The sequence below is a fragment of the Bos mutus genome, chromosome 23 (genome assembly GCF_027580195.1).
Source record: "Bos mutus isolate GX-2022 chromosome 23, NWIPB_WYAK_1.1, whole genome shotgun sequence".
Lineage (NCBI taxonomy): Eukaryota > Metazoa > Chordata > Mammalia > Artiodactyla > Bovidae > Bos > Bos mutus.
This window is the reverse complement of record NC_091639.1, coordinates 22,918,412-23,033,415: the sequence shown is the minus strand read 5'-3', so window position 1 is coordinate 23,033,415 and position 115,004 is coordinate 22,918,412. Positions and strand designations below refer to the sequence as shown.

Below are 115,004 nucleotides of genomic sequence, written 5' to 3'. Positions count from 1 at the left end.
ATGGTTGGGTGCTGACACATGGATTTTTTGGCCCTGTTCTGAGACCTGGCTTTGTGGGAAGTGCCAAGAACTTGGCTCCTGGCCGCGGAGGCTGAGCCCACCCTTGCAGAAACTGGGATCACACTTCTCTGCCCAGGACGGCTGCTGGGGCTGCGAGCCCGCAGGCGAGAGAGGTGCCAACTCACACCTGTCTTTCCAGTGAAGAGCAAACCTGTGTGGCCAGGGAACCACGCAATGTGCCACCTCTGGGGGCAGCCCTGTGAGCAACACCTTCTCTGCTTCACTATCTGGGAACTTGTGCTCTGAACTCGCACAGCAACTGTTTTCTGATTGTGCAACACAAACCTGTGAAGCCCAGCACTTTCTCCCCCCACCCTTTCCTGATTCCATTCTTCCATCAGCCTGGAGACCCTCAGGGAATGGGGAAGAAAAGGGGATAAATACACAGTCTGGATTTCACTCTAGGGATTCCTGAGCTGGGAGAACATAGGAAAGGAGGGTCTTTACGAACCTTTATTCACAGCAATGTATAAACACATACCCACAGTGTCTGGTTCCACATATATTAAATGCATTTATTCAACAATTCAGTCACAGCTACAGCCTCCTTTTGTTGGAAGAATCAAGCTGGGAAGGAGGCTGAAGAAAAGTTGGGAGGAGCAGGAACAGGGGGCACTTAACCTCTCGATTCAGGTCAGCAGCCTCTCTGCCCCCGAGGACTGTGTTGCTTCTGCCTTCAGGGACGCTCAGGGCCATGCTTGTCTCCCAGTCAGCTCTCTGGCTGAAGGAGAAGACAGCTCTCCTCTGAAGTCAGTTACGGTCGCCCTGGACCCTTCTGGGACTTCATAACAGCCGTGAAGGGCATAGCAGTGGGGGCGGCAAGAGATCTACGTTGAAGAGGTTTCTTAGGCTTGGAGAGTTTCTCTAGAAGACAAGAAGCTGAGTAGTTTCAGAGTCTTGTCCCCCTCCTCCAGTGCTCGCCCCCTCCTCATATTTCTTTGGCTCCCATCTTCCCCTCATCACTTTCCCCTGAATGTCTTGGCTTTGTGACCCTCTCTTGCTGACTCTAACCTGCTGTTTCTGTCTTTCCTGATTTTCTTATCCCGTTACTCCCGCAGTCACCCTGCTGTCTCTTGCCTAGTTCCTCCCTGACTTCCCTGCTCTCTTTCCCTCAGGAAAAAAAAAAGGAGTTTCTTTTTTTTTTCAGACACTCACGAAATAGAAGAGAAGCCCAGTGAGGAGAATCACAGCCATTGCAACCGAGGCCAGAGTAACTAGGACGACCTCCCCCGGCCTCAGGTGTCCGCTAGGGTTTTCCTCTTCCCTTGGTGGAGCGGTACTTGAGCTGGTGACACTGGAGATGGTAGCGGTTGTGACAGTTCCACTGGATAGTGTGGTCAATCCAAGGGAGGTGGTTGTAGTGTTAGCAGTAGAAGTTACGGCTTATTAACAAAGGATGGCTGGTTAGTTCCACTGGAAGTTTTGTTTGATTCTGCAACTACTACTACCACCAATGGCAATAATGTGTGTGTGTGTGTGTGTGTGTGTGCGTACACATGCACATGTGCTCAATCACACAGTCAGTGGCAATAATAACTATCATCTATTGAATAATGACGATGCTCCTAGTTGTGCTAAGTGCCACATATGAATTAGTACTTCAAATACTCACAATACCTCCATGAGATAGGAACTTTCAGCACTCCCATTTTATAGATAGAGAAATTGAGGTTCAGAGAAGTTAAGCCTGGTCCCAAGTTAGACAGCTAGCAGATCATGGAGCAGGAATTTAAACCAAGGCTGACTGACACTAGCTCCAGCCCTTAACCTGTGTATTCTACATCCTAGGTCACGTGACCTTGGAAGTCACATGACCTGGGGTCACAGGTATTATTCCTTCTCTAACTATTCATGATTCTCTTCAGATAAAGAACATAAAAGAGCTTGTTGAAGGTCCATGTGTATATACACATGTATATATTGAGCTACTCTCCAAGCAGAATTGTACCTGTCTTCCAGGGGAGGAATAATCAAGGGGGTTTGGGAGGGGAAATAGTATGTATTTTCACTACTGTCAGGTAATTCTTATGCACACAAAAGTTTGGGAGCTGCCAGGTACGGGACCCCAAGTGACCTTGACACTTGGCCTGGCTTAGAACTTGCTGCAGGTAGCCCAAAATGATAAGATGTCCCAGGATTCTGGGAAGGGACCCAACTTCCTTACTTAGTAAGTGAGCATTAAGATGAGGCTTGTGCTTTTCCCCTCTATTTCATGGCTCTTTCCTGCCCTGTTCTGATTTTCCATCCCAACAACAACCAAGCTCTTGGCCTCCCAGCTGCATATATACCCTCACCTCATCTATGGAGAAGGAAATGGCAACCCACTCCAGTATTCTTGCCTGGAGAATCCCAGGGACGGGGGAGCCTGGTCGGCTGCCGTCTGTGGGGTCGCACAGAGTCAGACACGACTGAAGCGACTTAGCAGCAGCAGCAGCATCTATGGCTCTGTTCTCCTGCTAGGATGTGGTTTTCTTCCCCTTACTTATTCCTTTCATAGTATCATCTGGACTAGCATAAATATCACAAATTTAGATTTAGGGAAGAGTCCAAAAATTCCTTGTTAATGCCTCTGATTAGGGTTACGATCAGGTCAAGAGAAAAAAGAGGAATTTCCTGGTGATCCAGTGCTTAGGACTCTGTGCTTTCAGTGCCAAGGGCATGGGTTCAATCTGTGGTCAGGGAACTAAAATCCTGCAAATGCAAAAGAGAGAGAGGGAGAGAGAGAGAGAAGCTAAGTGAGAAATTGAGATGAGAAGTTGGCCTATGGAGAGGGATAGATTTGTTTTGTTCAGGGGCATAAACAGATGAGTCAACATCATGATGGGGCAAATTCTAGAAAGAATCCAATCTGTATGAGTGTGGAACACTTACAAGCTTAATTAGAGACTAGGTGACCACTCTCAGGAATGTTGGAAATGGGTTCCTGCCTACTGCGGGTGGTCAGACATTAAGATACCTTCCAACTCCAATGCATCTGTCCTTAGGGTTGATTTATTACAGAGGAAATAGGCCAGACTTCTGGGCAGAAGAGTTGTTACTGGGAACAGAATAGAGAGCAAAGGCTAGGTTGGATGGAAGAGAATAAAGCAAAATATCTGTCCTTACTTCTTTGAGAGCTAACAGGCAGAGTGTGCGTGCCAGGACTGGACAACATTTTCCCCAAACGCTATTCAGACTTCAAGATTATATCACTCACCATTTCCTATAAGTAGTAGAAGATGAAACAACAGCCAGCATTCAAGGGAAAACGCTTTTTCCTTCATCTTGAGATACTCTGACTGCCACGCCTGGAAAGGAGGTTTCCTGAGTCCCAGATGTGATTAGGCCTAGAATGGAAAGAAAAAATTCTGAGATTCTTCTTTCTGAAGAATCTCAAGGTGGATATCTGAGACTGGAGTGCTGGGAGATTGGTTCTCCAAAGAATGGGTCCTCAACCCAAGGAAAAACACCAGTAGGGGGCACCTGGGGCTGCAGACTGGATGCCTGGTCCCTTAGGATCCCTCCACAGAATGTCACCTCTTACTTTCTCTTTCGAAGAAGGTCTTTATAGTATCACTGGGGCTGGGCATGGGCTGGGTATGTGACCTGTTGTTCTTCCAGCTATGGGGAGGTAACAGAATATCTGAACTCAGAGAAGAGGGCTGTAGAGGCCAGGAGATGCATGAGAATGGAAGATGACGTGGTCCCCTTAGGCAGGGCCTGGGGAGGAGCAGGAAGTTCAAGGGGATCAAAGTGTCATGGTGGAGGGAAATCCTCCTCTGAGGCACAGATGGGGTTAAAAATCTGTTCAGGTCAAGACCTTGCTTCCTGGAGAGAAGTCCTGAGTAACCGGGGTGACTGGGCAGGGCAGGGAGTGTGAGAAGAAAGACTTGATGAACAGAACTTAGTTGGGAGGACACATAAAACGAGATTCACTGTCACTGTGAATCTCATTGTCCAGTATCATCCAGACTAACATATCCAGATGACATGTTAACTTATCCACCCAAGGAACTTCAGTTGGTTCTTCTCATCAGTGCTGCATGCCAGACAAGTGAAATGATCGAAGAAATTCCTACACTTAGGACCATGCCAGTTTGCCAGAGAGCTGAGGGCACATTACCACCTTGTTTAGACAGTAAATGAGACCAGCAGAAATGAAACAAAGACAGCTGGAAGAGGAGGATAAAACAAAGACAGTAATGGGGCTTTGACAATCCCCTGACGGGATTGATTGTGCCTTCATTCACAGTTCACAGCAAAAAAATCAGGCAAGGATTCTATGGGAGTTTTAATTTGATATTATGGGTAATCAAAGCAGGCTGTCTCCACCTTCTCCAGCCACAGAGGTTTTCTGGTAGAGGAACGATTTCAGATTCTTTTTTTAGGGAGGGCTGGTCATCTTATGAGATTTAGTTCCCAACCAGGGATCAAACCTGGGTCCTTGGAGTGAGAGTATGGAGTTCTAACCACTGGATCACTAGGGAATCCCCTCCATTTCAGATTCTTTAGATGTTTGGGTGAAAGAATATTCATTGCCTGTGAAGCTGGAGGAAACTGAGCTGACAAGCAGGAGATGTATATTCATCCCACAAATATTTAGTGATTTCCTACTATGTGTCAGACGTCGTACTCCAGTAAACAAAACAGATTTGTGTTATTTTGGAGCTTATATTTAAGATAGAAAAGAATTGTGAATGAATGAGTTTTAAAAGCAGGAAGAGAATGGGTTGTGGTAGAAAATGAGCTGTTGGGTGGGAGGAAGCAGATTCTAGGATGTCCTAGGAAAGGCCTTGGTTATTGATCTGTCCACTGTCTGTGATGGGAAGTCCCATGTGGGGATGGATGAGGAGTGTGGTCAGTAACAAGTTGGTATTGGGATCTCAGGTAAAAATCCCAGGAACATTTCTAAGTAGAAAGATGTTTTCCTCTACAACATATTGGAGTAATAGGACTTATCTTACAGCTCAGGTTTATTGATATATTAGCTGTTTTTCTTTTTTTCATCTTTCAAACTTTTTTATTTACAATAAAACTTAGCAGTCATTATGGACTTAAATGGAGCAGATGTCAGCTGTGTATTAAGCATTATACTTCATTCCTTGAAGTTTAATGTGCCTCATCATCACTCAAGCTGCTTGCCACCCTCTGACTTCTGGTCCAGTCTACTCTTGTTACTCTTCACCATGTAGATGAAGTAAGTGAGGGTCTCCTTTTCATTCACAGGTGTGTTCCTGAAGTGTTGGCTGACAGTGTCTGCTAACTGGGCCTTAGTGAAGCCTGATCTGGTCTGCAATTTGTAGTGTCGTTTATAACTCGGAGAGTATTCACCTGCAGCTGGAACAGATCAACCTCAGGAATGTCTGTGTCGTGCTCAGGAGAATCTCCGCCATCGTCAGTTGTCTTTCTCTGCCTTTTATTTTGTACACTCTGGATGAAATTCTCGTGGAAATCACAAATATACAGGTGCTAAGGCTCTCGTCGATGTCCGGCTTGAGTTTCTTCTGTGAGATGCTCTTCTGGACTCTACTTGAAGGAGGCGTTGACCTCGGGCGGGACCCAGCGCTCGCAGTCCTAGCTGAGGAGGCAGCTCAGGCCGTAGCCCGCGGCGGCGGCGGGGGCGGCGGCGGGGGGCCCTTCACGGCAGTTCTTCTCGGTGCTAAAACCGTTCATCTCCTGGTCCCGGGCCGGCCTCTTTGGAGGAAGGTCCCCTAGGCCACTCCGTAGCGGTGCTCCCCGCGGGGCAGGTCGTCGAGGCCCCCCGCACAAGAGAGTCCCAGAGCCCGTCTCCAGCCGAGGCGCTGCCGGGCCCCGCTCGCGGGAGGCCCGGCCCCGCGCCGCCGCGCTCCGGTTGCTTTGGTTCCCGGCCCGCGTCTCCACCGAGCCCCTTTCTCCCAGCTCGCGGCCGGAGGGTGGTCTCCCGCGGCCTGCAGGGCTCCGCCGGGCGTCTCCCTGAGGCGCCTTCTGCCCAGGGCCCTGAACCGTTACCCTTCCGCGGGGACGTCCAGGAGGGCGTCCCAGGAAGCAGCTGCTCCCCGAAGACTCCGGGCCCGGTTGCCAGAGGGTTCTGAGGGCCCCCGCCGGCTCCAGCCTTATTTCAGCTGCGGGGCAAACTCGCCGCCGGGCAGCTCCCCCGCGGGTGGCGCGGCCTCCTTGCGCGGCGCCCGGCCTCGAACCCGCGGCACCCGGTCCCCTGCTACTCGTCTAGCCCGCCCCACCCCTGCAGCAGCTCGGTTGCGCCCTGAGTCCCGGTCCCGAGGCAGTGCCTGGGCCGCCCGGCCTCCGCCCGCCCAAGGCTCCGCACCTTAGCTGTTTTTCTGAGTGACATTTTTCTCATCTACTTAATAGGGATTATAATTTGAACTTCATGGGGTTGCTGTGAGGACTAAATGATGGTATATTAAAAAAAATCGTAGAAGTCACTCAGAAGCAAAATGATAGCAAAACAAAGTTAAAAAAACGATGACCATTTCATCTAAATACAACATGCATTAATAAACTTTTATTTCTTCAGTTCAGTTCAGTTGCTCAGTCATGTCCGACTCTTTAGAGTGGCTAGTAATTTTCTTCTTCATCACACAACGTCTGGAGGAGACACAAGAAGGGAGGAAGACTCTTCTTAAATAAGACAAAGTCAAGCTCTGGAGGGCACTGAAATGAACTGAATGGAGGAAAGATGGGGAAGCAGTGACCATAAGAGCTGTTACTGTGCCCATCCCAATACCCAGTCAAGCAACTTCCTTGATCCTAGAATTCTAAGTTATGAGGAGAGCCCTGGGAACATACTTACTTGACATCATTGCTAAGCCTGATGAAGCTATGAGTCTCTTCTGAAACAACACTCTGCTCCAACACTGTAACTTTGGTTGTCAGACATGGGAAGGCTTTGGTTATTCTTGTCCTCGATACAGGCTATAATCTATGGCTATTCCCTGGGAGCATTCTGGTCTTCCATCATGACTCACTCCCTCATCATGGTTCTTTGTCTTCACCTCCATTATCCTCTTCTCCATCAAGGTTTCCTCCCTTAAAATGTCTCCCACTCCCCAGCATCTATGGCCATGCCCTCTTCAAGGACTCCACTAAGATCTGCTCTGTGGCTATCACTGGTGTGTCCTCTTCCATGGTTTCGTTCGTGGCCCCAAGCCTGTGGTTTTCATCATGGCCTCTTCAGTAGAAACCTCAGTGACTCATTTTCACAATCACCTTCATGACTGTGACTCAATTCATGGGCCACATTGTAGCTTTCTTCATGGCCAAGGCCACAGGCCCCTCCATGACTCAGTTTATTGTTGAGGCTGCAGAACAGTGGACCCAGGCCAAAATCATGGGTATAATAAGTGTTTCTCAGAGGCAGAAGAGTATCCCTCTAAAAGAGAAAGATGTGAATATTTCTCACATTTCACAATCCACCTGGTTGGTTGACTAAAATCACAAACTCTCACTTTTTTTTCCAGGTATTTATTTTACACAAAGTGAACTTGAAATTAACAACAGTAAGCAAAGCAAAGCACAGCAAATGTATTGTAGAAGATCTAGATTAAAAAGTCAGAGGTATAAAAATGAATGGTTTATCCTTTTCCAAGGTTTTCCCACCTTGAGGATTTTTTTTTTTAATTGAAATATAGTTAATTTACAATGTTGTGTCAGTTTCAAGTGTACAGCAAGTTGATTCAGTAATACATATATATATATATATATATATATTATACATATTCTTTTTCAGATTCTTTTCCATTACAGATTATACTATATTATTATTATAGATATTGAATATAGTTCCCTGTGTTATACAGGAAGCCCTTTGTTGTTTACTTTTTTTATATATAGTATTGTGCATATATTAATCTCAAACTTCTAATAGATGTCCCTGCCCCAACTGTCTTTTTGGTAACCATAAGTCTGTGAGTCTATTTCTGTTTGGTAAATAAGTTCATTTGTGTCATTTTTTAGGTTCTATATATTTAGGATTGGCTGCTGCTGCTAAGTCACTTCAGTCGTGTCCGACTCTGTGCGACCCCATAGACGGCAGCCCACCAGGCTCCCTCGTCCCTGGGATTCTCCAGGCAAGAACACTGGAGTGAGTTGCCAGTTCCTTCTCCAAATCATGAAAGTGAAAAGTGAAAGTGAAGTCGCTCAGTCGTGTCCGACTCTTCGTGACCCCATGGACTGCAGCCTACCAGGCCCCTCTGTCTTTTTTCCAGGCAAGAGTACTGGAGTGGGGTGCCATTGCCTTCTCCGTAGGATTGGCTAGTATGAATAATTTCAGCAGGCTTGGGCAATAGGGGTGGTCTTTAGTTGTCTGGTATCTGACTCTTGGTGATGGTGGTTTAGTCTCTCTGTTGTGTCCAGCTCTTGTAACCCCATGGACTGCAGCCCACCAGTCTCCTCTCTCCATGGAATATCCCAGGCAAGAATGCTGAGGTGGCTTGTTATTTCCTTCTCCAGGGGATCTTCCCAATCCAGGGATCATACTGGGGTCTCCAGCATTGGCAGGCAAATTCTTTACCACTGAGCCACCTGGGAAGCCATATAAGTGCTATCATATGATATTTGTGTTTTTCTGTCTGACTAACTTCACTGACTATGATAATCTCTAGATCCATTGATGTTGCTGCAAATGGCATTATTTCCTTATTTTTTTAATGGCTGAGCAACAGTCCATTGTATATATAGACCACATCTTCTTTATCCATTTATCTGTCAGTGGATATCTTCCATGTCTTTTTTTGAAGTTTTCTTCCATGTCTTGGCTATTGTAAATAGTGCTGCTATGAACATTGGGTTTCATGTATCATTTTGAATCAGAGTTTTCTCTGGATATATGCCCAAGAGTGGGATTGCAGGATCAATTGCAGGATTGTAACTCTCTTTTCAATTTTTTAAGGAACCTCCATACTGTTTTCCATTATGGCTGTACCAATTTACATTCCCACCAACAGTGGAGGAGGGTTCTCTTTTCTCCTTCATTTATTATTTGTAGACTTTTCAAAAATATATTTATTTATTTAGCTGCATTGGGCCTTACTTACAACACATGGAATCTTCATTTCATTGTGTGGAATCTTTTCTTGTGGCACCTGGGCTTAGTTGCTCTGCAACATGTGGCATCTTAGTTCACCAGTCAGGAATTAAACCTGCATCCCCTGCATTGGCAGGCAGATTCTTAACCACTGGACCACCAGGGAAGTCTGCACCCTGGAATTTTCTGCAACCCAGGGAAATGCACCATAATAATATAGGGGCTGGAAGGTAAAGGGTGGGTGGCTGTAGAAGGGGAACTAGAAAAGTATAACTAGCTGATGCTTTGACCACAGAGAAAGAAAACCATATGGAAGTTGAAAATTGGAAAGATGATTCCCACCCGTTAAGACACTCTACTCCTGCATACTCTTTAGAAATCTTCATATACCTCCAAGAGTATGCACAGACTCCATTTAAGGATCATTGTGCTAGGCCAGCAGTGCAAAAGTGCTTAATCCCATCCACTGCCTAGACCTCTCTCTGCTTGGGTCAAACCTGCTGGGTGAGCTGGGGTTTTGTTGGGTTAAAATGTGTTTCGTTCATGTAAGTGGATCCCACGATGAAAGCTGAGTCATGATGGTTCTTAACCCTATGTACACACTCCAGTTGCTGGGAATAATGAGATATTCACAGCATAACTATGTGAATTAGCCACAAGCTGAGTTACTCACTGTGGTGCTCTCCCTTTCATTTCCCTCTATTTTGAAGTGCCTATTGCTGTTTATCTTTGGAAGTCAAAATTTTTAGTCAGAAGTTATGCCTGCTGGATAATATTTTACAGCTTTATTGATATATAATTTATATCGCATATAGTTTGTCTGTTTAAAATAGATATATTAATGCAGTTTGCAAAGTCAAGTGGGCCTTAGGAAGCATCACTATGAACAAAGCTAGTGGATGTGATGGAATTCCAGTTGAACTATTGCAGATCCTAAAAATGATGCTGTTAAAGTGCTGCACTCAATATGACAACAAATTTGGAAAACTCAGTGGTGGCCACAGGACTGGAAATGGTCAGTTTTCATTCCAATCCCAAAGAAAGGCAATGACAAAGAATGTTCAAACTACTGCACAATTGTACTCATCTCACACACTAGCAAAGTAATGCTCAAAATTCTCCAACCCAGACTTCAACAGTATGTGAAAAGCTGGGTTTAGAAAAGAGATCAAATGGCCAACATCTGTTGGATCATCAAAAAAGCATGAGAGTTCCAGAAAGATATCTACTTCTGCTTTATTGACTATGCCAAAGCCTTTGACTATGTGGATCACCACAAACTGTGGAAAATTCTTAAAGAGATGGGACTACCAGACCACCTGATCTGCCTCCCGAGAAATCTATATGCAAGTCAAGAAGCAACAGTTAGAACCGGACATGGAACTGACTGGTTCCAAATTGGGAAAGGAGTATGTCAAGGCTGTATATTGTCACCCTGCTTATTTAATTTATATGCAGAGTACATCATGAATAATGCCGGGCTGGATGAAGCACAAGCTGGGATCAAGATTGCCAGGAGAAATATCAATAACCTCACATATGCAGATGACACCACCCTTATGGCAGAAAGTGAAGAAGAATTAAAGAGCCTCTTGATGAAAGTGAGAGACGAGAGTGAAAAAGTTGGTTTAAAGCTCAACATTCAGAAAACTAAGATCATGGCATCTGGTGCCATCACTTCATGGCAAATAGATGGGGAAACAATGGAAACAGTGACAGACTTTATTTTCTTAGGCTCCAAAATCACTGCAGATGGTGACTACAGCCATGAAATTAAAAGACACTCACTCCTTGGAAGAAAAGCTATGATCATCTAGACAGCATATTAAAAAGCAGAGACATTACTTTGCCAACAAAGGTCCATCTGAAGTGAAGTGAATTGAAGTCACTCAGTCGTGTCTGACTCTTTGCGATTCCATGGACTGTAGTCTACCAGGCTTCTCTGTCCATGGGATTTTCCAGGCAAGAGTACTGGAGTGGGTTGCCATTTCCTTCTCCAGGGGATCTTCCTGACCCAGGGATGGAACCCAGGTCTCCTGCATTGCAGGCAGATGCTTTACCCTCTGAGCCACCAGGGAAGCCCTAAGGTCCATCTAGTCAAAGCTATGGTTTTTCCCATTGTCATGTATGAATGTGAGAATTGGACTATAAAGAAAGTTGAGTGCTGAAAAATTGATGCTTTTGAACTGTGGTGTTGGAAAAGACTCTTGAGAGTCCCTTGGACTGCAAGGAGATCCAACCAGTCCATCCTAAAGGAAATCAGTCCTGAATATTCATTGGAAGGACTGATGCTGAAGCTGAAACTTCAATAGTTTGTCCACCTGATGCAAAGAACTGACTCATTTGAAAAGCCCCTGATGCTGGGAAAGATTGAAGGTGGGAGGAGAAGGGGACGACAGATGATGAGATGGTTGGCTGGCATCATTGACTCAATGGACATGAGTTTGAGTAAACTCCAGGAGTTGGTGATGGACAGGGAAGACTGGCATGCTGCAGTCCATGGGTTTTCAAAGAGTTGGAAATGCTGAGTGACTGAACTGAAATGAACTGAATGGGGCTTAGTATATTTACAGTCATTAATAAGCCCTTTCGAATTGCAAACTAAATTCTTTCTTCCCTCTTGTTCTTTTACTCCCTCTTGTCTATCTCTTCCTTTTTTCTCTGTTTTTAACTTTACACTAAATGGCAACCCACTCCAGTATTCTTGACTGGAGAATCCCATGGATGGAGGAGCCTGGTGGGCTACAGTCCACAGGGTCACAAAGAGTTGGACACAACTTAGCAACTTCACTTTCACTTTCACTCATGTGTTAGTCCTGAATCAATCCTTTAAGTGTCTTCTATTTTCTGGGTGATTTTCATCTCTGATTTGTTGTGTCTAATTGAGCTACTTTTCCCACTTGATCTTCCAGATAATTAATTTTATTCTCAGCCAACTTCCTTAAATTTGTGTATTACAATTTAAATGTGAAAATGCATGTTTTGGCAATTTTTAATTATTTAAATGGACTACCTTTAAATAATTCCCCAATCTCATTTATTTTTCACATTTTTCACATTATATTTTCCACAGTTCACACCAGTGGGAGGCAACTTTCTAGGGGGTTCAACTCAGATTCTCCTTCTGGTTGCTGGGTCCCTTTAGGTAAGAGGATGGTGGTGGTGGTGGTGGTGGGCCTGCGTATGGCTCATCATGGACTCATTGACTGGGATCAACTGTCTGGTGTGCTGACACTTGAGAAACCCAGTGAGTGGTGGAAGGCAGAGCAGTTCCCACTGCTGTGAGTTGGGGTGAATCCACCAACAACCTGCTAGTTCTTTCCTGAGGGCTCTGTCCCAGGTGGAAGCCCTGTCACAGCCTCGTGGATTCAGAGCCACTAGCCTTTTTCAACACAGCTCTTCTCTGTCTTCCAAGACCTGGAGGATCAGGTAGCCTTCTATCCTAGACATCGAAAGGGGTATGCGCAGCCCCTGTGGAAGGGGAATTCATGAGAATCTCGGCTTTACCCCAGATGTTCCTGCCATGAGCCTCTTGGTAAAGTCAGGAAGTCTTTCCCTCAATAAAAACAGGAAGCACTTTCTCTCTGCTTCCAAAGGCAGCACTTTCAGAGTGAAAGTATCAACTAGCACCTTTACTCTGACAAGTAACCCAAGTCAGGAGCAAATGTAAATGGCCTGGATACTGCGACTTTGAGTGACGCCACCCTGCCCACAGGAAACCACTACCTGTCGTGCTCTGGGTTCTGCATGTGCTATAATGCAGTCTCTATAAACCGCAGGCCTAATCCCATGAGCCTGTAGCATCCTGGCAGCTGCCCTCCTTTCTCATCCCTCCCAATTCAGTTTTGTCAGTCTGGGAGAGTCTTGTGGACATAGGGTTCCTGCTTGGGGCAAAAAGGATTAGAAAAAGGGGACAGATATGAATGAGGTGTCCAAATTTTACCATGGAGATTCTGAATGCCAAGTGGATTCCAGCATGGGGTTCTCTCATACAACTGGGAGATTCAATTCAGCGCGGCAGATACCCACTCATGTGCACACACAAGTTCTCTCTGTGATTTAATTTCATGTGTTTATTTCATAGCTTAAAGACCAACAGAGTCTCTTCCCAACATCTGGTAAAAGCAAGAGAGAAAGAGGAAGTGTCTTCCTCAAGCCTGGCAGAGACCCAAATGAAGCTGAGAAGGGGCTCCTGGGGACGAATGAAAGAACACTCAGATCTCTGGTCCCCCAGGCTGGCTTTCTCTCTGAGGAATGTGGCTCCATGGCTTCAGCAGCCGCTCAGAACCCACTGTGACTTTCTCTCATCTCCATGGTTACTGAGGATATGGGTCTGTTCCAGGACCTGGCAGGGCTCCGCCCAGGCCTGTGATGGGCTCCGTGATTCCCTCCAGGGCCCCGGCCGAGGTTGGGGCCATGGGGGCGGTAGACAGCTGTGTCAAGGACATTTCTCAGGGACAGGGAGTTCCTCTAGAAAAAGAAGGCAGAATCCTTTCAGAATTGGGTCCCCTACCCCCAGCAAGCCTTCACCAGGGACTTTGCTGGAATCTTCTCCCCCTTTAAACCATCTCCCTCACATGGTAGCTCTTTCACCAGTCTTTACAGTCTTTATTTCTTCTTTTGCCCTCCTTTCCCCACAAGTCAATAGTTTCCTCTGCACATTGATTGGTTCCTCTGTTTCTAACTTGCTGTTTCTCTTTAGAACCTTTCTCCTGATCTTTCTTTCCTACTCACCCCTAACTTGATGGTCCTACTATTCACACTTCATTTCCTTCTGTTCCTGCTACTCCTTCCCCCAGGCACTTTCCTATGTATTAGGCACTCACCACGCAGAAGAAGAGCCCAGCAAAGAATCCCACGACCACTACAACTGAGACCAGAGTGATGAGGAAGATTTCCCATGGCTTCAGGGACCCACTGGGCTTCACATCCTCCACTGGAGTTCCAGCACTTGTGCTACTTTTGTTAGAAGTTGTGTGTGTTCCAGTTGGAAAAGATGTATCAGAGCCTCCTGTGGTGTGCTGGATCCAGTTTTGGAGGCCGTGCTGGTCCCACTGGAGGCTGTGCTGGACCCAGTATCAGAGGTTGTGCTGGCCCTTCCAGAGGTCCCACTGGATCCAGAATCAGAGGTTGTGCTGGCCCCTCCAGAGGTCCCACTGGATCCAGTACTGGAGGTTGTGCTGGTCCTTCCAGAGGTCCCACTGGATCCAGTATCAGAGGTTGTGCTGGCCCCTCCAGAGGTCCCACTGGATCCAGTCAGAGGTTGTGCTGGCCCCTCCAGAGGTCCCACTGGATCCAGTACTGGAGGTTGTGCTGGCCCTCCAGAGGTCCCACTGGATCCAGTATCAGAGGTTGTGCTGGCCCCTCCAGAGGTCCCACTGGATCCAGTACTGGAGGTTGTGCTGGGTCCCTCCAGTGTCAGGTCCCTCCAGAGGTCTGGAGATCCAGTGTCACTGGGTCACACTGGATGCAGCTGGCAGAGGTTGTGCTGGCCCCTCCAGAGGTCACACTGGATCCAGTGTCAGAGGTTGTGCTGGACTCTCCAGAGGTCACACTGGATCCAGTGTCAGAGGTTGTGCTGGACTCTCCAGAGGTCACACTGGATCCAGTGTCAGAGGTTGTGCTGGACTCTCCAGAGGTCACACTGGATCCAGTATCAGAGGTTGTGCTGGACTCTTCAGAGGTCATGCTAGATCCAGTGTCAGAGGTTGTGCTGGACACTCCAGAGGTCATGCTGGATTCAGTACTGGAGGTGGTGCTGGATCCACTGGAGGTCCCTTGGGATCCAGCATTAGTGGCTGTGCTAGGACCACCATGGGTCATGCCCGGATGCAGTGTTCGAGGCTATACTAGTCTCACTGGAGGTTGCATTGGATCCAGTGGTGGCTGTATCGGGTTCACTGGAAGCTGGGCTGGATTCATTGTTGACAGCTGTGCTAGTATTACTGGAGGTTATGCCTAATGATAATTATAAATGATGACATATATTGAGCATATATACTTTCTGCTCAATGCCTGGTTAAATTCATTACCTGGATAATTCTATTTAATGTTTCACTACAGCCCAGTGAAATAGATATTATTATTATCAACAGCTAAGATGAAAAAACTGAGGCTTAGAAATGTTGACACTTGCCCAAGTTTATACAGCTAGTAAGTAGTAGAACAGGAATTTGAACCGAGGCTATTGAATCTGCATTTTTAACCACCAAGCTAAGTCATCCTCCACATCCACCTCTAAAACCTGGGTTACATGAACTAATTTCACTGAGAATGAGCTTATTCCATCAACTGCTGTACAATATTTAACGCAGATAAAAAGTATTATAAAGGAATTGTAGAACCCAGGTGAAATGTGTATATTGGCTAATTCACTTTTAAATTGGTATAGCTTCTTTCTTGAAAAATATTTCTGTGTTATTCAGAAAACATCTATATCAGAATTATCTGGGAAGCTTGTTAAAAATAAAGATTTCTAGGCAAACCACTCCAGACTAAATGAATCAGAATCTGAGATGAGACTAGGTATCTGGGTGATTATATATGTATTTAAGTTCCAGGAGCTCCTGAGCACAAGGCAAAGATCGAAAAAGAACAAGTTATATGTAGCTGAAATATAAAAGCTCTCCCAGGATTAAGGTCTGCAAATCAAAATCTACAGGTACAGGGAAGCATTTCCACCTTCCTGAAGGCTCAGGTGGAGTTAAGTTTGTGCCTGTTTTTGCCTCTCACTACCCTGAAGGACAAAGACACTCAGGCTCCCCACATGAAATTTATCTCATTTCTGGTTCATTTTACTACTAACTCGGACCTGAGTGCCTATCACCTCACCCCACACAGGTGTATTTTCCCCTCGGGCTTATTTGAACTAACATAGGATTAGAAAGGAAGAAAGAAAGCACTAAGTTGTGTCTGACTCTTGGGATCCCATGAACTGTAGCCTGCCAGGCTCCTCTGTCCATGGGATTCTCCAGCAAGCATACTGGAGTGGGTTGCCATTTCCTTCTCCAGGGGAACTTCCCAACCCAGGGATTGAACCCAGGTCTCCTGCATTGCAGGTAGATGCTTTACGTACTGAGCTATATAATATATGATTAGAATTTAGTTCTATTTGGGGAAAGCCCCGCTCCCTGCTGAAGTCTGCAATGGAGTACAAATTGAAGTTAAGATCAGAATCATGAATAAAACTAAATAAGAAACTGAGATGAGGACTTCCTTGTGGTCCAGTGGTTGAGAGTGTGCCTGCCAAAGCAGGGGCACAGGTTTGATCCCTGGTGTGGAAGGATTCCAGGTGCCACAGGGCAACTAAGCCCACTTCCCACAACTAAACCCATGTACCGCAACTACTGAAGCCTGTGTACTCCAGAGCCCTCAAGCCACAAGAAGAGAAGCTGCCACAGTGAGAATCCAAGCACAGCAACTAGAGAGTAGCCCTCCTTTGCTGTAACTAGAGAAAGCCCGCTCACAGCAAGGAAGACCCAGCACAGCCAAAAACACATACACACATAAGGTATAATTTTAAAAAAGAAATGGAGATAAACAAGAGTAGGGGTGATATGTAAAAGAGGAAATGGATTTATCTGAGAAGTTTTGAAGAACAGAATAGGTGCATCAAAATTCTATGAGGGCTAATTTTGATTCAAAATGATGAATTCTCAGGGAGTTCCCTAGGGTCGAGTGGTTAGGATTCGGCACTTTCACTGCCAAATGGCTCAGGTTCATTCCCTGTTTGGGGAACTGAGATCCTGCAAGCCATGTGGCACAGCCAAAATAAAAATTAAAGGATTCTCTAAGAAGCCATGCTTCCTAGTTGCACAATAGAAGATGGCCCAAGGAGTGTTTAATAGAGTGTCAGAAGTGTGGAACAGAGTGGGGGTTCGTTTCGACTCTTAAATCCTTTTCTCCTTGGTCTGAGGCTGACTTAGGCTGACTGGGGAATCAGGGTTAAGGACAGGAGAAAAATTAAGTCTATAGAATATAGAAGAGGGATATTTTTAAACAAGTCAATTCTTCTTGTTACTAATGTTTAGCCCTCTAGCCATATCTCATGGATTATTGCCATTTTATAGATGCATAAACGGAGGCACAGAGCAGCTAACTAACCTAAAGTGCGTAGGTAACAGATGGAGCCATGATTCAGACATTGACAACTGGACACCAAGGCCACAGTTCTAAGCACTGTGCTTGACTGCCTCCTGGGTGATACCTTATTAGACTGAAGTGATCGGAGTGAAATGACCCTCAGTCTATGGAGGAAAACCAGAGCTGTTCCTAGTGGTGATCATCATCTCCCATGATCTCTCAAAAGTTCACAGACCACCCACCTTTAAAGAAAAGCACTCACCATGTTGTAATAGCAGGAGATGCAACAGTAAGCAATACTTAAGGCAAATGTTTCTTTTCTGCATCTTGATCTTCCTCTTCGTGGCTGGTAAACAAGGTGCTTGGATCCCAGATGTGGCCAAGACCTAGAAGACAAAGAACAGTATCTTGAGAAAGGAGAGTCCAAGGTGAAGAGATAAAGGCTGGAGCTTCCAAGAGCTTAGGTCTCCTAAGTATATGTTCTTGGAAAGAATCTTGAGCTTGAGTGGTGGGAGATGAGATCCCTGGGCTACTTAAGCTTTCTTCACACGATGTTGTTGCCTCTTTCTTTATCATGGATAAGCTGCAGGGGCCTTTATAGCTTCATATAGGTTGGGGAGGAGTTGGGAAATTGACCTGTTTTTCAACCAACTGTGAACAAGTAACAAAACAATACTGAGTCTGGGAAGGAATAGGCTGGGGGTCAAGAGGAAGGTGAGAAAGGAGAATGATGTGATCACACTAGGCAGGGCATTGGGCTGGGTTTGAGCAGGAAGTAGGATTGGATAAGAAGATCAAGATTGTCAGAGTGGAAGGGACCCACCCTTGAGGCAAAAATGGGGTCAGAAACCTGTTCCAGTTCACGACTTTGTTTCCTAGTCACGAAGTGCTGTGTGTTTACTTTTAGCATGAAAGAAACCCTAACAGACTGAGCTGAGGGGCAGGACCCCACATCTCTGAATCAAAAAAATATGAGACTTCAAAGAGAGTAGTAACTAGGGATCTGGGCTCCTGGGATACAAACAGAAGACAGATGGTACATTGCTGAGTATGCAGTAGGCACTCAACAATGCACAATGACTGAACAGGGAAAGAGAGACCCATGGGCAATGTAGTTATCTTTGGGGTCTCTGGGGCATGGGGGATGAGGGTGGGAGAGAGTGTTAAATATGCAGGAACAAACTACTTGTCATATTCATAGCAGGCGAAGGGGTGATATAGGCCCTCCCTTTTAAACATTTTATTGAAGTATAGCTGATTTACAATGTTGTGTTAATTTCTGCTGTAAAGTGATTCAGTTACACAGATACATAGATTCTTTTTCATATCTTTTCCACTATGATTTGATATAGTTTCTTGGGCTATACAGTAAGATCTTATTCTTTATCCATCCTATGTATAATAGCTTCTATCTGCTAATCCCAAACTCCCAATTTTTCCCTCCCCCCGCTCAAGGGCCACCTTTTGATTCTCAACCATAGGGGTTCCCTTCTTGTTTGTCTTCAGAGTAATTCATAGGAGCTTTTCTTCCCTGGGACCCTTCAAATGTTGCTTCTCATCAGACTTAATGAAGCATCTCCCAGGAGGGTATAGCATGGGAACCACATCAGGAGACCTCAACTCTGTTGGGGGAGGGAGATACATGGTCCAAGTTCCTTAGGAACTTCGAGTTGGGTGTGGACGCAGATCCAGCGGGAGAAAGGACACACAGTTGGCTAAATGAGCATGACTGAAGCGATGTGAATGAGTGGAGGGTTTGAGGAGTTCATGGGGAAGACTTCTTGGGGCCAGGGCGAGGCAGTGGGATTGATGGGAGTTCCAGTGCTGTCTGCATGATCAAAGTCAGCTGTCTCCATTCCCTGTCAGTGAGGAGAAGCTTCATGGAAGAGGCAATGTCTCAGGTAGTTTATTTATAGGTGAACAGGCATCCTTGATATGTCAGACCTGCTACAAAGAAGCTGGCAAGTAGGAGGTGGCTGGAAACATGAAGGTGCTTGGAATAATTAAGTCTGAGAGCCAGAAGGGACAGAGTGTGCTGGGAAAGGCTTGCACGCAAGCCTGGATGGTTTCTGAGGCTGAGGTATGAGGTGCCAGTCAGGGACAGGCAGGTTTCTGGACCCCCAGTAATCCTGTCCTGTGGCCAGAAAGCCAATAGCACTCTAAGAAAGAAAATTTCTTCCCTCTAGAATTATTTGGAGGAGGAGGAGGTCCTAATTCAATTCCAGATTTCACCTTTTAGACTTTTCCTAAAAGACATGCATACTTATCAGCCTAAATATAATTAATATCTTTATGTTCCTTCAAACAATATAAGGACCTTGGAACACTTTCATTCTTATTACATCTTATTATGTCTCCCAACTCATACTCTTACATTATCAAGTATGTTAAATCTATCTTGTTTTTTTTTTTTTTTTAACTTCACAAGAGATTATTGCTTACACACCATAAGAACATGGTCACACAGTTGACCTTTGTTGGCAAAGTAATGTCTCTGCTTTTTAATACACTGTCTAGGTTTGTCATAGCTTTTCTCCCAAGGAGCATGTCAGTTCAGTCACTCAGTAGTGTCCGACTCTTTGTGACCCCATGGACTGCAGCACACCAGGCTTCCTGTCCATCACCAACTCTAAGAGTTTGCTCAAACTCATATCCATCAAGTAGGTGATGCCATCCAACCATCTCATCCTCTGTTGGCCCCTTCTCCTCCTGCCTTCAATCTTTCCCAGCATCAGGGTCTTTTCAAATGAGTCAGTTCTTTGCATCAAGTGGACAAGTATTGGAGTTTCGGTTTCAGCATCAGTCCTTCCAATGAATTTTTCAGGACTAATTTCCTTTAGGATGAACTGGTTGGATCTCCTTGCAGTCCAAGGGACTCTCAAGAGTCTTATCCAACACCACAGTTCAAAAGCATCAGTTCTTCAGCGCTCAGCTTTCTTTATAGTCCAACTCTCACATCCATACATGACTACTAGAAAAACCATAGCTTTGACTAGATGGACTTTTGTTGGCAAATAATGTCTTTGCTTTTTAATATGCTGTCTAGGTTGGTCATAGCTTTTCTTCCAAGGAGCGAGTGTCTTTTAATTTCATGGCTGCAATCACCATCTGCAGTGATTTTGGAGCCCCCAAAAATAAAGTCTGACACTACTTCCATTGTTTCCCCATCTATTTGCCATGAAGTGATGGCACAAGATGCCATGATCTTAGTTTTCGGAATGTTGAGTTTTAAGCCAGCTTCTTCACTCTCCTCTTTCACTTTCATCAAGAAGCTCTTTAGTTCTTCACTTTCTGCCATAAGGGTGGTGTCATCTGCATATCTGAGATTATTGGTATTTCTCCTGGCAATCTTGATTCCAGCTTGTGCTTCATCCAGTCTGGCATTTCACATGATGTATTCTGCATATAAGTTAGATAAGGTGTATATATATATATATATATATATATATATATACCATTATTTAATATAATAGTATATAGTCACACAGCTACAGTAAGCTGCAAGAGAGTCTGGGAAATATAGTCCTTTGCTGGGTGGACATGTGCTCAACTAAAACTTGAGAATTCTATTGTCAAAGATGGAAAGTGGATATTAGTAGACAGCCATAAAGCTATGACAATACCTATGATTTTTTGTGGATCTGATCCTGCTATTTGTTTTGTTTTGTTTCTTGCTGGTTTTCACTTGTGGTACCTCATTAGTGCTTTGAGATTTATAACTATAAATTTATTTTTCTTGCGTTATTACGTGTGTAAGTCCTCTGAAGCCTGAAATGAGTTCTGACCATCCACAGTAAATTTGCATGTTTTTGCTAAGCATAGGGAGGCAATCCCACTTGAAGATTCCTTTAAATTAAATCATAGGCTGGAGCTCTTTTGAATCACCAAGTTTGCATGATTTGGGGCTGCAAACCATGTAAAGTATTGTGTACAAATTATTTCTCAAAAGGTACTTCCCCATCCTTCCTTCCTCTGCGTTGAGTTTAGAGGCAGACAATTTTGCTCACATTTCCTTAGAGGAAGAGTGGGTTAGTTTTTACACTCTCCCTGAAGGTTTCAGTTTTATGTGAAGGTCTACCGAGAGAGTCCTTACTTGGGTCAGTCTGACTGAGGCTGTGCTACCAGAAGCTTAAGGTCAACTGATTGGGCAAATGTTGGCTTGAGTATTCATTCCCCTTACTCCTTGGGTTCCTACTTTAACTTTAGTCTTTCCTTTTAGTATTTCTTATTGTCCTGCTGAGTCACTGATACATCTAAGAAGAAGTTTTAGTCCACCATCTTTAGTTTTTCAGCGTATTTTAAGTCAAGGCAGGGAGGCCATTATAGAGCCAGACATTTAAGTTTTCATTGGATTGTTCTGAGAAATAAATGATGGTGTATTTAAAGGCACAGTACAGTGTTTAGTGGGGGCTTCCCTGGTGGCTCTTTACTGCTCAGGCGGTAAAGAATCTGCCTGCTAATGCAGGAGACGTGGGTTTGATCTCTGGGTCAGGAAGATCCCCTGGAGAAAGAAATGGCAACCCACTTCAGTATTCTTGCAGGGAAATTCCATGGGTGGAGAAGCTGGGCAGGCTACAGTCCATGGGGTGGCAAAAGAGTTGGATATGACTTAGCGACTAAACAACAACAATGTTTTGTACATAATAATACAGGACACAATAATAAAGGACAAAGGAAAACCATAGATATATAGATGCTAAGTGTATTTTGAGATTTTAACTGTAGCATGTGGCAGTGATTTTCTCCTTACTTGTCATATAGCATTTGGAAAAGACAAAGTGGGAGTGAGAATCTCCCCAAAAATAAAGGAGACCTGGAAGATATGAGTAGGTCAAAGATGGCTTTCTGTCTACCCAGTTTGTATGATTTGAAGCTACAAGCCCAAATGAAGAATGTCATGCAATTACAAATTTTCAGGGGAGGTTCTTAACTCCCTCCACTCAGTGTCAAGTTTAGAGACAAACATTTGTCTCAATTGCCAATATGCAAAGTGGGCGATACAATTTCATTCTATTTAACCACAACACTGAGGCTTTAACCCTTTTAGGTCTCAGCTTTTTTTAGTCTCCTGTTGGACTCCACACCTTATGTAGGTCCTGGACTTTGTTTCCTGTACCTTACATGCAAAAAAGCTGTGAGAAGGTAAGTTTAAACACAAATATGATAAATGCCTTCAATATGAAGGTTGGTTCAAAGCTTTCCTCAGCCTCTCTGAGTCTCCGCATTCTCTTGGTTGTTGATCTAAATATTACTTACTATCTACCCAGCTGATTGATAGTTTCTACCCAGATGACTGACACATTTACAAAGATTTTTTTCAATATTTTATCCAGCAATGTTTGTTGCTTTCATTAAGAGGGGTGGTTAATACATCCTGTCCATTACCTTGCCAGAAAAGTAGAAGTTCTCAAAAGATTGTTTTGAGATTACAATTTCAAACTTGTTAAATGATAGTGCATTTAAAGTTACCTGGTACAATCCTAAGCACATAGTAAGCACTCAGTAACAAACAGGAAAAGGAGGGGAAAGAAAGAATGCTCAAACAGATGAACGAAAAACAAGTCATCTTGCCACCAGAAATACGAGTTGTTGTGTTTTTTTAAGCTGAAATAATATTATCCTTCTTCCTGCCAGTCACATTGTGTCCTGAGGAATAAAAAACAATTCCAAATTGAAAAGGGCACACGTGATTACTTGTGCATTACGAGAGCAAAGAGAAATCGTTGCACGGTTGGTCACTGTGACTTCTTAAGAGGTTCTGAACTGTGGTGAAGCTTTGGAAGTATCTTAATTTGAGCTCCTGTCCAAATATGATGAGGCTGCAGGTCTCCTCCAGAACATTCTCTGTATTTCTGGCTGTCCTGCCTCTGTGACCTCTGTCTTTTCTCTGGCTCTTGTTTTTTGTTTTTCTACCTTGCTCATGACCATCTCCATGGCCGATTCTCTGAAGACCATTGGAAGCCCATCTCGACCCATTTTATAATCACTCCCCTCTCTTCTGTAACCCCCTTCTTCTGTGATATTTCCTTTTCCAAAGCCTCCCTCATATCCAGTCTGTGTCCGTACTCCCCCTTCCTCTTAGTTTTCCTTGGTGGCCTTGTCTGTGATACATTTTATGCCCCTTGTCATGGCTCCTTCCATGTCTTTGACTTTCTCCAGGATTCATGCCATAACCACCTCCTTGGTGGTTGTTCAGTCACTCAGTCATGTCCAACTCTTTGCAACCTTGTGGACTGCAGCATGCCAGGCTTCCCTGTCCTTCATCAATTCATGGCACTGTCCATGGCCTACCCTGTGTCTAAAGCCTATGCTCCTCCATGATCCAGTTCATTTTCTAGGCCATGGAACATTCCAGAGCCCAATCTTGAGTCAAGGTCCAGACCAATGTCAATTCTGTGGTCATGGAGGTTGTAAATGCCTCTTTTTTTATCAGGGAAATAGAAATGTCCTTCTAGGGGCTTCCCTGGTGGCAGGTAAAGAATCCACCTGCCAAAGCAAGGGACACGGGTTCGATCACTGATCCAAGAAGATCCCACATTCTGCGGCGCGTCTAAGCCCGTGCCTACAGCTGTTGAGCCTGTGCTCTAGAGCTCTAGAGCCCGGGAGCCGCAACTACTGAAGTCCGTGCATCCTGCTAGATTCTGTGCTTCACAAGAGAAGCCACTGAAATGAGAAGCCCGAGCACTGAAACTAGAGAGTAGCCCCTGATCTCCACAACTAGAGCAAAGCCCACACAGCAACAGAGACCCAGCACAGCCAAAAACAAATAAATAAAATTATTTTAAAAGTTCTTATAAAAGAGAAAATATATATATTATTAAAGTTAAATCCTTTTCTTTCAGATCATTAAAACTTGGATTGCCAAAAATCACAAATTTTCTCTTTTCATCCATTCTTGGTGTGTATCTCTCTTCCTCTTATTTTTTTTTTCAGCATCTCTGAGAAAACAGTAACAGTGATTACTGCACTTACATATTCTCTATATGAATGCTACGATCATTGCCCTCTACCTTGGCAAATCCACAGCCAAGAGTCTCCCAGAAATAGGGAGGCTTTCATTGTGTTTATCAGCCAAGAAAGTCACATGTTGATGAGGGCAAGTAAAAACAAGAAACTTATGAGAGTTCATAAATTAGAAGTCAGAATAATAGTTGGTCAGGCAGGTATTGACAGGGAGTAGACACAGAAACTACTCAGATGCTAGGAATGTTCACTATTTTGAATGGGTTGGTGGTTATTCGGGTGCGTACACATTTTTAAAATAATCAAGATGTACACTTGAGATCTGTGCACTTCTTGTAAGTTACACTTCAATTATTTTTTAAGATAAAGGAAGGCCCATTAAGAACTAAAAGTTGGAGAACCAGCTTTAAACACTGAGGCTAAGAGCACAGACTCTCCTGTGAAGCAGACTTGAGTTAGAGCCCCAGTTCTGTCACCACCTCGCCCTGTGATCTTCAACAAGCACCTTCAGTCTCTGACTGCAGTGTCTAGCCTGTAAAATGGAATAATAAGAGTAAGCAGAATTAAGGAGAAACAATGCTTTTTTGTACTTTAGACCAGGACCTACACAGTTAATAAAGTACTAGTTATTATTATTACATCTTTACCTTAAACAATTAGAGGATTGTTCATGGCTGGTAAGTCACATTTTGTTCTCCCCACTGGGAGGGATCAGAGAATCTGAAATAAGAAATGCAAGTATGTTGATTATAAATTATGCCAGCCATTTGTGGCTGGTGTGTGGATTTTTCATTTATTTATTGTGTATTTACTCTGGCTTATCCTACATACATTGAAGTCTACTTCAGGAATACATACTGCCAAAAAAGGAAAGTATAGATATATATATATATTTAAATATTTCGTCTGCACTGGGTATTCGTTGAGGTGTACGGGCTTCTCTATAGTTGTGGCTCATGGGCTTATAATAGTTGCCCTGTGGCATGTGGGATCTTAGTTCCTCGACCAGGGATTGAACCCACATCTCCTGCATTGGAAGGTAGATTCTTAATCACTGGACCACCAGGGAAGTCCCCAGACAGTATAAATACATTAAAAAAAAATTAAACAAGAAAGATATATTAGAGGGTTAAAACTAGGATGGAGAATAGAATGCAGAAACGCCTTCTGCCACTGGCATGTGGCTGTCACTCCTCTCCCACCCCCAGAGAACTGCAGGGGGCTTTAGGCCTCCAAATAGGTCAGCTCTCAAAGCTCAGAAGCCTCCTCTATACAAGAACGGGTGTTTCTGGGGCTCTGTCCTTGCTAAGGGTATTTTCTTGTTACCCTCCCTTAGTGTGTCCAACTTATTTGATGTGTGCTAAGAGGTACCCCTGGTGGCTCAGATGGTAAAGAATCTGCCTTGCAGTGCAGGAGACCCACGTTCGGAGCCTGTGTCAGGAAGATCCCCTGGAGGAGGGCATGGCAACCCACTCCAGCATTCTTGTCTGGGAAATCCCCTGGACAGAGGAGCCTGGTGGGCTACAGTCCTTGGGGGTCACAAAGAGTCAGACATGACTGAGTGACTAACACACACACACACAAGAGTCACCTACAAAAGTGAATTTCTTTTCACTTAGGTAAAATAATAAAAACAGGGGAAAAGAGCCCCTTACTCTCATCCTGGGAATTAGCATGTAGGGATATCTATGATAGTGAAAAATCTGTTGGGGGCCAAATGTTCATCCCTTCTAAAGATCCTTTTTTTAGTGCATAGTTCCAGCTTTTTTTTTTTTTAACTGCTAAATGTTATTTTATTTAAAGCTTTACAGTCACACTCTTAGATGGGCATGTTCAACATGAATGGCAGCCACACTTGAGGATCTACCTAGGAGTACCAAAATGAAAATCACAGCCAGACATCACCTTAAAATTACTGGAATTCAGGACGTAGGGAAGATGTTTTGAATTTATAGTGCTTCATACTCCATTCTAGACTTACACCCAGATCTATGCTTAAAGGTCAGGTCACATCAGTTGTTAAAATATTAAAATTCTTCTCTACCAGTTGATAAATAACCACTGTACACAGCCCCCTGAGCAAAGTCCCTCCAATCAAAGACCTTCCCTCAGGACCCCAGGACTTGCCACAGTCAGACAAAAGAAATAACCAGACACAGTAGGATTCTTCTCAGGCTCTGCACCAAAACCAAGGTTTGTGCCATTCTGCTGGTAAATATTTTAAATATTGCTCCTGAAATGAGAAATGGAGAACTTGAGTGGGCTGGATTTTAGATAAGATCAATTTAAGAAATGCCCCTTTTTATATGTGCTTTGGATCTTTTACAAAATCATAGTGGAAGACGGACTCTATTATGAGTCTGCTGTCTCATTACAGGATTCATGTAATAAATTTCTTGATTTCTTTGAGAGTGCCTTTTTTCTGGAAATGCAATTTGCTTCTCAGGAAATCTCTTGTGTCTTTAGTTTGGCAGAAGGAATACATTACAGTGTAGTTGTCTTTTTGCTTTATTTTTTAGGAATTCCAGAATTAAAATTAACACTTAGTTTTAGTTCCAGCTATTTTTTTAAAAAAAGATATGCTTTCCTTTATCCTCGCCTCTGTTCACACCACATAGACCCATGCATTTACCTTTCTCTTGGGCCGCCACTTCATCTTTGTTTTCTTTTTTTCTACTTCTTGCTGTATAATCTATCATTTATATTTTCTGTTTTGCTCCCTCTTGTGGCCTTTGTATTATGTCATGTGAGAAAGTAAAACTCTGACGGAGAAGGTAACAGTCTATCTTATAGTTCACCAGGCTGGGATAACAATGTAGATCAAACCAGATGCAAAGATCACTGAAAGTATTTTTCCCAAGGACACACTGCAGCTGTGAAGCATCAAAACAGCCCCCTTCTTTGAGTGACTTACTCACTTTCAATGATTTTGTCAATGAAAAATTTAGTTCTGTGAAATCATAGACTATTGAAAATTTGCCATTTGAATCAGTAAGAAGGAAATAGCCCATTCTTATCTGGAGAATCTAAGTCACTCTGCCATAGAGAAGCAGCCTGGAATTCCTACCCTGGGGGAGATGAGACTTTCTGAATAACATTCCAGGTCTCTTGTAATTATACAGTTTCCAAGGAAACCAGGTCTACTTCACAGTCTCCCGTCGCTGTGGATCCTTGTACACACAGTCCTGCTTTGTTCTAAGCTTATTAAAACTGCTTCATTTAACTTGCACCCAAACTCCACGCTTTCCTCAACACTACAATGCCTCTTCCTTAGTTGATAAGAAGCTCCTTAGTCCCTCTAGTGTACAGTCTCTTTTGGTACAACAAGCCAATAAATCTGACTTAGTGAGACAAGTTTGCTCCCGCTGATCTCGTGTTGATGAGGCTAGCATGCGTGAGTTGCCACACATTGCTTTCTCGTTCTGAATGTCTTACTGGTCCCATTTCTATTATTCTGTTCCCATTCATGATCCATCTTCTAGGTGGGTCCCCCCATCTCCATGCACAGTAATTCACCAGACAAAACTCAGTCCTGCGTTAGTCCAACTCAGCCACAGCTGCAGCCAGAGAAATGAGGGTGATGCCTCAGGCTGCAAATATCCATTCGGTTGAAGCACATGGGTTGGCATGTGGTTCACACTAACTTATGTTTGTGCCCATGCTGACAGGGCTTGTTTCATGAGAGATGGTGCTGATTCCAGGACTGCTGGTTGGCTCAGTGGGGACATCCTGTCCTGGTGGTCCTAGTACCTGGCACTGTGGTGGTGGATGATGCTCCAATAATGGATGTGCCCAGGCCAGAGGTATATGGGGCATCAGGGCTATCCCAGGGATGGTATTGCTGGTAGCAGGAGATGTGGAGTTTACTCCAGGAGCGGGGGTGACAGAAATGGGGATATCTGGGTTTTGTTGCAGGGATCCTAGTGCCTGGGAAATAGATTACCCAACATGATGGACTTGTAGTGGAGAAAATTAATGGAGAGGCAGGTGTCCTTAGAGCAGAGGGGTTGACTCTAACACAACTGTGGTGCTGGTTTGAGGGGAGGTGTTGCGGTGGGAAGAAAGACAGTAGAAAGTGATTCTCCCGAGGCCACAGTCCCCAGAATGGAGACGAGTGTCTTTCAGAAGAGGAGGTAGAATACATGCATGGATGGTACTGCGGATGGTGGAGGCAGAAGATTGAGGAAATGTGACCATGGCTGATGGAGAAGTGGGAGATCTATTCAATTATGGAAGTGGCCACCCACAGAGAAGAGGGTGTGCAGGAACAGGGTCTGATACTCTTGTGATCTAGTCACTGGGTATAAGGATAGTGCTGGAGGAAGAGATGACAGAATAAGATTTACCCATGGATGAGGCAATGGTCATGACTTGGAGCAGAGGTGATATAAATTGAACACATTCGTGGTGATCAACAAAGTCGAGCTGAGTGTGCTCCAAATAGATGTGGAAGAACCTGATCCACATGAAGAAGATGGTGACCCCAGGGGCCGGGGCAGGAGGAGAGGGGACTCAGACAAGGGGGGAGGACCTGATATAGAAGAGGCATTAGAGATGGTGGTGTCCACAGCAATGTTGTGTTTAGATGGGAAGTGGCTATGCTGATAGAACAGTCTCAGTCACTGGAATAGCAGAAGGTGTCGGAACAAAGTGGGTAGAATCAGTTCCATTATGAGTGCTGATGGCAAGTGCAGAGATGGGTTTTTTTAACAGCAAGTGCCGGAGTATGAAAAAAAAACTAGTTTTGGTCTTGGACTAGAGCAAGGTTGGCAAACTCTTCCTGTAAAGAGCTAGATGGTAGATTTTTAAGCCATTTGGTCACAGTCTCTGTCACAATTATGCAAAGTAGCTGGAAAGCAGCTATAAATGTAAACAAATAGGCATGGCTGTGTTCCAGCACTTTATTTGGAAAGACAAATAACAAGCAAGATTTGACTTGTGAAGTATCCTTCACATCCTCTGGACCAATACCAATACTCAGTATTTTGAGATGGCCACAGTAGTTTCAGAGGCCTGGGTGGGCACAGACTCCACAGGGGTTCCTGAGGCTATGGTAGAAGCCATGGTGGGTGGTCTCAAAGCCTGTGGTGGTTTCATTGGTGGAGACTGTGATGGGCACAGATGCCACCATGGAAGCTGTGGTGGTCTCAGTGGGCACTGTGGTAGCTGTGGCAGGGGCAGAGGTTTTAGTGGAGACTGCTGCAGTATCACCCCACTCCAATACTCTTGCCTGGAAAAATCCCATGGACAGAGGAACCTGGTAGGCTGCAGTCCATGGGGTCGCTAGGAGTCAGACACAACTGAGCGACTTCGCTTTCACTTTTCACTTTCATGCATTGGAGAAGGAAATGGCAACCCACTCCAGTGTTCTTGCCTGGAGAATCCCAGGGACGGGGGAGCCTGGTGGGAGGCCGTCTCTGGGGTCACACAGAGTCGGACACGACTGAAGCGACTTAGCAGCTGCGGTATCAGAGGCTGTGTAAGCAGCTGTCCTCCTCTCAGGATTGGGGGCGGAGGCCATGGTGCTCTCAGATGTTGTGGTCCTGATGGTGGAGGCTGCGGTGGACACGGATGTTGTTGCTGAGGCCCGGTAGTCTTAGAGACTTTGGAGGAGGCCTGGGTGGATTCAGAGATCAGAATAGAGGGTGCCGGAACTTTCCCGGTGGTCCAGTGGTTAAGACTCTAGCGCTTTCAGCACAAAAGGCTGGGGTTCGATCCCTGGTCAGGGAACTAAGATCCCATAGCTTTCCCGCACAGCCAAAAACCAAATAGGGCGTGTCGTGGGCACAGACGTTACGTGGAGGTTGTGGGGCTCTCAGCGACTGTGGCTGAGGCCAGGAGAGGGGACTCGCCTGAAACAGCCCCCTACCGCCTTTTTCCTCGTCAGAGGGGCTTCAGGGCGGTTGGAGGGCATCCTCCGGAGCCAGATAAGCCGGGCGTTCCGCTGGGGGAAGCGAGGGTGGTGAGTCCGCAGCCGGGGACTGTCGCCCTCTGGTGTCGCCCTCCGCCAGATGGTGAGCCGGATTCGGGCTGACGCTGAGCTGTTAGGGAGCGAGTTCCGCAGCCGCAGGTCAAGTGTGGCCTCCAGGGACGGAGGGCCGCGTCCCCGCCTGGGGAACCCGGCGCCCCGGCTGCTCTCGCACCCGGAGCCCCCTCCAGCCCTTGGGGTCTTGGGCGCCCTCGGCCAGGGCAGTGCTCTCCTCTCCCCCGGAACTGGGGCCCCGGGAGCGGGGGCAGCGATAAGCCTGTGAGCCGGGAGCCGATTCCCTGGCTTGCCACTCACTCCTTAAGTAATTTTTCCTAACCCGAGCCCAGCTCCAGATCTTGTTAAAGGATTTGTCCTTCGATTTCCAAGTGATCATTATCCTGGGAGAGACAAGTGAGAAGGGAGACCTTCAAGGCCGCGCCCTGGGGCCCATAGTCCCCGTTTGCTTTGGGGAGATGAAGAACCATCCCCACTCCCCCAAACACGGGCCCTTTGACCCCGAGTGCTCCATTTTGGTGCCGTGAGGGGCAGGCATTGGTCGGGTTGGCTGTTTTGCTCTGTTTTGTTTAAGTTCTTTGATTAGGGTCCGGGCTGGGAAAATTCAGTGTTTAAGAGTCTGGGGTTAGGGGGTATCTGCTTTCCTCCCAGGGCGAGTGACCTCCTGTCCTGGCAGCTGTCACATGATCAGTCACCATCTGTCAAGAGTCTGGAAACCCGGCTGCCTCCTCCTTTCTTCCTACAGCATCCCAGCCTTCTCTGGAAACCAGGCGTCCCTCTCTGCCTCCAGGCTCTCTCCAGGCACATATGTTGGGGCCCCCTCTGCACCTGGCTTGCCTGCTTTTCAGAACCCACGTTAGGGATCTGCAGCGGGAGATGCAGAGAGCTCCTCAGGCCTGAGGGCCCTCCCAGCCCAGAGCTGGGTCCTGGCAGATGATCCAGTGATAGGAAAATCCAGACCAGGAGTGGTGTCCATGATGGCCTTCCAGCCTCTTGCAAAGGGGGTTGCCAAAAAGCTGCCCACGACCCTGCTGCTTGATTCTGGACGGAGTCAAGGTTGGAAGGCCTTTGGCAAACCTAGAGAGCCTTTCTCTTGCCTTTCTCTCTCACTCTTGCCTTATCCTCTTCTAGCAAGGGTGAGACCCAAGGCTACATGGATGACCAGCAGATGTTCTGTCGGGACCTACGTCTGGACACAGAATGATTTTAGAGCAGGGCTGCTGTCTTAACGAGTACTGGACATGGCAGATGTGCATAAATTTGGGCTTAATTAATTGGAGTCTTGTTTTATTTTGTGTAGTACTGCCTTGTGATAACTCTTATTGAATTAATTCCTACTTTCCTGTTTTGGTGTCTCAGATGAGAGCAATGTCTTATACTTTTTTGTAGTCCTCAACAGAATGTATAATAGGTACTTAGAAATACTTGCTTACTAACCCATTTTCTCCTCATTTTGTCACCATTCAAATGAGCCAAGCATGAATTCAGGCTGGCTCTTCTCAAAATCCAGGAATAAGCCATTTTAGGAGCAATGGAGATTCGGCCTTCTCTTCCTCACCCTCCAAAGAATCCCTGACTTCTAGCCACTCCTGCTCAAGGTTCTCTGCAAGGTCACAGCTAAAGCCAGGAACATGTCAGGACTTTCTCCCAACTGATAGTCCAGTAATTATTATGCTTTATTTTATAACTATTTTACACTTTATTATAGAAAGAACAATGGATAGAAAGAAGCTATCTGTCATCAGCTGACTCTCCTTCTGCCCAATCAGTAATAGAGGAAAGAACTTTAATAAATTGGAGAGAAAAACCCAGATGAAATGTCTGTAAGGAGAAAAATCAGAATCAGGGGTGAAGGTGTGAGGAGAGAGGATAGGGGCAGTAGAGAAGATGGGTGACGTCTACAGGAAAAAGCCAAGACTTTGGGGCTTTAGGGGAAGACACAAGAAAAATAAATGATGAGTGGGGAACACTGTCAAGGAAGGCCTGGGGTGGAGATCCATGGAAGAGACTGCAGGCCAAACAAAAATCCCTCCCTGCATGCCCACTCACAACCCAGCAACAGGATGCCCACTGTAGACATTTAGAAAAACTAAGGGATTCAGAAGGAAGAGGGCCAAGCCATCTAGGTGGGAGATATCATTCTGTGGGATGATCTTTCCTGGAATTTTTCTGAGAATGTAGAGGGTGGAGAAAGAAATCCTCTTTTCTTCTCATTTCTTTTAAATATTTTTTTATTTAAAAAAAAAAAAAAAAATCAAGGGCCCTAGGAACTGAGAGACAAAGCTGTCCACACAGAAACTCTAAGTGAGAGGTGGAAATAATATAGGTTGGTCCTGAAACCCACAGGCTCTGTCTTTTGACTCCCCCTGCCTATAATCCTGACTCGGTCAGGTCTGGAGCATTGCTTTCTAAGGCTCCCCCACTGTGCTGCCCCCTCCCAGGACTCCCCAACTGTGCTGCCCCCTCCAAGGACTCGGAGTCCTATATTGATCTCCACCCCATACATCCATCCCAAACTCATATCCTTTTTGCTTATCATCTCACGCCTTGGCTGGTTTAAATAAGAGCACAGCAGTTGAAATGTTAGCGTGTTAACTCTCAGTACTTTGCCCTTCTTGGAGTCCAGGAAATAGGAACTGTGGGTCTCACTTGTGGGACTCACAATTGTGGGTCCCTGTTATGGGTCTCATCCAGGAAAGGGATAGGTCATGGAAAATCTAGGGGTGAGCGACTTCTGAATGATCATCGTGGGCCAGGTGTCTGGGATGGGCCGAGAGTCTGTTGCTCCATCAAGTAAACTGGGTAGGAATTGGAGCCCCCGACATTCTCTGAGTCATTATTCTCAGTGTTCTGGGTCAGTGCACAGCGTGTTCCAGCCAAGTAGGAGGCCTGTGATTGGGAGGAGAAAAGAGGAGTGAGTACCATCTGCCATGCCATTTGCCTTTATCAACACCCATATCTCAGGTCCTCAATTCTGTTCTCCCTGACCTTGGACCTTTGACTTGCTCCTTTCCCAAGATTCCATTCAAATCCTAATCCTTATTCCAGTCCCACATTCAGTATAGAGTTCCAGACTTCATTTCCAGTTTCCTCTTCTGTCCTATTTTCTTTATCCGAATGTCGCCTATTCTTACCCCCAGACTCTGTCTCCAACCCCTACATTTTCCCTGCTTCACAGCTTTTTTTTCTCAGTCACTGCTTGCTTCCCAATTCCATTTTTCATGTCCCATGCATCTATTTTTTTTCTCCATAGTTTCCACCACCACATTCCCTCTATTATCTTTTCCCACACCATGCCGCTTTTTCTTGACTTATCATTCCCTCCAGTTCTGATCCATATATCATCTCAACTCCCTGTTCCATGGATTCACCCTCCCTGGCCATTACTCTCCCTTACCAGGACAATCAGGCTGATGAACACCAGAAGGAGAATCACACTCAACAGGATCACGACCACTATGGCCCATGCGGGGAAGGAATCACTCCCTTCCGTTTCTCCCTCATGGACAACTCCTCGTGAGTCATTGTTGTTGGGGGTGTCTGACACGGGTGTAGAGGAACCAGTGCGTACACACCGGGGAGCCTTGTTACTGGTACAAGGAGATCTAGTGCTGATAGATGCATTTCCTGTGACTTTCACTGTAGGTCTTATGTTCTCTGTGGCTGCTGTGTTTTTTGCTGTGAGTTTTATTGACGTTTTTATGATCTCAGTGACTGACGTGGTCTTTTCTTGATGTCTAGTAGATTTTGCTGAACCTCCTGTGGTCTTATAATGGGTCCATGTGGTCTTTCCTTCATGTTCTGTGGGCGTTTCTGGGGTTCCTGTGGTGTTCTCATGGCCCAGTGTGATATTTCCTCTGTGTCCTAGGTTTCAGTGGGCCTCTCATGGTTTGATGTGGTCTTTCCTTCGTGTCCTGTGGACTTTTCTGAGGCTCCAGTGGCCCTCTCATTGTCCCCTGTGGTCTTTGCTTCATGTTCTGTGGACTTTACTGGGGTTCCTGTGGTCCACTCATGGCCCCCTGTGGTTGATTGCTTGTGGTCACTCCCTTTTCCTAGGTTTTGTGTTGTCTTTTCAGTAGTCTTGTTTGAGGTGCTACTTGATGTTTCAACTTTGGCTGGTTTGCTTGTCACTGTTGATCTGCTTGTTGTGCTCTTAAGACAAGTGGTATTCTTTCTGTTGGGTACTGGAGTTGTATGTGTTTCCCTATCTGTATTAGTGGTGTCATTAGGTTCAGAAGCATGTTCGTTCTTGATATTTGGCCCTATTCTTTGTTTGCTGGAGGTCTGTTCAGAAGCAGGAGGAGCAACTTGGGTTGTGGAGCTTTGGTGAGCCAGCTTGGAGCGGTGCGTGGTAGTGCATTGGTGCTTTGACTTATGGGTTTCTGTAGATATCAGGGCGTCTGAAGAGCTGTATTCTGAATGAAAAGCAGTGTGGTTAGACAAGGTAATGGAACCAAGGACTGGAGCCAGAAAGATTGAGGATTCGCCAGTTTTCCGGCGTTCTTGAAGTGTGGCAGCACCTGTGAAGGGAGAGAGGCAAATAAGAAACTTCCTCCATGCTCTTCCCTGTTTCCCTTCTTATGTCATCTGTAGGGCTCCCTTTGTTATCCCAGCTATGTCTCCCCAGCCAGTCTTTTGAATACCCTGCTATCTCATTCCCGTTCTCACCTCCACTCTCTGGACCTCTGGTGTGGCATTTCAGCAGGAATGCCGCCTCTCTCCTCTCCACCTCTGCTCCTCACTCCTCAATTTTGATCTTCCTAGCTTTATGGCCTTTTTCCTCATCTTTCTCAGCAAATAAGCTCCAACTTCATCTCAGTGCTCAAAAAATTCTTTGTTAGTTACTCTTTCCTGCTACCTTCAACGTGACATGCCAGTTGTTTGTGTGACTGTTAACCTCTACCCGGGTTTCCCACATGGCACAGTGGTAAAGAACCCCCCTGCCAATGCAGGAGATGCAAGAGACACGAGTTCAATCCCTGGGTCGGGAAGATCCCCTGGAGGGGGAAATGGCAACCCACTCCAGTATTCTTGCCTGGAAAATTCCATGGACAGAGAAGCCTGGTGGGCTACAGTCCAGGAGTTGAGTAGAGTTGGACACAACTGAGCGACTGAGCTTACAACCTCTACCCCTGTCCAGTTTATCACATTGTAAGATTTTGAGAGGAATTATTGACTGGTATTTTGCTTTGCAAGTGTTGCACTAGAGATTATATACTTATGGAATAGAGTTGTCTTTCCATGGCAGAGCTGAGCGGAAAGGGAATACATGTCCTAATCTCCATCTTTCCATAATAGTCCAGCTCCATTCAAGATGTAAGTGTGTGAGAGACTAAGGAAGACCTCTAGCAAAACCTCCCACAGTAAGTAGACACTGGTGACTCACGAGAATATAAAAAGAGGGACAGAGGGTGGGTAGAGGAGCAGGTTGGGAAACTTTCATTTTGATGATGAAGGTTGATCTGGATCCCAGGAAGCAGAAGAGAGGACTCAACCCTTATGGTTCCCCACTGGCTCCCCCTTCTCACACACCTGAAGCCCTCTGAGACAGATGAAGGTGGCCCTTTTGAAAGAGAAAGAGATTTACCTGGGGGTCCTAGGAGGTGTGAATGAGGCCGCTGGATTGGCAGGGACCGAATATGTTTAAGGACAGGGTGTGAACCCCATCAGTGAACAGATATGGGCCTTAACTCCATGGAAGAACAACCAGTGGAGGCAGAAGAGATGTCTCTGATATCTAACCAGGAGAGTAAGGGCCAGGAGAGCACTGAGGAGTGAGACATAGCGTCGTTACATAACTGACATTTCCAGGCTCTGTTAGCTCAAGGTGGCGACCAGAACCTGGATGCACTCCCAATCACAGGAAACCACAATCCACACACCCGCCTGCTGACTGCTTAGGAGGGCTGACGGTTGAGGAACTCAGTCCTTGAAAGAAATATGGGTGGGCAAGAAGGGGTCAAGAGTGGGAAGGAAGCCCAAGGCCCTTGATGGGATTTGAGGTTGTGGGGAGAGAGGAGGGCTGAACAATCAGGCCCTCACTTCACTGGCTGGAGTCATTCTCTGACTTTCTTGGCAACAATACTGATCATGCGTGTGTATGTGTGTGCTCAGTCACCCAATCGTGTCCAACTCTTTGTGACCCCATGGACTGTAGCTGGCCAGGTTCCTCTATCCTTGGGATTCTCCAGGCAAGAATACTAGAGTGAGTTACCATGCCCTCTTCCAGGGGATCTTCCTGACCCAGGGATCGAACCCATGTCTCCTGTGGTTCCTACATTGGCAGGAGGGTTCTTTACCACTGAGGCACAAGGGAAACCCATGGCTATCGTTTACTGGGGCCCTTCTTGGGGCCAGGCACTCTGCCAGTTGCCTCATAGCCATTCTTTCTGGGTTGTCTTCTAAGGTAATTGATCTCCCAGCTCCCCACAAGGCATCTCAGAAACTGTCAATGTCCCTGTTTTACAGCAAAGAAACTCGAGTCTCTTGGAGAAATGATGACTTGCACACAATGGTGACTTGGCCACAGCAATGGCCAACCTTTCTGGAACACTTACTGAGAGACAGGCAGGTCTTATGAAGGAGGACATGTATTAACGCATTTACTTTTCACAGCAACCTTTTGAGATTGAGAATTTATTATCCTTTCCTTTTTATAGATGAGGAAGCAAGGCTAAGAGAGGTTAAGCAATCTCCCCAAAGACACTCAGCAGATAAGAGGTTGAGCCAGAACTGAAACACATATTCTGGGTTCCCGGGCCCAGACTTTTACTGGTAAAGACCACACTCAGTTCAGTTCAGTCGCTCAGTCATGTCCAACTCTTTGTGACCCCATGGACTGCAGCATGCCAGGCCTCCCTGTCCATCACCAACTCCTGCAGTTTACTCAAACTCATGTTCATTGAGTTGGTGATATAGCCCATAAGTCAGCCCAGCCTCTTGGGGAAGAAAGAACACTGACATTGGTGGGACCCCTGAAGGATGCTGTTCACATACTTGTTCATTTAATCTTCACCATGAACTTGTGAGGCAAGTATATGATCTTATTTTACAGGTGAAAAAAGGGAGTTCAAAGAGGGTGAGTAATTGGCAAAGATAGGCTTTTCACTACACCCCAGATGCTTTTAAATGTGATAAGGGATGACTAAAATATCCATGGAGTGAAGAAATAGGCAGACAGGCAGTTCAGAATGGCCAATTCCACTGGCCTTATTAAGGAGTCAGAGGACAGGATGGAGTCCAGGCACTATCCCTCACTAGCTTTACATCTTCACTCAGGCCACTTAAATGCTCTGACGGCTCAGGTCCTGAACAGTAAATAACGATGTCAACCTACCAGTTTAGTGTGAAGACTATAGGAAGTATGGAGCACTGAAGGTGCTGAAGTGTAGAAGACTCTTTGAAGTAGTAGTCTTTGAAACAATCTCAGACTTTCTTGTTTTTCTCTTGGTAGTAAGGGAAGCCGAGCCTGTGGCCTTGCCCTCCAGCCTTCTGCAGCCCCAGATGTCTCTTCTACCTGCCCTGGTTTCTACACCTCTGTGCCTACCTTGACCACACCTTCAAAATGGCAGCCCTCCACGTTCCTGAGCTGCTTCCTGTTTTATCAACAGAGCACTCATCACTTTCTAACATATAGTAAGTGCAGTTTACTCCCCCAGTGGCAGGGACTTTATGTGTTTTATTCATCCCATGTCTCTAGTCTAGAACAATGTCTGGGCCATAGGAGGCACTTCATAAATATTTGTTGAATAGATAAATGAGGGAATTTTTTAAGACTGATGAAAACTTTTCAGAAGCCATGCCAATAGCTTTTCATTATGCATATTGAGTAAAAAAAAAAAAAAAAATAATAATTGTGACCTCCGAAAGTTGGGAGACTAAGGTTTAACTTCTGCTGGGTTAAGTAATGGAGCCCTGAGATGAAAAGATGTGGAAAGAAGACCTCTCACTCACCAGTTTTGGGATACCGGTTATTTAACCACAGGAGTCACATAGCCAATAACTAGACCTAGATAACTAGATTTTAGAATTCCAGATCTACATCACATAGCCGTGGAACCATTGATTATAAAATCTGGAGCTGAAGCTCAATGTAACCCATGGTCCTGAGTCTTGAGGAAAATCAGTGACTAAACCTCAGGGTGGAGATGACCATGTCTTCTGCCCAGTAGATCTACCATTGGTAGCAACTTGCTTTTCCTAGGAAGTTTTCACCATGAGATATTCATTTCACTGACTATAAAAATGATCTGAAGAGAACTGTTTTGGTCACTGAGGTATAGACAAAGAGGAAAACTTGGCTTTAGCACAAGACACTGGAGGTAGATACTCAGCCTGGATAAAAGAATTAAAACAAATCTTACAATATCAAAACTGTGCATACAGTTCCAAAGGTCTGTTATATCTGCTTCTTTCACTAGTTTGAAAAGAATATGGACATCCTACTAAGTAACTTGTGCCATGGGGCCTCTGTCATAACAGCCTCACCCAAAAGAGTATTTCTGATGTTTCTTGATGTCCCACCCCTCAAAAATGGCTTACTCCATTTGCCTGCTTGTTAAAGTGTCTATATAGTTTAAGCGCAACATGGGACCTAAAACGCAGACATAGTAAAAAGATGAAAGAGAAATACACTCAAATATTTGACTGGGCAACTGGGGTTTATTAGAAGAGATTTTCTTTTCCTATTTTTTCCCATTTTCCAGTTTCTAGGATGAGAATATATTATTTTTGTAATAGAAATTAAATCAAATGACACTTACTGTAGGAAAATGTCTTTTTTAGATTCTCCCCAGGACCTCAGCCCCATCTGTGCTTTCTGCAGTGATGATTTAATCTAGATTCTGCACCTGTGGTTCTGTGGTTGCATGATGCAGACTCTGGGGTTCTAGGATCTAGTTATCTGCAGCTGAGTATTGATTGGTCCCGTGGGTAAATGACAGGGCGTACCCCAGAGCTATGGGCTAAAGGTCTTCATCCGCTCCTCTTGACACTCTTCCCTCCCCACCCTGGCCTCACTCTCTGCTGGACACAGTCATGTCCTGGCCCTGACTCACACTCCACTTCCACCCTGACTCCCTCCCAACCTCACCCCAGCTTCAAGTCCTCCCCACCCATCACCACCTTGTTCCACTCTGCAGGATCCGAGCACCCAGGGGCCCTTCCTTCCCCACCATCCCCTCGGTCCCAGCCAGCCAAGCTCTAACGTGGCCGTCTCCCAGACCAAAACCCACGGAGCCCGTGATCTGCTCCAGAATTCAGATTTCAAGTTTGCCTTGCACCTGTCCTATGCCCTAGAGCAGGGGTCCCCAACCTCTGGGATCTAAAGCCTGATGATCTGAGGAGGAGCTGATGTAATAATAATAGAAATGAAGTGCATAATAAATATAATGAGCTTGAATCATCCCCAAACCATCCCCCCTCACCATCCGGTCTGTGGAAAAATTTTCTTCCACAAAACTGGTCCCTGGTGCCAAAGAAGTTGGGGACCACTGCCCTAGAGTAAATCTCCCTCAAAAGTGAATGTAAGGAAAAAAAATAAGTGAATGTGTGCGGAGCTGATTCGAGACTCATTCCCTCCTGTCTTTGCAGGATCCTTTCCCTGGGCAGAAGCGTGACGGAGGGCTGGAGAGTGGCAGGTCAGACAGCCAGCCTAACGGGAAGGGGAAGAGAAGGTGGGTGAGACTGGGGTGGTGGCTCAGGGCGGCTCTGGTGCCTTTGAGGTAGGGGTGGGTGGGAGGGGCGGGAAAGGGCCTCCAATCATGGCGCTGCTGAGACCTGGTGGAGACACTGAGAGATTCCTTGGCCCCTGCCCCTGCTGTCCACCATCAGCCCCATCACCTGCCCCCAGCCCCTCCAGCCTCAACGTGACCCTGAGCTCAGGGAAGGATAAACGTCACCTTCAGTCAAACACTATTGGAAGGAAAAGCAGCTGCCTTCCTGACCTAGAGTGTCCATACTTAGGCCTTTCTGGGCCCTGGTTTGGGATCATCAAGGCTATTACCGTGAATGACTCTATGCAATATGTAGAGAGTCCCTCTGAACCTGTTTCTGCCAATTGTCTACCTTGTAAAGACCCTCCTCTGAATTGCCCAGGCCCCTCCCAAAGCCCCCTATGTTTGGGCATCTCCACTCCCCAGTTTCAGTCCCAGAACTCTCTCTTAATTAAGTGAACTGATTTTGCAATTTCACTTTACCTGGTGAGATCTATTTGGCTTGTCAAACTTTTCTTTTTAATTTTTATTGGAATATAGTTGATTTACAATGTATTAGTTTCAGGTGTACAACTCAGATATATCTCCACTCTTCTATTTTTTTTTAGATTCTTTTCCCATACCGGCCATCATCACACTTTTCTATATTCACTTTCTTCCCAAAGCCTTGGGATGTTTCCCAACTGTAAAATGGGGATAAAACCACACACCGTATTGAGTTGTCATGAGGATTAAGTAAATAAATGTAGATGAAATGCCTAGAATGACACTTGGTGTGTAGTAACCAGTTGGCCTGGTGCATCTTCCCATTTTACAGAAGCCCAGACTAAGCACCTGGGCCGGAGCCAGGGCTGGAAGGCAGGTCGGTGCAGAACAAGGAAAGAAATGCTCTTTATGCGCCCTGAGGACAGCGGCGGGGGTGGTGTGGCGGGATCCCCGCTTGCCTCTGTGATGTTAGACAAGCATTTTACCTCTCTGAGTCTCACTTTCCTCACTATAAAATGGGATATCATTAATCACCTCAGGAGATTGGAGGACATGAAACGAGATGAAGTACTTTGAGCATCCGTGAATTCCTTGCACAAAGCAGATGCTCAGGGAGTGTCAGATCCCCACTGCTGCCCACCCAGGACTGCCAGCAGCCAGTGTCTTCATCCAGATGGGAAGAAGCCCCACTTTGGTGTCTGCAGCCTCACAGGCCACGTTTTAGCAGAGCGAAGCAGAGCATAGGCTGTATTTCATCTCCAACATGCCCCTCAGCTGGCAAATTTGAGCAGTGTACACCCTAGACAACTGCATGCAGCAGCTCGGAACCCACCCGTCTTCCCACCACATATTCACTTGCTGTTCATTTCTGCGATTGGTCAACCATAGGCATGCTAAGAAACAACTCCTCTCTGTTTTCTATGCCCCTGTGTGATGGTGACCCCTCGCCTCTGAGGGCATCTTACCTGCCTCCAGAGAGGTGAGAAGGAAAAGGAAGAAGCACTGGAGGCCAAAGACGGAACGGATGCAGTGGGCTGGCTGGGCCATGTCGGAGCTGGATGGCTGCTTGAGGCCGTAGGTTGGGGTCCCCTCAGCTTATATGGGCCCAGCTTTGACGTCACGGGGGCTGGGGCTCCTCAGGCTGAAATCTTAAACAAATGGAACCGCCCCGCCTTGCGGGGGTGCCCTGATAACGGGAGACCACAGCAGCTTTGTCATGTAGCAGGGAACGTGTGTGTCTACCCAAGGGGTGGGATCTGGGGGCAGGGAAAAGCAACTGGGAGGGACCAACTCCTGCCCCAGCCCCAGCAGAGGTTGTGGGGGTTGGGTGGGTGGCGTCCGGGGTTCTGGGCTGGTGGGGAGCAGACGGTGGCTTCTAGAAAGACTGAGATCTGGCTGGGGCGGGAGGGGGAGGGGGACAGTTGGATGCCTGGGTTTTGGGAAGAGATTCAAATTCTGATTCTTCTTCAGCTGCACCCTCTGCTTTCCACTTCTCTTACGTCAGCCCTGCTCTCCACACCCCTTACTCACACACACCCCTTACTCACACACGTTCACTCTTTTTGCCCTGGGTGGAGCTGCCCATGAGTATGAGGTGAAAGAGCAGAGACGGGGAAAGCCCTCCAGTGTCTGGCTCCTGCAAAGACAGGTGCTTCCAGGTGTCCAGAGATGACACACCAGGTGGGGACAGGTGGAGACGGAGACAAAGGCAGACATGGAACCCCAGGGACTGACGTATCCCTCAGCAGGGGTGGTGGCCAGTCCGTCTAGGACCTCCCTGGAGTCTCCCTCTCCCCTTGGTCCTGATTCCCTGCCTGAAGCAAACATTAGCTCAGAGGTTGTCAAAGTTCATATACTGCGCTCCCAGGAGACAGTGCCTGGGGCTGGCGTAGGGGGAGGGCAGGCTCCCTGGGATTCTAAGGAGAGAGGAAGCTGTGGGTCCGGGGGTCTCAAGTCACCACCCCTATTGCTCACTTAATTTGTTTATGGTGGGTCTCCTCTACTGGGGAGTCAGCAGCCGGCCAGGTCTTTGCCATGATTGCTGCTGCAGCCCCAGCACCAGAGTGAGGGCCTGGCACACGGGACGCAGTCAATCGTGTTGACTTGGCTGAATGGAGTGGAAGCCAGGGCTGGCTCCTACCTCTAGGGGTGAGTGGAGCAGGCAGAGGGGGTGGAGACGGCCTGACCTGGAGGGCACGGTGCCAGGGCCCTGGGGCCACGGGGCTCATGGGAGGACTAGAGGGCCGAACTTGTGAATCCATCTAGTACTGGGCATGATTGGTCCCTAAGACCTAGGCAGGGCTGGAGTGGAAGGGAAGAGGAGAGGCCAGCTGCTCATTAACATGATTAGGCAAGTAATTAGGCTCCATGGAATCAGACCAAAGCCTGACTGCTCAGAACTGGGTAGCCTGCCTCCCAGGCAATGCGTCCTGTAGGGTAGGGAGACTGAGGCAGAGGTAGACCTCCTCTGCCTCTCCATCTGGACCCAGGAGGGACTGAAAATCCCCCTTTCCACTAATCTGGCCCCACCCCCACACTTTCCTCCAGGGACCCAGGTCTCTAGGAGAGAAGTTCTCAACAAGGAGAGGCAACTCTGTCCCCTGGGGACATTTCGCCATGTCTAGAGACAACCTTGTCCCACCTTGGAGGGGGTTGCTCCTGGCACCCAGCGGGTAGAGGCCAGAGGGGGTCCTGGCCATCCTGCAAGGCACAGGACAGCCCCACAGCAAAGAACTCTCCAGCTCACATCAGTGGTGCTCAGGTTGAGACTCTCTGCCTTCACTGTGTAAATAAATATTCCCCATTCTTCTTTAGCCACAACGTCCCCCAGAGGACACACGCATCAGAGGTGGAGGAACTTAGAGGTATGTGCAGGCTCTTGATGTCAGAAGAGGTTGTTGTGTCTGAGCTGTAATAGTTAGGTTGTGTGTGCACAATGGCTCAGTCATGTCCGACTCTTTTGCGACCCTGTGGACTGCAACCCACCAGGATCCTCTGTCTATGGGATTCTCCAGGCAAGAATACTGGAGTGGGTTGCCATTTCCTCCTCCAGGGGATATTCCTGACCCAGGGATCAAACCCGTGTCTTTTGCATCTCCTGTGTTGGCAGGAGATTCTATACCACTGCACAACCTGGGCTGAGAGGGTCACAAAACAACCCTACCAGCTACTGATGTCTGAGCTGTTCTAGGTACAGAGAAATGTGCTGAGCACTTTACCTTGTTGTAACCTATGAGGTTAGCAATGTCAGCCTCATTTTACAGCTTGAGAACAAACAAGCTTGGTTCAGGGAAATGATTTAAATGCCCAAGGTCACATATCTGGTAAGAGGAAGAGACCAGACCTGGTCGGTGCCTGCCCGACGGCAAAGCACTTGGATAATTACACAGTGGCTGGGAGACCAGGGGAGCACTACTGTTTTATTTAGCAAGAGTTGTGTCCACCACCCACCTGGAGTGGTCTAAGCAGGGGAGTCACAGAGCAGGGTTCCTCACCTGTACTGAGGTGAGAGAATTGAAGGTCTCAAGAGGGTCAGGAGCCAGCCCAAGGGGGCTCCTTATAGAAAGGGGGACCCCCATCCTGTTCCCCAGGGGTCCCAAGCAGTGTCCTCAGCTAAGTTCTCTGATAGTTGGGGAAGAGAATGGGAACAGGAAGAAAGAATGAGGAGAGGAGGTTCCCACTGCCCAGATCGGGATGCCATAAAGGCTGGAAGACCCCTGGAGACCATGGTGCCCTGGTCCTTCCTTCTACAGATGAGAAAACTGCATCAGAGTCTTGAGTGACTTGAATGAGTCTGCTCAGGGAAGGAAGGAGGAAGGCCATCGGGAGAGGGGCATAGGTGATCCCAGTCGTGCCCCTTCACTTGACGGAGTAGTGCTGGCTGGTGGGCTTGGTGGTGGCAGCCATAAGGGGTCACAGAGCCACAACCACACCCCATATTCATCTCCTTCCGGAACTCGCAGGCCTATGAGATGAGGGATGGATAGGAAGGGTTAACTAAGCTGCCCAGCCCTCAGCTCTCCCCATGGACTGCGGCCTCCCTCAACAACTCAGGTTCTCAGAGCTCCTCTTTCTGCAAAAACAGTAAGGATAATGAACCAGACTAATTTGCTGAGCACTTACTATGTGCCAGGGCTTCCCAGGTGGCTCAGAGGTTAAGGCATCTGCCTGCAATGCAGGAGACCTGGGTTCGATCCCTGAGTTGGGAAGATTCCCTGGAGAAGGAAATGGCAACCCACTCCAGTATTCTTGCCTGGAGAATCCCATAGATAGAGGAGCTTGGTGGGCTACAGTCCAGGGGGTCGCAAAGAGTTGGACACGACTGAGTGACTTCACTTCACTTACTATGTGCCAAGCACCTAAGCAGTTTACATGTGTAAGCTCATTTTACCCCCCAACAGCCCTTTGAGCTGGATACTATCAATATCCTTCTCATTTTATCCAGGACTCAATTACCTCATCCGTAGAATAAGAGACAATAATATTGCTTGTATCACAGGGTTGCTGTGAGCTAAGATATGTACAATACCTGGCACAGAATAAGTGCTATTTAAGTGTCAGTTATTACTTAAATGGAGTAATACAGAACACAGAGAGGCTGAGTAACTTGCACAAGGTCACACAGCTGTAATGACAGAGCCAGAATTCAAAACCCAAGTTATAATGTAATTCCATGAAGTTGACTCTTCACTGCCTAGAGCTAAATGTAGTGCCTCCATGGGCTGGTCAGCCTACAGTGTTCCCCTGCCTCTCTTTCAGTGGCCCCAACCCCACATCCCTGCCCAATCGATGTTTCCTCTCAGCCACCCAGACTGCGGTCCCTTTCCCCCTTCCTCCCTCCCTAAGTGTGGTAAGCTGTCATTTTCCCCTGAAGCCCCTGTCCTTCTGGGGCACCAGGGCCAGCCCCACTGGCCTCAGAGACCCACACATTTGGACCACAGCTTCACTCACCTTTTTGATACCATACAGTAGACTGACAATTGCTGCTACCAAAGACAGAGTGATCAACACGATGGCCCAGTCGGGGACAGAGCCCTTCTCTTGTGGCTTCGGGCCTGAGGACCAGAGAGGGGCTGTGACCGAGGCAGGTGGGACCTCAATCCCCTGACTCCCCACTGCCCTCTGTAACTTTGCATCTTTCCTTCTGTGACTCTGATGTCTACGTGACTCTGAGACCACGTTGCTCGGTGTCTTGTCATCTTGGGAATAGAATTTCAGTGGAGGGGGTTTCAAAGGGCTTCACTCCAAACCGCACTCACTTCTTCCCTTACACCTGTGGACGCATCTGTCAGTCTCTGAAGTCCTCACTGACATCCACACCTCTCCGTCTTTCTGAACCATCCTCCATATCCCAGGCTGTTGTTGGGCCTCTCTCATCTGCCATGCCTCTGCACTCTGACAGTCCCGCCCTGCCGGTAGTTCCCTCATCTTATTCAGAGGCTGCCCCCTCTGCCCTCCTCACGACCCCACCCTGACTCTGATCTTTAAGGGGAGTCAGAGCCAATCCTCTTGTTTTCCCTTTGCTCGTTTCCTGCCCTCAGACTGCCTGGTGGGGAGATTTGGATTGAACGGGAGGGAGGAAGGAGACAGAGGGAGGAGGACAGGATCTCGGGAGGGGATATTTGTTGCCCTGCAAAGACAGGTTGGGCCACAAGGAATATAGTCGGAAACCTTTTGGGGAAGCAATCGGGTAACAGCCATCCAGCTTCTGGTGTGACCAGAGGCTTGAGGGGTACTGAAACCCTTTGAAGAACTGGAGATGTTCTTAGGTGTACTCAAAACACAGTAGAAAGCAAGCCTTAAGCCTGTCCCTACAATGGCAACCCACTCCAGTATTCTTGCCTGGAGAATTCCATGGACAGAGGAGCCTGGTGGGCTACGGTCCATGGGGTCGCAGAGTCAGACATGACTGAATGATGAACACTTTCACACTTTCACACTCCTCTCCAGGAGCTGGGGTGCCTGCCGGTCAGTGACCCAATGCAAACAAGAGCGCCTTACTGGTCGGGACGCTGAGCCCAGAGGAGGCGGTGGCCACTCCAGCTGTGGTGGCTGCGGAACCGCCTGAGACAGCCCCACCTGCTGTGGAAGCCCCAGGCATGGGTAAAGCAGTTCCAAGGACTGTTGTTGGGGAGACAGATCCTAGAAGGGCAGAGGGGAAAACAGGTGGATATCTGAGCGAGAACAGAAGCAGAAATTCCATCCAGTGCCCTCTCAGTTGAAACCCTGGCAAGTGTTTGGTAAATGAAAATAAAAGGACTGAGAAAAGCTAAGACAGTCTTAAAAACAGAAGTGGAAGGCTTATACTACCATACCCTAAGACTGGCTGCAAAGCTGCAGACATTAAGGACTGTGGCCCCGGAGTAAGAACAGACAGAAGAGCCCAGAAATAGCCTTGGTCACTTTACTTTCAATAAAGGGACTCACACATTTCAATGGTGGGGAGAGAGGGAGAGTCTTTGAAATGAGTGGTTCCAGGGCAACTGGTTATCTGTAAGAGGAGAAAAGGGATCTTGACCTCTCCCTTACTCCATACACAGAAATTAATCTGAGATGTGTCATAGGCTTAAATTTGAAAGCTAAGATTCTTAGATTCAAAGATTCTAAATTTGAAAGTAAAGCTTCTGGAAGAATGCATCAGAGAATATTTTCATGACCTTGAATTAGGCAAAAAAAATGTCTTAGGCTGGATATAAAAACACTAACTACAAGAGAAAAAGTTGATAAGTTGAAAAGCAGAAGGAGGGCCTTTGTATAGCCACCAAAGCCAGGACTGCTTCAGTGAGGCTCTGGGAGCTAACAATTTATTCATGGCTGAGCACAGGAAGCCCCCACCCAGAGCTGCAGGCAAAGCTAAAGAGCTCTTCAGAGATGCACTGAGCAACAGAAGTGTCACCTGGCAACGCTGATGCTGCTCCTGATGGGCTGCCAGAAATGGCTGGACTTAAAGTCTGAGGATTACTGGGCAAAGCCCCAGGTGTTGAAGAAACTGTAGAGAAACTCACAGAGACAGTGGGGAGACCAGCAGAGACAGTAGGGAGACCTGCAGAAACATCCCCAGAGACAGTGGGGAGACCTGCAGAGACAGTAGGGAGACCTGCAGACATATCCCCAGAGACAGTGGGGAGACCAGCAGAGACAGTAGGGAGACGTGCAGAGATAGTAGGAAGGCCAGCAGAGACATCCCCAGAGACAGTGGGGAGACCTGCAGAGACAGTAGGGAGACCAGCAGAGACATCCCCAGAGACAGTGGGGAGACCAGCAGAGACAGGAGGGAGACCTGCAGAGACACCCCCAGAGACAGTGGGAAGACCAGCAGAGACATCCCCAGAGACAGTGGGGAGACCAGCAGAGACAGTAGGGAGACCAGCAGAGACAGTAGGGAGACCTGCAGGGATAGTAGGAAGACCAGCAGAGACATCCCCAGAGACAGTGGGGAGACCAGCAGAGACATCCCCAGAGATGGTGGGGAGACCTGCATCGATGGTGGGGAGACCAGCAGAGACGGTGGGGAGACCAGCAGAGACAGTAGGGAGACCTGCAGGGATAGTAGGAAGACCAGCAGAGACATCCCCAGAGACAGTGGGGAGACCAGCAGAGACATCCCCAGAGACAGTGGGGAGACCAGCAGAGACATCCCCAGAGACAGTGGGGAGACCAGCAGAGACAGTAGGGAGACCAGCAGAGACAGTGGGGAGACCTGCAGAGATAGTAGGAAGACCAGCAGAGACATCCCCAGAGACAGTGGGGAGACCAGCAGAGACATCCCCAGAGATGGTGGGGAGACCTGCATCGATGGTGGGGAGACCAGCAGAGACGGTGGGGAGACCAGCAGAGACAGTAGGGAGACCTGCAGGGATAGTAGGAAGACCAGCAGAGACATCCCCAGAGACAGTGGGGAGACCAGCAGAGACATCCCCAGAGACAGTGGGGAGACCAACAGAGACAGTAGGGAGACCAGCAGAGACAGTGGGGAGACCTGCAGAGATAGTAGGAAGACCAGCAGAGACATCCCCAGAGACAGTGGGGAGACCAGCAGAGACATCCCCAGAGACAGTGGGGAGACCAGCAGAGACAGTAGGGAGACCAGCAGAGACAGTGGGGAGACCTGCAGAGATAGTAGGAAGACCAGCAGAGACATCCCCAGAGACAGTGGGGAGACCAGCAGAGACATCCCCAGAGACAGTGGGGAGACCAGCAGAGACAGTGGGGAGACCTGCAGAGACATCCCCAGAGACAGTGGGGAGACCTGCAGAGACAGTAGGGAGACCAGCAGAGACAGTAGGGAGACCTGCAGAGATAGTAGGAAGACCAGCAGAGACATCCCCAGAGACAGTAGGAAGACCAGCAGAGATAGTAGGAAGACCAGCAGAGACATCCCCAGAGACAGTGGGGAGACCAGCAGAGACATCCCCAGAGATGGTGGGGAGACCTGCATCGATGGTGGGGAGACCAGCAGAGACGGTGGGGAGACCTCCAGAGTTAGCTGTCCCCGATGGGATCAGCTGAGCTGTTGGCAGAAGAAAAATGAGAAGATGGAGTTAGAAGAGCTGGCCCTCTCCCTGGACCTCGAGTCCACATCTTGCCCCTAAAGCCCCCGTGCTCACCATAGCCAGCGAAAGCCTGCAGGCCCAGGAGCAGCACCAGTGCAGCAGCCATGGCGCCGCTGAGATGCGCTTCCAGGACCGTCTCCCTGGCTCTTTAAAGGCTTTAAGGCCCTATTAGGAGCCTCAGGAGAGCCAGGTGTGCCAGGGCCTCCATCAACACTGGGATCTTCATTCCCAGGGAGAGGCCACCCAGCTGTCCCCAGGGGATTAACCTATCCCAGCTTGGTTCCAGGAAGCACTGGGCGAGGGGGAGAGTGAGTAAGAACCTGAGGATTCTCCTTCCAGGCTCTCAGGCTCTTTCCGGGTTCGGGATCTAACCCCCAGGTCAGAGTCAGTCCCTATTCTGGACCTTCTCTGAAGGGGGAGAGACCCAGGTCTCCTATCCCAAGGTCCTTGTGCGCCTAGAAATATGACCATGGAGGGGTGAGGTATATGGGTCCCTTGGGGACGCAGGGGGTAAAGAATGACTGACACAGCCTGAGGACCTCATCTGATTCTCAGGAGAGACCATGGCAGGGCAGGAGGGTGAACACCTGAACCATCCCTCCTTCACAGTGGCTGCAGCCCACAGAACTTTCCATTCCTTTGGCGGAGAAGGGGTAATGAGAGGAGAGGGGCACCAGGCAAGACAATCGTCTGTTCAGGGGCAGAGGGATGAGCAAGTTCAGAACCCAGCTGTGAATCCACTGTGCTGGAATCTACCACTTCCAAGCTGTGCACTCTCGGGCGAGTCGTGTGACCTATCAAAGTCTTCACCCCTAAAACTGGGGTAAGGCAGTACCTACTTCAGAGGGCCATAATAAGGATGAAAGGAAATAATGTTTCTAAGGTGCCCAGCACACAGCAGCCTCAGCTATGATGACATGAAAAGATGAGCGCCCGCTGGGAAAGACAGAGGCACGCTCCCACTCTCCTCTTAGGAGGACTCAGATCCCCCAAAGCGCCTCTCTGAGTTCCCGCTTCCTCCCCCTCACTGCTCCTGCCTCCTATGTCTGCTGAGCCTTTTGTCCATGAATTCCTCCCAATCTGGGCTTCCGGCTGTCCAGTACACGTCTGAGAGCCCCTGGGTTGCTCATTATTTACATTTATGGTATAGACAGTGTCTCTATAGGCAGTATTTATGGTATAGACAGTCTCTGCATCTTAGTGGTCCTGCTTTTGGCTTTTCTCCCTGACTCTGCCCTGTATCCTCTCTGTCTCCATCCGTCTACTCAGGGGCCCACTGGTGTGGGGGAAAAGGGAGAGAAGACGCATAGGGAGGCAACTAAGACAATAAAAGAGCATGTGCCCTTGTGTATTCTAGAGGGTTTACACGACTAGTTTGTCAATCCGTTGAGCTTATCCCTGTGTCTGGCATCATGACAGCCTGGTCTATCTCTAATCTCTCTGCTACTGACTTACTATGTGACCTAAATAAGTCATTTACCCTCTCTGAGCCCTAGTTTCCTATTTTTTTAAGAAAGAGGGTAGGGACTTCCCTGGTGGTCCAGAGGCTAAGACCGCACTCCCAATGCAGGGGGCCTGGAGTTTGATGCCTAGTCAGGGAACTAGATCCCATATGCCGCAACTAAGACCCAGTGCAGTCAAATAAAATAAATAAATAAGAAAGAAAGAAGGTAAACTAGACAGATTTCCAAATTCCCTCTCCATCCTGTCATTGGTTTGCCATTCTGAGCGATTTGGGAAAGGGCTTTGGCTGGGAGGATGAAGGGATTTCTCTTGCGTGAGCACTCAAGGCAGGACGTGATGGGGATATTTGATGAAACTGCATCTCCGCCCAAGTTGCTAGGATATGTTAGAGAGACTAAAACAAAATATTCAAAGATGAAAGTTCCCCCCACCCAGAAAGTCATTGCGGCTGAGGGAGCAGGACACGAGTTTGGGGAGAACTCGGTGTAATCTACCCCTCCCTTTTGGGCCCACATTCCTGAGCCCTTGGGTGGCACAGCTGATAGAAATTAATCGCAGTTAATAATTAATCCCTAAAGAGCAATGAGAGGCCCAGGCGTGGGTGGGGCCCAGACACCAGCACAAAGGGACGCCTCCCCAACTTCCCTTCCTGGGGCACCCACTCCCTCTCAAGCTTTGAGACGTGGGGGAGAAGTGGGACACGGGATTGAGGAAAGGGGACCACCCTCCCTTTCCCCAACAGCCCAGTGAATGGCCCTCTCCTGGGTCCTCAGAGTCTTATTGAGAGAACTGGAAAATCCAGTTGCCCAGCCACCCTCCCATCACCCCACACGCACCATTGCTCAGGACTGAGTGGGGAGCAGGAAGGCAGGCCGGTGAGGAGAGGCCAGCGGGCCTTCAGACATCTCTTCCAGCATCTGAGAAGCAAGGGGGTAGAGTCGCGATGGGGGCTGGGCTGCCCCTCGTCCTCCTCCTGACCCTCGTCGGCAGCTCACAGGGGGCAGGTGAGTCTGGAGGGCTACACACCTGGCCCCCAAGATGAGAAGTGGGTGAGAGAGACATGGAGGCACCCTAGTCCTGAGGTCCTGAGGGCTCAGGGCTGAACTGCAGCAAGAGGGTCTGGAAGGGATGAAAGACCTTGGGTTGGGGTGGGGCAGGAGGGGCGCCCGCACCCCTGAGGGAGCCTGTTCCTGGCAGCTGGGTCCTCAGCTGTGCATCTGGATCCCTAGGGCCAGGAATGACTTTGCAACTGAAGTTGAAGAACTCCCTTCTGGCAAATTCCTCCTACAATTCCAGCTTCCTGGACTTTCTCCAGAAGGTAGTCCTTTGGGAGGGAAACAGAGGGGGCTGTGTGAACTTGGAGTGTGTTTCTGCGTTGGTCTGGGCGGCTGGCCCCTCCAGGTGTGAGTGAGAGCCATCTTACACTTCGCCCTCTGGCCCTTTGTATCCCTCAGTTCTGCCTCCTCCTCCACCTCCCCTTGGGGACCAACATCACCCTGCATCAAGCAGGGTCCTCACAGCACGTCACCTGCAGAGTCTGAGAGCAGTCGAAGCCTGTGCCCTTCTCAGCTGGGGCATCCAGTCCCCGGAGAGCAGGCGCCATGCCCCGACCCTGTCTTCCAACAGGCCCTCACCCTGCTCAGTGGCAGTAAATATGCTGAATTCAGTGACCTGACTGTGTGGGTTCATGAGCGGAGGGGATGGCAGGAAAAGGGAACTGGATACTCAAGTCTCTGACTCTCCCTTGTTAAGCAGAGGGTTTCCCCGGTGGATGTGTTCTCTCCTAGCACCATGCCAAAGGCCTACTTGGGGACACACACACACACACACACACACATGCACTTCAAGTTGAGTTCCTCAGAGCACCTGGGAATAAAGGAACATTTACTGAATTCCTGCTTTGTTCCAGGCAAGAGGCTTTCCCGTGTCAACACCTGCAGCAAGCTCCCACGTAGCATAATAGATCTCATTATCCCATTTTACAGATGAGGAAATCGAGGCTTGAGAGGGTTAAGTCATTTGAGGTCCATTAGCAATGGAGACGTCTGACACCAGACAAATGCCTTGGCTTAAGCAAGATTTTCATTTCCTCTCCCTTTGCTTTCGCTTTGGGGCTGGGGGCTCAGGAACCTCAGGCAAGGATGTGGGCAGAACACGCCCAGGGATCCACACAGGTCAGTCAGGGTAGCAGGTGGGGTGGGGGACTGTTGATGTGAGAGATGAGGGATTCAACTTGTGAGAGGATGGCCAGCCTGGCAGAACAGGCGGGGAAACAGCATGGGTGCCTATGGGAACGTGTAATCCCACAGGCCTATGCTTATGTCCTAGATGACTTTCTTATTCTCCCAGAACTTTTTTTTTTTCCTGCTCTGGGGATTAGTTGAGGCATGTGGGATTTAGTTCCCTGGGCAGGGATCAAACCCAGGCCCCAGATTAGAAGCTCGAAGTCTGGTGCTTGCTTCAGCAGCACATATACTAAAATTGGAACAATGCAGAGAAGATTAGCATGGCCCCTGTAATGACATGCAAATTCGTGACATGTTCCTTATTTTTAATTCATGTTGAGGTTTGACAGAAAACAACAAAATTCTATAAAGCAATTATTCTTCAATAAAAAAAGATTTTAAGAGCCATTAAAAAAAAGAAGCTCAAAGTCTGTTAAGACTGGACCACCAGGGAAATCCCAGTCTCCATTGCTTTACCAGCAAAATGAGGATAATGGTAGTACCTGCTTCCTTGGATTGTCCTGAGGATTCCATGGATAAGCTATCAAGGACACTTACCATGGTACCTGTCAGATAAGTGGGTCTGGGTGGTAGGAACTTTTATTAGGGTGGAAACCTGGCCCCAGTATAAAAGTCTTAGTCCCCTAGGGCTCTTCCTTCTCCTGCTTTTTTTTTTTTTTTTTTTGGCTGCACGACATGCAGGAGCCCAGTTCGCAGATCAGGGATTGAACCTGGTCCCCTTGCAGTGGAAACACAGAGTCCCAACCACTGGACCACTAGGGAAGCCCCACCTCCTGCTGTTCTTAAGGCAGGCACTCATCTTACTCCACACTCAAGATGCTCTTGACCTCTTACTGGCTGACTCTAAATGCAAGCATGCAGCCCAGACTTGACCATGAAGGGCTACTGGTATGATTGCTTCCTGCTCTCCACAGTACCTGTCCTACCAGCCCGCTCCCAACCGCACAGCCTCACCACCACATGGAACTAGAGGCCGACTCCTTTGGAGCAAGGGAAAGGCAACAGTTCCAAATGGAGCATCCCTGAAGATACGAAAGCATAACAAAACAAAATTTCTATCGTTTCCTTGACAACTGTCCTGGGACTACTACCCCTGGAGGAGGAGAGGTAGCTGGGGGCTCTGTAGGACCCCAGTATTTCATGACTGACCCCTAGGCTGCACCAGTGGGCTGGTGGGTCAGGTGAATAGACCCCAAACAAGTTGAGGGATTGAATGTCTGGATCTCCAAAAGGATGGAGGAGCAGACAGTACAGTTTTTGTTGTTTAATTTTTTATTTATTTTACATGTGTATTTTTCTGACTCTCTCTGCTAGAATCAAAGTGAAAAAAAAGTTAAAGTGTAGTCACTCAGTCGTGTCAGACTCTTTGCAACCTATGGACTGTGTAGCCCACCAGGGTTCCTCTGTGCATGGAATTATCTAGGCAAGAATACTGGAGTGGGTTGCTATTCCCTTCTCCAGGGCATCTTCCCGGCTCAGGGATCGAACCTGGGTCTCCTGCATTGCAGGCAGATTCTTCACCATCTGAGCCACAGGGAAGCCTAAATCAAAGTACAAAAGAGCAAAGATTTTTGTTTCTCTCATTAATAAATCCAAGGGTTCAGAATAGAGCCCAGCATGTAATAGGTGTTCAAGAAAAAGGAAGGAGCTCACTCCCTCCTTTTCCTTCCCCTCTGGTGGGATGTGGTATACCGGTGGGAGCATTCCTTAGACCCAGAGTTGGGAAGAGTGTATCAAGATGGCAGGAATGTAAGATCAAAGGGGATACGGAATCCTCCATTGCGGAGTCCTGCACTGCTTCCGCCCAGCAAAAGAAACACCTATCTCGTCTAAGCCATTATCTTTGTTGCTTTTTAAAAATAACTTATTTTTTGTTTTTCAATTGAAGTATAGCTGATTCATAATATTAGTTTCAGATGTACAACATAGTGATTCAATATTTTTGTAGATTAGCCACCACTATCTCTGAAGCTTGGTTACAGCAGGCAGATAACTGACACCTAACTTACTGGGCTGAACGCCAGTAATTCCAGCTGACACTGTGGACTAGTTCCTTTTATTCCCTGAGCAAGTCTCTTCAGCTCTAAAATGGACCAAACACCCACCTCATGAGGTTCTCAGGAGGAATAAATGGCACCACAGAGGACCCAGCCAGGCCCACCACATACAGTAATTCTCAGAGCTGCTAGACAGAATGTCACTTGGGTGGCAGGCCCCTGAATTCCACCAACGAGACAAGGTGTGTAAGGTGGCTAGGTGGGCGTCTGCATGTGTGTACCCCTGTCTGAGGCTGGGCGGTGTGTCCCTAGCACTGAGGTCTCAGGTACACAGAAGCGGGAGGAACTCGATCCCCAGAGCAGCCTGCAGCTCCCCAGGCCTGTGGAAAGTCCCCCATCCCCTCAGCACCTCTGGAGATAAGGCCAAGAAGCGGGGAAGCTCCCTTTTGGTGAAAAGCAGAGGAAGAGCCTGCAGAACTCGGGCCACTGTCCGTTAAGTGCAGGAAGTAAGTGGAACCCGGGTCACTGTGCTCAGGCCCTACTCGGGAGCATCTCTCCTCCAGTGAGGGAGGCTCCGCCCAGCACCCACTCCCACCATGGCCCAGAGCATGAGGAGGCCGTCCCGCTTTTCCCAGACCAGAGTCAGGAACAACCAAGAGGTGGGAAAGTCAGGGCTAAGGGAAAGGATAAAAGGACCACAGCAGACACGTTTGGGATTTTAAGTTTATCTGAGTGGCCTCCTTCCCAAACTTCCAGGTGGGATTGCAGAGGAGGGAGGCCAGGGCACACACATGAGTGTCTCGAGGTCACCCAGTCATCTGACCAAGCCAGTCTGTTTCCTCACTGACAAAACGAAGGGGCTGGACCACAGAACACCCCGACGCTGCCCGGTCTGTCCCCAGAGGCCTCAAAGGCGGGTCTGGGAGGAAGGAAAGTCACGGGGATGGTGAGCTCCCAGGGCTTGGAAAATCATCCATCAGCTGCCGGAGGTGAGAGGCCGCCTTGTCCAGTTTTGACAACTCCAACTGGAGGGAAGAAAGCTGGGCGAGGAAAGAAGTGGCTGAGAATGGAGGCAGGGGAACCACCCGACACTGTGTGCCCCTAACCCCATTCCCTCAGGGAGTCCGGCGTCCTGAGTGGCTCCCCCAGCCTCACCCTCTGCTGCCTCTGAGTCTCCGTCTGTCCCTCGGATGGGGGCTGGGCTAGGAGGCCATCAAGCTGCTTCTGCAACTTGTGTCTTCGGGCAGCCAGCCGAGGTAGGTGGGTCTGGGGGTCCACCAGGCCCTGTGGAAGAACAGAGGAAGAAGGCTGAGACCTCTGCCATCCACCCAACACTCCCTCCCGCTCACCCACCACCATTCCAAGACCCCTCCTCACTTTACAGAACCCACCCCTTGCCCTCCTCCCAACATCCTTTCAGCCCCTCCCTGCCCCCTCCAGTCTCCTCTGCTCACCTGCAGCTCCATATACGCCTGACTGGTGTCACTGAGGGCGGCCTGGACCCAGCCTGAGGGGGCTGCTGCACCAGGGGGTAGAAGGCCCACCGCCCCACAGTAGCCCAGGATGCCCAGCGGCTCCAGGAAGGCCTCAAAGAGGCCCTGCTCGCCTGGCTCTGAGCTCTGCAGCAGCACTGGGGAGGAACGGGAGCCATCAGGTGGAGGGCCCAGGTCTTCCTCCCACACCTCCTAACTCTGGGCCCTGCCCTCCCAGCTCCACCCTCTTCCCCATCAGATCCTCCTGTCTGCAGGGACTCAGGAGCCTGGGGCCCACCTCACCTCGGGGCCGGGCCTTGGTGAGCTGGTAGGTGGCGCGCAGAGCCCTGAGCACCTGCACGGACTCCTGAACCCGGGAGAAGCGCCTCTCCAGCTCAGGCTGGTGCCAGTGCTCCTGGAGGTGTACATCCAGGGTTGGTAAGTGGGACCCCCCGAGACTCGGTCTCAACTCTCCTGGCTCTGACCTCCACCCACCCACCCCCATCTCCTTAGAGCAATGACCTGCTCTCTCCACCACACACACAATTCACCACCTCAAGGAATGGAACATGGCGAAAACTAGGGCATCATCTAAGAAGGTCTTAGATGATCCATGGACAATGTTTAGACCGAAGATGACAAACAACCAAAAATACATTATAATTTAAAAGGTATTATTCAAAGCTCATAAAACCCAGTAAGCAAAAAAAGAAACTTGGTTAAACTTGAAAATGATTTTTGGGTGAGTTTGTAGCATTTGAAAGCTTAAAACTACACTAAGATTTTTGGGATATCCTATTACCAAGATCTAATCCTCATCACAACCATGATACGTACTATTACTGTCCTCGGTTTAAAGATAGAGGAAATTGACACAAGGTCACACAGCTAGTGTCAGTCTGGTGACAGCATCCTGCTCTCAACCACTTGCTAATACTGCCCCCGACACCTTAGAGTTATTCCAGCCCTGCAGGAACAATCCGTCTTCCTCAAGACTCCACAGCAAAGTACAGACCAGCACTGTCAATGACCCCACAGCAGCAAGCCCTTCTAGAAGACTTCCCTCCGAATCTTTACCAGTAATCCCACTCCAAGACTCCATGGGTGTGACTCACCAAGCTGCGGGCACTCGGGTAGGGGGCAACACAGATGCTGGGGGCAGAGGGACCACCAGGCCTGGGGGGCAGCCTCTGCCAGAGCTCTTCAGCCAGGAAAGGCATCAACGGGGCGAGGAGGCGGAGACCGACGTCTGCGCAGAAGAACAGGACCTGAGGCGGCTCCAGAGGGCGGGGAGAGTGTGATAGCACCGGCTTCACAGCCTCCTACGGAGGAAGCCAATGGTCAGGGGGCAGCCATGGCCACCTCCTTCCTCCACACACTCGCCGCCCTGCCAGTGGGGATGCTGTGGGTAAACGGGAGCACCCAGCATCTCTGAGACCATGAGCTGTCCCCAGACACAGTAGGGAGCATGCGACAAGGGGAAATCCAGGGCAGGGACTCGGGGGTGGGTGAGGAATAAAACTGTCAGGGACGTTTGCATTTAGAATGAAAAGCATTGAGTTTTGTGTTTTTTTTTTTTTAACCACAGAGACAGAAATGTTTTTTTTAAGTTGAAAACAGAAATCTAGGACAGGGGTCCTCAGCCAACAGTGTCAGGATCACCTGGGACAAGAAATGAACACGCTCACCACCCTCCCCCAAACCTGCCTGCCTGAGCTGCTCTGGGGGTGGGACCTGACACTCCATGGTAAACAAGCCCTCCTTTGAGAGAATCCCTGGGTCTAAAGACCGGTACTCTTGCTCCCTGTCGGCTCCCAGCCTGCCTAGGGTCCGAAGGCAGCAATTACAGGAACTGAAAACAATCTCCATCTATGATACGAAGAGCTGACTCACTAGAAAAGACCCTGATGCTGGGAAAGATTGAAGACAAAAGGAGAAGTGAAGTGAAAATCGCTCAGTCAAAGGGGGAGGCAAAGGATGAGATGGTTAGATAGCATCACCAACTCAATGGACATGAATTTGATTACACTCTGGGAGATAGTGAAGGACAGGGTAGCCTGGCGTGCTGCAGTCCACAGGATCACAAAGAGATGGACACAACTTAGCAAGTGAACAACAAGCCTCCCAGCCCTGTGTTGTCAGACTCAGTTTTCTAGAAGTGTCCCCTTCTCCATGCTCCTCAGGTGACAGGCAGGGAACAGTGCCCAGACCAGTCCCAGAGAAGAGGGGAACTGGGATTTCTCAATCTCATCTCTCTTCCTATCCTGAGGGAGGAATTCAAAACCCAGTTCAGAGCTCTCTGCCAGGGGACAGGGAGCAGGGCTGCAGGGGGCCTGCCCCGCCTCACTCACCAAGTAGACATCACAGAGGTTGTGCAGCCAGAAGTGGTGCAGGGCGTGGGTGACGAGCGAGAGCTCGAGGGTGAGGAAGCCCCGCTCGCAGTCCTGGGCCGTGCGGGCCAGGCAGCTGAGGATCCAGGTGTCCATGCGGGAGGCGGGGGACAGCTGTGGTAGAGGGGGTTTCAGGTTGGGACAACTCGATTCCCACCCAACTGCCTCCTTTCCTTCCAGACGCCTCCTCCAGGACTCAGATGTCGGACTACCCAGCTCCCAAGCATCTCCTCTTTCTGTCTTACCTCCTCCGCAGGTTGGGGTATGAATTCCTCCCCAAGAGCATTCAGGATAAAGCGCAGGGCATTCCAGATCTTATTGCAGAAGTGTCGGAAGCTCAGGACCTCAGAGACGGACAGGTGCAAGTCACCTCCTGGGAGGGAGTGGAGGTAGGGAGCATGTACTGGTGGCAGCTGCAGGGGAGTCCGCGGCTCTGCCCCACCACACAGAGGCCACTGCCCGCTGCCCTCACCCAGGCTTACCCAGGGCCCCATGGGAGCACAGGGTGAACCTCAGAGCATCTGTCCCACACTCGGGGATCCCATGAGGGAAGTCCTTTCTCTGCAACGAGAAAGAAGAAGGCTGGCAGCTGCCTGTGAGGCTGCAGGGCCAGAAGGCAGGTTGCACAGGGAACTAACTGGCGGCCATGAACTAGAGGCTGGAACAGGTCAGACTCACCTGCGCTGAGGCTGCAATCGCCAGCTCTGCGGGGTCCAAGTTTCCATCCCTCAGCTTGTCCTGCAGTACCTGGGGTGGGTGAGTAATTCACTGGCCTCAGTGGAAGCCCCTGCCCCTACCAGGGTCCCTCCTAGTGGCCCTCCCAGTTCCAGCACTCCTGCCAGCCCCTCCCTTCAGCTCCCCTTCCTTTATCTGGAAAAACCCATGCCTCTTGGGGCCCTCCATCCTGACCTGCAGCTCCACCCCACTGATGATGTCCCGTGGGTCCAGCACGTTCCCCAGGGACTTGCTCATCTTCCGGCCCTGCCTGTCCCGGACCATGGAGTGAAGCAGGACCTGGAGGCATGGAGGGGGTCAGAAGTGTGGCCTAAAGAACTTTCCTCTGGAGGGCCCTTGGCTGTCCTTCAGGGATTAGAGGTTAGGCTGGAAAGTGAATCAGGACAAAGGAACTGGGAACCCAGAAAACCCCATACAAGGGGTTAGAATGGAGGACAGGGCTTAGAGGAGACTGGGGAGTCTCAGAGAAGGGCAGGGCACCAAAGGGTCTTTACCTTGCTGAAGGGGAGCTGCCCTGTGAGCTGGGTCCCCAACATGACCATGCGGCCCACCCAGAAGAGCAGGAGGTCACTGCCCGTTTCCAAAAGTGACAGGGGGTAGAAACGAGCCAGGTCCGGGGTCTTGGAGGAAAGAGATAAACAGTGAGAGGCCCAAGCCTGGGGCCTCCAGCTCTTCATAAGACTCTCTGAGGGGCCCTGGGGGTCATTTCCTCATCCCCACCTTCACTCTCTTCCTCTCAACCCACCTCACCTCTCGGGGCCAGCCCAGGGCAGAAAAGGGGAAAAGAGCGGAGGAGAACCACGTGTCCAGGACATCAGGGTCTGGAATACAGAATGGAAACAATTGGAACCTCAGCATCAGGACCTCAGCCCACTGCTGCCCACCTCTCCAGCCCGACCCTCATTCACAGAGACCAGGGCTCTGCCCCATTCCCAGCTTCCCCGACCCCACCTTTCCCACCTCAGTACCTGCTCCCTCCCCAAACCCACCTCAGGTGGAATACCCACCCCTCTCCAGGGTCAGCTCCGCCCCTGGTCTCCCTGTTAATTCTGCAGCTACTTCTCTGGCCTCAGCCTCTGTCCGCCCGACCACCCAGAAGTCCTCCGTTTCACCCTGCAGAAGTAAGGAGTAGGGGGCAGTGAGAGAGAACAGCACGGGACAGGTGTGAGACAGCACTGAGTGTTCATGGTCTCTGGTGGGCTGAGAAAGGCTGGCGCCCTCTGGTGGTGAGATGAAGAAATGCCATCTCAGAAGCTGAGCTCTCACAACAGTAGTGTGGGATCAGAAGCACAGCTGGGACCAGCGCTGGAAGCCCTCTGACTCCTGTGCTGAGGCTCTTCTGGCCAAACCCAGCCCTCCCTTCCACTTTCTCCTACTGACCTTTGCATGTTCCTCTACAACCAGGTAGGCTGGAATCCGATGGCCCCACCACAGCTGCCGGGAGACACACCAGTCCCTGCCAAGAGGATAGGAGTGATTTTTTTTCTTCCTTTTTCCTATGAGTGATTTCTTAGTATGATCAGTGGGCCCCCTTCCCCCTCCCCTGAGAGCTCCCCTTCTTACCCAATGTGGGAAAACCAGTGCTGCCAGTTCTTCTGGTGGAAGGAGGGACTGAGGTCCAGGGCCCCCGACTCCACGGCCTGGAGGGGGAAGGACCTTAATGGTGGTTCCCTACCTGCACCCCCGATCCCCATGAATGGGACCAGTGGTCTCTGAGATGGTTCTGAAACTCAGAAAGAACCTCCCAAGCCTCCTGAGAAGAGTCTGGACTTGAGTGAAGATGCAAGCCAGCCCTTTCTGGGCACCCTGCCTCCATCCCCCCAGCTCTCCCCTCTAACAAGCATAGCTAGAGAGGGCCCCAGCCTCCCTGTTTCTTCATTCCCGCCCAGGCCCCAGGCCCTCCCCACACTGCAGCCTCACCTTGGCGGCTCGCTCCCCCATTTCCCGGCAGCGGACAAACCACTGGCTCTTCAGTAGGTACTCTACCACGTCCCCGGAACGGCTGAAAGGGACACAGGACCCGACTGCGCAGGCCCTCAGTGCCGAGGACATAGCAGCCAACAACACAGACACAGAGCTTGTATTCTAGCCTGAGGGGTGCACAGCCCATCCTGCAGTCACTCTTAAGCTTCGCCCATCCCCTTCTGGGGGCGGTCAGAGGAAAGGAGTGAAAACAGGCTTACCTGCAAATGGGCAGCACCATGGGGTGGTTCTGGAGGCCCCGGAACAGGCCCCGCTCCCTCAGTGCTGACAGAATCTTTTCCCGGGCCACAAATCGGTGAAGACCCTGCAGAAAAGTAGCAAAAGTAAAGCTTAAAGGCTACTAGAAAAATAAGAGGGTGGGGGAGGGGAGATGGGGCAGAGGGTGCCCTCAAAGGACGGGGTATCACTGGGCTGGTACCACCTGCAGCCAGTCCTCACAAAGGGCGGTCATGGTCCCATCCTCCGCAATGACACTCCGGGGGCTCAGGCCGTGTCGGGCCCCCAGCTCAGCATCGGCAGGGCTGTGCGCTGGAGTCACCTTCACCGCCCCTAAGGGAGCAGGACTGCCGTTAGCACTGGACCCTGACCCTGGCTTTTGCTTTTCCAGACGTGTCACCATCGCCCACGCTACCTCATCCCTCCCTCTCATCCCCCACTATCCACTGAGACCACCCTTCCCCTACTTTCTGCCTCTTCCTGGTTCTCTCCCCTCCCCTCTCCCCCAGAAGCCCTGACTTCCTGTCTCTGCCCTGCCCCCACTTACCTGTGCCCAGGTGTGGCTGAACAGTGCAGTCTGTGATAAGAGGGAGAAGCTGCCCCGTCAAGGGATGACAGAGTTGTCGCCCATGTAGATGCTAAAGGGAAGGGAGAGGGATCAAGGACAGACACATGTGTCGGGTAGAAGGGTCTGGGCTGGGCATGAGAACCCTGGAAATACGAGGGTGAAAACCAGAAGGTAAAGACCTACAGCAGGGCTCAGTAAACATTTTCTTAAGGGGCCAGAGTGTAAGAATTTTAACCTTTGCAAGCCAGGAGGAAAATTCAGTCTCTACAACTCTGCTCCACTGCCATGGCAGAGTTAGACAACACAAGATGGAGCTGCAGATGATACATAGGGAACGAGGGTGCCCATACAGAAACAGGAGATCTGGCCCACGGGCCACAGTCTGCCAGCCCTGAGCTGAAGTGTAACACCAGGAAGAGAAGGGACCTGAGTCAGAGCCACTGGAGAGCTGAGATAAGGGAAATTTCAGGAAAAGGAAAAGGAGCAGAGAGGAGGAGCTGCGATCCCAAAAGGAAGGGAAGAGAAAGTATGGGGGTGGAAGGCCAGGCTGCAGGGAGCACTGAGTATTACCGTGTAGCGGGAATCATCAGGATGGACCGCCACAGCCACATCTCCAGGCAGCGTCTCTGGCCTCGTGGTTCCCACCACAACCTCTGCATCTGAAGACAAAATTCAATCACTTAAAGGTGGTCCTCGCCCTCACCTTGTACTCCTGACACAGCTAAAGTTGGGAGAACTGGAAAAGGTGGGAGGCAGGGATGGTCAAGGTAGAGCAGGCCCCCAGGAGTAACTGGAGAAAACAAGGACCAACGTCTATAGGACCCTGGGGTTTCTGCTAAGCTAATGACCAGAGGCCTAAGGGGATGTCTGGGGCTACAGAATTCCTCAACAGCCCGCTTGGGAGACAAGAGTAGAATGTTAATAAATCCAACTAGAATCTTTGCTTGGTGCCCTTATCATAAATGCTGTGCCTTCTTGGAGGCAGCACCAGTCCCTCCTGTAAGAAACCTCTGACTATTCCAGCTCATCCATCTTCCCTTCTCCAAACTCCTGGGAATACTTACTGCTCAAACCACACTTCAGAACTGACCCTTTGTCTCTTTTAGGGGTAGCAGCCTGCTGTGGAATTGCACTAAGCTCCCTCAGGGCAGTGACTGCGTGCACTTTTCTTACATGGCCCAGGATACCCAGGGTGAGTATCTCCAGGACGCAATACTTCCAAGGTTCCCTATGCCCCTCCATCCAAGTCACATGGAAGACAGGCTGGTGGGTTGCCTCCAAAAGCCCAAGGTGGGCTCAAGAAAACAGGGGAAGCAGAGGTTAAGTGGGTGACCCTTCCAAGGACTACCCTCACCAGGCTCTCCATCCACGGGGAAGGCCACAGAAAAGAGGAGGCCGAAAGACACGGGGGTGGGGCAGCCAGGCAACTGAAGCTCCGTGCGGCCAGGGAGGGGCCGGCTCTCCACCTGGGGGCGTGGAAGAGGCAGGGTCAGAGAGCAGCCTCTCTGCAAGGCTCACAACTGGTTTCCCACCTCCACTCATCCATAGCCCCGGCCTCCCTGCCATCCATCAAAAAGCCACTCAGAGGACCTGGGAGCCACTTCCTTCCCCTCACCTAATCCTTGTGCCGTCACAGTTAAAGAACATATTCACTGGACTTCCCTGGTGGTCCGGGGAAGGGACCACCCTTCCCTGGGTTAAGGGTTAAGAACTCGCCTGCCAGTGCAGGGGACATGGGTTTGATCCCTGGTGTGGGAAGATTCCACATGTTGCAGGGCAACTAAGCCCACGCACCACACCTACGAAGCCCTCGCTCTAGAATCTGTGCTCTGCAACAAGAGAAGCCTGGGCACCGCAACTAGAGAGCAGTCCCCACTCGACACAACTAGAGAAGGCCCACACACAGCAACGAAGACCCAGCACAGCAAAAAATACAGAAGTAAATATTCACTGAGCACTTAAACCACACGCAGGTATTATGCCAGCCTCCTAGGAGTTCTCGCTGAATTCTCACAACACCCCTGTGATGCAGGTATTTCCATCAGCCCTGAATTTTACAGACCGAGGAGACTGAGGCTGACAGGCTAACAGCCTGTCAGGAGCCACATCGCTGGGAGGTGGCCAGATTCAGATGTGAATCCCAGCAGGCTGGCTCCAGAGTCCGAGCTCTCCCGGGCTCAGAGCTCTCACAAACCCGCCTCTCCTCTGCCTCACCTCAATATCCGAGATGGCGGAGCGTAAGTCACACGACCAATTGACCAGCTGCCGGCTCCGGTACAACAACCCAGCCTTGTAGAGCCGCACGAAAGCTTCTGTCACGGCCACTGAGGAGCCCTAGGATGACCTGAGTGTCCACATCCAACAGCCTCCTCTCAGCCCACCCCCTGCCAGGGGCCCAGGCGTCCCCCTGGCCCCCCTAACATACACAGCAACCCGCCTCCTTGCACAGAACTCTGAACACCTCCCTGACACCCATAGGGACCACAGCACCAAACACTCACGGTATCCATGGTAAAGCACTCTCGGTCCCAGTCCAGGGAGGCCCCCAGCGCTCGGAGCTGCTCACAGATCTCGCCACCTTTCCTGTGCCCAGACAGATTTGGGTCAGCAAACATGTCCCAGACATCAACTATGTCCCGGGCCTAGTGAAGCCCCAGCGGTGCTGGACTCTGGAGTGAGTTCGAGACTGATCTAGCCTCAAGAAGCTAATGGAGACACACAGGCCCAGTATATGGCTTTCTGTGATATTGAAAGAAACATAACATTTCTAGTAAAAGGGGAAGGGGCAGCCGATTTGTGGGAAACACAAAGAAGCTTTACAGAGAAGACAGCATGTGATAACAGACCTGGAAGAAAAAGGGTAATTTCAAGAGGATGCAAAGTGGGAACAGGTGAGGAGAGATGATGAAATCCAAGCAAAGGAAAATGGGATAAATGGAAGGAAAAAACATATATATATACACACACATATAAATATATGGGGGAGCGCATGCATGCTTAGTTACTCAGTCACGTCCAACTCTTTGACACCCCGTGGACTGCGGCCTACTGGGCTCCTCTGTCCATGGAAATTTCCAGGCAAGAATATTGGAGTGGGTTGCCCTTTCCTCCTCCAGGGGATATTCCCTAACCAGGGACTGAACATGTGTCTCCTGTGGCTCCTGCATTGGCAGGCAGATTCTTTACCACTGAGCCACCTGGGGAGCCCATATATATGTGTACATATATATATATATATGCACTTACACATAAATATATGCATTTTAACATATACAATACACAACACATGCACACACACCAAGCTTGGAGACCCCACCAAATGCTAAGGGACTTCAGAGCTTACACTCCCACGGGAAGTTAGAGCTGAATGGGAAAAGCCCTGACTACAAGTTAGGAGAGGGGCTGGGAAGCCCAGATCCAAACCTGCTGTCTCAGCCCCTCCTGCCCTGCCCCCCATACTCACTCCTCCTTCCACTTCCACACCTCCCTAAGGAAGTCTTCCCGGCTCAGCTCATGTCTCCTCACACCTCGCTCCTTCCACAGCTGTTTCTCCACCACAGCCTACAGTAAGATGAGGGGGCAGAGAATCAGGTCACTTTGGGGGAAGAAATCTCACTCAAGTAAAGGGATGAGTGGCAAAAGACATACTTGGGTCGCAATCCCTGCATGATCTGAGCCAGGGACCCACAGCACCCGATCCCCACATCCGGTGCCTGCGAAAGAAAAACCCTCATGGGAATCCATGGCTTTACATGTTCATTTAGCCTCATCCTTTCCCAATTTCTTTCTCCTCCAAGAACTCATGCAGCCCCATTCCCCTCTCACCAGCGCACGAGAGCATCCTGTATGGCCACGGTCAGCGCATGCCCAATGTGCAGGGAGCCTGTGACATTAGGGGGTGGGATACACATGGAAAAGGTCTCCCCTGTGGCCTGGGGCAGCCTGGCCTAGAAGGAAAGAAAAGTCAAATGGCAAGAGAGGACTGGATGTTCCCTGGGGAATAGCACCCTCTGGTGTCTCCAAAGCAGAAAGAACTATAGGAAAAAGTCTGGCAAGTAACAGGGAAGAGGATAACCTTTGAGACACCAGGGGGAGAAGATAAGCTTTCCCTGCTTTTCGGCAGGTATTCTTGCCTGGAAAATCCCATGGACGGAGGAGCCTGGTAGGCTGCAGTCCATGAGGTCGCTAAGAGTCGGACACGACTGAGCTACTTCACTTTCACTTTTCACTTTCATGCATTGGAGAAGGCAATGGCACCCCACTCCAGTACTCTTGCCTGGAGAATCCTAGAGACGGGGCAGCCTGGTGGGCTGCTGTCTATGGGGTCGCACAGAGTCGGACATGACTGAAACGACTTAGAAGCAGCAGCAGCAGCAATGTGGTTGGCTGTGAGCTCCAGACTCGTGCCCACCAATCTTATGGGCCATTCTGTCCTGGGGATTATTTAGCACTCCTCCCTGCCAGGTACTAACCTGATATTCTGGTTTGAAGAAGCCCTCTCGCACCCACCAAGGGTACCAGGCAGCCTCAACGTACTGGGGGCTGTATGCAGGAGGCAGGGGTCGGGAGACATCTAGGAGGCAGAGGAGAGCCCCACTAACTCCTGACTTCTGTTCCCAGGTTGCATTTCAGCAGACCGAATGGGCAACCAAAATGTGAGGGAAAAGGCCTTCAGGTTTCCTAGTTACCTTTCTTTTCTCCATGTTCCGTGGGGATTTCATACAACACTCTCTCCTTAGGGGTCCAGGCCTTACTGGATTCTGCAGGTGACTGCAGAGAGGAACCAGAATGCGGGCTGCAATTTCAGGATACCCCAGGCATCTGGAATCCAGCCAGTCTGTCCTCCAGTGCTCTCCCAAGATTTCTCAGAAAACCAAGGACCAGCTGTCGGGACTCCTAACCTTTCTCTTGGGGGCTATCCCAGCCTCCAGCGATGCCTGCTTCTCTCGCAGGCGCTTCTGTTTGGCTTCACGGTTCCTCCGGGAGATGGCTGATCCATTTGGCTCTGACTGGGTGGAAAGGGGACGGGACCTGGGGGCCCCGTGAGGGCCTCAAGCCCCAAAGCGGTGGTCGAAAAGAGGTCAGAGGTAAATGAGGCATCGGGAGTGCTTGGCAAGGGGCCAAAGTCTGTTCCAGCTACAGCACATTGGGAGGGTATGGTGGTGAGGGAGGGTCACAACTCCCAAAGTCACACCCTCTTACCCCCGCCTCTTCCCGCCTCCCTCCAGCAATGATTGATAAAGTATCTAGCCCATCCCTCACAACCCTCCCTCTGTGAGGACTAGAGTAGACAGGGTCTTCTAATTAGCAGCGCTCTTCCGGGACAGAGTAAGTCTCAGGCCCTCAACCTATTCAGCTGAGATGTGGGGGTGACCGTAGACACAGAGGAGAGGGAAAGGACTCAGGGATTCTGGCAGATGATGGACATCAGAGCCAGCAAGAGGTCCCACCAGGATCACTACTTGTCCGCCTCCTCAAAGGCCATCTGCACTGCCCCCAGCCCGCGTGCTGATCTGCCTTCCCGCCCGACGCACCGCGCGGGTCCTGATCCTCCAGCACTTCCCACTCCCCGATCGCCGGCCCGCTGCGCGCTCACCCGGTGAGCCCGCCGCTATCCCAGGGCGCCCCGCGGCGTGGAGCGTAGGGGGCGGCGGCAGGTACTGAGGAACCAGCGAACCCGGCCCGAGCGTGACTCGCTAGCCGCGCGGCGCTGAGGCGGAGCCCCGCCCGGGCGCATGCGCACTAGCTGGCCTCGGCCACACCTCCTCCTTCTCGCGAACCAATGGCTGTCGACGCGGAGATGAGCGCTGCCGACGCGGAGAGAGGAGGTTTCCCAGGGAGGTGGCGGGGTAGTGTGGTTCACTTTCACAATTTTATTAAACTAGAAGAGTCCCGACGTGTGAATTAAAAAAAACACCTGAGTTCTGAGGCCGCGCCAGCCTCCACGCAGCCCGCCTTCCCGGGTGCGCCCCGCCCAGGTCCAGTCCTGCACTCTCAGGAGTTGTGTTTCTGCCGCTTCCAGAAGCGCTTGACGTCGCTGTGCCCAGCCGGGGTCACCACCATGAGCCGCTTGGCCGAGTTCTCGAACACCAGGACGCCCAGCTCCCGCGCGTGGGCCAGCAGCAGCTCAAAGTCCACTTGTGACAGGAACTGGTTATACAGGACGCCTGGGATCCGCAAGTCAGGTGCAGCAGGGAGAGAGAGAGAGAGGAGGTGAGAACGGGAGGTGGGAGCCCCTCGATGGCAGCCTCAGGGAACCAGCCTCAGGAACCAGCCTCAGGGAACCAGCGGTCTCGGCTTGCCACCCACATTTAAATCTTAACACTAGCATGACCCAGCCATATTCAGGAAGGCAGTATAATACAGTAAGAAAACCCATTGCTAACCAAAACCAGAGAAATTATCCCTATGAATTATCCCTCAAATCCTAAAAGATGATGCTGTGAAAGTGCTGCACTCAATATGCCAGCAAATTTGGAAAACTCAGCAGTGACCACAGGATGGAAAAGGTCAGTTTTCATTCCAATCCAAAGAATGTTCAAATTACGGCACAATTGCACTCAATCTTAAAGGAAATCAGTCCTGAATATTCATTGGAAGGACTGATGCTGAAGCTGAAACTCCAATACTTTGGCCACCTGATGTGAAGAACTGACTCACTGAGGATGAGATGGGTGGATGGCATCACCAATTCGATGGACCTGAGTTTGAGTAAGCTCTGGGAGTTGGTGATGGACAGGGAAGCCTGGTGTGCTGCAGTTCATGGGGTCAGAAAGAGTCGGACATGACTGAGCAACTGAACTGAATTGAATCCCTTCCAATTTCCCTCTTCTAGCTGAATCCAAATCACACTCATTCGAGAATTTATTTACTGCCATCAACTCATCCCGAAATAAAACATGCATGGGTTTACTAGCCCATGCAGTAAACAAAAAATAAAATGCATGAACAGCTTTTTCAGCTCACCAAGACTGAATTGTCCTTCTTCTGGCCAATGACCAAAAAAACCCACCAGAAGCCACTCACCTTCGGTGAACCGGAGCCTGTCCCTTTCCAGCTCCCAGAGCCGAATCTGGTCTGTGATGGTGGGAGGCAGCACCGGTGTCTGCAGGGGCAAGGGATGGCCCTTGTAAGGTTCAGAAGCACTGCTCCAGGCAGCCCCAGCCCTCCACTCATTCCCCAGATTTGGATTTCCATTTCTCTTTTCCATCACTTCATCACCAGGTACCAAGGGCTCTCAGCCTCCGGCAGCTGTTGTCCCTCCAGCCTCATTTTTGTACCTGTTTAAGCATCACTGGGTGGGCCCTTGTCCTTAGGAAATGGATGATCTAGGAAAACAGACAAGAATTGGGATCAATGGCAGTAAATAAATTCTCAATGAGTGCAATTCTCATTGCACAGAATTCTCAAATAAGAAAGCAGAAAAGCTACCTGTCTTCTAATGTCACTGAACATCAACTGATTGTTTAAAAATTCATAGGCATATGCCTATCAATTCAACACATCCCATAGCTCTTGTCTTTAGGTATTGCTCCCATTGGTGATGTCTGCTGCTGCTTCTTTGGCATATTTTCCCTTTCCATAGTTTTTTTTTTTTTTTAAAGTAATAGCAACTATTATTTTTGAGCACTAACTGCATGGCAGGCTCTGAACTAAATGGTTTACCTGTATTTCACTGACTTGGTTCAACAACCCTTTGTGAAAGTCGCTCAGTCTTGTCTGACTCTTTGCGACCCCATAGACTATGCAGTCCGTGTAATTCTCTAAGCCAGAATACTGGAGTGGGTAGCCTTTCCCTTCTCCAGGGGATCTTCCCAACCCAGGGATCGAACCCAGGTCTCCCACATTGCAGGCGGATTCTTTACCAGCTGAACCACAAGGGAAGCCCAGGAATACTGGAGTGGGTAGCCTATCCCTTCTCCAGTGGATCTTCCCAACCCAGGAATTGCACTGGGGTCTCCTGCATTGCAGGTGAATTCTTTACCAACTGAGCTAGCAGGGAAGCCCTGATAGCTGAAGTGAGATCTATCAGAAGCCCTGAGTGAGAACTGTCATTATTTCCATTTTCCAGATGAGGAAACTGAGGCTCAGATAAGAGAAACAACTAGGCCACCAGTGCAGCTAGGAAGTGGTGGTGCTGAGATACAAATGCAGAGTTATAGCTCCTCCTTACGTGTCTTCTGCAGGAGGGTCTCCCTCTCCCCACACTGAGAACCTTGACTTCTCATGACCTGATGTTCACACGCAGACAACTCACCACCACCTTCTGTAACAGACTCCACGCTAGCCTTCTGGAAGGTGACCACCCCGTAACCTACAACCCACGTGCAGCCTTTCTTTCCACCCACACCTTCCCCAAGCAGGGATACCTGCTGGGCTGTGATGCCACTGGCAATGCCTGCTGCACACTCTCCCGGGTCACCTGTGCCACCACCATGTTGGGGAAGCGATAGAGCATCTCAGAGAAAAGGGCAATGAGGGCGATCTGCAGCTCCGACTCTGACCAGAAGATAGGAAAAGAGGATTAGGAGGGTTCCCACCATCTAGGCTCCCCCAGGCCTCAGAGAGCTCTGTAAACCGCCAAGTTACAAGTGTACGTGACCAGAAGCTGGCAGTCCCTCCTGCTTCTTCCCGCTTCTTCCTCCCCTCCCCACCAGCCTGCTCTCCAGGGGCCCTCTGTCCAGCCTCACCCGTGTAGGCATACAGTCGGTAATTGGTTTCCACAACAATGAAGCCTGGCTGATGTGCAGTGCCCCCAGCCCCAGAAACACCTGACGAGAGATTGATGGCCAGGCGTGTGGGGTAGTAACGCCGAGATTTCCTCTGAAAAGGAGAAGGGAAAGGCCACAGGCCCTCTCTCAGGCCTCACTGCCCTACATCTTCCTCCTGAAACATCAGATTCCTCCCAGTGCCCAGGACCTCAGCTCCCAACTTCTCTCCCTCAAGGGAGATAAGTATTTAGTCCTGGCAACTGCTTCTTGTGACTGCCTCCCAAGACCCCACTCTCCTTTAAAGGCCAAGGCACCATCCCACCCTGTCTCTTCAGTAGAGGCCATGTGTCTGGGTGTTCATACCTTCCTCTGGAAAACAAGCCCAAACTCACGCAGATGTTGCAGGAAGTTCAACAGAGAATCACTCATACCTTCCACAGAGTAATCCTGGGGAAAAGGAGTGGCCAGCTAGGGTCCAAAACACATCCCATTCTCCCTTTCTCAATCCCATACACTCACTCCCTCTTTTCCCATCTCTGCATGTTCTTTGTTCATTCTTATCCTCCACTGTATTGCCCCATTACCTCATTTCCCCTTCCCATCTCTTTACTCTCTTCCCATCTCGCCCACTCAGGCCCCCTGCTTACCTTGCCCAGAGTGGAGAAGCTGAGCTGGAAGAGGAAGGAGAGAATCTCCACTAGGTCCATGCCCCGACTCTAGGGAGGAATGGGCAGAGACAAAGGGGGAGGGGTGTGAGGGAGGAAATGAGAAAAAATCAGGGAACAGAGTCTGTGGGCAGCAGTCCCTCAGTGGGTCTGGGGAAGAGTAGAGCGTGCTGGCGGGCACCCCTGACCTGCTCACCTGGGCTGTCTGCAGATACTGCAACATAAAGTACCAGAGCTGGGCTGGGGTGTCCAGCAACAGGAACTGGAAGCCGGCAGAGGTAATGCAGGGTGGCTCTCCAGGTTCGGCACTGGAGACAGACAGGGCTCATGGCAGAGGTGTGCAGAGAAAGGCCACCGTCCCACCTGTGTGCCCACGTTTTTTTTTTTGGTTTATCTCTTGCCATATTCTGCTCTACTCTCCTTTTAAAAATATTTATTTATTTGGCCATGCCAGGTCTTAGTCGTAGCATGCGGGATCTTCCATCTTTGTTGAGGCAAGCAGTATCTTTGTGTGACATACAAACTCTTAGTTGTGGCATGTGGGATCTAGTTCCCTGACCAGGGATTGAACCCAGGTCCCCTGCATTGGGAGCGTGGAATCTTAGCCACTGGACCACCGGGGACGTCCCTCAGCCCACCTTTTTCAGTCAATCCCCTCCAATCCTGACCCAAGGTGGACTCAATTTAGCAGGACTCAAGGACATGGCAAAACAGAGCTGTTGTACCTCTGGCTGCCTCACCTCTTCATGAGCCCAGCCTGGCTGAGGAGCTGAGCCAAGTCCTGGCTGACGGCTGCACTGGGGGATCCCACCATGAAGTGCAGGACCACCTGAGGAACGGAAGAGAACAGAGTTGGATGCCTTAAAGGCTGTGGGAAGCGGGAACAAAAGCAGAGACACCCACAGAGTCCCAAGTCCTCACCTCCCATCGCTCCTCGGCATACTTGTCAAGTGAGAGGACGTCCCGGGCATGCTTGTCTGGTCCCAGCTGACTTGTGTCATCAGACCAGGCCTTGCCCCTATGCCAGGATGGCCAACAGTAAGGAACCCTACCTGTGTTCCCCACCCACGCTTCTGCCCTTAGTTGACCCTCATCCCCAGGGACCGTGAGTGGGAGACATTTTCTACACCATGTAGCTCCATCTGGTCCAACTTACTCTTAAAGGAGCTTCCAAAAGTGGAGCCTGCAAGGTTGCAGAGAGGCCCCTCAGGAGCTCCCCGGCCAGCAATTCAATCACTATGTCCCCTACCCAATTTAGGAAAAGACGGAAGTGACATACCCACCCAGAAGGGCAATGCGGAGGTTTTGGCGGAAGATGGGGTTGAGGATGAGGCCCTGGAGACCACCAGGGAGCAGCTGGGTGTGCCAGATACGGAGGCCGCTCAGCAACCCCGTGCTTTCCTCCTGAGCTCTGGAACAGAAGCAGAGAGGTGAGAGAGAAGACTAGGGAACAGAAAGAAGGAGACCCACAAAGGTGTCAGTTTCTGCCTTTTCTAAACTGGTGGTCCTCAGAACACCATTTCACAGAGTGAGATGTGTCTTAAGGCAATGTTTCTTTACTGTAACACCTACCAGAGCCTTGTAACAGACATCACAACTCTCTGAGAGGCAAAATACAGTAATGAGAATTTCCCAAATGTGTTTAATTATAAGTTGTTGGTGTCCCCATTAATATTTCCTAGAAGTGGTCCAAGAATAGCAGTTTGGGAAGCCTAGCTGTTGAGAAATTTGTATCTGGCTAAAAATGCAGGAGAGACTCACTTGCTGAATTCCTTCTTCACCCACAGGGCTACAGCAGCTTGCGGCAAAGGCTGCTCCAGAAAGAGCATCCGCATCACCCAGTTCTTAGCCAAAGATGGGAGCTCCCTATAAGCAGGGAGAGGGACAATGTTAATATCAGAGACTGTCTTAGAACTGCATCCCTGCCATCCATGGCCTCTCAAACTTCTCACATTCACCCCCCAACACTTTTACCTGTCTTGCTGCCCCCACATCCTCTATCTGGCTTGGCCTGACACACTTTACTCTCCAAGCCCACCAGGGCTAAGCTTCTACCCACAATAACTTATTTCAATCTGCAGGCCCCATTACATTTCCCTGCCATGGACCCTACCATGAAGGGGGGTCCTCACCTGAAGACAGCCAGGCAGGTGGCAGGGTGCCCATACAATCGATCCAATATACCAGGGCTCAGGCCTCCTAGGAATTCCTGCAAGTTCCTGCATTGTAGGTGTACTCGATTCAGTCCACCCCTGGAAGGGGTGCTCTCCATCACCTGAGAGATCCAAGTGTTAGTGTACCCCCACAAGCCATGCCAGTGTCACCCCTCACCTTTCTAATTCTGATTCCCGATCCACTGGCCCCCATGAAAACTCATCTATGGTTTCCTTTTTCATGTCACTCACCTCCTCTTGTTTCTCCCAGTCCTGACCAGCCTCCCCTCTTTTCCTGCCTTCTCACCTCACTTCTGGCCTAAACACCAGTCTTCTCTCAATTTCTAGATGACAAAATTGTCAATTGTCCCATATTTGCAAAAATACTTGATATTTCAATGAACTGTCTCATCTTTACTTAAGCAGTGACAAAGATACTTGTTTGAGCCCAACCCTCTTTCCCTTCTGCCTCTTTTGGTCTGATCAGCCTATAAGTTCCAAATTTGTATGTTCTTCCCATCTACTTCTTGGCCCCACCTCGTGCTGAGCACAGCAGTAACTATTTTTCCCCTCCATGTCTCCCAAATCCAATTCCACTTCTTTCCTCTTCTCTCACCGAAGACCAACTCATCCCATTCACCCTGATCTACGCCACACGATCTCCCAACTTGTCCCCTACTTTCTTCCCAGTCCTCGCCTCTCTCAACTCTCTCCCTCCTATCTCCACCACCCCTTCTCTCCCTGCACCCTTACCGTAACTCAGTGTCGATCCCCTCCTCGTGCACTCCGAGTCACAAGCCGTCGCTTAAACGGAGCCAGTGGCTCCCGGGAAGAGGAAAAAGGATGGCGGAAAATGACAGGGAAAAAAATGGGAGAAGACGAAAAATTTCACCGACTGGAGTTCAGATTGGAGGATTCAGAAGAGAAGGGAAGGAGTGGCGAAGTGGGGAGGATAAAAATCGGCGCTGCACTCGCCCACAGCAGGGCATGCTGGGAACTGGAGTCTTGTCCTTCCTCACCCGGGAGCAAGCTGAGGCGCGTCTGACTACAACTCCCAAAAGGCACCGCGAGGAAGCCTAGCGGAGAGAGGCTGGCTTGTACTTAAGAGAGCCCGGAGCACCAGAGGTCTGGCTGCTTGGTTCCGCCTCCCTATCTACCCACTCGGCTAACGGCGAGTCTAACTGACTGAACTCGAGTGGGGACTCTGGGAGTAGAAATACCCCGAGGGCTTCCTGGCGGAGGTGCAGAAACTGCTTGGTGGTGAGGCACTTACGTGTCGAGACGCAGGAAACTGGGTTCCTTGAGCTCAGTTGCTTCCCATAAAATTGGAATAATGCACTTTCCAGAGCATTTTCTCGAATTAGGAGTTAATTCAATCCATTGCGCCTTCCTCAGTACCTAAAGTGAAGTCGCTCAGTCGTGTCTGACTCTTTGCAACCCCATGGACTGGGGCCTGTCAAGCCCCACCATCCATGGGATTTTTCCAGTCAAGAATGTTTCCTTCTCCAGGGGATTTTTCCGACCCAGGGATCGAACCAGGGTCTCCCGCACTGAAGGCAAACTCTACCGTCTGAGCCACCAGGGAAGCCCAAGTCCTCCACAAATGTTCTCATATCCTTCATGCTTCCACCCACCTCCCCAGTTCAGTTCAGTCGCTCAGTCGTATCCGACTCTTTGCAACCCCATGGACTGCAGCCAGGCCTCCCTGTCAGTCACCAACTCCTGCAGCTTACTCAAACTTGTCCATTGAGTTGGTGATGCCATCCAGCCATCTCATCCTCTGTCATCCCCTTCTCCGCCTTCAATCTTTCCCAGCATCAGGGTCTTTTCCAATGAGTCAGTTCTTCACATCAGGTGGCCAAAGTATTGGTTTCAGCACTTCCTGTTTAATTTGAATATCCTAATAAATGCAGTTTTTAAAAGAAAAATTGTTTAGCCTGATTTGATTTATGAAACTATTATGGGGTGAGGGAACTTCTTCAGTAAAAGCCAGAGCTACACGTTCCCCCAAATTCCTGAAAGGCAAGTTTTATTGGGAAGATCCCCTGGAGAAGGGAATGGCTATCAAGTCCAGTATTCTGGCCTGGAGAATTCCATGAACTGTATAGTCAATGGGGTCGGAAAGAGTTGGACACCATTAAATGACTTTCACTTTCACTTTCAAGTTTTGTTATTCCCACTTTGCAGACTAGAAAATGGAAACTCATTGACATTAAGAAATTTGTGATTGTAATCAGATAGCTACAAAGTGCTGGAACTGGGATTTGAAGTACATTTGCAAGTGACCAGGAATCAAAATGGTAAGACTAAGCCTTTGTTACACTTTGTAGCCAGCCCATGCATGTTTTGTTGGTCTGTTTCTTGAGCAATGTTTAAAATCCTCAAAGAGTGACACAAGACTGGCAAAGCTGCTTTATGACAGACGTTAAATAAGGTTAAAGGACAAATTATAATCTTCATTTTTGGGGGCTCCAAAATCACTGCAGATGGTGACTGCAGCCATGAAATTAAAAGATGATTACTCCTTGGAAGGAAAGTTATGACCAACCTAGACAGCATATTAAAAAACAGAGACATTACTTTGCCAACAAAGGTCCATCTAGTCAAGGCTATGGTTTTTCCAGGAGTCATATATGGATGTGAGAGTTGGACTATAAAGAAGGCTGAGCACCAAAGAATTGATGCTTTTGAACTGTGGTGTTGGATAAGACTCTTGAGAGTCCCTTGGACTGCAAGGAGATCCAACCAGTCCATCCTAAAGGAGATCAGTCCTGGGTGATCATTGGAAGGACTGATGTTGAAGCTGAAACTCCAATACTTTGGCCATCTGATATGAAGAGCTGACTCATTTGAAAAGACCCTGATGCTGGGGAAGATTGAAGACAGGAGGAGAAGGGGACGACAGAGAATGAGATGGTTGGATGGCATCACCGAGTCAATGGATGTGAATTTGGGTAAACTCTGGGAGTTGGTGATGGACAGGGAGGCCTGGTGTGCTGCAGTTCATGGGGTCACAAAGAGTCGGACACGACTGAGCGACTGAACTGAACTGAACTGAATTGATAATCTGGGAAAAAATGGTTGATAAAATAGCCAAAATACAAAGAGCACTTATCTCTCAAAAGCAGTAAGAAAAAGAAACAATATAATAGAAATACTAAGAAATAACAGATGGTAAATGCAATAAACACAAGTGCCTTGTAACCAAATGAAGAAACTCTCAAAAGTGATTCTTTGTGACCCCATGGACTATACAGTCCATGGAATTCTCCAGGCCAGAATACTGGAGTGGGTAGCCTTTCCCTTCTGCAGGGGATCTTCCCAACCCAAGGATCAAACCCAGGTCTCCCGCATTGCAGGCAGATTCTTTACCAGGTGAGCCACCAGGGAAGTCCAAGAAACTCTCACCTTCACTCTTAATTGAAAGTGAAAGTGAAGTCACTCAGTCTTGTCCGACTCTTTGCAACCGTATGGACTGTAGCCCCCAGGCTCCTCCGTCCATGGGATTTTCCAGGCAAGAATACTGGAGTGGGTTGCCATTTCCTTCTCCAGGGGATCTTCCCAACTCAGGGATCAAATTCAGGTCTCCCTCCTTGCAGGCAGACTCTTTACTGTCTGAGCCACAAGGGAATTCACTGTTAATTAAGGAAAAGTCAATTAAATAAATAATGTCCAGTTAGCAATGATAGTAATAATGACAACCTCACTGTTGGTTCAGTATACATGAGCACTTGACCATATTCATAATACTTTTGTGGAAAGTTGACATAGGCATACCCTTCTAAGGGTAATTTGGCAGTATATACCAATGGTTTTAATGATTATCCTTTGACCTAGCAACTCCCCGTTAGGAAGGTAGCACACTGAAATTCTCCGACATGTGTAGAGAGATATACATGCAAAGATGTTTACTAAACTGTGTTTGTTGTTGTAGCCTAAAAACATTGGAAACAGCCCAAATGTTTATCACTGGGAACTGGTTAGATAAAATGTGGGTAGTTGAAATATAGGATACCAGGCAACACTTGCAGAGGAGGTCACTGTGTCCTGGCCTGAACTGTGGACCACCTATAATGACAGAGAGAAAAGTAGATTACAAAGTGGCACACCTACTCCAGTGTGCATTTACGTGTGTGTAAAACTGAAATAGGCCATATACTTCATTTTAATCAGAACAAGCAAGGGGAGCTGGGTGGACTGGATCATGGTTCCCTACATTACATGTAGGGAAAACTAAGTCTGCACTGTCCAGAACAGGAGCTGCTAGTCACCTGTGGCTCTTTAAATTAACTAAAATAAAATTTTTAATTCAGTTTCTCAGTCACATTAGCAGCATTTCAAATAATAGCTGCATGTAGCTAGCAGCTACCTATTAGATGGTGCAGTTGTAGACCTTGATCACAGAGTTCTCTTGGAGAGTCCTGCTTTAAGGGATGCAAGGGGTCCGATGTCCAGCTGAGCACAGTCTGAGTTCCTAGAACTGGTCTTCAGGAGGAAAATCAGCCTGGGCTCCTTGGAGCTGCGATTATGGAAAGAGCTCCCTGACTAGGGCTATCCACTCTGTGTATGAAAACTTCCTATGATGGGTAATGGAGAGCTCATGTCTTTTCCCCCTCAGGTGACCTGGAGAGAAGGAACAGAGCCAGGAGCTGACAGGCTGTTCGCCATCAGTTTTTCTGTTTCCCAGCTGTGCTACCCTGGGCATATTGCTAACCTAACAGAGGTTTTTCTTCTCTGCAAAATGGCAATAACTACTTCCTATGTTGAATTAACTAAGATATAAAACTCCAGAAAAACATCTACTTCTGCTTCATTGACTATGCTAATGCCTTTGTGTGGATCATAACAAATTGTGGAAAATTCTTAAAGAGATGGGAATACCAGACCACCTGACCTGCCTCCTAAGAAACCTGTACATAGGTCAAGAAGCAAGAGTTAGAACTGGCTGTGGAACAATGAACTGGTTCCAAATTGGGGAAGGAGTACATCAAGGCTGTATATTGTCACCCTGCTTATTTAACTTATATGCAGAGTACATCATTTGAAATGCTGGGCTGGATGGAGCACAAGCTAGAATCAAGACTGCCGGGAGAAATACCAATAACCTCAGATATGCAGATAATACAACCCTTATGGCAGAAAGTGAAGAGGAACTAAAGAGCCTCTTGATGAAAGTGAAAGAGGAAAGTGAAAAAGCTGGCTCAAAATTCAACATATAAAAAACGAAGATCATGGCATCTGGTCCATTATTTCATGGCAAATAGATGGGGAAACAATAGAAACAGTGACAGATTTTATTTTCTTGGGCTCCAAAATCACTGCAGATGGTGACTGCAGCCATAAAATTAAAAAATGCTTGCTCCTTGCAAGAAAAGCTATAACCAACCTAGATAGCATATTAAAAAGCAGAGACATTGCTTTGCCAACAAAGGTTCATCTAGTCAAAGCTATGGTTTTTCCAGTAGTCATGTATGGATATGAGAGTTGGACCATAAAGAAGGCTGAGTGTCGAAGAATTGATGCTTTTGAACTGTGGTGTTGGAGAAGACTCTTGAGAGTCCCTTGGACTGCAAGGATATCAAATCAGTCAATCCTAAAGGAGATTAGTCCTGAATATTCATTGGAAGGACTGATGTTGAAGCTGAAACTCCAATACTTTGGCCACCTGATGTGAAGAGCCAACTTACCAGAAAAGACCCTTATGCTGGGAAAGATTGAAGGCAGAAGAAGGGGACGACAGAGGATGAGATGGTTGGATGGCATCACTACTCAATGGACATGAATTTGAGCAAACTCTGGGAAATAGTGAAAGGACAAAGAAGTCTGACGTGCTGCAGTCCACGGGGTGGCAAAGAGTTGGACACAACTGAGCAATTGAACAACAGCCTGGCACATAGAGGGTGCTCAGTAAGTAGCATTGTCATTATTTTCTAAAAAATAACTAAAAACATGTAAATTCATACCTGTAGTGCTACAAAGGAGTCATGTGCTCTGAGAGCATCAAGAGGGGATTTGACCTGGTTGGGCAAGTCAGGGAAGGTTACTGAAGGACAAGCAGGAGTTAACAAGGCAAAAACACCAGGGAAGTATGTTCCAGATGGAGGAACAGCAAGCTGCAAATGCCATGTGGCAGGAAGGACTGTGTCCATTGGAGGGACTGAAAGAAGGCCAGTAGTGCACAAAGTAGGGGTAGGGGAGCAAACTTGCCCAAAATTTTGTTCTATTTTGAGGTCCATGGGGAGCCATTAAAGGGTTTGGAATAAAGGAGTGGGTTTAGATTTGCATGCCTAAAGATCACACTGGCTTAAACAAACCAGAGAGGAACAGAAACAGATCCTGGGAGATTACTGCAGTGGTCCAGGCAAGACGGAGGTAGCATGTGTCCCGATGGGGATGGAAACAGAAATGATATATTTAAGGGGAATTGGGGAAGCAAAGGCAACAGAGCTTCTTGGTAGACTGGACTTGGGAGATGAGAGTAGGGGAAAAGGGGTGTAAGGATGATCCCCAGGTTTTGGTCTTGTGCAGCTCTCAGAAAACCACAGACAAGCAGCAGGTTTGAACCTGCTGAGACTTAAATTCAAATGAACTCAAGGTGATTGCATAGGTGTAGAGCTTAAGACTTACAAGGTCAGAGGTTTGGGAGTTCTTCATTCTGTCAGTGCTTATCTTAAATTGTGGGTCATAGTGATCTGACCTGTGTAGTTTCCAGCAGGTCTCAGATCTGTGACCTGGAACCCCAAGGGCCTATTAATACAACCTAAATTATCTTTATTGTCACTCCATTATCCAGTTAACTCATTTTGTGAATGTCATCAACTGAGACCCAGTGTCTTTATTTCACATGAACTGCCATCAAGATGGGTCTGCCTTTTACAATATTTACAGTGAATATTTTGTTTTCATTCCAACCAAATTTGAACTCTTTGTTAAACATTTTCCTGGTGGCTGTGGCTCATTCTTCCAGGCCTCTGGGATCATTTATGCTCTTGGTTTGGCTCTCAAATAGTTCACACCTGTTGGGTTATTTGCACACTTGATCAGTCTAATCCAGGGATTCTCTACTTGTGGCTTCCAGACCCAGGGATCTAAGATGTGGGAGGGTTTCCTAGAATCTCGGCAAGAAAAAAATTACACCTCTATTTTTATTATCCTCTAACTGAAACTTAGCATTTCCTCCAAGTATGACTGAGCAAAAGCCCCAGTATATTAGCAGTACCTGTGACTTGTCACTGATAGACACCATGGCTATTTTCCTTTCCCACTACAGCTGTAGAAATCTCAGAATATCATTTATGCTCATTACTTTTTTGAAAATGTCAGTAATTATTATACCTGCTGCTAGGTCTTCTTCTTAAGTATTTTTTAAAGCAGCATACATTACTGTATCTTTTATTAACATTTTGGTCAACTTTCAATTGCTTTCCTGTTTTATATACATGTAGTCATAATTGTATATGTGTATATATATTACATATATGTATGTACATATATATGTAATGTTTTTTAAACAGGTTTTAAAACATAATTCTGAGGAAGAATCAGTAGACCTCTCCAGACTGCCAAAGGGGTCCATGGGTCAGCCTCCCTCTAGGCTTCCTGCAGACCTCCATGTTCATGTGGGACCTTAGGTCCCACAGGCAAGGGTCTGGCTTTTGAAGAAACAGAACACTCTGCTGGGCAAAACACGTTAGGAAATGGAATGGGGAGAAGAAGGACAAAAGGGGGGAAGGAAGAAAGGAAATGGGTTGTGGGGGAGCGGGAGGCAAATTTTGACAAAACCCCAAGAAGCCCACTCGCAGCTGTGGAAAACTCAACCTTTATTATTACCTGCCTAGTGCAGGGGATTAAAATAGCATTGAGCTAGATCCATATATTAGTGTAAAAATCTGTGTCTCTCCCCCCCCAAAATGTACAAACCCCAAGTGATTATAGAAAAACCAATGTGGCAGCTACGATAGAGATGTCCAACCCCAGGGCCACAGGCCGTTGCTCTCTGTTTCCCCGCTAATCCCAATACTTATTCCACAGAAACATACAGGCTTGGAGAAGTTCTAGCTACAACACGGCAGGTGGGAGGTGGGGAGGCAGAAGGGTGGGGGTAGGGATCACCCCCAAGTCCAGTGTTTCAGAGGATGGAGGAGGGAAAGGCCAAAGCTGAGGGCAATTCCAGGAGGAGATACAAGGGAACCCCCTTCTCCCTTTCTTGTCCTCCTCACTTCCCAAATTCTCAGCCAGTGGGGTCCAGTGTGTGACGGAAAGAGAGAGGCTGGGGGCAGCAGCCTTCTCTCCAGGTACCAGTGTTGTCCAGTGGGGCCCAGGTGCGCCAGTGGGCCAGGTCCAGTGTCTGCCCTATATCTTCTCCCAGCCTCCCCAAGGGATGGCTCAAGGAGGTCAGAGAGGATCCCATCCACAGGGCCAGCTGGGTGGGCGGCAGGGGCTTCTAGGAGAGGAGCAGGAAGGAGGCATGAGAGCATGTCCGGGGAAGGGAGGGCATCAGCTCCCTGGCAGGCCCAGCCCACCTTCAGCCACACTGCCTCTCAGAGGTGAAGGGAGGTCAGGAGGGAGAATGGAGTGGGGGTGCCGTAAGCTCCTCTTGTTTAGTGCCACTAGCCTCCCCTGAATCCCCCCGATGGGGGCGGCTGGGTGTTGTGAGTCACACTGTGTTGACCGCATCTTCTGCCAGGAACCGATGCAACTGGGAAAAGGGTGGTCGCTGCTCAGGCTCCCGGCTCCAGCACCGGAGCATCAGCTCATACAGGCTCAGCGGGCAGGCCGGGGGCCGGGACAGGTACACCTGCATTGTGGCAGCATGGATGAAAGGCAGGCAAATGGTCTTTAGTCCCTAAGATGACAGGCTCTGGCCCTTCTGGCCCCTCGGACCCATCTTCCCTCCCCTTTGCTCTCACCTGCCGGCCCTGGTCCCGGAAGAACTCCCCTGCATTCTCGATGACTTGCTCATCAGTGAGCTGTCCAAAGGGCTGGGCCCTGCAGAGCATCAGCACCTCCCATAAGGTGACCCCAAAGGCCCACACGTCACTGGCGGTTGTGAACTTCCCCTGGTGTGTGGTAAGGCAACAGAGGCAGAGAAAGCCATCAGATGACAGAGACCCTCCTCCTCTCCCCACTGGGACCCTGTCCACTCAGCATCACCACCCACCCCACTCACTCCCTCCCCGCCGACACTCCACCCTCCTTAGCTGGCCCTCTTTCCCACAAAGCCCACTCCTCTCCCTGGCTCTGCCTTCCTTCTGCTGCTCTAGTCCTCGCCTCACCTCTTCCCGTTTCTATCCATCTTTCTTTCCATTTTCTGGTCCTGATTCCCAATCTGTCTCTAGCTTCTTTATCTTCCTTTCTCTCTGCTACCCTGACTCCATCTCTCATACTCGATCTTGGCTCCTGGACTGCTCCCCATCACACCATAACTCCCTCTTCCTCAAGTCCCTTGAGACCTTGTAGAACATTAGCCCAAACTTTCACTTTAGTGATGAGGAAGACTGCAGTCCAGGGAAGGCAGGTGACTGAATGAGATCCCAGGGCTCCGAGTGGCAGTCAGTGCTGCCCCAGCCTCCCCTCCCTGCCCACCTCTGTAAGGGCCTCTCACCATAAGGATGCACTCCCAGGCCATCCACCGGATGGGCAGCACCGCCCGGCCCTGCACGCGGTAATAGTCCCCAGCGTAGAGGTTCCGGCTCATGCCAAAGTCGGCGATTTTGATGGTGAAATTTTCCCCAACCAGGCAGTTCCTCGTGGCCAAGTCCCGATGCACAAAGTTGAGTGTGGCCAGATAGCGCATGCCCGAGGCGATCTGGGCCGCCACGTGCAGCAGCATCGGGTAGCTGGGTACGGGAGCCGACAACAGAGGGTCATGGGGCAGCCCTAGACCCGTGCCTACCTCACAGATTGCTGGGAGATGAAGGAGAGCCCGCTTCCCATGACTGGGTTCTCCCTCCTCCTGGGGCAGAGATGGAAAGTCCAGGTGGAGGCCCACTCAACCTTTCTCTATGCTCATCTGACCCCAAAGAGATACCATGTTTATTATGCTCCCGTCTGCACTCAGGGGCAGAGAGAGAGTGAGGGAGAGAGAGCACAGGGCAGTTCCTGACCTGCACCACCCTCACTGTCGTCATCTCTGGCCTTCCTGCCCCTCGAGTTCCAGATGAACACGGCCACGTGTGTCTCATCCCAGGCCCCCTCCTGGAACCTTGCCTGTCTGCCCACCCCGTGCTTCCCCTTTCCCTCTAAGCTGGGGCGAGGGGAGCAGGTGAGACCCCCTTGTGTGTGTACCTGATGGTGGGCCCCTGGGCCGCCTCCCCATCCCCGGGCCCCTCCGTCGCCTTGTCCTCTAGCTGGTGGGCACTGAGGAACTGGTTGAGGTCGCCGTTCTCCATGTAATCGGTTATCATGCAGAGCGGGTCGTCCTGCACACACACACCCAGCAGCCGGATGATGTTTGGGTCCTTCAGCCTCGACATGATCTTCACCTCCTTCAGGAAGTCATTCCTGGAGAAGCAGGGAGAAGGTGGCAGGTCACCGAGGGGCTGCCTGCAGTTTCTAATCTAGCACCCCCGCACCCTGCTCACTAGCCCCAGCCACTCTCCCCACTCTTCCAGGTTTCTCTCAATCACTTCTCACTCTTCACCTTCCAGACGCCATCCCTGGTCCTCACCTGGCATTCTTGGTGGCATCCGGCCGTAGGATCTTGACCGCTACCAACAAAGGGTGTCCCTTGCGCACACTGAGGGGGAAGTCAAGACTGACTAGATCCTGAGGGCTCTCTACCTCACACAGGTGCACCTAGAGGAAGAAGGCGATTTGCTAGGAGCCTCGAGCTTCACCAAGGTGACAGGGCCAACTGGAACAACACAGCCACGGAGGACAGGCTGCTGGCCAAGGGGAGGCCTGGCTGTGGCGTGCAGCCCCACTACCGACGGCTGGAAAGGAATCCTACTTACCTCCCCAAACTGGCCCTCGCCAAGCTTCTCCTTGAAGCGGAGCCTTGACCGAGGGAAATCCACTCTGGGGGGCCCATCCCCAGCCGCCCCTGGGGGCAGCGCGGGCACAGCATAGGTGTTGCCCCCGGTGACGCCCTGCAGGGTGACAATGTCAGCCTCGGCATAATGGGGGACGCTGTTCTGGGGAGGTGGGGGCAGAAGCGGGGCACCTGGCTTCTCAGGCTCCATATAGTCCCCACTGCAGGCTGGAGGGGTGAGGGAAAGAAGACAGAAAGAGGCATCAAGAACAGCCCCTGAGAGCCAAGGTTCTCCACATCCCCCGCCGCCCAGAGGCCCCATCCCCTGCCTCTCAGGTGGGCGAGAGATGGGGCCTACCCTCCACCTCCTGGTATTCCACCCAGCAGCCTCAAAACAGAGGAGGCGCTGGCACGGGATAAGAGCTGCTAGAGAGCTTTCAAGGCAGTGGAAATGGATAAGCAAAGAAGGTCATGAACTCATGTTCTCTAGGGATCCTAGCACAGTCCAGGACCATGAAAAAGTCTTGGCTGAAAGTGGAATTCCTCTACCCACCACTAGAAGGATGGTCCCAGCCATCTGGTGACTCTCCAATTTCCAAACCCTTGTCCCACTCACCACCGGCCACTGCCATTCACGTTGCTGGGCTACCCCCTGCTTTCATCCTTTCATCCTCTCTGCCATGGTTACCCAAACCCTCCCTGGCCCAACACACCAAGCTCAGAGACAAGGAGAGACAGGGGCACATGGAGGGAGAAAACAGTGCCTCCCAGCCCGCACAACATGGAATCTACAGACAGGAGAGGAAGCAGAGCTGTCCCCGCTTAGCCCTGGGGAAGAGGCGACAAGAAGGCAACACAGGGGAGAGGAGGAGCAGACGGAAGGGCGGGGGCGGGAGCAGAGAGAGGACACATTGGGGAGAGGGCCTCCTTGCGGCTCTAGAGAGGGGAGAGTGAAGGGGGGCTTACAGAGAGCCTGGAGCCACCGCAGCATCCTCCTCTCTGGCTCTGGGAGCTCAAGAGATGGGCGCGACAGGAGGAGGGGAACCAAGCTGAGAACCAGGGAGCTTTCTACTCCTCAGCTCAAGGGAACGGCCTTAAAAAGGACCAAGCAGCAGAAGAGCACTATGGGCATAAAAGCTTCTTCCTTGGGAGCTCAGGAGAGCAGAAGAGGCCACAGTCGGGAGAGGAGGGAGAGCAAGGTCTGAGGACTTTCTCTGCCCCAGTAGAGGTACCAGGAGCCTGGCAGAGCCTAGGGGTGGAGGGGCTTACCCTGGGTGTTGGTGGGTTTGGCCCAGGCGGGTGTGGGGGGGCCCGGGCCTCGAGGGGGGCGGGCGTAAGTGGCCAGAAGGAGACGGTAGGCCGGATTGGAGAGCAGCAACGCTGTCGGGAGAAGGAGGGGGGGAAACACGGGGAAGGGGTGAGACTCAAGGCTAGACAGAGGGCGGGCGGGGGGAGACAGGGGAAGGGATGAGACTCAAGGCTAGACAGACAGGGAGACACAGAACAGGGCAAGACTAGGGTTGATGAGACCGAATGTACTGAGAGAGACTGTGTAAAACAAGGATCTGGAGGGTGCTGGATAACTGGACGGATAGGTGATGGATGGATGAATAGATGATGAATGGACGGGTAGATGGATGGATGAATGTATGTGGATGGATGGAGAGTGAGTGCATGGATAGATGATGAAAGAACAAACAGATGATGAATGGCTAATGAATGGATGATGGATGGACAAATGGATGCATGAGTATATATGGATCAATGGACAAACAGATGGAAAAATGACAGAATGGATATATAAATACAGATAGACGGACAGAATGAACATGGTGAGTCTAGGAGAGGAGAGGAGCCAGGAAGACACAATGAAAAGACACAACAGAGAAGAGAGTGGGGTGTGTGGGGACACAGTAACAGGATGAGAGCTCTAGGAACTGTGGGAAATTCCGGAGGGAAATTATACACTAGGGACATGAGTAACGTAGAGGGCTGGGACCAGGGACACAGAAATAAAAAAATGAGTTGAAACTGGGAAAGACAGTTTGGTAAAGGAAAAGAAAGGAACGGTAAAGGAGAGAGGAAAGGACACACTAGGAAGACAGGCAGAGGATGGAGGTGGGACTGGAAAAAGGCAGGTCTTACCCGAGCTGTTGGGGACACTGGGAGCAGAGTGGGGTGGATTCCCACGAGGCCGCGGCTCCTGATAAGGGGGTGGCTCTCGGGGGCCTGGGCGGTTGTTGATGAGGATGGTATCCCAGGGACAGAGAGATGAACCGTCAGCTCCTCTTCTAATACCCTACGCTCGGCCTTGTCGTGGGGAACAGGAAACATTAAGCGCAGCTACTGCTCAGCTGTTTGTTAAATGCTCTACACGTGTGCCCTCCTTCAGGCCTCACTACAGGCCTGTATTGTGTCTACTATTACTCCATCTCACCGGCAAAGAAACAGGCTTCAGTGCATTTAAGTCCCACAATGTGGTTCCAACCCAAATCCTACCAGTTCATAACTATCAACTTTAACACGTTATCACCACCACTGGACTCTCGCCCAGAAGATGTGGGCAGGGGTGGTGGTGTGCCCCACTTCTTCCAGTCGCCCCTCTAGCTCCACTTGCCACCTTTTCCCACTGGGCTTCTGCCCCAAGAGGTTGATGTGTGGGCCACATCAGCGGGCTGGGTCTGGGTTGGCCAGAGAGGGTCCCCAGCAGGAGTCTGGAGAACAGGCAGGAAGTGAGATCAGGGAGTTTAGCCTCCCAGCCTCACCCCAAGGGATGGACCCAGGTGAGCCGCCTCCCGGCACCCATGTCCATTGCCTGACTCAGGCGCCCTGTCCACACTCCTCCTAGATTCCTCCTGGGTTCCCGTCACTGCCTCTTCCTCTCACCCACAGGCCCAGGGATGGGGGCAGCACTGCGGTGAGCAGGCCCTAGGAACTGCACTGCTTCTGATTTACATACCCCCTGCCCAAGTCTCTTGATGTGGGCTTCTTACTAAGCCTCCCTCTAATTATTCTCATTCGACTGCACTCTGTGGTCCCTGCTGGACCCCGAACTAACACAGGAGCCCCACTCTCTGCCCCCGCATCCCACCCGTCCCCCCATCGCCCACCTTGCTGAGGAGCCGGCGCCAGTGCAGCCGCCATAGCATGAGGGCAATGATGAGCAGCAGCAGCAGGATGATGGCCACCAGGCAGCCAATGAGGATGGCGGTCGGGCTCCCCTCGGCCTTGGCCACAGGCTGCTGGCCCCTGGGCTCCAGCTCTGGCGGGGGGAGCACAAGGGTCAGGACCATGGGAGACCCCCCACCCATGCTGCGGGGGCCCCAGGGACGACTGGTGGCACAGGACCCACACGCCTTTAAGGGGTCCGAGGGCGGCTCACCCAAGCTGCTGAAGTTTGTGGGAGGGGGGCCGGGTGGCCACCAGGGGGCTGGTGGGAAGGTGCCCCCCAAAGCCAGGGAGGAGTCATTCACAACATCTGGGGAGAAGGGAGAAAAAAGAGGGAGTCAGATAAGGGGGCAACCAAAGGGAGGCACACATGCACGAGAGCCAGGAATGACCTGCTGTTTGGTTAGAAGCAGGAGCAGGGCTTCCCTGGTGGCTCAGCAGTAAAGAATCCACCTGCAATGCAGGAGACCAGGGTTTGATCCCTGGGTCAGGAAGATCCACTGGAGAAGGGAATGGCAACCCACTCCAGTATTCTTGCCTAGGAAATCCCATGGACAGAGGAGCCTGGTGGGCTGCAGTCCACGGGGTCTCAAAAGAGACACGACTGAACAACTAAACAACAGGCAGCGGGGCTGATACTCAGTGTATGCAGCAACCCACTGGGAAGGGTGGTAGAATAGGATCCTGGAGGGTTGTGGCTGTGGTAGGTGTTAACCTTTTAGTTGCTGGATTGTGGGGAGAAGCTGGACTCAGGGGGAGCCCAGGGTGGGGCTCAGGAGGCTCAGAGAAGAGGCTACTTCTCAAACAGCACAGAATATTTCAATATTTTAACAACCACAGTCATACTGCTCACCATCAGTCAAGAGTGAGGAGCTCATAAAGGAAAGACTGAGATAGGCAGGGAGAAATGGGGAAGAGGGGTTCAAATTAGTTAGGGCCCCCTGCTGGGTTCAATCCCTTGGTTGGGAAGATCCCTAGAGAAGAAGATGGCAACCCACTCCAGTGTTCTTGCCTGGAGAATCCCATGGACAGAGGAGCCTGGTGGGCTACAGTCCAAGGGGTCGCAAGGAGTCAGACTCGACTGGGTGACTAAGCACAGCCCTGCTTGGAAAGGCTTGTTGCTGCCAAGAATGACTATTTGGGGTCACTACGGGTTAGCAATCCCAGGGGCCTGGAACTGGGCAGAGACCAGGGGCTTACCGGAAATGAAGGAGATTTCGCTGAAGAGTAGCCAGGGCCCCGCAAAGAGAAAGCGGCATTGCAGGAAGCGGCCCATGCGGCCGCCCAGGGGCACTGACACAGTCCGGGCTCTGGGGTCCCCCAGGCTGCCCCCCAGAGCATGGCGCACGGGCTCCCCCTCCCAGGCCATGGCCGGGCCCCTCTTGAAGCGACACTCCACCCCACCGGGCAGGCGGGCTCCCAGCGTGTGCATGTTGTTGCAGTGGACCTGGGGGAAAGGGAGGAGGGACACAAGGTCAAGGCCAGGAGAGCCCAAGCGAGCACCCCGGGGCACCCAGCCTGGTCTCAGAGCCCTTCCTGGGAGCTGGCCGCACCCACCTGCATGGCCTGGAAGGCCCTCAGCCGGTCAAACTCAAACTCCATCTCCACGTAGCCACTGGGGAAGCTGTGGTTGCTCCAGCCCACATAGTCGTAGCCCGGCCAGACCCGTAGCTCCTGGCTCTTCCTAAAGTCATCCAGCCCCACCACACCATCTGCCAGTTGGCCCAGCCCTCCATACTGCAGCCTGGCAAGCAGGGGGCCGAGGAAGAAGAGGTTGGAAGAGAAGAAAGTGTCACCTGTCTGGGTGCTCTACAGCCCTGCTTCCCAGTGATCTGGCCAGCCTGGCCCAGCAACCCCCTCACCCTCGCCCCAGCCTCACACAGCTCTCTCTTCTCCACACCCGGGGAGGAGGGTGGGGTGGAGCACCTTGCAGTCACATGTTACACAAAGGCTCCGCCTCTAAGGGACACCGCTCAACCCACAATGTGTGTATTTACTGTGACGATTTACAATGGAGCTAAGTGTCTTCGCCTTTTCCTAATTCGCACCAAGTATCACATGAGCTAGTGGTCACCCTGCTACCCCTCAATCCTGGTCCTATCCCTGGAGGCCCCACCCAAGCCATGCCTCTCTGCAGTTCCGCCCTCTCCCTGCCCAGACAGCTAACCACACCCCTGCCCCACCCACCCCATCCACCCTCCCACCCCAGGCTCCGTGTCCTGCGGGGCCCGCTTCTTTCACCCGCCAACAGTGTGCGTGGTATATCCATCGTAGGTGGAGTCATTGAGGTGCACGGCCTCAGATAAGTACATCGTCTGCCCCACAGGGGCCGTGTAAGACAGGAGTCCATCTGGGGTGGGGGTAGGAGGGGCGTTAGGGGCACAGAACCTCTAGCCTCCCTCCCCCACCCCTGTGTCAGGCTTGGGTGGGTTTCAGGCCCCTCTCTCAAGTGCTGCCATAGGCCACTGGCATGGCAGAGGCAATGCTTGCCTGTCCCCTCCTCACTCATAGGGACAGCTTCCCAACAGGAGAGAGGATCCTGGACGCCTCGCTCCCCTGTCCCCGCTCCCCCATCCCCAGGACAGGAATGAATTCTTGGGGTCTGAACACTCACCCTTCCAGAGGCAGCCATAGAGCTCCACCCGCAGACACACGCTCATGACCCGGTCTGCCCGGGGATAGAAGCGAACCAGTCGGGCCACCATGGGGGGCCCAAGGTCCTTCAGCACCACTCCCCCAGGATCCTCATTACCTAAGATCACCTGTGGGCCAGGACATGGGATAGATGAGAGAAGAAGGCTCCAGATCAGATCTAACTTCCCAGCCACCAGGGGCTTCCTGGCCCAGCCCATAGTGGTCACAGAGAGACCCACAAAGGGTGGCACCAAGCACCCGGGGCCGTGGGGTACAGCCGGGCCTTCAATAAGTCAAGGGGCTGCAGCAGAGCCCTCTGACACCCCTCCCAGCCGGACCGTCTGTCCTGACCTCCAGCGTCAGCTCTCCCATCCCTTCCTTGCCTGGCTCTGCTCATCCTGTTGTGCCCAGATTCCACCCAGGCCCTCGCAGCTCTGCACCCCTGCTCTGGCTTCCCTCTTCCGTCACCCCAATCCCTCTGTTCACTCAGCAGCCACTGGCTGAGCACTTACTCTGCACCAGCCAGGCACAGCCTCTAGGGGGTGAGCATCCATCCCTCCCCTGTAGAGTCCAAGAGGAGAGGCAGCTCTACAAGCAAGAGGCAGCAGGAGGTGGGGAGTCCAAAAAGGCTCTGAGGAGGTGATATCTTGGGGGAGAACTGAATGGAGGGAGGAAAGCCTGGGCACAGCTGGGGAGAGAGAGCTTTCCAGGCACAGAGACTTGCAAGTGAAGGTATCTTGAGACTGTGGGGTGAGCCCTAGAATGTTCCAGGAACAGCAAGAAAATCAGCATGGCCTGTATGAACAGGGAGAGGACTAAGGGGTGTGGACAAGAGCCAGCCTGGGCTGAGCTTCTGCACCCAGGAGGGAGCTCAGCTTTTGTGCTGGCGGGGAGGAAAGCCAGCAGAGGGAGTGAGCCAGGCCTGAGGCATCTGCTTGGCATTTTCTCAGGCACCCTGGATGTAGCCTCCAGGTGGAGATGACTTCAGGAAAGAAAGAAGCAAGGAGAGCCATTTGGAGACTATTGCATTCGTCTAAGCAGGGGATGGTGGGGCCTGGCCTGGGGCAGTGGAGATGGACGTGCTAAGAAGTGAGCAGATTTCAGGAAATATCATGGAGGCAGAACAGACTTGCCTTTGCTGATGCTTTAAAGTAGGAGGTGGAAAGAAAAGAGGAATCAGGGATAGCATCTTAGCTTACAGTGGTACCATTTCCTGAGTTAGAGAATGCTGGAGGTGGAGGAGGTTTGGGGTGGGAATGGGGATCAAGTTCAACCTGAGAAGTTTATGGTAAGTTTGAGAAGCCTATTACACATCTAGGTGGGAAGTGGTCAGGTTTGCAACACTTGATGGAGCTCAGGGGAGATGCCCAGGCTAGAGAGGGCACACACTGCAGAGTCATTAGTGTACAGCACACAGCTGGGGCACAGAGGGGACCTAGACTTCCGGGGCTATCCCCCCAGCCTCACCTCCTGGCCCCAGCGGTCCCTCCAGTCCATCCAGCGGTGGCCGTCCCGGGAGTAACGCAGTCGGTAGCTGGGAGAGAACTCCTTGCCCAGGCCCCCTGCGTGCCGTCCCTGGGTGCCTACCAGTGCCACCAGGTGCAGCCGCCGCAGGTCCACCTGGAGGTATTCCTCCTCCTTGGGGAACACCGGCCCTGCAGGGCACCAGGCGCCATCTCCGTCGCTGCTTTCAAGCCTGGGAGGGGGCAGGAGGTCACAGGGGATACCTGGCCCTAGGTCTGCCTCTGTCTCCAGTATTTAATCCCCACCCAGACACTTGAAACTGGGCCGGGGGGTTGCCATTGGCATTGGCCCTCTCAGAAGCCTCTTGACTTGGTCAGAGGGCTGGAAGCACAAGCAGCAGCCCCAGGGGTTGCCCTCCGGGACAGCCCCAGGTGTGCCAGGTACCTGCTGTGGCGAGCGGCGGTGGAGTCTGACCAGGAGCTGGAGGCAGAGATGTCACCATCTGGGATGGTCCGGTCCTGCATGCCCAGGGCATAGCGGCACTTGGCTGGGTGAACACAGGCATATGGAGGGTCAAGGCCACCGACTCAGTCTCCCAAGCCCCATCCATCAGGGACCCAACAGCCAGTCTCCTCACCAGGGTCAAAATGTCCCTTCATGTCAGCATCTCCAGTTGCCACCAAGAGCAGCAGCAGTAGAAATGAAAGGGCCCCTGGTCCCATTGCTCCAGATCCCTTGGGCCTATGGGGGCGGGGGCAGCATCTCTGCAAGGGACATAAGGGTGGGGGGAAGGTTAGTGTAAGGGCAATCAGGGAGACTGGCTCACGGCCAACAGCATGGGAGAGACAGAATGGATTGCTCTGGGGATAATTGGAGCAAAATGACCACAACAGTCGCTGTTTAACAGCATCAGCAGTATTTTTAGAATGCTCCCCATGTGCCAGACACAGAGCTAAATGCTGGTTTCCCTCCCCACTTAGGAGATCAGAATTCTCAAACAAGTGGGGGATCCCAGCACTTCCCAATCGCAGTGCCCGCCACAGCCATGCTGGCCCCTGACCCAGCAGCTTCAGCAACACCTGGGTGCTTGGCGAAATGCAGACTCTCAGACCCAAACAATCAGAATCTGCATTTTAATGCAATCCCCAGGTGACCTGTGCCTGTTACAGCTCAAGAATCCTGGGTCTTCCTCACTGGGCCCCAGGCAGCTTGCCCCACCCCACCCCTGAAAACCATTTCAACTACAATTCCTTATGAACCCAGGTACCTACCCTCCCCAGCCTCAGTCCCAGGCCCAGAGCCAGACCAAATTATCTTGACCTGTCTTCTTCCCAGCAGAGGTCAGCACTCAGTTCTCCAGGCTGTGGAATTCTTTGGGACTCCTAGTGCCACCCCTCCGACCTTTACCCTCTCTGCCATCAGGTCCCCTCTGCCTGCTCTGCCTTCCCTTCCTAAGATCTTGACATCCTATTCCCCCAGTTCCAGTTTCTGAAGAGGGCTGCCTCAGAAGGAAGAGCCCAGGGCAGAGGGAAAGGCTGAGTTGCCTTGGAGATGAGGGCGGTTCTAAAGACAGGGAAGCCAGGTCACCCCAGGAGGTAGGAGGAGTGGGGGGACACTCCCCCATCCCTTTGTCCTCCTCCAGCTGCTCCCACAATGCTCTAGGGCAGGAATGTAAGAGGCAGCTGAGACCCCCACAGCTCTGCTGCAGCAGCAGCTGAGGGGCTACTGAGTTGTGGGGGGACCCAGCTATCAAAAGAGAGCTGGAACCAGAAGCATCACACCTGGTCCCTTGGGGGTCAGGGAGCCAACACCCAGAGCAGACTGCCGGAGCCCCAGGCAGGCAGCCTGGCGTTCCTGGGTGCTGCTCTCCACCCCCCACCTCCCCAGGGAACAGCGGGGCCCTTGTTCCCCTGAGTAACCTTCATGCCTACCCCAGATGAGTCATCGCAGCCAGACGGAGCAAGCAAGAGGAGCCTGGGGCAGAGATACAAAGACAGGCAGAGGAAAGAAGGCAGGGGGAGACAGGGCGAGAAACACAAAGCAAGAGGTAAACAGAGCAGGCTTCGAAGCGCAGGGCACGGAGCCAAGCGGAGAAATGCACAGAGGCGTCTGGGGCAATCTGTTCTCTGACACCCTGTCACCCCACTTCTCTCCACTGGGTCAGAAGCACCAAGGACAGGCCCAGAAGACCTTTCCCAACCTCATCACAACCAATTACAAGTCAGGGGCTGGAACACTCTGCTGCAAGCCCATCACCCTCTTCTCCCAACCCCCAACCCCGACTCCAGACAACACCCACAGAGCTCTGTACACACACACACACACATACACACGTGGTCACTCAAACTTAGAGAGCCAGATGTAAACACTGGGGTTAGATGTAGGGTACACGCACACACATACACAAACCTCTGTCTCACAGACTTCCAGAGAGTCTCATAAATCCATTACATACATAGACATCCCCCAACCCGGGGCAACACAGACACTTGTGCACACATCAGCTCCATCCACACCTCTGCATTCTTTCAAGTCCACTTAGTGACTAGCCATCCTCCGACACCTGTGAACCTGACATGATAGACATGTTCCTATGATCAGAGGACAGTGTGAGACACACACACTCGGGTCCCTGGGCACAGGATCCCAAGTGAACTGGAGCCCACCCACTAATACTCAAGGTGACCATAAGGAAGTCAAGAGAGTGGGGAACAGAAGGAAACTTGGGTGGCTGGAGTGACGATAAGAAAAGCCATTTCTCTGCTTTCCCATAGGCTCAGCTTTCACCTGTCTCCACTGTACCACTCAATTCTGGGCACACCTATGTGCCAAAAGCAACAGTGAGTCTGGCTGGGGGTGGAGGTGCTGGAAAGGAATGTCCACCAGCAGGGGACCTGTAGGGTGAAGGCTGGAGAGGAGGGAGTAGGGGAGGGACACTGAGGATGGTGCTCACTGGGCAATGACAGTATCTCCTGGCAGAACCAGCTGACCATCCAGCCTGAATGAGCGCCTGTCGCTGGCAGGTTAGGGTGTCAGGCCCTCTCTCTGCTGGCCTGAGGCCAGGCTGCCCAACTGGGAGCTGGCTGGGTGAGCAGGCTTAACAGTGAGTAGATGCCCGCAGAGACTGGCCCAGTGGGAGGACAGGCCCACTTCTCCAGGAAGTTGGGAGATGATGGGGGGCGGGGGGAACATATGAACACCTGTTTTCCTGGGGTGCAGTTCCTTCCAGACTGAGTTAGGGGGTCCTTCCTCAAGACTGGAACACACTTTCTAGGAGGTCAGGGGTCCCCCCACTCCCCCGGCCCCCCGCCCGCATTTTCCGAGCAGTAAGCCAGAGCGCTGGGGAGGCGGGCAGGGACTGACTTAGCAACGCTGGACAACCAAGTCCAGCCCGGGAACGTCCTGCCTCCCGCCCAGGCCCTCATCCTTGGGCCACCGTACGCCCCCGGAGTCCCGGGCCGCCGCCCTCGCCCCTCCACCCAGCCGGGGTCCTCCCGCCGCTCTCCCTACCTCTCATCGCTCTTCGCCGCAGACCCGGGCGTCCGACCCCGAAGCGGGGCCTCCTCGGCGGCGGCGGCGGCGGCGGCGGCGGGGCGCGGGGAGGGGGAGGCGGAGGGAGCCAAGAGCCGGGAGCGCGAGGCGCCGGCGGGGCTCGGGTGTCGGGAGGCGGCTCCCGCGAGCAGCTGTCGGGGGCCTGTTCCGGGGAGAGGAGCCAGGGCTGGGGCGGCTCGAGCCCAGGCGCCGCCTCCCCCTCCCCGCTCCCCCGCTCCGCCGGCTCTCCGCGCGCCCGGGCCGCGGCCCTCCCTTCCCCCGCCCGGGCCGGACCGTCCCCGCCTGCCGCTCCCACGCCCGGCGCCGCCCTCCGGGCCCCGCGCTCCCCTCCGCCCCGCCACGCCCACCCGCATTCCCCCGCGCGCCGCGGCCTCCCCCAGGTAACCAGCTCGGCTCGCCCACCCCTCTCCACCCGCCCACGGCCCACCCCCCGGAGCCCCACAAAGGAGGATCGCCGCAGCGAGGGCCAGCTGTGGACCGCTCAGGGCCTCCCTCTCTCCCTGCCCCCACGACGGGATGGCCCCCCGTTCCACCCACCCACCCCCCTTTTCTGGGCTCAGTTCCTAGAGAGGGAGGTGAAGGGGAGCAGCCCCAGGGCACAGGGAAGGAGCGCGTTCCCACAGGCCCGGCGCTGCGCCGGAGTTTGAATGGGGGAAGGGAGCGGGGCTCACCTGTCCAACCCGGCCTCCTAGACCTACTCTTTTCACATCACCAGGCTCGGCTTCTCTCTGACCGCTCTGAGTCTCCGGTCCTCTACACCCAGCCCAGCCTGAGGGCTGGCTCCTCCTCTCCCAGCCCCTTCCTCGACTTCCACCCTCCAGTTCCCCGCCATAAGCCAGCAAGGCCCTTCCCAGTCTCTCTCAAGGACCTTAGCGTCCAGACTCCGAGGCCCTGGTTCCCCTGGCTACCTGCTCAAAGCCTCGGCGTCCTCCTCAGGGCAGGGCCCCCTCAGGCCCAGGCAGCTCTGACCCTGGTGGGGTCGGAAGGTCTGATCGCTGGCAAGGACAGGCCTGGACAGGTGAGCGGCGGGGGTGAGGAGGAGGACAGAAAGGCAAAGAGAAAATCACACAGTCAAAAAGGAGCGGTATAGAGAAGTTGGGTGCCAAGAGACGAGTAAACAGATCCAGTGTGAGAGAAAGAGCAGAGAGCTGCTGGGTGAGGTGGGCAGGACACAAGAGCTGTGCGGGGAGGTGTTCCACCCCATTCAGGGGCTACCAGGGGCCCACCACCTCTCTCCACACCCCACACCTGCCAATCACCTGCAGGGTAGGGTGGGGCCTCACGCCACTGCAGATCTCTGCCCCATTGCACCTCACAGCAGGTAGATAGAAACTCACCCTACGTGCAGACCCAGACAACAGTCCCAAGAAAGAAACACGACGTCCCGGATAAGTACACAAGGGCACTACCAGGAAGAGATGGGCCCTTGGGAGAGGCGAAGGCACACATGGGCACGTACTGCAACCCCGGGTCAACCCACAAACCTTCGGGAACCCCAACTGCTAAGGGACTCACTAACAAACAGTCCCGTAGAATTGCCTCTCCGTCCCCTCCCACCAAAGCCCCAGGTTCCCCCAGCGTACTTTCCCCCTCCGGAGTCGGCCGCAGGGGAATCTGGGCCCGGAGAGGCAGGGCCGGGGGTGGGGCCCGCCGGGGGTGGGGCCAAGGTTTCCCGGGTAACCTCACCTGGGTGGACTCTCGGCCCCTCCTTCCCGGGGCTGTTGCTCCCGGGAAGCCCCGGGCGGGCAGCCGGGCTGAACTGCCGCCAGATCCCTCAGGGAAGGAGCCACAGCCCTCACACCCCAGTGGGACATTCCACACCCCAGGCGCACGCTGACCCTGGCCAGGTGGCATGGCGGTGCCAGACCGAGGAGTCCACTGCAGAGAGTCAAAGAAACCATAGACTCCTGAAACCCTTGCTCCCTCTTGTCCCCCAGGAGACATTCCTAGTTGGTGATGCCCACCTCATCCCAGCCCAGAGCTAAAGGAGTGGGAGGGATGCGGGACTGGGGCCCAGTGGAGTCAAGTGACAGCGGAGAGGGGGCTGGAGCCGGCTGGAATGCAAGGCTCTGAGCCGAGACTCTCAGGGGCCAGAGAGGGAAGTCCCTGCCATCCAGGCCCCCAGAGTGTACCCAAGACCGAGTGTATCCACACACCTAGTGTATCCACACAGCCGTCGGTGGTCCCCAGAGCCCGCCCACGTCTCCTGAATCACTCCCAACTCCAGTAGGCCCCCATGTCCTCCTGAGCCCCCAGAGGACCCTCTCACCCTCCTCCCTCCATCCTTCCATTCTGGGCTTCCCTCCCCTTCAAGCCAATGGCCTCCTGCTGCCCAGGAAAGCGGAGGAACAGCTGGGGAAAATGTGAGGAGAAGCACGTAGGAGAGAGCAGCTCTGGCCTGAAGACCACCGGGCCACTACAGGGAAGCCCAGCAGGACCAGTGAGAGACAGGATGGGCCCTCCACACAAGTCGCTGTCCCCTTCCTGGGAGAGGCAGCTGCCTCTGGGACAAGCAGGCTGGGTCAGCAGCTGGGGAGAGCGAGAATCCTCTGGGGGTGGGGGCAGGGTGAGGGGGTGGAGAAGGCCCCGGGTGTGAGAGCTTGATGCCAGCAAGTCCACTTGGGAAACTGAGGCCCGAGAGGAGGAGGAAGAGATGATGTAGCACAGGGAGAAAGATGAGACAGAGCTCAGCTGTGGGCAGCCTGGGGGATGGAGAGAGATGAGGCCACAGTGAGAGAACTCTGAGAGCAGGGGATAAACTAGGCTGTGGTAGAGGGGAACTGGGGATCAGAGAGAGGAAAGGGAGAATGAAGACAGAGGGTGCATAGCAGAAGATGGGAAGACCAAGACCGGAATTTGGGGAGAAGGGCTGGGCAAGCGAGAGAACTGGAGTGGAGGCAGGAAAGGGTGAGAGGGATGCTCAGAGAGGAGGACAGAGAAAAGAGGGGGCCTCAAAAGGGGAGCAGATACACCAAGGGGAAAAAAGGCGGCTGGAACCCAGAGATGGGAGAAGAGGAAGATGGAAAGATAGGGATTGAAAGGAAGGGACCTGGGAGAAGAGAAGAGTAAGGGGCTGAAATGGAAAGGGAAAACTAAGGGACAGACCAGGGGCTCAGGGGCCCCAATTCCAAAGGTTGAAGTGAATCTGCCTCTGGGTGTCAGGGCACGAGGGTCCCAGAACTCCCCTTGGAAACAGCCTAGCCCTAGCCCATCTGCCACACCTCGGCCCCAACTCTGTTCTCCATCCTTTCCCTCCTCCCCACCCCGTGGGCTCGGCCGCACTCCCCTCCTCCCACTACACCTCCAGCCTGGACTGCCCGGTCCCTCCCTGAGAAGGGAGGCCCCAGCGCCAGTCCCCACTCCTGCCCTCCCGGTTGGGCTCTGGCTTCCTCCCTCTCACCTCCAGCTCAGGGTTCTCCTGGGTCGCAGTCCCCCCCTGCCTCAGGGCTTTGGGGTTCCGGCTCTGGGGCTGCCAAGGCCGCCTGGCTTTGTCCGCCCATCCGGAGCCCCAGGAGCAGCTGCCCGGGCCAGCTGCGGCAGGCTTCGATGTGACCATGGCAACCCAGCCCGCTCCCCTCGCCGAGCCTCCCGGCCCCCGCAGAGAGGGAGGGAGCAGCCAGGCCGGGGAGAAAGGGAGGGGAGGCCGAGGACTGTGGACCGCAGGGACCACAGACAAAGACCCCAGACAAAGGGAGGCGAAGGGAGGCCACGAGGCAGCGAGGGAGAAAGCAGCCACGGCAGCCTGAGGCTGAGAGCTTAGGCAACAGGCATACGTCCTGCTGAAGGGGAGAATCCAGGCAAGACAGACAGACAGACAGAGGTGCGAGAAGAGATTAACAGTGGTCCATCCAAGGCCGCCTCCTGGGTCCCTAGCAATTCATTTCCTTCCCTCAGGAATTCTCTCTTCCCTTCTGGGGAGAACGAGAATACCAGCATCCTAGTTGGCTACCCCCAAAGTATTATACGGTGAGTGTCCCCACCAGTTACACCAAAGCATAAGAAGCACCCAGGCCCTATAGGCACATTCAGGTTTTCAAGAACAATCCCACTTTCAGACATATTCTGACCAATCATCTTTGAAGTACAAACATCAACATCAGTCAACATGTACTCTTGACCTGTAAAATATGCTCCCCAAAGCCAAAGGGGCCTGATTAGGCCTGGAGGGAGTAGAGCCAGAAGGGAGCAGTGATGAGGTCTCACGTGAGAGAAAGCAAAGTACCAAAAGGGAAGGAGAGAAAGCCAGGCTTTGCTGCTGAGAAGCAAGGATCCAAACTGCCATCTGCCATCTAGCTCCTCTGGCTGAGTCCTACAGCCTCCCAGTCTCCTCATCAGAAAGATGGCATTAAGTACCCACTCCCAGGGTCTGCTGGGATGATAATGTGGGATGGCATAAAGGCCCCACTGATGGAGACAACCATCGAAACCCCACTAACAGGATCTCCATCTGTGGCTTTTCTTATGGGTCACTTGGGTCCCTGAGTTCCACCTCCCAATTCATCCCACAGTTATGAAAGGTTTGTGTAGGGCAGGGTTCTGACAGTAAGAGCTGTGAAGGATATATTGAGGAATACAACCCCCTCTGCATCCTCTGGGCATTTACAGTCTAGAGGGGGAGCCAGACAAGTATATACATGTGTAAAATATGTATTTATATATGTATGTGTGTATGCTTGTATATGTACAGAATCACAGAAGACACCCTGACCAGTGCTATAGTCAGAGCTGGAAGGGGCTGTGGGAACCCAGGAGAGGGGCAGGCCAGGTCCTCCTGAGTTCTGGAGGAGGCAAGATCAAGGACAACATCATGGATGAGCTGGAGCTTGAAGTGGGTTTTAAATCAGACAAAGATCTGCAGAAATGAGTCCAGGCCATCCCTGGCCAAAGAGACTTCGGGAACAATAGCAGAGAGATATAAAAGTGGGTTATGTGGAAATGCAGCTGTAACTGGAAGACAGAATCTGCCCGTGTAAATCCAGAGAGGTAGAGTGAGGTGGGTAATCTCAGTAGCAGCTTGGTTTACTCTGAAGGTGAGGAGGCAGGGCGTTGGGCTTCTGAGCTGGAACACCGCATGGCATGATTAGATGTGAGGTATGTGGTTTCTGGCAATAACATGTCGGATACACAGCGCAGAGTAATGGCTACGGAGGAGGAGGGAGGAGTTAACACCTTTCTCTTGTCCACCTCCATTTGGGGTCTCCCCCCACCAGATGCCCAGCCAGGAATGCCATACGCAAATAGTGAGATCCTACAGAAAAGCACATGCTAGGCACTCTCCCCGCGTCTTCACCGATCACTTGGTAGTCCCCTTGAGGCCTCTGAGGTGTATGGGGCAGAGCGCTTCATAAAAGGCAACCGGGGAGGTTGTAACTTGCCTTAGATCTGTGGTGAGTTGCTGCTTCTCACCCAGGATTTCTAGATTCCTCCGCCTCTCTCTTCCAAGAGCGGGCGGGGCGGGGGCCAGGAGAGAGGTGCCGAATGGCTCCCGGAGTAGCCCAGCTAGGCAAAGGCCGGAGCCGCTGGACTCCTGCCCGCCTTGGAAACCCCACTTCCTTCAGTCTTCTGTGGACCTCACGGTCCCAGCAATGAACAGGAAAACCACGGGAGGGCGCTCGCCGCACAGGTGACCAACACTGGAATAATTGTGAAAGCCTGGAGGGAAGGAGTTTCAAGCCCGGGCGCGGAACCCGGCGGGGCCGAGCTCTGGAGAGGCAGCCAAGGAGGAGAAAAGACAAAGGCTGAGCGGAAGCTCAGCGTAGCTTGCGGGGCTCATTAGGGCGAAATATCTTCACAGTCACATAGCAGAAATATTGTTATTTATAGACAGAATCTTAGAATCTTCACTTTCTCTTTGCTATCATCCTTTGCCAAAGCCTGTGGCATTCTCAGCAACCCCTGGCCTCTGCCTGATAAGAGCTGATTCCTGAGCCTTGCTAGGTAGGTGCCAGGCTCTGTCTTCAGCACCTGCCAGAATCATCTCTCTTGGCCCTCACCACAGCTCTGTGATGTGGCATTTTGAGATACTTCCAGTTTTACAGGGGCAAAACAGGATCAGAGAAGTCAGGAACTTGCCCAAAGACATATACATGGCAACTGGCTGCTGCTGCTACTGCTGCTAAGTCGCTTCAGTCATGTCCGACTCTGTGCGACCTCATAGACGGCAGCCCACCAGATTCCTCCATCCCTGGGATTCTCCAGGCAAGAACACTGGAGTGGGTTGCCATTTCCTTCTCCAATGCATGAAAGTGAAAAGTGAAAGTGAAGTCGCTCAGTCGTGTCCGACTCTTCGCAACCCCATGGACTGCAGCCTACCAGGCTCCTCCGTCCATGAGATTTTCCAGGCAAGAGTACTGGAGTGGGGTGCCATTGCCTTCTCCAGGCAACTGGCAGATCTAGAGTTCAAACCCAAGTCCTTTTGACTACAAAGTCAAAGTTGGATTGGAGTGTCTCAGCTACCATTATTGGTTCAACTCTAGGGATCTGTCATAAACCCTCACCCCTTCCTTTATCGCCCTTGAAGACCCTGGGACATTGTCCTTAACTCCTCTATAACTTTCTTCGTCTCCCAAGAATGTTTCTATTCTTGGGGCCCAAATTATTCTCATTTGTGCACAAACAGTGTGCAGAGATTGAACAATGGCTAACAATTTGCTCAAGGTCATACTGGAAGTCAAGGTCAGCCGTAGGATAATGTTTCTCAAACTGAGATCCCATGAATTGTCTGTGAAGATTATTAAATCCCATGTATTCGTCTCATTGGTAATTTTGGGGAAAGTGTTTCAAGCATGTCTGGATACTACGTAACTGATCTAGGGCCCTGCGTGCTAGTACCTGCATTCCTGTTGTATGTTTACCTGCTGATGGTCAAATTAGCACTTCTTTAATTGTCTGAGTTGCGTTTGTACCAAGTGAAGTCCAGGGGGCATGTACTGACAAAATTTTCTTAGTTATTTGAATAGACACAAGTCGGGGGAGAACTGAGTCATGCTGGGCACACAGTGGAATATCATGTCAGCTGCAAAAGAACCAGTTAGGCTGTACCTGTACGAGTTCATGTTGCCAACAGCAACTTCATTTCAGAAAAACACTGTTCATCACATCAAATTGCTATGCTGTGCTTAGTCTCTCAGTCACTTCTGACTCTTTGCGACCCCATAGACTCCCCCAGAGGAGTCCACCAGGCTCCTCTGTCCATGGAATTCTCCAGGCAAGATACTGGAGTGGTAGCTGTTCCCATCTCCAGGGGATCTTCCCAACCCAGGGATTGAACCAGGGTCTCTTGCATTGCAGGCAGATTCTTTACCATCTGAACTACCAGGGAAGTCCCCATCACATCAAATTACTTTTATTTTAATTTATCTTTCTACTGGTGTTTTTATTTATTGCAGCTTTGTTTTGAGTTTATGACTGTTTAAGTCCTGAAGCATGAAGCGTTCATAGTTAGCTGCATTTGCACATAATTGTAATAAAAATAACTTAAGTTCATGAGAATTATATTTCTTCCCAAAAGGTCCCTCAGAGCAGAGCTAAACCTGGCCCTTCAGGAGTCTCCAAAGGAAAGCTATAGCTTTGGAATCTCTGTTAAAGTCCAAACCCTCCCCTCCCCTGAAGATCCAGTGCAAGGAAGTTAGAGCCTGGGACCTCTGGACTTCTGAGAATTGGGGGGAGAACATGAAGGTGTGAGAGAGACCACCACAGGCTTTAAGTAGAAGGAAAGGTGAATCGTGAAAGATGATGCTGGGTAAACAAAAAAAAAACAAAATAAACAAAAGGCTCTGAGTTAAAAAGTTTCCCAGAGAAAAGAGCTCTCAGTTAATGTAGTGGCTTTCTAGTATCATCAAGGACCAGTTTTTTTCCATCTGTCTGCTTTCCCATCCTCAGTGTGTCAGGGCTCAGCATCATAGACTTTGGTTGCCCACCTCAACTGTAGATACTGCATCCTCAACAATGTCCAGAGGGCTTCCCTGGTGGTCCAATAGTTAAGAATCCACATGCCAATGCAGGGGACACAGGTTCGATCCCTGGTCCAGGCAGATCCCACATGCTGAGGACCAACTAAGTTCTCGAGTCATGACTACTGAGCCTGCTTCCTTAGAGCCTGTGCTCCACAAGAGAGGCCACTGCGGTGAGAAACCCATGCACTTCAATGAAGCGTAGCTCCTGCTTGCTGCAGCTAGAGAAAGCTTGCTTGCAGCAACAAAGACCTAGCACAGCCAAAAAAAATTAACAATTAAAATTAAGAAAAAAAAAATAATGTCCAGAGGCATAAAATCTTTCCTGGAAGTGCCCCAGCCAACTCCCCACTGAATACCCACCATGTCACAATGGGTCCAGAACCATGCACCTAAATCCATTGAGGCAAGAGGAATGGCGTGGCTGGACAGCCATCATAGTAATATAGCTCTTTTGTCTGTGAAGAGACCGCCTTCTCTGAATATATGAAAGGACAACACTGAACCAGTAAATAAAATTTCTAAAAAGTTTGCTAGCAAGAAATTAGGGTGGCCGTTTTGTGAGTGCCAAAATTGTCCTCTGTGAAACGTGTTCATGAGATTGGACAGGCTTTCTTGAAAGGACTTGCACACCACGCCTAGAGATTTGGATCTTATCCAGTAGGTTCTGGAAAGTGTTTTTAAGAGTTGAGTCTGGACATGATCAGATTTGCATAATGATAAGTTGCTTCAGTCATGTCTGACTCTTTGTGACCCTATGAGCTGTAGACCACCAAGTTCCTCTGTCCATGGGATTCTCCAGGCAAGAATACTGGAGTGGGTTGCCATGTCCTCCTCCAGGGGATCTTTCTGACCCAGGGATCGAACTCGTGTCTCTCATGTCTCCTGCATTGGCACACAGGTTCTTGACCACTAGTGCCAGCTGGTGAAGCCCCCATGCATAATGTTATAAAGAATAAAGGGACTTCCCAGGTGGTGCAATTGGTAAAGAACTTGCCTGCTGATGTAAAAGATGAAGTTTCGATCCCTGGGTCAGGAGAAGGAAATGGCAGCCCACTCCAGTATTCTTGCCTGGGAAATCCTATGGACAGAGAAGCTGGGCAGGCTACAATCCATAGAGTCAAAAAGAGTCAGATATGACTGAAGCGACTTAGCACGCATGCATTAAGAATAAAATAAAGGCAAAGTGGAATTAGAGGCAGAGTTGCCAGTGATAAGGCTATTTTTTTTATGTGCTTCTAATTCTAAATTATACACATACCAGGAAACAAGAACTGGCAGATCGATGGATAGCTCATCATGCCCTCTAGATCACAAGGGCAGCAAAAACTGCACCTGTTGGAGACCTTCCACCGTGAACTTCACAACTCTTCAGCCATGGGAGGAGCTAAGCTAAGTACAAACAGTGGACTCTTAGTGCCTGACTAGGACCCAGAACCACCCTGTGTGTGTGGAGTCAATCAGAGGTTGGGGTGGGAGGGAGCCTGTAATGTTTTAATCAAAGGAGGCTCACACAAGTGCTAAATTGTGCCACTATGCTCCTGAAACAGACCACTGTGTCCCATTGAGGGTGCTAAAAGTCATACCCTGAGACTCCGAACTGTCTAATTTTAAGCATCATGCCATAAACTACACTCCCATCTGTGACATATTCATGGCTGGGGGAAGCAGTGTCCAAGGGGCATCTCATGCCCCTATCACCTAGATTCCAGAGAGCCTGCTGGCAAGGGCTTCATAATGACCTGAGCCCTGAATGGAGGGCAAGTAGTGGTATAGACAAAGCGGCCTACGTCATCCTCTGGGCTGGCTGACTCTCTTCGTTCATCAGATAAATAGTCTGCCTCCACCACACAACCACGTGACCATCAGCTGAAGCTTGAAGTTCACATAGCTTTGGAAAATAGCATTCAAACTTTGCCTGTCCACTTGCCACTGCCTACAACCGGCGGCCAGATGCAGTGTATTAGTCACCTTCTGGAGGCTTCCTCCAGCCTCAGCAAGGCTCCCACCTGGAGTGAGGCTTGTGCTTCCTGAAAACCCCAGTCTGAGGAGTTTGGAGGTGGGAGGTGGAGGAAGAAACTTTTCTGCAGCGATCTATCCTCCCCATCACGGAATCAGCCTTTTAATTTATTGAACTGACGTTATAACATGAGTTCTAGAATATTCTACTTGCTGACACAGTGAAAACTTTCAAAATGTGAAAGAATCTCACACTTGATAAAAGAATCATGGGACCCCATTAAGTGGTATCTTCTCTTGATGTTTCCATAGTGTGTGTTTTCTCATCCATAGACACGTCACAGAGGGAGGGACTGAAAGTTTCTGTATTCCAAGCAACAGAACAATTAGAAAGTAAGCAAATGAAAATGAAAATGAAAATCTGAAATTCTAATTGTTAAAAAAAAAACAAAAAAAAAAAACAATTTATGTAGCTGGTTTTCCTGGACAGGAAGCTAAATTCCGGGGCTGGTATTCGACTCTGGATGACCTTCAAATGCAGCAGGAACCTCAGCTGGATGTCTCTGGGATGCACAGCTGGAGGGGGCTGAGCAGTGGGGAAGGCCCAGGACAGGATAAGAGACAGGCAAGGGACTGGGTCTTGCTGTGTGCTTGCTGGCGTGTCCTTTCCTCACCTGGGCAAGTGGGGCAAGAACACAGTTCCTTTAGGTGTCATTTGGGAGCTGAGGAGACTCTTCACCTTCACAGAAAACCCTGAGGAAAGATGGTTCTGAAGGTTTTCAAGGCCAGATCCAAACAGTACCAAGTCTCTGGGGTTTGCACCCGCTGCCCAGGCCTTGGGGCTATCTCTGTTCTAAGTGACAGATGATATTCTATGGTTTTCTCACCATCAAGATACAGACAAATCCCATTCTTTCTTTTTTTCCAAATCCCTTTCTTCATCTTAAAATTCCTAAAATGAGCCTAAATGGCAACCCACTCCAGTGTTCTTGCCTGGAAAATCCCAGGGACAGCAGAGCCTGATGGGCTGCTGTCTGTGGGGTCGCACAGAGTCGGACATGACTGAAGCGACTTAGCAGCAGCAGCAGCAATCCTATTTAGTCCTGGATTTTTCTTCCCTGTTTGTGTATAGAAAGCCCCAGGAGTCAGAATTGGAAATGGGTTGACTATACCTGCATCTGACATTTACTTCCCTTTGCTATGAACTCCTCACTATTGAGCCATTGAATCTCCAAGTGGGTGAAGAGATCGATGAGGAATTAATGCTAATCTTAATATTACTGCACTAAAACGTGTATCCCACCTGTGAAGAGAAGTCCTGAGAGTCCTGCGGAGTCTGAGGACGAGTACAGTTGATCCCTGAGTGTTAGGCTGTCCCTGCTGGTTGCATCTGGGTATGACTTGGTGTTTGTGGGTTTGGAGTCTGAGGTGAGGGGTCCCTGAGAGTCTGCTGTGGGTCTTTGAGGCTGAGGAGGTGGGAGGAGGAGGGGCCGTGAGAGCGGTTATGACAAGAGGGAACTGAGAAAGTAAAAGCATGCAGTGCTTGTTTTGTGCTTCTGTACACTTTCGACCCTGGGGAATCTTCAAGGACTTTTTCTAATATTTATCTTAGATAGATGGAGTCACTCACTCAATAAATACCCCAAACACTGTCTAGGGGTTGGGAATAAACAGTAAATGAGATGAAGCTCCAGCCTTCAAGGGGCTTTCTAAGTTAATTTTTTAGCCCCCCAAGGACAAGATTGAAATCCCAAGAGAAGAGGTTTCATTGAGGCCCCAGGGACCACCTAACATCCAGATGTGTGGATGGAGACCCAGCTCCAGCCAAAGCAAAATTCCTTTAAAACTCTGCTGATTGTGAGCAGTAAGTCAAAATAGGAAACCTGCAGGATAACATCCTAACTCATTTATTTCTTCTTTTTTTCATTTCATTTTTGCCTTGATGCACAGCTTGCAGATCTCAATTCTCCAACCAGGGATTGAACCCAGCACAGCAGTTAAAAGTGCACAATCCTAACCACCAAGAAACTCCCACTGGATCACTTCTTATACAAAGGAAATCATTGAGTGTTTGCTGAAGAAAGGAGACAGTAACACAATGGGAACCACGTGGCAAAAATGTAAATTGCTCTCTGGTGATTGCTAATATCTTGATGATCTGATAAAATGGTATATAAGGCAGAACAAACCCACCCTTGCGATAAAGCTGGAAATTTCATCCACAGTGAAAGATGCTAAAGACAGTGCCAGGGTGCGTTGGAGAAAATCAAGACTGGTGTCTGGAAAAATAGTTGAGAGGCTATTGAAACTGTCTCAGTGAGCAGTGTTGAACGCTTGAGTAAAGACAGCCGCCAAAGGCAGGTGGGGACAGATGGGAGACAGACTTCCAGGCAGGAAGGACCTCTGTAGGGGAGATTGAGGAAGAGGATTACAGAGAACACCTAAGGCCCATGTTCTTTCCTCACATACCATGTTGTCTTGTCACGGAATGAGGACCCGACTTCAGTCCAACTTTTCCACTTTATAACAAAAGAAGGACATTAAAACCCAGGAAATGGAAACTCTCATCTATGGCTGAACTGCAGGTTGAGGGAGGGGTCCCAGTGGAAGCCAGGTCTCCTTTCCTGATCCCACCCCTTCTGCAGGTGCCCTTTAGAGCCAGCCGGGCCCTCTTTCCACACCCCTCCAGCAAATCGGAGTCCCAGGGCTGGGACCACGGGCTACCCCAGGGCAGTGCACAAGCTTCTCTTCTACTGCTGTGACCTTGATACTGCATTCTGCCTGGACCACACTCTCTCTGTTTCATAACTGCAATACATGATTGCAATACATAATATGTTCCTACTGATAATTAGAAAGGCGCTGAGTGTTTGGATGAAGAACTGTATGCAAACAAAATCCTTCTTTGTAGGCCCATTAGCGGTAATAAACTGGAATTAATTTGCAAACATCTCATCGAAACTGCAGGAGAGGGAGGAACTTGGAGGCCGCCCTCCAATAAGGGAGGTTTAATGGACAATCGTTGTTTGGTCAGCAGTTACTCTGGTAAAAGTTGTAATCTTTTATCAGCTTATTTTAGTAAAAATAAAGAATGCTTTTTAAACATAAAAAAAAATCTTAAAACATTTAAACTGTGGTAAAATACACATAACATGAAATTTACCACCTTCACCATTTTTAAATGTAGTGTTAGTTCTGTACACATTGCTGTAGACCATCATCACACCCTTCTCCAGAACTCTTTTCATCTTTCATGACAGGTTCTGTACCCGTGAAACAACCCCTCATTCCCCACTTCCCCTAGTACCCACCATCCTACTTTCTGTCTCTACAAATTTGACTACTTCTTATAAGTGGAATCTTAAGTATTCGTCTTTTAGAGGCAGCTTATTTCACTGAACATAATGTCCTCAAGGTTCATCCATGTTGTAGCATATGTGTTAGAATTTCTTTTTCTTTTAACGTTGAATAATATTCTACTTTATGTAGAAACCACATTCTGATTATTCATTCATTCACTGATGCACTCAGGCTGCTTTCATCTTTTGGCTATTGTAAATAATACTGCTATGAATATGGGTGTGTAAATATCTCTCTGAGACTCTGCTTTCAATTATTTTGGGTATATCCCCAGAAGTGGAATTGCTGGATCATATGGTAATTCTGTTTTAATTTCTTAAGGAAGTACTACTCTGTTTTCCACAGCGGCTCCATGATTTTACATTCCCACCAACAGTGCACAAAGGTTCTAATTGCTTCATATGTTCATCAGCACTTATTATTTCTGTTTTAATAGTAGCCATCCTAATGGTGAAGTGGCATAAAACCCTGTCAGGACATAGGTTTACTAAAGATGTTGATCTCTCCTATCCCAACTTTGCATAAAATCCTAAATGCTTTAATCACAATGTTTTCATTCAAGGAGATTTTTAGGAACATAACCCTCATGGTTAGAGAAGGAATACTATACTGTCATCTTAAAGTCTTTATCAACTAGAAAGGTAAAATTTGAATTCTAATTTTCTTACATTATTTAGTGAAGTTGAACTTTTCACTAAATTGTTAGTTATGGTTTCTCTGTTGTGAATTGTTTGTGTCTGAATTTCTTACATGGTGCAAAATAAAATGGAAATAGCTATTGGATGCTATGTGATAGCTTCTGTTCTAAGAGCTTCACACATAGTAACTGAGTAGTTACTGGGTCAGTTAATCTGACCCACCATGAGGCAACTGCAATTAGTACTTAATGGAGGAAACAGAAGCACAGAGAGGTCAATGAACTTGCCCAAGGTCCTACCCAGGAAGTCTGGATTCAGAGACTGTGTCCTTACTTATAACATGGCCAGTATTTTCTTATTATTTGTTTGCTTTTGATTTTTTTCCATAAACTATAAAAATGAAAACAAAATTGTGGTTAAATTTATGACTATACTCCTTTTTTTTTTTAACTGGACCATTTAATTCTTTTAGCCAGCTTAGAACATCCTCTCCTTTTCAGATAATAGAAAATATTTGGATTTTTGGTATATTAGATGTTTCACATATGTATGTATTTTCCCAAATAATCATTTCTCCCCAAATAGTTGTTGAATTATATTTTTTTTCCATTGTTTTGTGATGGTACTTTTCTGCTAGTCTTTATTTCCTAATTGCTGTGGGTTTTTTTCTAATGAACGTTATATGTTCAATCATTTCTTTGAGGATACTGAAGTCTCTTTCTGGTTGTTCTACTCTTTTCATCTGGCATGAATCTGTCTCTGGAGTGTTGATGTTGCTGGCTGCCTTCCTCAGTGTTAGTTTTCATGTATTCTGGAATTTTAGTTTATAAGTTCATTTCCAGGTTTTCTCTCTCCCTTCTCTGGTTCCCTAGACCAGCAGAAAATAGGCCTCCAAGACTGCCCTCAGTTTCTCCCATACCTCCTTCTTCAACCTGACCCCTCTCTCTGTACAAATTCCCCTTCATTTACCTTCTCTCAAGGTCTTACACCTCCCCGTGCCTAGTCTGCCCTGACTTGACCCCTCTTACCGCAGGATTAGAAAATCTCTGGCCTCCTTTTATATTTTTGAAGTTATCACAGTGGCCTGGCCAGTCTCTTAAGCAGTTTTACTGCAGGGTGTGGAGAGTTTCAGATACTCACAGCACAGTAAGGGTTAACCTCCAGCGCTGGGCCCCAGGGGATTCCTGTGGCAGCTGGTGAGGAGGAGTGCCTTAGGTAAGCCGCTGTCAGCCTCTATTTGCTTGAGGGTTGACAGGCTGCATGCACAGAACTCACCCAAGCAGAAGCAACAGCCAAGTACAATGAACTTGACCCAATAAAAGCAAAATCTTGAACGTTACATTTTAAGTGCTTTTTTTTGAGGGGTGGGGGGTGTTTGGTTTTCAGTTTTGCATCAGGCTGAAAGCTCCTTGGTTTCAGAGACCACATTTATCTTGTTCACCATGTGACTAGCGCGGACAAGAAATTCAGGAAATTTCTGGTGACTAAGAGAGTCAGTGGATGTTTGACAGCATCCCTGGTCCAGTCCTGCCTGCATCCTAGGCAGAAAGAAGGCTGAATGGCAACCTGGAAGCTGTAGTCCTACAAGCTCTGCAAGATGAAGTGGATCACAAAAGAGAGGAAAAGCATCTCCCCTCTAGGCACAGACACCCCCACCTCCTGCAGATTTGACGTCTTAAGGGCTCCAGTTCAGAGAGTGATGCTCAGCGGGAGATGGAGACAGTTACCATATACTGGATGACTAGATTTGTGAGACCTGTGAGACCTCACTCAGACCCCCAGAAATACTTAGAGAAGGGGACTTTGCAAGGGTTGAAAAGAGAAGCTAAAATTTGGCTTATTATTTTAAGATGACCCTATTTGCATATCCCAGGTGACTCAGTGGTAAAGAATCCATCTGCCAATGCAGAAGACATGGGTTTGGTCCCTGGGTCAGGAAGATCCCCTGGATGAGGAAATGGTAGCCCACTCCAGTATTCTTGCCTGGACAATCCCATGGACAGAGGAGCCTGGTGGGCTACAGTCCATGGAGTCACAGAGAGTCAAACACGACTAAGTGACTGAACACGGACCCCACCCATAGGCTAGTGAGACCCAGGGAAACTCAGGCTACATGTTTTAACTCAACCTTGAAATACTGCTTGCACCACAGACTAGTGACTACCACTGGGGTGAGAGAGTCCCTTGTTCTGTCGGGGACAGTGGCAGTGGCGGAGTCCTGCTGCAGGCAGCCTTGGGTAAGGTGGGCTGGAAGTTCAAACAGAAGAACAGAATGCAGTTTCACTAGAGCTTCTGGACATGTTCATTTGTCAATGATGCCCTGGAAGATAAGAGGTAAGTGGGTGGGGTTGGTGTTTGGAAAACAAGACAAATGAGCTCTTATTCAAGACAAATGAGCTTCAAAACAAAAAAATTTGAATCTTTTCCTCAAGAAGAAAGGTATCTTGAGGAAGGGCCAGAGCCTCTTTACAGTGCCGAGCCGGGAATGTCCCTATAAAGCTGGGACTATAGGTGGGAGAAGAAAGGGGGTAGCTGTTCAGCTTCTTGAGGAAATCTGAGACAGGCCTTTCCTTCCCTTCAAGCCCAGGGAAAGGGGCTTCATAGTATCCTTCAGAGAGTTCACTGTGTGTTCCCTGAAGTGTGGAGGACAGGGTGAACTGGTGGCTGGCTCAGTCTGAAAATCATAAAAAACAGACTGGCTAGCTGCCCTGATGGTGGAACAAGAGAGGTTACTGGGCTGAGAAGCTGCCAGCCTTCCCAGATTCCAGCACTGAATTTATGATGTTTCCTGTGGACCAGATGTGAAGCCTGATGCAGTGAGATGTTAGATCCTGTCCAAAAGCATTACCCGGAGGGATTTGGTGAGCCTGATGTCCCCCTTTTCATTATAGGGGACTGGAATGCAAAAGTAGGAAATCAGGAAACACCTGGAGTAACAGGCAAATTTGGCCTTGGCGTACAGAATGAAGCAGGGCAAAGGCTAATAGAGTTTTGCCAAGAAAATGCACTGGTCATAGCAAACACCCTCTTCCAACAACACAAGAGAAGACTCTACACATGGACATCACTGGATGGTCAACACCAAAATCAGATTGATTATATTCTTTGCAGCCAAAGATGGAGAAGCTCTATACAGTCAGCAAAAACAAGACTGGGAACTGACTGTGGCTCAGATCATGAACTCCTTATTGCCAAATTCAGACTTAAATTGAAGAAAGTAGGGAAAACCACTAGACCATTCAGGTATGACATAAATCAAATCCCTTATGATTATACAGTGGAAGTGAGAAATAGATTTAAGGGACTAGATCTGATAGAGTGCCTGATGAACTATGGATGGAGGTTTGTGACATTGTACAAGAGACAGGGATTAAGACCATCCCCATGGAAAAGAAATGCAAAAAAGCAAAATGGCTGTCTGAGGAGACCTTACAAATAGCTGTGAAAAGAAAAGAAGTGAAAAGTGAAAGAGAAAAGGAAAAATATTCCCATCTGAATGCAGAGTTCCAAAGAATAGCAAGGAGAGATAAGAAAGCCTTCCTCAGCGATCAATGCAAAGAAATAGAGGAAAACAACAGAATGGGAAAGACTAGAGATCTCTTCAAGAAAATTAGAGATACCAAGGGAACATTTCATGCAAAGATGGGCTCGATAAAGGACAGAAATGGTATGGACTTAACAGAAGCAGAAGATACTAAGAAGAGGTGGCAAGAATACACAGAAGAACTGTACAAAAAAGATCTTCATGACCCAGATAATCATGATGGTGTGATCACTCACCTAGAGCCAGACATCCTGGAATGTGAGTCAAGTGGGCCTTAGAAAGCATCACTATGAACAAAGCTAGTGGAGGTGATGGAATTCCAGTGGAGCTATTTCAAATCCTAGAAGATGACGCTGTGAAAGTGCTGCACTCAATATGCCAGCAAATTTGGAAAACTCAGCAGTCACCACAGGACTGGAAGAGGTCAGTTTTCATTTCAATCCCAAAGAAAGGCAATGCCAAAGAATGCTCAAACTACTGCACAATTGCACTCATCTCACACGCTAGTAAAGTAATGCTCAAAATTCTCCAAGCCAGGCTTCAGCGATACGTGAGCCGTGAACTTCCAGATGTTCAAGCTGGTTTTAGAAAAGGCAGAGGAACCAGAGATCAAATTGCCAACATCCGCTGGATCATAGAAAAAGAGAGTTCCAGAAAAACATCTATTTTTGCTTTACTGACTATGCCAAAGCCTTTGATTGTGTGGATCACAATAAACTGTGAAAAATTCTTCAAGAGATGGGAATACCAGACCAGCTGACCTGCCTCTTGAGAAACCTGTATGCAGGTCAGGAAGCAACAGTTAGAACTGGACATAGAACAACAGACTAGTTTCCAAATAGGAAAAGGAGTACGTCAAGGCTGTATATTGTCATCCTGTTTATTTAACTTATATGCAGAGTACATCACAAGAAACACTGGGCTGGAAGAAGCACAAGCTGGAATCAAGATTGCCGGGAGAAATATCAATAACCTCAGATATGCAGATGACACCACCCTTATGGCAGAAAGTAAAGAGGAACTAAAAAGCCTCTTGATGAAAGTGAAGGAGGAGAGTGAAAAAGTTGGCTTAAAGCTCAACATTCTGAAAATGAAGATCATGGCATCTGGTCCCATCACTTCATGGCAAATAGATGGGGAAACAGTGTCATAATCTGTTTTTGGGGGGCTCCAAAATCACTGCAGATGGTGATTGCAGCCATGAAATTAAAAGACGCTTACTCCTTGGAAGGAAATTTATGACCAACCTAGATAGCATATTCAAAAGCAGAGACATTACTTTGCCAACAAAGGTCCGTCTAGCCAAGGCTATGGTTTTTCCAGTAGTCATACATGGATGTGAAAGTTGGACGGTGAAGAAAGCTGAGCACCAAGAATTGATGCTTTTGAACTGTGGTGTTGGAGAAGACTCTTGAGAGTCCCTTGGACTACAAGGAGATCCAACCAGTCCATCCTAAAGGAGATCAGTCCTGGGTGATCATTGGAAGGACTGATGTTGAAACTGAAACTCCAATACTTTGGCCACCTCATGCGAAGAGTTGACTCATTGGAAAAGACCCTAGTGCTGGGAAGGATTGGGGGCAGGAGGAGAAGGGGATGACAGAGGATGAGATGGTTGGATGGCATCACTGACTCGATGGACATGAGTTTGGTTAGATTCCGGGAGTTGGTGATGGACAGGGAGGCCTGGCGTGCTGCCATTCACGGGGTTGCAAAGAGTTGGACACGACTGAGCGACTGAACTGAAATGAACTGATGGAGTTCTGCCCAACTCCTAGAGACTGGAGAAAGAAATATAGTTTACTAGCCTGAGCAGGGCACTTGCCCACATTGAACAATCACCGGAGTGAGAAATCCTAGCACAGGGAAGGAGTTGTCTCTGAAAGAATCCACAGAAGTGCCTGATGAAAGGAAGGATCAGCTTTGCCTAAAAACTTAGGCCATCTCACGGGAGTTCTAGTCAAATAAGTCCCCTCCTGGTCCCTTTCAGCCCCCCCTCACACTCAACCCTGTTGGGGTCCAAGGTAAGCTAGCAAGATGATGCAGGAAAGACAGAAGCATGCATCCAGGATGAACTGAATAGTTCATATACAAGTGCAGCTGCTGGGGGCAAAAGCTTGTGTTAGAGATAAAAGTTGAAGTATTTTTCATGGAATGTTTCTGACATGAGGACTCCTGGGCTGCACCAGGTTGAGGACAGTGGATCCTTCTGCCATTCGCTAGAATGCTATTCTTACCTGAAAGGTTTAAATGACCCATCACCACATCTGCTGGGTCCTTGTCCCAGCCAGTGGGAAGAGGGAAAGAGGAAGGGGAGGACC

The 115,004-nt window shown here is 49.9% G+C and overlaps 5 protein-coding genes, 1 long non-coding RNA gene, 1 other non-coding gene and 1 pseudogene across 7 annotated transcripts; 3 read left to right on the top strand and 5 right to left on the bottom strand.

Annotated features, from left to right (window-relative positions):
- Positions 1-662: 662 nt before the first annotated feature.
- LOC138985104 (uncharacterized) lies at positions 663-3,365 on the bottom strand. Its single transcript, XR_011462370.1, has 3 exons — positions 3,257-3,365; positions 1,216-1,442; positions 663-924 (listed from the first exon to the last, which is right to left on the bottom strand). It is a non-coding gene; the product is annotated as an uncharacterized lncRNA (long non-coding RNA).
- Positions 3,366-5,161: 1,796 nt separating this feature from the next.
- Positions 5,162-5,712, bottom strand: LOC102280909 (histone deacetylase complex subunit SAP30L pseudogene; annotated as a pseudogene).
- Positions 5,713-45,299: 39,587 nt separating this feature from the next.
- Positions 45,300-48,879, top strand: LOC138984955 (cylicin-1-like). The gene is made up of 2 exons (XM_070360959.1): positions 45,300-45,375; positions 47,405-48,879. The coding sequence occupies exons 1-2, from the start codon at positions 45,300-45,302 to the stop codon at positions 48,877-48,879; spliced, it is 1,551 nt and encodes a 516-aa protein (XP_070217060.1).
- Positions 48,880-50,944: 2,065 nt separating this feature from the next.
- On the top strand, positions 50,945-51,974 carry SFTA2 (surfactant associated 2). The gene is made up of 3 exons (XM_005906964.3): positions 50,945-51,308; positions 51,534-51,622; positions 51,759-51,974. Exons 1-3 carry the CDS (start codon positions 51,248-51,250, stop codon positions 51,843-51,845), a joined length of 237 nt encoding a protein of 78 aa, XP_005907026.2. The 5' UTR covers positions 50,945-51,247; the 3' UTR covers positions 51,846-51,974.
- A 138-nt stretch (positions 51,975-52,112) lies between these two features.
- Positions 52,113-67,634, bottom strand: VARS2 (valyl-tRNA synthetase 2, mitochondrial). Its single transcript, XM_070360706.1, is given in 32 exon segments — positions 52,113-55,587; positions 55,703-55,831; positions 56,002-56,177; positions 56,323-56,434; positions 57,135-57,341; positions 58,371-58,523; positions 58,655-58,782; positions 58,892-58,970; positions 59,088-59,156; positions 59,319-59,423; positions 59,639-59,764; positions 59,895-59,965; positions 60,152-60,257; positions 60,525-60,600; positions 60,708-60,784; positions 61,065-61,146; positions 61,328-61,431; positions 61,549-61,676; positions 61,891-61,981; positions 62,482-62,570; positions 63,266-63,377; positions 64,126-64,245; positions 64,413-64,494; positions 65,375-65,472; positions 65,560-65,614; positions 65,616-65,624; positions 65,737-65,858; positions 66,384-66,484; positions 66,600-66,681; positions 66,813-66,948; positions 66,950-67,047; positions 67,508-67,634. Coding segments are annotated over 31 exon segments (3,192 nt in total). The 5' UTR covers positions 67,012-67,047; positions 67,508-67,634; the 3' UTR covers positions 52,113-55,482.
- LOC138985148 (U6 spliceosomal RNA) lies at positions 52,756-52,857 on the top strand. The gene has a single exon (XR_011462406.1). It is a non-coding gene; the product is annotated as a U6 spliceosomal RNA (small nuclear RNA).
- A 122-nt stretch (positions 67,635-67,756) lies between the features above and the next one.
- On the bottom strand, positions 67,757-74,402 carry GTF2H4 (general transcription factor IIH subunit 4). Its single transcript, XM_005906962.3, is given in 15 exon segments — positions 67,757-68,078; positions 68,938-69,016; positions 69,192-69,239; positions 70,281-70,309; positions 70,312-70,410; positions 70,602-70,734; positions 70,986-71,069; positions 71,270-71,338; positions 71,484-71,595; positions 72,028-72,116; positions 72,209-72,305; positions 72,567-72,698; positions 73,049-73,153; positions 73,420-73,562; positions 74,194-74,402. Coding segments are annotated over 14 exon segments (1,389 nt in total). The 5' UTR covers positions 73,560-73,562; positions 74,194-74,402; the 3' UTR covers positions 67,757-67,905.
- Positions 74,403-81,243: 6,841 nt separating this feature from the next.
- Positions 81,244-98,649, bottom strand: DDR1 (discoidin domain receptor tyrosine kinase 1). Its single transcript, XM_070360721.1, is given in 19 exon segments — positions 81,244-82,237; positions 82,350-82,499; positions 83,045-83,279; positions 83,728-83,943; positions 84,110-84,237; positions 84,396-84,640; positions 85,682-85,792; positions 86,558-86,671; positions 86,674-86,722; positions 87,523-87,674; positions 87,795-87,890; positions 88,781-89,027; positions 89,138-89,324; positions 89,822-89,930; positions 90,195-90,342; positions 91,682-91,910; positions 92,123-92,225; positions 92,316-92,442; positions 98,631-98,649. Coding segments are annotated over 18 exon segments (2,745 nt in total). The 5' UTR covers positions 92,401-92,442; positions 98,631-98,649; the 3' UTR covers positions 81,244-82,096.
- Positions 98,650-115,004: the final 16,355 nt, after the last annotated feature.

What these genes read in the sequence shown, in the direction of transcription:
- LOC138984955 (XM_070360959.1), top strand. Translation starts at nt 45,300, where the DNA reads ATGGCCCAGTCGGGGACAGAGCCCTTCTCTTGTGGCTTCGGGCCTGAG. An exon ending in AGGGGCTGTGACCGAGGCAG is followed by an intron (nt 45,376 to 47,404) that starts GTGGGACCTCAA and finishes ATATCCCCAGAG; the next exon opens with ACAGTGGGGAGACCAGCAGA.
- SFTA2 (XM_005906964.3), top strand. Translation starts at nt 51,248, where the DNA reads ATGGGGGCTGGGCTGCCCCTCGTCCTCCTCCTGACCCTCGTCGGCAGC. An exon ending in CGGCAGCTCACAGGGGGCAG is followed by an intron (nt 51,309 to 51,533) that starts GTGAGTCTGGAG and finishes CTGGATCCCTAG; the next exon opens with GGCCAGGAATGACTTTGCAA. An exon ending in TCCTGGACTTTCTCCAGAAG is followed by an intron (nt 51,623 to 51,758) that starts GTAGTCCTTTGG and finishes TGTATCCCTCAG; the next exon opens with TTCTGCCTCCTCCTCCACCT.